Source organism: Acartia tonsa, chromosome 7 (assembly GCF_053477335.1).
Source record: "Acartia tonsa isolate MP-2025a chromosome 7, ASM5347733v1, whole genome shotgun sequence".
NCBI classification, from domain to species: domain Eukaryota; kingdom Metazoa; phylum Arthropoda; class Copepoda; order Calanoida; family Acartiidae; genus Acartia; species Acartia tonsa.
This window is the reverse complement of record NC_137266.1, coordinates 45,953,386-46,072,307: the sequence shown is the minus strand read 5'-3', so window position 1 is coordinate 46,072,307 and position 118,922 is coordinate 45,953,386. Positions and strand designations below refer to the sequence as shown.

Here is a 118,922-nt window from a genome sequence, read left to right as displayed (position 1 = left end):
GCGCAGCATAGACAAGGCCATTGTCTCAGCTGCAAAAAACAACTTAGTTTCGAGAAAGGTGCCGAAGATGGCGCCGCAGAATTTTTAAGCCACACTTAGGCTCTTCTTAGCCTCACGGCTGACTGCGCGGCTGCCGAGCCCTGTCTAACATTATGGGAAAAAAACTAAAAAAAAATTAAATTTTGAAAGTACATCATGATATCATTACACATAAATTGTTTGAATGCAATTCTAAAAACGCCCGTATTATTATATAATATCAATACAGTTTACGCCCCTAGAGAATCTTGAGTAAGTCAAACTTCCGAATTCAATATAAGGTTTTTTTGGGGGGAGGGGACGATTTTTTTCCATTGTTGATATCTCTTGAGGTGGTGGAGGTTTACTTTTTGAAAAGTTATAAACTTTCCCTAGACATATGAAAATCTGCACTGTAATGGAGAACAATATCGGTTCAGTGCTTAACAAGATTATTCGGTAAAAACACAAAGATAGATAGACATCATGTTACTTTTATATAAGGATTTATCTTATTTTCAGATTGAAAGTAATGGAGAGGAAATGTTCACATTTTTATTGGCTTTTCTTTTAAAGAAAGTTATCAGAGATGGGTTCTTAAAAGATGCCGCGTTTTTTCGACAATTTTTTAGACATTGATTGATTGAACGAAGACGATGAGATTTCAACACAGAGTATACAACATAAGAATTCAAAATAATACAACTTAATTCCATTTTGCGCTGCATATTTATTAATGCATCTTTTTAGAGCTGTGTTAGACATTATACAAATGGCTAAAATAATAATTTAAAATTTTGAATTCTCAAGTTGAATACTCTGTTAAAATCGTACGGGGCATTGATCTTCGAGATGGAATAAGGTTTTTAATCTACGGCTTCGGCTAGACCCACGTGGGAATGTTGAAGCTCAAGGGAAAGTTGCTGGGGATTCAGTTTTTCAATAAAATGTAATCCATTCACAATTCTATAAAGAAATATTTGTTATTTATATTTTATGTATTTTAATATTGCTGATTTTATCAAATTTTACTTATTTATTATTTAATTTTTCAGAAATTTTATGTGTTAATTTCTCGAAAAATGTCACTTCCAACAATCAGCAGGTAATTTTATTATTTTAATTTAGAAACGGTAGAAAAAGAAATATATATTATAAAATATGTTTTATGTTAAAAACGATGAATTATGTTGTGAAATCTTTAAGGTTTAAATTAAACACACAAACTGTAATATATATACTAAGTTTTATTTAAATTTTAATAAAATTTCATTTTATTTATAAATTACTAGTGTCCCACCCCCCAAGAAAATAGCTTAAAACCACCGCAGGACCAATAGGTATATACCCTGAAGAGTGAATCCAATCGGTTCAGTGGTTACTGAGATCTTAAGCTTCAGACGAACGGACAGACAGACGGACGGACAGACATCAAGCTACTTTGTATTATAGATAGGGAGATTTTTTTTTAATATGATTAGATTTGGGTTTTAATCTAGAAGGTTTTAATCGATTTTAAAATTATATTAACTTAAAATTCTTATTTTCCCCTTAAAACTATTTTAAAAACTTCAAATCAAATTTTCATTTTAGTTTTCTTTTAATTTTCTTATGTTAAGTGTGTTTAATTCTAAGTTTACATGAAGAAATTTACGTTGAATTTAAGATGATTTTATGGAATATAATGACGTTGATTTGATATTCTGATACATGTTATTAGTTTATTTTATGAAAAAAGATAAATGAAATATTTTCTGTATAACAGATTTTGGTTTTCTTTAAGTGATTTATGAATATTTTTTTTTTCTTGTAAGTAATTTTCCACACACGCATTCAAATAAATTTTCTTTTGATTAAATTTTGGGGTTTAAGTAAAAGTTATATCTAAAATATTAAATTTTCTTTTATTTAAGGGATTGGCGGTGGCAAGACATTTCTCAATATGGTGTGTTTAGACCGTCATTGCGTCAAGGAGTTAAATCTGTCCTCAATATTTGTATCAAAGCAGTTGACAACAAGCCTAATGGTTTCTTCAGAGTGGCTTACTCCTCTTCTGTTACGATGAGAATACCTTTGAATATGGCTAGTTTATTTAAAAATGATGAACTCAAACCTTTCCGTGTTGGATACCAAGTTAGACCTGATGAGTTGAAATTTGAGGTTAGAATAAATTTTGGGCAATTTATTATTCAATTTTATTTCTTTTTAAATTAATTCTTTAGGTTTTTTTCTTTTAAAATTAAAAAAAATTCTTTTTTCTTCTTTAATTTTTAAAAGTTTATCTTCTTTTATAATAATTTTACCTATTATTTTTATTTTCTGTAATTGTTTCTTTTCTTTTAAACTTTCTTTATAATACCTTTAAATTTTTTTTGCCCAAAATTTATGTCTAAATTATTTAAGGACAATACTTTGGTTTCAAGATGGGTTTCTATTAAGAAACTAATTGCTGGTAGATTGACCTCCATGGAACATGATACCTTACTTGCGTCGGATGCTTACATTGCCCTCATAAATCTGTTAGAAGACAGTCATGATGTTTCTGTTCGTTTTGAGGTGGTAGTCAACAAGTCAAAATCCTCTGGTTTTGATCTCATACTTAAAGCAGTCCCTGCTGCAGATGATTTTCTGAATAATGATACAAGACTTAATTCTCATGACGTAATGGGCATGATTATTTATACTAAGAGTGTTGCGACTATGGTAATGTCAGAGAAATTAGATGATTGTGCTGACGTTTCAAGTTTGTATCCATGTTCACCAGTGGTTTTTTCTAATGTCGAATTTTCTATTGATGCCTACAAGGATATAGTAAAATCTATATTTCCTGCACTTATGCTAAGATTCAGAATCCATCACAATGCATCTTACCAAGAAGCTTCTGATTTCATCAAAAATCCAAAGTCAAAATCGATGAATGTTCTGCGTTACCCACCTCCCAACAAACCTTTTTCTGGAACTGTGCCTATGGATCAAGGTATTATTTCTAAATATGGCGCAAAATATGATATAAGTAAATACATTCCAGTTTTACCTTTATTTTTAATCAATTTTATTAATCTACATCTGACTACTTCAACCTGGAGCAGTTATAGAACTGCATGGACAGCTTATTTTGCTTTTATTCAACATCGTGGTTTGAAAGTTTCTCTACCTGCTTCTACTCAACTTCTCCATGGTTATGCAAATTATCTTAAAAATTGGCGTCACTTGAAAGTTTCTACCATAACCTCGTATTTATCTGCTCTAAAAAAATTGCATCATATGAATTACTGCTCTACTATTTCATTTGATTGTCCAATCTTGGAAGCCTATTTACGTGGTTTAGAAAATTATGAAGCTGTTGTAGTTGATAATTCATTCCAGAGAAACGCTTTAACATTCAATATCTTGAAATTATTTGGCCATTCTATTTTTAATTCTTCGTTGAGCAGTCATGATAAACAAGTTTTATGGACAGGAATGTTTTTATTTATTTTCCCTCTAATTTAAATTTATTTATTTTTATAAATGAATGGAAATTTCATTTAAATAGGTACCTAAATAGTTGATAAAAATTTTTTTTTTCCCATTATTGTATTATAATTTAACTTTAATTGGAATTTAAATTAATTTATTTATTCATTTTCATAATTGATTTAGAATTTATTTAGAAGGGTTCCTAAATGATTAAAAAGATTTTTTATATCCTTAAAACTTCTATTTATTTTGGGATCTTAAATAATTATGTACTATTAGTTTCCTTGTTGGCGTTCTGGTTGGCTTCACGTTTGGGGGAACTTATTTCTACACAGACTACATCTATTGATTATATAAGAATTCTTACGTGGTCCAAAATAAGAAGGAAAACCCATGACCATTTTACTGTTTTGATACTGAGACCTAAAGTTAATGACAAAGATTCTCCTATTGGTCATGTGTTAGATATTCGAGCCTATGATGATAAGAAATATTGTCCAATCCATCAAATTTTGAAACTTCATGATCTTTGCTGGCTCAAAGGCGTTGGAAAGAATGAGGACATTGTTTTTCTGTGGGAAAATGGAGTGCCTTTAACTTTAAAAGCGGTAAATAAATATTTGGCTTCATTATTGACCCCTCATTTTAATAACCCTTTGGTTAAATTTTCTGCCCACAGCTTCAGGAGTGGTCTCCCTTCAATGATGGCTACACAGCCTGATCTTTTTTCGGATGAAGAGTGTAGGCTTTCGGGACGATGGAACTCTAATACTGTCCGCCGTTATCAACGCCAACATGGGATAGCTCATGGAAGAATAATGAAAAAATTCCATGCTTTTATTAAAAAATAGACTATGTGGTTTTATCTATTTTATTTTATCATTATTTTATCATATTTTTAAGATGACACACCAAATCTAAATTCGGATGACTATTCTCAAATTTTATCAAACGCAAACTCTGAAGTGGAAAATGAACTTCTGCATAGTGCAAAATTCAATAAGTCAACAAATGAATCTCTTTCTGATGCTCGGGCAAGAAAGGAAATGGGTGATAACTTTGAATCCACTCCTTTTTCTCATCCACCCCTCGAAATTTCAAATAATGTTCAAGATAAGATTGTTCAAATACCTCAAAATTCCACAATTCAAAGTCAAAATTCTATTTCAAATTCGCAACAATTTTCGCGTAACAGAAACAATACTGATATGGCTCCAGAGGTGAAGGATTTAGATGAAAGTGAATTAGAAAAAAATTTTCCAACCTTGTTTCATGAGGGTTTTTTCTCTAGTAATCCCGCCTACAGATTTTTAACTTTGGAGTATCTGGCTAGGTACATTACTTAATTTTTATATTTTCTATTCCTACTGATTATTTTCTTTTAATTTTTAAAAAAAAATTTTACAATATCTTAAATTTCAATTTTTAGTCTTTTGATTGTGTACATTTTGTCGGTTTCTTTAAAATTTTGTTGTTTCCTTATTTTAATTATTAAAAAATTAAGTAATTTAAATTTTAGAGAAGAAATTTCTGCAAAGAACAGAGTTTTTAACACACCCAGAACAATGTACGATCGTCTTGAAACTAATGCACGCAAAGTTTTATTTTTACGTAATTATGAAGCTGAAATGGATGATGGTGATAACCATTTACACCAAATAAGATTTGAAAGAGATGTGGTTACTCCCCCTACGACTTTGTACACTATGGCTGCCCAGAGGATGAGTCCGCAGTTAACTCCCATCCATTCTTATGATTTCAGTCACCTAAGAAATGAACACCAAGTTAGTGTCATAGCATTTTTTGAAAGTCACAACTTAGCCTCTCAGCGTATAAGCATTCGTATGTTTACTGAAAGTAACTTTGCAAAATCCACAGCCGGGAACTATAAAATTGTTGATAGACAATCTGATGGTGATTCCAATGCGCAGTTAAACCTGGATAAGGTAAAGAACATGGGTGAGTTTCACTCTGCTTTCTTTTGGATGATGACCCTCCGTCAGAGAATTTTTCCTTGGGATCACAGTTTTAGTTCCCTTCTCTTGTTCTTAATTGAGAGTGAATATTTTATAGCTCCACACAATGCTGATGGTCTTGGTAGAGGAAATATGCCACAAGGGACTTTTTGTGGTCTATTTGTTGATTATGTGGTCCACATTAACAATTCCAGGTTCACTAAAAAGTTACCTTTTCTAACCACAGTTGAACTTTATGGCATTTCAATACAATTTTGTCGTGGTGATTCCCGTTTTAAAAACCATAATTTAAATCCTATTAATTCAAACAGTAATGGTCAATCTTCAAACGCGCGTCAAACTCCTAGCCGACGTTTCGGTCAACCTAAGCAACAACAATCCCAGCAATCTCAACACAAACCTAAATCTGTTGACAGAAGGAGTATTTGTGACTATTATAACTTGCCACCGCCAAAAAAGTGTTTTCGGGCTAAATTGCATGATGGGAAAATGTGCAAAGATCAAGCTGGTTTTGTTAGAAAGCACATTTGTGCTTTTCTTTTACCTGATGGCGTTTTTTGTGGTGAACCTCATCCAGAATTTGAACACTCAGAATAATTATTAAGAAAACTGTACTGTGGGGTATATTTAAATAGATATATTTTATTATTTTATGGTTATATTTTTCCTTAAAAATATGCTTGATTTATTGATTAGCCTCCAGAGATTAGGTTGGTTTTTTTATTATCCTATAATATAAAGTAATAACCACTGAACCGATATGGTTCTCTTTAGCGCGAAGCTTTGTAGTGGCTTAAGATGGTTTTGGACTATTTCATTTTATAAATTAGTCTGGGTATGGTTTTAAGCTATTTTCTGCTAGATTCTTTTAAATGCTAGAGGCGCAGCCACTAGTGTTCAATAAAGAAACTACTACTTGGAGGCTAATGAGTATTGATTTTATGTCGATTTGCTTTAATCATTTTATTTTGCCGTTCTTTTTGTTTAATTTTGTTGTTTTTCATAAAACACAACAATTTTCTTTTCATTCCATTTGAAATATTATGCATTTATCGATTTTATTTCGATTTTAAAAGTTTATATCTATGTTATATTTTATTGATATTTTGTTAAATAAATATGTGTTTTATTATCTTTGTTTAATTTATGGGTTAGCATTCTACTCTTTTAAAGATTATGTTGTTTAGTCTGTTACAATTTGTTGTCCTTTTAATTTAGATTTATTCCGCTTTTCTTTTGGACGTGCTCTCGTTACAATTATTTCTTGCCGGTAATTTACATATTGTGTTTGCTTTTTGTTTATTCTAAATTTTATTTTGGAATTTGACTGGTTAGAACAGATGTTTTATTTGAATTTTTTTTTCGTTTTTAGATAATGTTGCAAGTTATTTCGGCCTTCCCCATTTTTCCTGCATTAATAAATGGCTCCTTGCCGGTGATTACGATAAACCATTGAAACTTCCTGCTTCGTTACCTAAGAAGATTAAAAACTCTGAGATTCCCGTTTTAAAGGATTGTAACAAATAATTTTTTTTCTCTGTACATAAGACGACATTTATCAATACAAAATTTTACGCGACATTTCGTTTCAAAATTAAGCATTTTTATTGGTGGTAATTTTTCTTGTGAATTTTTGGATTTTGACTTTGTTCATTTTCTTACTTAATTATATATTATTTTGAGGCGTTTCGTTTTAGAAATATGAGTATTTTTGTGTTATGGCAAATGTTATTAGTTATTTCTTATGAACTACTTAGGTTTTTGTGTGTCTATTTTTATATTATTTGTTACATACCTTATAGGATTATGGTGTAGCCCCGTCACAATCATTTTGGAAAACTTTTCCATCTGCTCCTTTACCCTCTGAAACCGATTCAAACACTCCTATAGACGTGAACGCCCTAGAGCATGAATTTTTAGCCGTTTATGATGACCTTGATCCCGATCAACGTTTTAACATGGCCAGAACAATTGATAATATGCGTTTTGGTGCTGATGCGCTTATTGATCCCACTTTATTAAACCCTATGGTTGAAGAGAATGGTCGTAGTGTACTGCAACCCGAAGTAGCTCGCCACTATACAGATCAATTAGCTACAATGGTTAAAAAGGGGTTTGTGGCTGGCCCTTTTGATGAATCTCCTATTCCTAATTTGCGAATAAATAGTTTATTTGCTGTCAACCAGGCAGATAAATATAGACCTATATTGAATCTTTCTAAGCCTAAAGGTAATAATTATAATGATGCTATTGTTCAAGCTAAGATGAGAAAAGTCACAATGTCAACATCCCGGCAATTTGCTGAAACTCTTACAAACACTGGTAGAGGTTCCATAATTTCAAAACTCGACCATGTTTCAGCCTATAAACTGGTTCCTGTTAAAAAGGAACAGTTTTATTTACAAGGTTTCTCTTGGCTGGGTAAAATTTTTATTGAAGTGCGTTTAATATTTGGGGCTGGATCTTCCGTACCAAACTATGATGATCTACATCAAACTGTCAGTGATATTGTTAAAATTATCAGCCAAACTGACCGTCAATTTTTACATAGAACTCTTGATGACCAAGTTGTAGTTACCCCTACTTTGGCACCAAATCATCACTTCATTTCTTCTTACCTTGATTTGGCTAAGAAAATTAACTTGCCATTAGCTGATACATCTGGTGAAGACAAAGCTTTTCTTTATCGAACGTCTGGAACTGTTCTTGGTGTTTATTTTAACACAGAGGCCATGACTTGGTCATACAAAGAAATAAAACGCGTGACTCACATGAAGATTTTGAATTCTACCTTACTTTCTCCTAAGGTGACTTTGGAACAGATGCAAAAGGTGATGGGTGTGATTAACACCTTAGTGATTATGTGTCCTACATTCAGATTTCTACGTGCTCCTCTGGTAGCTCAACTTTCAAACTCTTACTCCATATCGCCTTTGGTTTTAAGTGTTGATGCTGACATGTTTTTAAACCTATGGTTGCACATATTTGATGCCTTACAGCATGGTTTTCCTCTACCTAGTTTTGTTCGCCATCCCCCTCTCATAGTGCGTACTTATATTACTGATGCAGCTGGCAAACCTGATCCTACATCTGATCTGGGTTTTGAGATTGGTGCTGGCGCTGCTGGTTACATTGATCCTTGGAATAAGATTATTTATGTTGGCCAAGCTTTATGGCCTGCTTCCTTTCTTGTTCGTCCTGATTTTCTGAGTAAAATCTTTGGTAGAAAAACCACCTTGTTGGAAACACTTGCTATGTTTGTTCCCTTGTGGCACAATGTTTCTGATATAATTGGATCTCATATTGTCATCAAAGTTGATAATATTGGTACAGTTTGGGCATATCAAAAAGGACGTTCTAAGGAAGATATGTTCACCAGTGTGATTATGACCGCCCTAAACCATGTTGCCACTTACTTTTGTTGCAAATTATATGTGTTTCATTGTCCCCGCTTATCTTCTGAAACTGCTGTTTTCGCAGATTTGCTCACAAGAACAAATAAACAAGGCATGGACTTTGTTAATATGAAGATGAATACTATTCAACATGGTTGGCCACCTTCTCTCATTCGTTGGCTGCTTAATCCAACTATTGATTGGTTTTTGGGTCCAGCATTGGTCGAAGATTTTAAAACTGCATTGAAAGGTAAGGTTTTTCCTTTTTTGGCGTGGATGAGTTTTTCTTTTCCCTTTTTGGCCGGCTTATAGGTTAGGTAAGGATTTCTTAACATTTAATTGGACCAATTTGATGATTTTCTAAGAAATATACCTTTAAGTTATTTATTTTGTCCAAATGTTAAGAATCCTTAGTTGTAGGTTATAGGACTCATCCCATGCCGGAAACAGGAAAACCTTCTTATAATCTAGGTGTTACTGAATGAACCTGATCCTTTGGAATTCTGGAGACCCTGACTGCTTTCCTCTACGGCTTCGGCTAGACCCACGTGGGAATGTTGAAGCTCAAGGGAAAGTTGCTGGGGATTCAGTTTTTCAATAAAATGTAATCCATTCACAATTCTATAAAGAAATATTTGTCATTTATATTTTATGTATTTTAATATTGCTGATTTTATCAAATTTTACTTATTTATTATTTAATTTTTCAGAAATTTTATGTGTTAATTTCTCGAAAAATGTCACCCTCCCTCCACTCCCTCCGACTTATAGGTTAGGTAAGGATTTCTTAACATTTAATTGGACCAATTTGATGATTTTCTAAGAAATATACCTTTAAGTTATTTATTTTGTCCAAATGTTAAGAATCCTTAGTTGTAGGTTATAGGACTCATCCCATGCCGGAAACAGGAAAACCTTCTTATAATCTAGGTGTTACTGAATGAACCTGATCCTTTGGAATTCTGGAGACCCTGACTGCTTTCCCAGAGTATACAAATTTAGAATTCAAAATTATTATTTTCGCCATTTGTATAATGTCTAATACAGATCTAAAAGGATGCATTAATAAATATGCAGCGAAAATGGATTTAAGTTGTATTAGACATTATACAAATGGCTAAAATAATAATTTTAAAATTTTGGATTCTTATGTTGTATACTCTGTGTATCATCTTCGTTCAATCAAGCAATGTCTAAAAAATTGTTGAAAAAACGCGGCATCTTTTAAGAACCCATCTCAGCTATTTTTGATATAGAGTAGCTCTAACCCTCCAAATAAACTGCGATGTTTTCACACCCCTCCTGCCCCCTCTGTTGTATTAATAAACATTTAAGATTTCTAAGCTTTCTTGTGGTCACAGTGTGATGATATCCTATTATATAAAGTAGCAGCTTATACCAATAAAGGAATTAATTCAAGGAAAAATTACGAACCTATACGTGTTTTAAGCCATTTTATTTTTTGACTTAAGACTGGAATTTATTTTCTCGTATTCATTCGAATCCGGTGGATAGGAACCGGTTCTCATCCATACGAAAAAACTATGTCTAGCATCGTATTATATCCAGTTTTCTACGAATATAGAAATGTACAATCATAAGATTAAAACCAGTTTTTTTAGCCGGTGCCTTCGGCACCACGGGGCGAAAAAAAACTAGTTTTAATCTTATAATTGTACATTCTATATCCGCGGAAAGCCGTTTATAATACGATACGAGAAATAACTATTAACAATTACTCAGCCTTAAAGCGCTATTAGTGATAGTATGATGATATTAGTGAAGGTTTAAACCTTCACTGACAGAAAATCGTCGAACATTTAATTCATTAGTAATTAGTATCTTAGTAAAATAACTGAACTAGCCTATATAAGAAAACCTATTTTGATTTTATGCTAATAATGGATTACTTAAAATTAAGTTATAAAAATTGCCTTTTTATACATATTTACTTACAATTTTTTGGTTTCTCGATTAAAAAATTATATTTTAAAACAATTATTTACTTAAAAGCTGATGTAAAAAATTTAATCATTATTTGAGACGCCTAGCGGCAAAAATATAAACTATACATAATACAAATATCAGTATTTTGTAAAGTAAAGCTATAACTAACGTCTGTCCGAACGTCCGTATGTCCAGGGACGTTCAAGGGGGAAGGTAAGGGATTGATTTTCCCCCTCCCCCAAATAAAAAAGCTTGGACGTCCTTGCCTATATGAGAAAAAAATTACCCCCCCCCAAAAAAAAAAAAAAATATTTTAATCCTCCCCCCCAAATAAAAAAAGTTTGTATGTTCTTGCATACGTCCATAATGATTTACTCTTATTGACAATTTAGGTATGTTAGAATTGTCCTATTGATTTCAAACTTTGGATGATGATTACTGTTTACATTAAAATCTGTACAGATGTAGATAAATGTATTTTATAAAGTTTTGCAAGAATATAAAGTTGGAGAAATGAATATGATGACACGCATATTTAGGCTTTGCACTTTTTTAGCGGATACGCCACTAGAAGTCTCTAGTGGCACTTTAGGTCGACCCCCCCCCCCCCACATTTTTTAGTGAATTTTAAAAAGTAAAAGTATTTGTTCTATATAGGAGCGATTTCTCAGGAGAGGGAGTGGATACCCTCCCTAAAAATAGATATAAACCTTCACTTGACATATAAAAAGTTTCACTGTAATAGAGAACAATATCGGTTCAGCAGTTAGCGAGATCTTTCACTACAGTAAAACAAAGCTTATTGGCACTGCTTTAAATAATAGGATATATACTGACCAGGCCATAAAAACAAGTTTTACATACAATAAAATATTTTTTTCAAAGAGGCGTATCCTATTATAAAAAGTAGTATTATTTTTGTTTTAGCTTAAGATTTGAACTTAATGAGTTCTTCGTTTTTTGGATGCTTTGCATTGGTCCTAGGATGGTTTGATGCTATTTAATTTATATATATAAGTCTTTGCAAGGTTTTAGGCTATTCTTTTGTTTTCCCTTCCATTAGAATACAGAGCCCATATATAAGCTAGTGGTGCAGCTGCTAGTTTATTCCAATGCACAAAACATATGCCCCTTTTTTAACACACAGTATTTTAATGGTGATTTGCCTTTAGCCTTTTTTTTTAACCAATTACAAGTTGAGTATCTGTCAACGGAATTAAAGAAACTTAAAGGATAATTCGACAATTTTCAATGAAATAAAGACATTGTAGTAATATTTATCAATTAAAATAAAATGTTGATTATTAAAAACCTGCCCTGACCATATTAAAAAAAAACTTTTGTTGCATAAACATTCAACATTTGAAATACATCTGAAGCCTACTATTTATACAATATACACATAGTGCTCATACAATAATGAAATAATCCACCTAAAATTACGTAAAATAAAAATTTTGAATACTGCACATTTGTATAAATTAAATCGGCTAAATTTGGTTTGACGATTAGTATACCCAGCCAGAAAGTAGCGTCACTATCGCGCTACTATAGCGCACGATATCGTGTAGCAATCTAGCACGAGTTCTTACGATATCGCTAAATAGTCGTCCAATGCACATCGACGATATGTTACGATAAATGGTCGAAAAGGTACTTAGAGCTGCGCAATACACCTACGAACTCGTAAGCAATATCGTAAGATTCGCGCGCGATATCGTGCTAAAATCGAGTATAACTCGTACATCAAAAAACTTTAACATCGTGTAGTTTAATGTAAGGAAAACGTTCCGTAATATAATCAACTTCATATCAAACACAAATTGTACTATTCATACAGAGCAGGGACAAGGGAAGGCTATTCCACTGTGTTCCAGAAATCCCAAAAAATGACAAAAAATCATAGAGAGTGTATATTTGAACATTTTGATGAAATTTTATTTAAAAAGCAATAAGTATACATATATCTTTTAAAATAATGGTGAAAAATACTTATAATAGGGGTTTTACACAAAGGGCGTCAAGGGGGGTGTAAAGATAGTCTAATAAGCACATATCAGAAGCTGTAACTTCCTTTGTTTTTGAGCTACATTGACGGGAATTATATCAAAAGATATTGCACAACCAAATAAACAATGTTTGGTAACCCTTAACAGTCTGGGGGGGGGGGCACCCCCCCCTTTTCTGGTATTTTCTATCTCATTTTCTGTGTGTGAAAGATATAGAGCTGTAACTGAGTGACTTGTTTAAAATGGGCACAACACATTACTGAAAGTTGAATATCTTCATCCTGTCGGGCACAGGATGCCAGGATACCTGGCAGGATCATACAGGTAAAGAGCAAAAATATTTTTTCATGACTTAAACTTTCATCTTACCAAATACTAAAATATACTATAATACTACATCCCAATATGAAATATAGTTGTTCAAGTAAATTTCCGGTTCCAGGTATTATCCTGGAGGTCCTGATCCTGCAGGTCTCCAGAAATCTTTAATTAGCTCCTGTTACCTCAATTTTTGACTTAGAGACTTCAAATTTTTTAACTTAAGCTATTCTAACAACATTACACGACCAACTAAATTTTCATGAAAATCTGCAGCCGTTTTCCCGCCGACTGCCGCCCCTGAAATTTATATTTTGAGATTTCTAATACAAAGTTTACATACAGCTCAGTCAATTTCTTACTCATTTTCTGTGTGTATTTTTAAGCAGGGAGGGATTGAACAATGGGCTGTTTATTTTTCTAGTCGACAATGTTTTATAATAGTGTTTTCTCATTTGTAGGCATAACAACTTTTAGACTTTATTAATTTGATTTGTTAGTTTATTAGTTGAGTGTCCAAACATTTCAACAACTAATTGTAATTTATAGAAGGGGCAATTTTGTGTATTAGCATTGGGGATATACATTAAATTTTCGGCCATTGTCTTATCCCTTTAGATCATAGATATGTAAGACTTTAATTTTTATTTTCATTTTACTTTAAAGGAAACAATTTCTATCTTAATCAACATAAATTCTACTCTTCTTTGTTAATAAGTATGAAAGAACCTTTTGTGAAAGGTTGCTCAATAAAAGGGTAAAGGGAGTATATAATGTTAAAAATATAAAATCAGAATATTTTTTCTTGATCAAGGAAAACACATACAAATTTTTAGACTTCTAGCTTTAATGGGATCCAAGACTAGTATATATCAAGCATAAATTATTATATACTGATTCCAAAAATATATAATACTCAAAAATAGCTTTAAAAATAAAGGGTCCACACTGATTTGAAGTGTAGTTTAGTTGACCGAAAAAATAGTTGTTTACTATGATGAAAAGGAACTTAATTCCAAACCTCTGGTGTAATTACACATCAAATTCTTATTTTTCATAGTAAAGAGTTAATTCTTTCGGCTTTATTTCCAAAAACTTGTGTATATTACTAAACAATTGTTTAAAAGTGTATTTTCCAAAATGTAAAAATTGATTTTTTGTCACTGTCAGGAACATAGTGTATTCTGGCAAACAATGCTTTAGAGCTGATTTCATAGATTTCCAGTTAAAACTAGATGATGAGATTATGCAACTTTTGGCAGAATTTGATAAGAATCTCAAGCATTATTATATTAGTTTTTGCTCACTTTACTACAAGCCATGCAAAAATGAGAGTCAGAGATTAGTTCCATGTTTAGTTTTGAGATGAACGAGTTGAATAATGCTTTTTACATATTTTTTATATTTTATCTAAATCATAGACTACTCGTAAATTATATGTTTAATAGTGAATAAAATTTATTGAAAATCCCAAAGAGTGGATAGCTGTAATATTTTCAAAAATATTTAAGATTGTTTAGATATTTATCTCATCTAAAAATTTTACATAAAAAAAGTTTTTACGACACCTATAAATAAAATTCTGAACTACATAACTATTCTTTTCCAAATCCTAAATTTTATAATATATGTTGTGGTTTAATTTGGTATTTCTTGACAACTTCTTGCCTCTAATTGTGAAACAAGTTGGAGGGAAGTGGCGAAATGGGTAATGTAAATTAGAAGCTTCCCTGAAATCATGATTTATTATGTACTGCAATACTAAAAACAACCAATCTTCTCCGAATATTAACATTTACAAACTTTTCACAGAATTTAAAATATGGGGAATTTCCCCCACAGTGCCTTGTAGAGCACAGAATCCCCACTTTCCCGACCATTAATTTAAAACAAATTGTAAACGGCCAAAGGGGAGGGAGTCTTGGTATAGCATTAAAGAAACCAAAAAATATAATTCAAATAAGGAGGGGGATCAGTGCTTGATAGGCAACTTTGTGGTAAGGCACCAATATATGTTTTTTATGATTTATATTAAATTAAGTTGATCGTCAAATAGAATTTAGTTCTTTATGTTTCTAGGTCATTTATTTTTTAAAAGCGAAGCTTTTCTATAATTAGGGTCGGTCCGTAAGTCCGTCAGTACGTCCATCCGTTACAGTTAGCTTTTCTCGTTAATCTAAAAAGGTTAGGATTGTCCTTTCGATTTCAAACTTTATATGCTAATTCCTATAGCAGTTAGGTACAAATTCGAAAGCGCAGCAACTCTATAATCATTACTAGAAAGTCCGTACGTCTATTTAAAACAAGCTGATTTTTTACTTTTTTTACAACAAATCTTTATATGTTCAAATAATCCTAGTCATCTGATTTTTTTAATACTGATTCCTATTACAACAAGGTATAGTGTTATAAGCGAAGCTTCTCTATAACTAGTCTTAAAAACGTTAGTATGTCCTTAAACAGTAGCATGTATTTAAAAGGACTCTCCACAGAAAAATCAACTTTAGATTTTTGAAAATCTAACCTGAAATTATTATTCTCTGTTCAATTTTAGGCATTTTTTGTTTTTGTGGCATCGCGATCGAAGCCCTTTGAAATTTTTTACCTCCTTTAAGTGAATCCTCCCGCCATTTAATTTGTGCTGCTTTAGTGATTTTTAGCTTCTATTTTTGCCGCCGTTGCCGCATTCATCGCCCTTCTCCGCCGCTACTCCGCTGTACGTCGCTTTTTAATACATGCTCCCCTCTCCCTTGTTCAGAAATTAAATGGAGGCTGGGGTTGTTGTGTATAGCTACGTACGCAATGTATAGCGGAGTAGCGGCGGAGAAGGGCGATGAATGCGGCAACTGCGGCAAAAGATAGTTATATTTGGCGGAGGCGAACACAAAATGGAGGCGGCAGGATTGTCCAGTCAAGGAAGAGGATAAATCGTAGAGCGGCCGGTTGCAATGGAGCAAATGTTCTTTAGCGGCGAACACATATTGAGTGGAGGAAAGTGTAGTATATATTGTTATAGCGGCAGTACAAATAGGCGGCGGAGAAAATTTTCAAAGGGCTTCGATCGCGATGCCACAAAAACAAAAAATGCCTAAAATTGAACAGAGAATAATAGTTTCAGGTTAGATTTTCAAAAATCCAAAGTTGATTTTTCTGTGGAGAGTTCTTTTAATAAGTTTTGCAACAAATTTACTTACAATTTTGCATAGACATATGTTCAGTTTATTCAGTTCTGTCACTCTATAAGTGTTAATGTTTGATTTCCTTCCAATTCAGAGCTTCGCTTTTATAGATGTTGTCATCCTTGTTTTAATAAGTAATGAGCAAAGGATTTTATTTTTGAGCTTTAAAGTAAGATGTTTTTAAGTTATTGAATCAATTTGAAACTTTTACTTTAACTTGCTCTAAAGGGTTAATTAGGAAGTGTTTGAAAATGAGCCAAAGTAAAAATTTGTCAAAATATTTTGTTTTTCGTCTTTAAACAAATTTTATGGGTAGGAAAAATGGCGTTTTCCTGTTACAAAATTTTTTATCAATTTGAAAATTTGAGTACCCCCCCCCCCCCCCCCCCCCGACAGTCTGGATAGTCTGCGGGAGGAGGAAAAGATTTGGACACAGGAAAAAGGCAAGCTTCAATTTAATTCAATAACGTGCTGTGTGGGGAAGCCGAGCGAAGCGAGGCTTCTCCACAGCACGTTATTGAATTAAATTGAAGCTTGCCTTTTTCCTGTGTCCACAACTTGATGTCGGGGTACTCTAATTTTCTAAATTTCAAAAACTATTTTAGGTTAGGTTAGGTTAGGTTATAGGCTAGGGAGCCGAGCGCTGCGGCCACGGATGTTCGTTGTCTGGGGTAATTTAATTTTCTAAATTTCAAAAAACTATTTTAGGTTAGGTTAGGTTAGGTTATAGGCTAGGGAGCCGAGCGCTGCGGCCACGGATGTTCGTTGTCTGGGGTACTTTAATTTTCTAAATTTCAAAAAACTATTTTAGGTTAGGTTAGGTTAGGTTATAGGCTAGGGAGCCGAGCGCTGCGGCCACGGATGTTCGTTGTCTGGGGTACTTTAATTTTCTAAATTTCAAAAAACTATTTTAGGTTAGGTTAGGTTAGGTTATAGGCTAGGGAGCCGAGCGCTGCGGCCACAGATGTTCGTTGTCGGCTATTTCTTTTAAATATTGCTACGCAACCCACAAATAAAATTGTTCTTGCTAAAAAAACGCGGACGAGAGGGAGAACATAAAGGGGACTGGGAAAAGGGGGTTGTTGGTCAGATGGGAGAGGAAAGGGGTAAACTATACAGTAAAAAAACGCGGACACGTAGCGGACATGGAGTGCTCGCATGATGTGAGGGAGAACATTAAGGGGGTGGGGAAAAGGGGGTTGTTGGTCAGATGGGAGGGGAAAGGGGTAAACATTACAGTAAGAATTCTGCTATAAATAGACTGAAAGCTTGTAGCTGTTTGTTAGTCGACTACAATATGCCTTGTAGTGAGGGACTGCGATCCTAAACTGGTTGGCATGGTTGACTAAGGAGCCTGAGGCAAGGCAAGGCAAGGCTCGTGTCTCGCCTTATATACCCTCCCTCCCTTCCTCCTGTCCAACCTAATAATAGTTTACTTAAATTATTATTTTGTTGTCGGGGGGGGGGGGGGGGGGGGGCTACTCAAATTTTCGAAATCGCTAAAAATAATACTAAGAGGAATCTACCGGAAAAATATTTAAAGATATTATTTTTAGGAAGTATTTAAAAATGTTTTTTTAATCTCCCTACTGTGTTATTTTTTTTAATCGGTCTGCTAATAACATTAATAATCAGGGTTCGGCAGCCGCGCCTCAGCCTCACTTTTAAACCTGCTTGTGAGCAGAAAAAGAAATTTCAGAAAGAAGGATTGTCTGCTAAAGAGCAGTTTTATACATCCAGCTGAATATTATAGTATTAAAATGACAATATCACTGAGGCTTACACGCGGCTTACGTGCGGCTGCCGATCCTTGTTAATAATCTACAAACATTTGATGAGGTTTAGTGAATTTAGATTAGCGAACTTATACTCAGACATAATTACTACAAGCCCCTTTTAATAATAGTTGAATCATCAATAATATTACACACTCATAAAGGTTTCGTGATTAGATTGCGTGATTTTAATAGACTTTTTGGTCAGAGAATACTTCCCTTGTCCCTGATACAGAGATTGAGAGAGAAAGAGGGAGAGAGAAAGGGTTTCATTCCATATGTATCCTCAATAATAATATGGGGTAATATTACATCTGTTCCCATTAAATTTACATAAGAGAGGAAGCTGAGTTTTACTTACCTTTGGTTATTTTAAGTAACATTAAGACATTTTTGTACTTTTACTGTTGTTTAAAATGAAAATGCTTTCAACAATTTTTTTTTTAATAATAAATCATTAACACATTATGATATTATGTCATACCAGTTTTGAATTTATTTTGTTTGATAACAAAAAACTTCAAATTGTCTACATAAAGTAATGGGAATACCTAGCGGCAATTTTATAAACTATATTTCTCACAGAATGATGTTGATTATATGTTGATTGTGTGTCTGTTTGTAAGTGTGTGTTGACACACATAAAATGCTATTGTTTACGATTTCTTAGGCAAATCGTGGTTGCCGCGATTTTTACTACAAAATCGAATTAATCTCTAGCGATTTTTTTCGATTTTTCTTATAAAATCTTAAATACGAGTTTGGCGATAAAATAGTATACATCGGACGCGAGTTTTCTTACGACGTTTCTGGCTGGGATATATTGCAATAGTATATATGTCAATATTGCATAAAAAGGCACTGAGCTTGTTGTTTTGGGGATGTTACTTCACATAAAACCTGACATTAACTTTCAAATTCAATGTAAAAACTTCATTCTTATAATAATATCTTTTCTGTAACAAGGTTACGTCCGACTTGCAGTTAGATTTACGGTCTATCATTGTTAAGAAATAAGTTTCTATGATTTTATTTCTAAAAGTTTACCTAATTTTTTTCAATTTTTTCACTTTTTGCTACAAAACTAATGCACATAATTGTTCCTATTTGCTAAATTGCAGAAATACCCCAACATTTATAGTTGTCATTTTAAATGGAACCTAAAGCTTTATTGATCATGAAAATCGAGAGCTTTTTAGTTTGAGTGTTCATACATTATCACTAAAATGATATACATATGTAGTGTCCCGTCATGAATATTTATTAGGGCAAACATCTCTTGGGAGTTTCACACTAGAGGGGAAGGGGTTAAATAACCGTATCTCCCCATCCACATTTCATGTTCGGAAAGTATATACTTTCTGGAAGCCAATCTTTATGAGGAAGGTATTTTTAGAAAGGGGAAAATGTGTAGAAAACACCCATGTAAATTAGAAAATCCGCAGAAATCATTTTTAAAAGTTATTGGCAAACATTTGCAATGTTAATTTGCAAAATTAATTTTATGCTCTAAATGACATATTCTGAAATAAATCTTTTATGAAAGTTTATTATCTATGAGTTTAGGACATGCTTAAGACATAAAAATATTTTCAGTGTTACTTTTTTCGCCCTACATGTGAAAAAAGGCATTTCTCACATTTTATTATAGAAAATTGCATATAAACAAAATAATTATTTTTTTCTACAGTCAACAAAATAATTGGCATAAAATCTTTCCTTTTAAATGTGAAAGTCAGATAAAGAATCATTTTTAGAGCAAATATAGTGCAAAGAGTAACCAAGATGTTTTAGCAAAGTATGAATATCTAATGAAATAGATACTTTTAAATTTTGATATACATATCAGATAAAAATATATAAAAAAAGAGATCAAAAACTATAAAACAAGGTATATATTTTTTCCACTCTGTCACTGAATAAAGAGCACTTTTAGGTTTGATTTTAACCAATGCAGCACTTAAACACTCATTTTTCAAGGTAAATAAACAAAATGAATGCAATTATACAATTAAGTCAGTTTAATAATACAGTAAGCCTTTTTGTAGCAATTTTTTTTTGTTGAAATTATTCTTTATTTCTATAATAAACTGTATTAAAATCTAATGATTTGAAAATTCGTAATTAAGAACTTCATTTTTACACTGTTTAGACATAAAAATTACAAAGAAAAAGATTAAAACCTTTAAGTTTGAATAATACTTTATATATTTACATAATAAAACATTAAAATTGTTAAAGATTAAAAAAAAGATAAAAATAAGTAATTTTTAAAATCATTTTGTGTCGTCTTCATAAACTATCTCCCCTTTTATATTTCAGTCTGGTAGAATTCATAATTATAAATACCTTTCTTGAGCATATATATGTTTTATTGAAATTAATTATAGGAATGTAAAACATTTTTTGATTAATTTAATATTAACAATTCACCTAACATTTTGTTATTTTACTATTTTTTGAAACTCTTTTATTCTTATTAAAGTGATCGCGAATCTATTTTTTCAAAATGCATTTTCATTTACTTTTTCTTCTTTTTAAAGTAATTTTCATAGAATAATGCCTTAAAAGTTCAATTAAGTTTTAAAAAAATCAGTTTAAAATGCTGAGAGTATTTCCACATGAAAATCATGTTAAAATTTGAGCATCAATGAAACTAAGAGAAAATAAGCTATTTCTTCGCTTACAGATAAAAACAAAAAAATTAATACTTAGAAAATATTTGTGTAATACATCTCTCTTAATATTTGTCATTAAACTTTCTTTAAAATGTAATTAAAAAGTTTGGTTTATTTTATAAAATCATTAACCAACTACCGCTGTGTTTGTGCAGGTATAGTGACAAAAGGAAAATTGTTTAAATCTTTAGAATCAATAACATTTAAGAGTTCAGTTGTTTAAAAACCAAAGATCTATTATATTTGCTATAAACTTACAGTAAAAAGTTGAGTCATTTTAATAAAATATTTTCATAAAAATGAGCATTCTTTTGTTCTCCCGATCATCGGAAACAAACCAAATTTTCCCAACAAAATTTACTACATTAAATCCCTAGATTTCCAAAATATATTTTTTAATTTGAATTTTTGTAATTTATATCTTTATAATTTTAATAAATGTTTTTCACTCGTTTTTGTCAAAACATTAATTTTAAAAGAAAATTGAGAAATAAATTGAAAATCCAGGGCCCAAAGGTTTATTTACATTATAAAACATATGGGCGTTTGTTATTGTTTAAATCTGTACATTCTGATAACACACGCGTGAGCAATAGTTTGAAAATTTGTCTAAAAACATTTCAAGGCCTAAGTCTAGAAATAAAACTGCTTAAAACTGTCCCTTAGCCTGTGTTAAACTTCCCTTATGAGGAGAACTTAATAAGTTCATTAAAAATTATGCTTCCGACAAAAAAAGCTTATTGTATTATTTAGTAGGATTATTTTGATATAATAAAAGATGATAGTATGTAATGTATTCATTTACCACGGCTTCTAAATACATTTGTATGAAACTCTGTATAAATAACGGGAAAATGTATTCTATAACCCTAAGTACACATTTTTATAAGAAAAAATAAAACCAATTACGTCAAAACGAGATATTTGTGTGGGGGAGAGTGAGTGTATAGGGATGACACATAAAACTTTAAATAAATATTCAATAATTAAGAAAACTACAATTTGATTTTAGAAACATAATGAAAATTAATGTACGTCGTTTTAGCCAAGAATGTGAATTTCTTTTGAGATAATTTTTATTATTGATTAATCATATAAAATTAACTAACTATTTACGTTGCAGCAGCAGTGGGAACCATTTTTAATGTCTTTAGTTATGACGCAGTGTCGGACCGAGATTCGAACCTATTACCTTCTCAACGACGAGCAGTTGCGCTACGTGTTGCGGGTTATTTACGTCAAACATGTTTAAATGAATTGACAAAACCTCTTATTTAGTGGCGTGCACAGGCTTTTTTTAGGTTCTGAGCTTATTTTTAGAGATATTGAGGTGATTTTTTTTCAGAAAACTTTTTTAACATAACCAAACTAAGTAGTCATTACAAATTTCATTTTGGGACTTTCCTTCTAGTGGCTAGTGGAGCAAAAGACCCCCAAACACTAAAACTTTGAGTTTTGAGCTTATATTTAAAGATATCAACCTGTTTTTTTAAGTAAACTTTTCCAACATAACCGTACTAAGTAATCATTACAAATTTCATTTTGGGACTTTCCTTCTAGGGGCTAGTGGAGCAAAATACCCCCAAACACTAAAAATTTAGGTTCTGAGCTTATTTTTAGAGATATTGAGATGAGTTTTCTTCAGAAACCTTTTTAAAAATAACCAAACTAAGTAATCATTACAGATTTCATCTCAATATCTCTAAAAATAAGCTCAGAACTTAAAATTTTAGTGTTTGGGGGAGTCTTGCCCCACCAGCCCCTAGAGGGAAAGTCCCAAAATTAAATTTTCAGACCATTGTCAAGAAGGGGAGGTGTATCCGTCCACCTTAGTTTTTTCAGGGAGTGTATCCATCCCACTTTATTTAAAATCGGCCCAAAATTGACATTTATGTTGTTTTCAAACTATATAAATAATATTATTTTTTTTATTTAGATGATCTTGTTGACTGTGATTTCATAAAACAAACTGAAGCTTATTATTCAAAATCTAGAAGAAATAAAAACAAAGTGAGAAGTTGGAAGTGTCACTTTTTAAAAAATAAACTTAACATCTTAAATTTCTTAGTTTCAAGTAGAAATTGCACGCCTATGCTTTCGAGAAATTTGAATTTTATTAAATCATTAAGTTCATAAATAAACGAGAGCAATTAATTTTAAGCACATTTCTTTTTCAGTTAAATATACTAGGTTTCTTTTCAATATAGGTAAAGGGGGGGGGGGATGTTGTGACTCATACTGTGGTAATACGGCAAACAGACGGACGGGCAGTTTACAGAATTGCTACGCAGTGACTTATCATAACAAGCCCTCTGCACTAATCCCATTATATCACCATTTACCTCATGACCGACGGTGACCCCGCTATCCAGCGGTCAAACTGGCCTGCCTAAATATGGGGAGGGGCACGGACACGCAGCTATCACGCGCCCCTCACACAATTATACAACCGGGAGGCGCTGCCTCCCCTTTTACCACAGCTGCCCCCGCAGCCTGTCTACCGCCGTGGGCTAAGCCCTTGTGTCCCACACCCCCTTCAAACCTAACCATTGTTATAATCTGTTGTATATATATAGTAAACATTCATTGTAAATATTATTCAGTTAAATATATAATTTCTGTATGACTAAATCCTGCTAGTTTGTTTTTGGTAGAATAATTCAAGGCTAAGGCTCGTTGGACTCGAACTCGCAACCCGTGAGCTGAAACGTTCGGCTTACCACAATACCACGACCGCCGCCCTTTTTTTAAAGATACCAAAACTTGGAATAATTAGTGACCTAGCCCAAAAGATTTTACTCAATTATTCAAGGAAGTCCAAGGGGAGGGGGGTAAAGTGGTGATAACTCTCCCCCCCCAAACAAATTTGGGGTTGCCGTAGGCACCCCCAAAAATTTTTCCATTTGCCCTCACATTAAAAATTTACCCCTACCTTGGGGGTGCCGTAGGCACCCCCAACCATTTAGGAGGGGGTATTTATCCACCCCGAAAATTTTTTTGGGGGGGAAATACCCACCCCCAAAAAAATAATCCCAATCAAAAAAATTTGGCGAGCTTCGCGCGCAATTTCCCTACTAAATATTTCATGATTAGCTAGGTACCTTTATAAAATTAATTAATTACCCCCCCAAAAAAAATTGATGCTAAGAGCTATCCATTACAAAGAGCTTCGTTATTGAAAATTTTTAAAAAAGTTTACTCTTAATTCTTTGATACTAACTTTTGTGATTTATTTGTTATAGATGTATTATTTACTAAGTATATTTGCGATAACTTTTATTTAATGAAATCTTCCAATTTTTAACCTGTACAAAACGGCCTGCTTAATTGCTTCAAGATCCATGTCAGATCTATATAGGAAATAAATGTCTATAAACGAGCTCAAGTTTTCCAAAGACTATTCGTTGAAAACTCATAGTGCTCCAATAATCCATAATAAACTCTCATTGCCCAGAACGATAAGACCCATTATTTTACTTTATTAAAAACAAATTCATTTTTTTCATTTCATGTTGCTATTTACATTATAATGAAGTATTTAATTTCTAATCATAAAAAAGAAAATTTAAATTTATGATATAATAAATTTAAGAAAACTCTGTTTTAAAAGAATTCGATTGTGGCGACACTTTGTGTGTTCAAATATTGAACTAAAATTGTAATCATATAATAAACCCTTTGGTGATGGTAATGTAAAGAAAAAAATATAATTTAAAAGATCTTTTTAAGATCATTTAAATTATTAAATATTTACTTCCATTTAAATAGTAATGCCGGGTGAGGAAAATAGATTTATTGAGAAATATATATGCATATAGAAAACTAGCCAATGGGGAGATAGTTATATCGAGCCAACTCTAGTGTACTTATATTGGTTGATATTTTGCAGAGATTTATGTATACATATTGAACTAAGCAAAACTAAATATATAATCATTTTTTACTTTTTCAAGCCTATATGATATTAACTAGCGGCTACCCCCCCCCCCCCCCTAGAGGCCTCTAGTGGTACTTTAGATGTTTTTGTTTGTTAAAGTCTCTATGTTACCTCTTTATTCTTTAGTCTCCCATAAATTTTAAAAATTTTCGATTTTTTTGTCATTTCTCTTGGGAGGGTGGTTGTACCCTCTCCCAAAATACTTATAAACCTTCCCAGAACCCATAAGAATCTACCATGTTAAGGAGAACCCGATCGGTTCAGCGGTTAGCGAGATCTTTTGGTACAGACACACAGAAAACAAACAGACAAACATCCTGTTACTTTAGTATAAGGTTTACCCAGAGAGAGAGAAGAGACTATTGACTGATTATTACACTAGTTCCCGTCGTTTTTAAATTATGTTTTCTTATTTGTTAGTTTACCAACTTTGGGGACATCAGTGAATTTTAATTGTCTGGTTCATATAGTTGCATGTTCAAATGATTTAACCACTAATTTTAATCTACAGAAGGGATAATTTTGTGAATCATCATTGGGAATTTTCATCAATTTATCGGACATTGTCTTCTCCCTTAAGATCCTTTCTCTTACAACCTGCTATCGTAGTTTTTTAAATCTAATTTTTATCTTCAGAAACAATATCAGTATTTATATATAAAAAAAAGTTTTAAAACACTTTACAGTAAAAACTAATTTCTTAAAATTTCTATGGATTTGATCTTACTTTTAATTTCACCTGAAAATATCATTGAATGCCTCCTTTAAATTTTGTAAACCCTAAGCTTTTGTAATTGATTATGTTTGTATTTTTAGTAAAGATTAAAATTCCTTTTATATACATATATATTGAGTTTTTGTGTTTTGATCAATAAAATACTTAATTTGGAAAAGATTTTCTTGGTCTATACATTCTATACGTCAAGTTTAATATGTTGGATTAAACCTACCCAACTTCTAACTTATTAGACGTTAATAATAAGGATGAAAATGTCCATAAGCAGCGTAGAAAAACAAGGTCGGATGAACATCTATAAAAGCGAAGATCTAAAATCACAAGGAAGGAAAAACAAACGATAACTCTTGTAGAGTGTAAGAACTTACTAAACAGAACATTAAGTACTAAGACTAAACAAAATCGTTCCTAAAGGGGGAATTCCGTAAAGGTGTGTGTTTTAAGACATTGAAAAAGGAGTAGAACTCTAAAATTTGGCATGGTAGTTGCTATAATGGGGTTTAACGTGGATTTTTAAAAAAAAACGGCGGCGGAATCACAACTCCTGCCAAAAACTGCAAAAATTTCCGCATTTTCTTTCCAAATTAGACAATTTTGCATCATTTGAGACAAACTTTTTTTGACAGAGTTGGGACATGTTTCTAAAATTTAAATCAAAGAAATCAGAAGTGTCCAGTGCAAATAAAAGGTCAACTATTTTAGAAAATAATAAGTTTGTCCTAAATGATTCAAATCTGGGTAATTTAGCAAGAAAAAGCAAACAAAAATTTTGTAGGGCATACTGTTTTTTTGGCAGTAGAAAAGGCTTTGCCGCCGTTTCTTCACAGTTTTATATAGTACCATATTAGAGCAACTGTCATAACAAATTTTAGAGTTCTACTCCCATTTTAAAGTCTTAAAACACACACCTTTACGGAATTTCGTGAAAATACAGACTTTTTGGTAAAGATTATAGGGTTGCTACGCTTTTTAACGGTTATAGGAATCATCATGCGAAAGTTTGAAATCAATAGAACAATTCTAACATGTCTAGATAAACAAAGAACAGAGCTAACTGTAATGGACAGGCGGACAAACCCTAATTATAGAAAAGCTTTGCTTATCTAAAATAAATTTTACATAAATTTTTAGCAAATTTTCGTAAATCCTATTACATATAGTAGTCAGGTTTTGTTGTCTATTGCAAGGGATCTCACTAACCACTGAACAGATTTGGTTCTCCTTTACAATTTAGCTTCTCGTAGGTCCTGGGATGGCTTATAGCTTTTGAAGAGGAGTGTACTACTACCCACATAAGATAAATCGCTCCTAGAAAAAATAACAACCAACCAAATATTTTTTTTTTAATTTTCATGAAAATTAGTGAAGGGGGTAGACTAATCCTAACTCTCCTCAAGGGCCCCTAGTTATCTAGGACATTACAGTAAAACACTAGAGGGAAAAAGGGTTAAATAACTGTATCTCCCCATCGCAACCGTCTTGTGCAACCTTTCTATTGGGTCATTGAAAATCAACCAATGGTATCACTTATATTACATAGCCAAGTAGAAGAAAATTAATTAGAAGCAGACGAAAGAGGTCTTTGAAAAAGAAGGGAGGTAGTTGTCTGTATATACATTTATACTATAGATCTGTTTCTAGGACAGACAAATTAAATTATAAAGTAGCTTTGCTACTTCTAAAATCGAATACTAATATACCTGACATGTAACGTCAAATGCTTTTAAAGAAGTAAAATTCAATATAACAAGGATGACAACATCTATAAAAGCGAAGCTCTGAAATGTATGGACAAACAAACATTAACACTTGAAGAGTGTCAGAACTGAATAAACTGAATATTAATGCATATGTCTATACAAAATTGTATGTAATTTTGTTGCAAAACTAATTAAATACATGTTGCTGTCTAAGGACATAGTAACGTTTTTAGGACTTGATTATAGAGATGCTTCGCTTATAATCTTGTTGTATTAATTAATTAGGAATCAGTATTCCAAAAAACAGATGAATAGGACAATTTTAACGTTCAAAAAGTTGTTGTAAAATAAGTAAAAAAATGGACGTACGGACTTTCTGGTAACGATTATATAGATGCTGCGCTCTCTAAGTCGTACCTATCTGTTATAGGAACCAGCATGCAAAGTTTGAAATCAATAGGACAATTCTAACCTATTTCAATTCACGAAAATAGCTAACTGTGACGGACGGACGAAGTATGACCCTACCCTAATTATATTAAAAACTTCGCTTTTAATAAAATGTATATAAAAAGTATATAACCCTGAACTAGATTAATCTTCTTTACTTGAGTTCCAACTAGAGAAAAAGCAGAAAAAGCAAACAACGTAAGGAAAAATTTAGAAATAAGAAAAAGGGATAGTTCCACAAAATTCCTTTTTTAAAATCATTGAACTAATACTTACAAGAGGTAATAATGTTAAGATTTTTGTCTAATCCCTTAAACCAACAATGGACATTTCTAATCATAGAGTAGCTTTGCTTATAAAAAAATTAAACATCGTAAAAACTGAATATCATAAAAACAAGTCAATATTTTAAGAATTTTTTTATATTTTTAATTCAACTACATAAGACATTTACATTCTTATTTTTCAAAATTTGCATAAACAAAATAATAGTTACTTCTCGCATCGTATTATAAACAGCTTTTCATGCCTTCAGCATCTCAGTGCTAAAAAATTGTTTTAATCTTATAATTGTATATGTTTTTATTCGTAAAAAACTGGATATATAATATGATACTAGACATAATTTTTGGCATGGCTGAGAACTGGTTCTAATCTACCAAATATTAATTGGTTTTGAATGAAAACTATAATAGTTATTTCTCGCATCGTATTATAAACGGCTTTCCGCGGATATAGAATGTACAATTATGAGATTAAAACTAGTTTTTTTAGCCCCGGGGTGCCGAAGGCACAGGCTAAAAAAACTGGTTTTAATCTTATGATTGTACATTTTTATATTCGTAGAAAGCTGGATATAATACGATGCTAGACATAGTTTTTCGTATGGATGAGAACCGGTTCCTATCCACTGGATTGGAATGAATACGAGAAATATCATTAATTTTCATTGATTTAATTTCTTATTTCTCGAGTTCTCAAAGCGCGTAAAGTAGGTATGGTAAGCAACTTCTCAACACCTGAAAAAAAAATAATAAAGAACATTTTAAAAGATCTCGCTAACAGATAAAGGATGCCTTTAAATCGAAGCCTATAAAAATTCCGGGAAAGGTTCTTATGTCGTTTGATGAAAAAAAACCGAACAAGACACATATACATCAAACTACTAATCACATATATGCATCCAATAACTGCATAGAATCAATAACTATTTTGGAAGAGGGCTTTACCAACTCCCAAGAGAAATTGTGCTAAGAAAACATTGACCAACCCTCTTAATTTCTTATTTACTTATTCTTTTTAAAACTAAAGTATGTATACATCCCCCCCCCCCTTCTTCAGCTTTAGAAGGGGGATCCGCAGGAAATAAGGTATAGCCAACATGCGAAATATATATCGACATATGAAAAAATGACCCTATAATTTTTTTTTTATTTTCTTCTTAAATTTAAAATTAAAACTAAAATTTTAAAAAAGGTGGGGGGAAGGTCATCACCCCTTAAAGTCTAGGGGCGTAGCTGCTAGTATATATAAAGTAACAGGATGTCTGTGTGAAAACACTGGAATGACATCGTTTTCTTCTTTTATGTCCAGTAAAAGTTAATATTTATTTTGGGTACCTTTAACCTCCCCAGTGAAATCGCCTTTGACCCCCTCCCCTTTTTAAAAAAAATATTTCTATACTAAAATTTGAAGTGAAAAGTAAACCCTCTTTCCCTCTAAGAGTATAGTTGCTAGTATACAACTATAGTTTTTACCTGTTTTTATAATTTTAGGAAACTAGGTTCTTACTCTCTGTCAGGAGGTAGGGTCAGAAATTTAGGCCATTCAAACTAAAATATAATGATCTTTTTAAATAAACATTCTATTGGTGGAATATTTTCATTATCAGATATAAAAAGACACAATTCTAGGAAGCCAGAAGACTTTTTTTTTTAATTTCCATTTTCTTTGAGAACAATTTACTTTTTGCAGACAACACACAAGCGATTAAAGGAATGTTTTTTTTTTGTTTGTCTGTTTTGTTAAACTTCGCCTTTAAGGATTTTGTCATTCTTAATTTTGCATAAATTACTCAAATTAACTAGCGTTCATACAATTTTTTTATATTAAATTAGGGTCTGTTCGTTCGTTCATCTGACAAATATCTCTTATAAGGGGGGGGGGGGTTAATGCAACCATCTCGTAATCAATGTATAAATGGCACATAGAATTCGAATTTCCATCTAAAAATTTGCATGAGTAATCCTTGGTAGGTCTAATTTCCCTAAATCGAACAATAAGTTGGAAAAGTAATGGCTAACCGCTGGCGGCTCAGCAGTTTTGCCATTTTTTGGATATCTATAGTACAAATTATTCACAAAACCTATCTCCACCTTATTCTCGTTGCCACTCCAAAATGCTATCAAACGGTTCTCGACGGTAGCTGTTGGTAATAGAAGTTTCAAAAATGGTTATTGCTATTATCTAACATGAATTAAACCATAAATATGTTTTAAATAGTTGATTCCTACGTAATTGATGATGAATTTACCCTGAAAATAGGCAAAAAAACTGCTGAGCCGCCAGCCGTTACTTTTCCAACTTTTTGTTCAATTTAGGGAAAATAGACCTACCATGCAAAAGTTTAGATCAAAATTCGAATTCTAAGTGCCATTTGCTCACTGATTACGAGATGGTTGCATTAAACCCCCCCCCCCCTTTATTTACAATTTTGTTTTGACTTAACCCATTAGTGCCGAGCGCCACTTTTATGGGCCGATCGAGCTGTAAGTTTCAGGGAAGCTTTATAATGGTCAAAACGGAATTCGTATTTTTTTGTTTTGCTCTAGTGGCGTGCACAGGAAAGTTGCAAAAAAACCCGGTTCGGCTTGGCCATAAATACCAACCAGGCATTAACACCCGTTTTTGGTGCTTTCCCCCAGTTTTAAAACCCGGTTGACCTGTATAAACCCGGTTATTTTGACCAAAAATCGAAAAATGTAATTTTTGAACGCCAAAAGTGAGATGAACACTTTTTAGAACTTTGATACGATCCGTAATTGAAAACTACACAACCTCATGTAATCTAAAGAGCTACAAGTATAATACGAAGCGATTTATTTCAAATTTCGTGTTTAGCCGGCGATTTCGGGTAAAAAAACCCTGTTTTGTTGTTGTTGTCAAAAAAGATCTATTAGTGAAACCGGGTAATAAAAATTTCAGACTCAAAATGGAAATGCCGAACCGGGCCTATATAGGGCGTAAAAAAACGATAAAAAAATCATATAAAAAATAATAATTTAAATAAAACGAATACACAAATAGATGTACTTGTCAATAAACATTAGATTTCACGAAAAAAATCAGCGACTTTACTATAAAAACAAAAAAGTTAGATGGGGTATTTTGAATTGTCATGATTTTCAAACTTTGTTGATTTATACCAGCAAACGGAAGTAAGCTAAACTGCCAGCTCCAGGGGGAAATGAAAGCCAGGGTAGTAGAGGGGGGATTCATACTGAGAATGATGCAATTATGAAGCCGGAAACCGGTTTTTTTTCCATTTTCTGGCACCGGGTTTTAAAACCCGGTTCGGCACTAATGGGTTAATTATATTCTCCTTGTTTGGCTTTAATGTTTGTCTGACCTACAGTTTCAGAGCTTTGCTTTTATGGTTGCTGTCATTAAATTACCTTTAAGAAACGATTCAATATTTCTGCAAAACTTTGCAACAAAAGAACACAAACATCAAACAATTCATACCTAAACAATATACTTAATTAATATTTCACTAAGTAGACATTTCATGTTATCAGTAGAATATAAGGTCTGAATTTTTCTGTAGAAATTATTCTTAAACGAGTGGCATGTGAATCAAGCCATAAGTTAGTATCCCATTCCCTCTACCTTTATGTAAGCGTGCGTATATGCGTAATCATATAAAATAACTCATTATACCAGGCAGGGAGGGGAAATTGGCATGTAAATAAAACTAGTAAAAACTCATAAGAATGCTCTCACTCGTTGGTAGAGAAACTTAAATATGATTTTTATTGGATGGTACAAAAATGCAGTGTCCATACTTTTCCACGAAATTGAGATGTGCATCAGTTCATTGTCCATACTTTGTGTGCTTTTATTATATCCTTATAGGTTGGTAAAAATTAAAAGTTTCTACAAAAGGGTAAATTTTATTTAACATAATTGAGATATACATCAAATTAATATCCGGTGACTTATCCCAAGTTATGCAAATGACTAAGACAATGAACAAATGCACCTTTGAAATTATATAAATTATAATATAATTACCTTAAACAAGCTTTTACTACTCTGTGTTCAAAATATTTACATTTTTTTAATCTACGATATATTAAGTTGAATATAATATTAAATAAAGGATTGTATGTTTTAAGTAGTAAGTATTTAAAATAGTAGTAAGTTTTTTTTGTCTGTAGTGAAGAATCTCGCTAACTGCTGAACTGATATGGTTCCTCTTAGGAGGTTAATTTAAATTAGGAAAATGGCATAAATCCAATCTAAGGCACTTTTAAGGCTTTAATGTATAAAAGCCTTGCTTTTACATAATAATAATAATCACATAACTTACGTTTGAATTATATTGATTGTAAAAAACGTAAAATATAAATGCATTATTATAACCACTAACAACAAGCAGACAGGTTTACAGCTGTAGAGTGTGTTTGTTTTGTATTGTTGCACACTTTAATGCTTTCCTTCTCCCTTTCTCAAGGTGCCGAGATTTCTCATTTTTAAGTTTGCTTTGATAATATTGCAAAATTGCCTATATTTATCTTTTTAGTTATATTACATTGTATCATATATAAACAAAGCAAATGACTGATTTCTAATGATTTTTTACATCATATATCTATAGATATTTAAATTGATTTAAAAATAAACGAAAAAATGAAATTTCAGGGTCCATAATCAGAAATGGTTTTTTCCATATATGGATATATTTTTCTGATCATCGGGAGAATTTTTAATCACCCCTAGAAAGCTATATACAACCCATTTTGGTTAGTTTAATATGTATGTAACAAAACCTTACATATTTTACTATGCATCCACGAGTAAATTTCAAGAAAAATAAGTGTAATTTGTCAATTTGATAGGTTTTAAGATATGCATAATAAAACACACAAAAAAACATAAATGTTTTAATGTGTGAAAATTAATTTTTTTAAAGTTTGATAAATTTTTAAATGTGAAGTATTTAAGACTTAATTCTTTTAAAAATACTCTTAAAAAACATTAATCTGTAACATATATCAACTATTTTCCAGCTTCGTGATCACTTTAATAATTCTATTTAACACAAAAAGCTCATAGTGAGTTGATAACCTTTATTTCTTGCTTTGTATTCTAATCAGGTATTTTATTTGATTAAATTTTTTAAAACTATACAGCATGCATGTTTGTGTCAATAATGAAGACATTACGGGTTTTTATGTACAAAAAGTTGTTTTAAAGCAAGAAAAAAAAAATATAATCTTTCTAGTAACTAATATTCAATTTCGTAGTTTTAAATATGCCTGTATTTTGGTTTCTAAAAAAAGTACTATACCAACAAACATGCATGCCTGAAAATTAGTTTCAATATTAGTAATAAACAGGAAAAAGAAACTAAGTCGTCGTTATAATTATTGTTTGTTATTTTTGGTGTAAGGTTTTTTTTAATGAAACTTTTTTGGATCTCGTAAATTTGATTTCTGCGGATTTTCTGGTTGCCAGAAATGAAATCTACGCATCTTTTTTAGCTAGATGGCATTTGTCTGGTTAAGATTGGATAAAAAAATCTTTGGTTGGTTAAATTCAATAAGTGTGCATCCCAATGACCTTGTACCGAATCTCAATTTGGTTATTGGAAATCAACCAATAATGTTGGGAATATAAACACAGCAGAAAACAATTTGCTCGCAGACGAAAAAGGTTATTGGAAAAGTGGGACAGGTAGTTATCTGTATATACAACTATAATCTGTTGTTTCACCTGTCAGTCGCAAAATAGCCTAAAACCTGACTGACACTAATGCAGAAATTTCTTAATATAAAGGTAGATTATTTTTTTGTTTTGTTTTAAAATCTCAGTGAATTACCAAAGACATGCATTTACAATAAGACAATAAGTAAATTCGCTAAAATATATTAATTAGTTTTGTCATTTTAAACAAACACTTTTCTTTTGATTTACTAATATGCATTTTAGGTATTTAAAACTTTTGAGAAGAAACCAATCTTATTCGACGTTCACTCAAAGCCCCAAAAATAATGGACTTAAAAGTGTATTAAACTGTATATAAGACATTTGCAAATATATTGGTACCATTAATTTGCCTCTGAGATAAAAAAAGTATGTTTTTTTGATATTTTTCTCTTGCAACAAATCAAATTTCAAAATTGAGCCACCAAAAATATTAAACTAATTTTTGCTCTAAAACAATCATTTTTTGGAGTTAGAAAGTGCTTAATACCTCATTTTAATCGCCTGGCATTGCTTTATAATGTACAGGTAATTACTTGGTTGTTTTTAGAACAGTTGACTAAAAAATCGAGGTTTTGTGATTAACCCACTTTTGTTGTTACTCCATAAATGATATTTTTTTTCTCCAAAATTTTTAGCTGTAAAGAAGCTTTATATATCCATATAACATCCACCAAAATTTGACTTTTGGTATTTTATTTATAACATCACCAGAAGGAATTGAATTTTGGAAAAAAAATATCCATTTATATTTTGCACTGCTATGCATTGTTCTCGTTCTTGTTTCTAAAAAATATTTATATAATTATAGATATGTTTATCATTCTTCTAGGCTAAATATAACTTTAATTACACCATTTTAAAGACATCATAACATATTAATGCAATTATTGAATCGGTCTGTATTATTAACCTGGCAACCCTTAAAACAGCTGCATTTCATTATAAACATACAAAGTAAAACAATTCGTGAATAATTGATTTACTATTTTAAAAAGCAAAACTTTTTTATAATAACGGTGTGTATATCCGTACGTACCTACGCCACTGTTAGCTCTTTTTGTTAATTCAGGCGTGTTAGAATTGTCCTATCAATCTTAAACGTTGGGGATGATTTATAGCAGTTAGGTACTTTATAATCATTACATTATGTACAGGGACATCCAGGCGGGGGGGGGGGGGGGGAGGAGGTAAAAGGGTTAGTAATTAATTTGGAGGCACCCCCAAAATTTTTTAATTTATGATTTTTAATCTCCCCCCCACCAAAAAAAAAAGCTTGGACATCCTTGCCTCTATGATATAAAGATTACCCCCACAAAATGAACTTGGTGTGCCCAAATTTTGAATTTTCAATTTTTCACCCTCCCTTCCCCCCCATATCAAAAAGCTCGGATGTCCTTGATTCTGTAAGTTCATTTAAAACATGCTGGAATCAATTTGTGTACAACAATTATCCTATTTATCTGTTTTAAGTAGCAAAGCTACTCTAAAATTCAAAATGTCCGTCCGTTCATCTGTCTGTTAGTCCATCCATCTGAAAGTATGAGCCAGAAAGAGGGAAACATGATTTTCTTGGCTCCTACAAAAGATAGAAGGCTGAAATTTTCAGGGATTAAATATTCTCCATATTTTCACCAAGTTTCATTAATATTTGTCAATTAAATGGGGTGGGCTAGATCAATTCTTTGGTCTCTGGTTTCAGGTGGCCCATTCAGTTATGAGAAGTTCACATTAGATATGATATTTTTTGTATTCATAGTTTCAAATACAGATTTATAATGCTTGTCCACAGAACATTCAATATTTCCGCTTGCTGTGCAATTACAAATTGTGATAACGAAGTGACCCATTTCACCTCCAAAAAGAACCCTTATTTTCTAGAGCAAAAGGTCAGTTGAGAAATGATACAAACACAAATTTATGTGAAAGACATCACCACCGTTTTATAAAATCTTACACATTTTTTGAAAAGTTTTGTTACAGTGAAACACATAAGAAAAAGATAACCAAGGACTTAAGGGTCATATCAGACGAATATGCAAAAAAGTACAATCTAATTCCTGTTAAAAAAATATGTAGGAATTGTGAAAAAAAGATACAAAAAGAATAAAATACTCTTATATTATACTCTGATAGCTAGGAATTTAAGTAACATCTAATATCATTGACTCTTGGAATTATCTAATAGCATATACTCTAAACACTTTAATAGCTTTGAATATAAGAGCACTCTTATAGCATACTCTCTATTAGCATACATGTGTAATGCATTATATACAAACAGATAGATATTGTGAGGGATCCTACACTTTATAACACCTTGTTTTGCATGGTAAAAATTGTTTTAATAGTTGTTAAAATAACTTGAATATGATCATGTTTAAAAATTCTGAAATTATAGCTATATTTAAGCTAGAAGAATGATAAACATATCTATAGAAGCGTTAAATAATTCTCTTTTTATTTATATAAATATTTTTTAGAAACAAGAACGAGAACAATGCATAGCAGTGCAAAATATAAATGGGTATTTTTTTTCCAAAATTCAATTCCTTCTGGTGATGTTATAAATAAAATACCAAAAGTCAAATTTTGGTGGATGTTATATGGATATATAAAGCTTCTTTACAGCCAAAAATTTTGGAAAAAAATATCATTTATGGAGTAACAACAAAAGTGGGTTAATCACAAAACCTCGATTTTTTAGTCAACTGTTCTAAAAACAACCAAGTAATTACCTGTACATTATAAAGCAATGCCAGGCGATTAAAATGAGGTATTAAGCACTTTCTAACTTCAAAAAATGATTGTTTTAGAGCTAAAATTAGTTTAACATTTTTGGTGCAACTCAATTGTGAAATTTGATTTGTTGCAAGAGAAAAATATCAAAAAAACATACTTTTTTTTATCTCAGAGGCAAATTAATGGTACCAATATATTCGCAAATGTCTTATATACAGTTTAAAGGACGCCTGCAAGAAATAACACGCTTTAACTGCTGAAAGACTGCCACAAGAAGACCCAATACCCCAAATTTAAAGCCTTCAGCTTCAATAACAAAAAAGTTCTAGGCATTTCAAAATAGCATTTTATGTACAATGGAATTTTTGAAAGATTTCCAATGCTCATAAAAGAAAAATCAATATTAAATTACGTTGCCTAGACATAAAATTATAACCTTATCTTTGTCAGAAACTTAGATTGCCTGTAACTGATTACATTTTTACAATAAAAACACCACATTTCATAGTCAAAATCTATGAAAAAAATTCGATTTAAATTGCATTTTTAAACGAAAATCATAGCGGAAACAAAGGGGTAAACTAATACAAGCTTAGCTGTGATTGGTTGTTAAGCTGATTCAGCCTTCTGATTGGCTGTAGTACATTCGGTACAATGCAAGTAAACCTTAATTTTTTTTAATGATTTTGACTATAAAAATGGGTATTTTTATTGTAAAAATATAATTAGTTACTGGAAACCTAAATTTATGACAAAAATAATCTTATAATTTTGTTTCTAGGCCACGTAGTTTAATTTCAAAGTTTTTAACATGAGCATTGCAATTCTTTCAAAATTTCCATTGTACATAAAATGTCATTTTAAAATGCCTAGAACTTTTTTGTTATAGAATCTGAAGGCTTCAAATTTGGGGTATTTGGTCTACTTGTGGCAGTCTTTCAGCAGTTAAAGCGTAGTATTTCTTGCAGGCTTCCTTTAATACACTTTTAAGTCCATTATTTTTGAGGCTTTGAGTGAACGTCAAATAAGATTGGTTTCTTCTCTTTTCTTTTAAATTGCCCTTTTTAGTTCAAACTTGTTATTTGCATTTCACATTTTTTTCTATCAAAGAAAGTATTGTATTTTTTTAAAACATACATCAATAAATATTTATGGTATATTGTCCGTTACATTTCATGGAGAGTCTTGTAACAATTACAAAACTTTTGAAAGATTTAATGATATAGAAATAAGATTTTCTTATGTTACACTAATATGTACAAAACTGATTTCTATAATGATAAAGACTGTTTTTAAAATCGTACATATCTGTAGAACTTCGCTTATGATAATGCATTTATTATTACTTGAATCTTACCCCAGATTATAATGCACTCTTATAAAGAGTAACTTGAAGCTGGCTAAGATAAAGACCCCCTTCATCCCCTCATCCTTTATCCCATTCCTTCCCCTCCTACTGAATGAATGAACTGACCAATAAATGACAGGAGAAATAACAACCTAAATTGACGACAATATTTCCCCTGTCATAATATCCACGTATATTTTAAATCATTATCATAGTGTTTTTTCTTAAAGGATTTTTTAAGCATGGAAATTTGTATATCCAAATGCCAAATATTGATTATAAAATGGATAGTTTAAATAATAGGTTCTAAGAAATACCTAGTTTTAATCATAATCTATCATAGGTTAAATAAATAATTAACCCTCTACTGATTTTCTCTTATTTAGCTTAGCTACTCTACAACTAACTATGTCAGCCAGTCCATCCTGCTATCCTCAGAAAGACACTGTTAAGTTCTGAGACAATTGGGCTTCTATATTTTTTTCTTACTGTGTCTTTTCATCTGTTAAAATATTTCAATTAATTTGCAAATTTTATGCATGTTGTTATCCTTGTTAATGTTATCTTTTGTCAATAAGCATTTTTTTGCCCTATCTATCTTCTCATTTGATTATCTAGCTTCTTAGGATTATCTATCTATCTTTGTACTTATCTTTCCACCATCTAAAGGCTATCTATCTATCCATATAAAGGATATGTATCAATCTATCTAGCGGATATCCGCGCATAATGAAGACTTTTGCACAAAATTTGCCTGGCACGATTCTCAACAACGCAGGAACTAGACACATGCATAAACTGATATATAAAGGTCGTGTAATTAAAGACGCTCATACGAATTACGTATATTCTAGGTTAAAGGATGTTTGTATGTCTGTGTGTAGCAAAGGATCTCCATTACAGTGAAGCTTCTGATAGGTTAAAAAAAGGTTTATAACTATTTAGAAGGATGGTACTCTTAAGAAAAACAAACCGCCTTTTTAAAACTTAATTAAAAGTATGGGGGGTGTCTACTTATATACCCTCCTCTGCCATCCTTTAAGTGTTTCTAGATGCCTCTAGGGGCATTGCCGCTAATTTATATTAAGCAGGTTTTTAAGCTATTTAGGATATGTAAAACTTTAGGTTCATTTGTCTATCCTTTTAATCTTGAATTAGCACACAAACATAAAGACTAACCAATAACAAGGATGACATCATCAATAACTGTATCACAATCCACATTTTTAAAATTCACGAAGACGCTTTTTTGTTGCTTTGTGTGTTGTATTTGTATGTAATTCAAACAATATAACTAGTGTATAACAGACAAACAAACATAATCTCGTTACTAATTTTTAAATATCTGGGAAATAGGTATGTTAAGGAGAGAGAATAGCAGAAAATAGCCCAAAATCATCTCAGAACATGTGTGAAGCTTCCCTGAAACCGACGGATGGACAGACAAAGAGACAGACATCGTTCTATTTTGTAATATAGATACTAAAAAACGCTAAAATTTAAAATCATCAAAAAGTAGTTAACGTAAAAAAGCTGTTTTAAAGCCTTAAAAAAACACACATTCCAACTGGCTTAAATAGTAGCTACACAACCCAAATGTGCTGTAATCAACAATTTAAGGACAGGTAAAACAATTGCAAAGTTATCACAATGAATATTTTTGTCAATATCAAAAAGTCAATATCATTAATTATTGTATATTATTAATCTGTGTTTTATTTATTTCTAATTCTATTCTACTATTCTCTTATATTCTCGTATATTCTTTTTAAAACCTAATAAGCCAACATATAGCATATAAAGTTTCATAATTTTGATTGTTGAAAAAAAAATTATATTGACATAGAAATTATAGACATCATTCATCCACACAGCTTTTTCAGCGATTTTTCCGACTTTAAATCATATTTTTTAGTTCATTTACTAATTCCTAAAGCCTATATAATGCATCATTGCAAGATATTCTACATAATATTTTATTGATAAAATATTATGCTCATATTATATCAAAACTGATTTATAACCTTTTAGAGTATGTAACAATGTTGTTTTAAATCTAATAAAAAGCACAGTACTAGCAATAACGTGTATGGTATTTCTCAACTTTAAAAATCTGCCAATTCGTATATAAAAGTAACAGGATCTGTGTCTGTCTGTCTGTCTGTGTGTACTAAAATATCTCTGTAACTGCTGAACTGACAGCTTCTCATAGGTCATGGGAAGGTTTATAACTATTTTTTGGGAGGGTACTACCAGCCTGAAAAGAATATACATCGCCCCCAAAAAATGTATTACTTTTTTTTATTTTAAAACTAAAATTTAACCCTTAACAGTCGGGCCCCTTGCCGCACCTTAATCGGTTAATTTTCGCTTCCTTCACCCTTTTATTTAACAACCTTTGTTTTTAGGTAGTTTATACTTAAAAATTTCAAACGGATGTAATTTTCTTAGTTTTGAAGCTAGAAGAACAATTTTTTCCAGAAAATGTTTATCTTTATGAAAATTTTATATTAGAAATATCAAAATATAAATTTCAGCGGCTGCAGCTGTACTTGGCAGCTGCCAGCCGCCGCAGTCGGTGGTCGGCGGGAAAACGGCGGCGGATCTAAATGAAATTTTAATACATTATGTAGACATATAAGAAAAGCTTAAGTTTAAAATTTGAAGTCTTTAAGTCAAAAATTGCGGCCACAGGAGCCTTTTAAAGATTTCTGGAGACCTGAAGGATAAGGACCTGCAGGATCATACCTGGAACCTGAAATTGATTTGAACACCTGTATTTCCTATGAGGATGTACTACTAGAGGATACTTTAGTATTTTGGTAAGATAAAATGCTTTGTTTTACTCAAAAAAATATTTTTGCTCTTTACCTGGATGACCCTGCCAGGTTTTGCTGGCATCCTGTGCCCGCCAGGATGAAGATATTAAACAAATTCCAACTCTCAGTTATGTGTCATACCCCTCCCCCGACCGTTAAGGGTTAAAATAGGAGCCGGCTTTTTCCTCCATTCCCCAAAGAGGCCACTTGGGGCGTTACCGCTATTGAAGAATAATTTAACATTAGTAATTTTATTTTTCCTTTGTTTGGGAATGGAATCATTCTTGTTTTATGTTTAAAGATGAGTAGATTACTTGATGTATATCAATCTAATTTTATGCTCAAAAATATTCGTGAATTGTAAATCCAATAAATGTCCAAATAAAAGGTGCCAGACTCGAACCAGACAACCCATTGATGGCCGATAAGAAAATGTTTATTTCTTCTGCACGAAGTGAACTAAATATGCAGGGTAATCAAAAAACAAGGATGATAATCTTTCAAGTATGGCTTCGAAACCGATGAATATCCGCTGAACTAGAACCGGTTCTCAGTCATACTGAAATATCATGTATAGCATTGTTAATCTTAAGATTTTTTAATATCCGCGGAGAGCTGTCTTTGGTACGAAGCGATAAAAATCTCTTATGTGTTTACTTTTAAAAGTAGTGTTAAAATAAGAATAAGTAAAAATGAAAATTTTCTATGAATAAATTATAAATTTTACCGAAAAATACTCCAATTTTAGTAGCGAAGATACTTTTCAACTTAATAAAACTCTGTTAGTTCGTTTTATACATTCTTACACGACTCTAAAGGCTTTAATGAATCGAAAATAAAAGAAACAATATCGAAATGTTTTTTTTCAGTATGGCTTCGGAATCGATTAATATTCGCTGGATTAGAACCGGTTATGTATAGAATCATATTTCAGACAATTTTTCACAAGTAATAGAAAAAACACCATACAATTAATACCAGTTAATTTTAGTTATATATTTTTTAAAATTTTCTTGCGTATGGAAGGACACAACCCAATCTTTCCCGATTTTGTATAATTTTTGATGGAATACGACTCCAGTGAAGTCATATTTTTCTTTCCCGAAAAAGGGAAGGAGGGAAGCAAATCTTATTATATATTTTTTAAATTTTGTTGCGTATGGAAGTCATTATCCTTGTTAAAAAAATAAGAAAAGTTAACAAAAATAGATAATTTTTAAAAGTGCCAAAACTCTGGAAGTCTGTTAAAAAATCTTTGCATAATTTAGGAGGACACTCATATGTGTTTGTATATGTATACACACTTGTAAATTATAACAAGGATGACAACTTACAGAATAGCATAAATAGACAAACAGACAAAGTGAGATATAGAGAAGATGTTCAGTTGTCCAAAAAAAGTAAATTAAAAAGCAAATATTTGATAAATTCAATCTAAAAATCAAAAAACCTTTTCATTGAAAAATTGGTCCTTTTAAACTTAGTTGCGTTACAAAAGGGCATAGTAAAATTATAAAGACAATAGAGTTGATTCGCCTATAAACAGAATTCTTTAGACATTAGATTAAATTAACATGATCAACGTTGTAAATTTTTTAATTAACTGCTTGTTTTTTTGCTTGTAGGCTCCTTTTTAAAGTTCTTACTTATATTTTTATTGTTTTTTTTACAAATTGTCAAACAAATACCTATGAAAAAAAAAACATAATTTGAGAATAAATTTGTTAGTCTGAAGCAGCTTACACTAATAGTCATACAGCTAAAATTGTAACTGGACAAAGTATCTCAAAAATCAGTCATGTGACGTTATGAAAAATATGGAGATGAAGGGAGAAGTGGGAAAACCCCTAAAAAAGAGATAAAAAGTCAATATTTTTAAATTTTAAAACATTACGAATTTCTTATTTCATTTCTAAGTTGTTGGAGTGTACCTTTGAAAATGATCCGGCAAAAAAAATGCATATTTGACGCGTATTCTCCCTGTGTTCATCTGGTTTCAAGATTATTTAGTAAGGTTTAGTTTTATTCAAGTAATTCTCTATATGTTATGTCAGTATGTATAACCTCCTCAACAATAATTTAAATGGGGGGAAATGGTAATTGGAGCAAAACTTACATTTTTGGCCTGAATATTTTTAAATATCACCTAAATAAAGGGAGAGTATTCTTTTAGCTGGTGCTTAAAGTTTATTATAAAGGAAAGTATTTTTTTTAATTTGGGAAATATTAACCATTTATAATCCCCCACCCCTAATGCTCTTGAACCTCCTTGCTCCTTAAAATAGCCTAAAACATTCTACATCTTACCTGAACAGACTGATGACCTACAAATTATTAATTTATTTACATACTGACTTACATAACCTATTTACATAATAGCTGCGCTTCTAAAGAATGATGAACCTGTATAAATAACCTTGTTGTTAACCGTAATATGTGGGTGTAAAGAGGGTGGGTCCTACATCAATACTGCCACATTTCTTACTAAGATTCTTTAGTCATTTTTATATTTTAAAACACCTTAATATTTGTCAAGAAAAAAGAATAAATTCTAATGTAAAATTGTAAAGTAAAAAGACTTTAGAATCAACCTTATATATCGTCTTACTAATAGAACCAATTCTTAGTGTGGCTTTTTAATAGCTTGCCATTTTAGAACATTTTCATATATTTTGAAACTTAAAAACTACTTAATCGCTGAAACGGCTCTAACCTTTGTAGGAAACATAAAGAAAACATTTATTTATGGCTGTTATCTATGTCAAAAAATCTGGCTAAATTTAAGCCATACCTTATTTCTGTTTCAACCATTTTTTTAGAGAAGCACGTTCTTTCTAAAATTATGGTATGTCCGTTTGTGGACTGCCTGACAGTTACTACATATGGAAGATGATTAAAGTCCCTCCACAGATTATGACGTCATACGATAAATTAGCCAATGAGAGGCCAGTATACACTGAAATAGACCAATTGAAAAATGGCGTTGCTACCAAAGACCTACCCTACAAAAGACCTACACTACAATAGACCTACACTACAAACGACCTACCTATGCTGGCCTCTCATTGGTTATTGTAACGCAAGACGTCATAATCTGTGGAGGGACTTTAATCATCTTCCTACATATGTAATGTATACAATATCTACGAACCAACGCTTATTAAAAACTAATTTTATCTTTTATACTAACCTTTATTTGGATGTATTGATTTTGAAAAGTTTCAGCAAGTCATTTACATGAATGTCCTTGTTTTAAGAATTGTCAGAGAAGATATTTTTTACTAGAACTCAAAGTTTTATCTCACTTGGGAGCTCCATAAAAACTAAGGAACTTAAATCTTGTTTGGTTGGATCAAAGTATGGGTACTAAAACTTTTAGATAACTTATTCTTCAGAATGAGTACTAATTTTGTTTATAATCATTGGGTATGTACATCAATTTATTGTGTGTGATGTCTTATTCCTTAAGATCCCTGAGAATTAGCAAATAATTGAGGGGTATGTTAACAAAATCAACACATAAAGTATATTTCTTGTATCAAGTATGACATCGAATCTTGTTGATTTCCACTGTAATATAACTTAGGACTACAAAACAGAAATTGGCCCTTTTTTTTTGATTTTACTATCTACGGAAACTGTATACCTATATCTTACTGCTGGACAAAAACAAATGAAGACATAGGATCAGTCCATTTCTTGTTAATCTTGTTAATTAATTATGCCCCTATTTACTAACAAAAATAAAATTGCCATAATATTTAGGAATATTTCTATCTGTGGACACATGTCTGTAAAACTATACAATAAATATATATTTCTTGTAATTTGTTTATTTATTTTGATAGGCTTTATTACTTTCGAACATGGTTTTTATCAATTTTGACTTGTTATGACTTATTATTATTATTACTATGACTTAGAGGAAGGGGAAATTTTAGACAATTTATTACGCTAGTCCCCAAAATTTAATAATAGCATTTTTTATTCGTTGACTTACCAACTATGGGGACTTTTTCTGGATTTTAATTAGTTGATTTATTAATTTGATTGTCCAAACGTTGTAACCAAAAATTTTAATCTTCAGAAGGGGTAATCTATTTATGATAATTGGGGATATACATAAACTTATCGGCCATTGTCTTATTCCTTTAGTTCTCTACTTATTATATATTTTTATTTTGAGCAAGACGACATTTAGTCTAGTCAAACTACTGATTGGAAAAAAAATCTTACGGTGCATAATCAGTGATTCCCCCCCCCCCCTAAAATTTCCTTAGTACATCACCACTCTATGCTAGGGGAGCAGCCACCTGTGATATTTGTACAGAAAATGTCTTAGTGATGAAGTGATAAATAACAAGTGTCAGACTTGACAAAGTTTTTGATGTAGAGATGTCATCTTTGATTAGGATCTACCTTTTATTTAATCTCTGATTTTGCAATTGGATTGGATTAATCCCCCCCCTGTCTTTTTTCTTGCAAATTGTTCAATGAATATTGAAAACTTAATTATCTATCGTCGTTCAAAAAAGTTCTGTTTTAAATTTAGCCGCTTTTTGATAATTTAAAACTAAATTAAATTACGCAAGTCTCATAAGAACCATGCAGGGCATCTCATTTTGGTGTATTGATCTAAATGCATGATTATACTTCCAAACGTCCTTCAGACAAATAATCAATTTATTGCACGTCTTTTGTCTGGAGTCCTAGCTGTGCATAGTTATGAGGGTTTGGGTTTACTTGGAAAAAAGGAAAGTCAGCAAACTATATACAACAATTTTATATTATTAATAATTTTGAAGAATAATGATATTTCAAATTTGTTTTTAAAAGCGAAGCTTTTCTATAATTAGGGTCGGTCCGTCCGTACGTCCGTACGTCCGTCCGTACGTCCGTAACGGATAGCTTTTTTCGTTAATTTAGGCATGTTAGAATTGTCATATCGATTTCAAACTTTGTATGGTGATTGCTTTAATAGTTAGGCACGATTTAGAAAGCGTAGCAACTCTATAATCATCACCAAAATGTCCGTACGTCCATTTTAAACATGTTGATTTTTTTACTTTTTTAACAACAAATTTTTATGTGATCTAATCATCCGATTGATCTGATTTTTGGTATATTGATTCCTGGGACAACAAAAGATAATTTAATAAGCGAAGCAACTCTATAATCAAGTCCTAAAAATGTAAGTATGTCCATAAACATTATCCTAAATCAAGCAGTTTTTCAACAAATTTACTTACAATTTTGCTTTGACTCTTATACATTTATATTATGATTATTCAGTTCTGACACTATACAATTGTTAATGTCTGTTTGTCCTACCGTTCAGTGCTTCGCTTTTATGGATGTTGTCATCCTTGTTCTTTCAATGAGTAACATGTTTCTTATTTTACACTTATAAACAAAAGTATAAAATAAATTGAAAAAGGGGATAGTTGGTGGGGGTGAAAGATTTTCGTTTGTTTGATTATTACTTCTGCACTGGTTAGATTTATTAGGTAAGGTTATATTGGTTAAGGATAGCCTCGCAGGGTTAGGGCACGTATCTATTTATAAAACGAGGGGAGGGGGGAGGGGATAATGATCAACTAGCTAATTGTGGGAAAGCATCGAATGAATCTTTGTTCCAAATTTTATTTTTATTGATGGAAATCATAACCATTTAAAAGTAAGGCTGATTTAGTGATAAATAAGCTAACGAAAACTACACAAGATTACTTACTACCTTCTCCCCTTTCCATTCCACCCTCCGTAAAAAGTTACTCCGTATATTGGTCTCCGTTTTAAGATTCCGATGGTTTCAGTTGTGTTGTCTCTGTCGGAAGGCTCAGACTACAAACAAAAAAGTTGTTACTTTACATTTTGTGTAAGAATGATCTGATTATAACTGAACTTTGATATTGCTGTACATCCTAATACAAAAGTATCAGGTTGGCTGTTTATGTGTGTGTATGTCTGTACCGACGGATCTCAATAACTGCTGAAATGATATGGTTCATCTGGCTGACTGGCACAGGACGCCTGCAAATCTTGCTTTGTCATCCAGCTACAGAACAAAAATAGTTTAGACATTTTTAGGAACCTTAACAAAGCATAAAATTGTGACCAAATACTATAATATGCGATGACAATAACATTATTCCGATCCAATTTTATGTTACAAACATGATCCTGCAGGTCTTGATACTACAGGTCTCCGGAAATTTGAACATTTCATGCTATTGCAATTTATAATTTAAAATAAATTAAATGTTTTTAGACATTTAATTAGAAATGATTATTGAAATATTGTTAACACACATTCTTTCGCCGTTTAGAGATCTTTAATGACACATTAGAAACAACCAGCTCCTGTACTTTATAGATTTTTAATATTCTTTATATTGAACAGAAAATTAAAAGCTTTTTTCATATGTAAATTTTAAGACGGAAAATGAAAAAAAATCTGAGACTCAAGTGACAAAAAAACTTTTCTAAAAATCTATTTTAAAACCGCTTTACATACAAACAAACTAACAAGGATGATTCAATTAACAAGTTTGAGTTGATTAAAAGAACCGTAATAAATTGAAAAATGAAAGTGCTTTAACAACAAAAAAAGTTAGTTTTAATGATTAAAATCACTGGATGAACTAGTTATTAAATGTTTGGAAAAGGTTAGGTAGGTTAACCATCTGAAGTAAAAAAGCCCAACAGAGATGGGAGGGGGGGGGGGGGGGGGAGGTCCAATAGTAGCTAGACTTAGCCACAAGATTCAATTAATTATAATTCAAGAATATCTCTATATTTTTCTAGAACTGTTTTTAACAAATATTTTTATAAATAATAAAAAAATACTTTCTTTGCTCATTAGCCCAAAACCTGCAGCTCTTCAATGCCGACAAATATGAATATTCTTTCTCTTATTCATTTGAATCCGGTGGATAGGAACCGGTTCTTATCCATACGAAAAAACTATGTCTAGCATCGTATTATATCCAGCTTTCTACGAATATAAAAATATACAATCATAAGATTAAAACCAGTCTTTTTAGCCAGTGCCTTCGGCACCTCAGGGCTAAAAAAACTGGTTTTAATCTTATAATTGTACATTCTATATCCGCGGAAAGCTGTTTATAATACGATGCGAAAAATATCTTTTCTGCTTTTATTTATTTTATTTCTTTTAATTTTGACATGTGTGATAGAGCTGAATTACAAACAGACCGTCGGAACGTGGCTAGAAACGTTTTAGAGTAGCTACGCTGTTTAAATTAGTTGATGGAAACGTGAGAATAAAAAAAATGTTGATCTCGTATGACAAAGGTTCAATTATTTTCAGAAAAACTACGCATTATCATCTTTATAGTACGTTCTTCTTACCAGTCTAAACAAAATTGTATAATATTTGTTGCAAAATTGCGTAAATATAGGATACAGTAATAGGACATACTTTTTTTATAATTTGATTATAGAGTTGCCTCGCTTATATTACTTTACCTTGTCCTAAGATTCATTATTTCAAAAATCAGATGAATAGAAAAATCATATCATACAAAAAATGTTGTCAAAATGTTAAAAAATCCGTATGTATTAAATGGATGACTTTCTGGTAACGAATGTTACAGCGCTGTCTAACTTTCTTGATTTCTGAAATTATAAAAAATGATTAACAATTGACGCATTTTTGGCGAGGAAGTTTTATATAGGTCATATGTAAGAATTTAATTCAAAATAAAAATCAGGAAATCAGTCCAATAAAATGTGTATCCATTGATCAAATAAAATCTTTTTATTTGCATAAAAAGTTTTCTATGTGTCGAAAATGAGGAAGTTTTTGATTGACTGCTGACAAACACATCTCCCATGAGTAATTTTCAATGCAGGATGTCCTGATAATTTAATTTCGTTATACAAAATTAGCGGCTACGCCCATAGATGCCCCCCCCCCCCAATTTTAATTTCCGTTAAAAAAATTTAATTTTTTTTTGTAGGGGAGGTAGTTTTTTTTAGGGGCGATTTATCTTGGGAGGGTGGTGGTACCCTCCCCCCTAAAAGTTACAATTCTTCCCTGGACCTATGAAAAGCTACCCCTTAGGGAGAACCCGATCTGTTCAGCAGCGTTTCGGAGCCGTTTGATTTTGGTGTGGCTCAAACTCCGCGGAGCCGTCTGTGATGATGGCGGCTCCGGCTCCGGCTCCAGCTCTGGCTCAAGAACAATTCGACTTTTTTTCCCCACAAAAAATATTTTTTTTTTACTTTTGAAGGTTTTAAAAGTTAAATTTTTGATAAAAATGGACTTAAAAAAATTAAAAAGGGCATTTGCACATGACAAAACAGATTTACCAAATTATAATTTATAAAAAATCTCTTTATTTATCTAGTCCAGAGCCGGAGCCGTTTTTTAACGAAAATTACAGCTCCGGCTCCAGCAAAATATGGCGGCTCCACGGCTCCCGGCTCCGGCTCCGAATCACTGCTGTTCAGCGGTTAGCGAGTTCCTTCGGTACACACAGACAAACAAACAAACATACAAACAGAGACTGACAAACAGGCAAACAAACATCCTGTTACTTTATTGTAAGGATTTTGAGGAGAAAACAGAGACGCCAACATCCTTAAAAATCTTACAATTTTACATGGTCTGAGATGGGTTTTTGAGAAAAGATATCGTCTTCGTTCAATCAATCAATGTCTAAAAAAATGCCGAAAAAACGCGGCATTCTTTCTCAAAAACCCATCTCAGACAAACGGTCTATACGAATAGTGACAGCTTATTCAAAGTTCAACAATATTTGTTATAATATAAATTTGTTAATAATCATTCATAATAGAAGTCTGGACCAAAATTTTCTTAATCTATCTGTCCCAAAATTTCTTTAATACAGGAGACTTTACTTAATTACATTATTTCAAAATAATGTAAGTGTTAGCCTTAATAATCTTTTCCTGTTCTATAATACAAAGTTCTAATATAAAGTTGTATGTTTTTTTTGTCTGTAACGCAGGATCTTGCTAGCCAATGAACTGTTACGGTTCTCCTTTACAGTGAAGCCACTCTAATTCTAGAGTGAATCTAGAGAAGAACTATGTTGGAGGAAGGTCCATAAAAAATCTGCTTTATTGTTGTTCGTTATTACCGTGTATACCACTGCACTGCTAGTGATGTTGGCATCCTTGTTTTTATATTCTTATTGAATACAGTAAACTTATGTTTCACTGATGTATTATGTTCATATGCTTTTCTAAGCAAAGCTTTTCTATAATTTGGGTTGATCCGTCCGTCAGTACGTCCTTAACAGTTAAGTCTTTTAGTTAATTAAAAAGTTAAGAGTTGTCCTATCGATTTAAAATTTTGCATGATGATTCCTATAACAGTTTAGGTACGATTTAAAAAGCGCAGCAACTCTATAATCGTTACCAGAAAATCCATGTCCATTTAAAACATGCTGATTCTTTACTTTTTTGACAACAAATTTTTGTATGTTAGAATTATTCGATTCATCTGATTTCTAAATCCTGATTTATATTACAACAAGGTACAATGTTATAAGCAAAGCATCTCTATAATCAGGTACTATAAATGTAAGTATGTCCTTAAATAGTATCATATATTTAGTCAGTTTTGCAACAAATTTACTTACAATTTTGATTGGACTTATGCATGCATTAGTAATCTGATAATTCAGTTCTAACACTCTTCAAGTGTTAAAGTTAGTTTGTCCTTCCATTTCAGAGCTTCGCTTATAAAGATGTTATCATCCTTGTTATTTATATGTATACAAAATCATTTTTCTGTGTCTATATTCCGCGGAGATCTTGAGTGAATTTTCATGTTTCATCAGCCTAGTTTGTCAATATACATGGCATAGCTTCTACAGAATACCACATATGTAAAAAAAAAGATATTTATTAGAGTTTCTGATTTTTTCTTTGGATATTATAAAAACAAGTATGACAACATCCATAAAACCGAAGCTCTAAAACCGAAGGACACTGCTTATGGACATACTTACATTTTTAGGACTTAATTATAAAGATGCTTCGCTTATAACTTTAGAATTTTAGCATACGGATTGAAGTAAGGGCTGACGTACGGGCGGACGGACGGACCTATCCTAATTAAAGATAGTTGTTAGGGTTTCAGATTTTATCTTTGCATATTATAAAAACAAGTATTACAACATCCATAGAATCGAAGCTCTGAAACCGAAGGACACTTTTTATGGACATACTTACATTTTTAGGACTTAATTAGGGTATAGTCCTTTCCACGACATCCCTCCATAAGGAGCGATTCTTCGTATTTTTAAAATGGCTTTTTATAGGTTATTTTAGGTTAGGTTAGGTTATATTGTGTTAGGTGATTGCCCCACAGGGTTAGGTAATTGGCCCCGCAGGGTTAGAGCCCCCCGCAGGGGCTAGAAATAGGAGAAAAGCTACTGTGAAAAATACGAAGAATCGCTCCTTATGGAGGGATGTCGTGGAAAGGACTATACCCCTTAATTATAAAGATGCTTCGCTTATAACATTGTACCTTGCTTAAATGGGAATCAGTATTTTCAAAAATCAGATTAATAGGTTAATAATATAGAAAAATTGTTGTCAAAAAGTAAAAAAAATCAGCATGTTTTTAATGGACTTACGGACTTTGTGTGGTAACGATTATAGAGTTGCTACTTTTCCTAAATCGTACCTAATTGTTATAGGATACATCTAGCAAAGTTTGAAATTGATAGGACAATTCTAACATACTTTAAAGAGCTAACCGTTCCGGACGGACGGACCGACCATAATAATATAAAAGTATCGCTTTTGAAAACAGCTTTAAACCTTCCTGGACTCATGCATTACTAATTAATCAGTCTAGCCATTTTCGAGATTTCAGTTGAATTGTATACAGACAAACATCTTAATACTTTTCCATATTCCATTTATTGTTTATCCGGTGTATCAGATTTTTGTGGATACATAGTTTATGGCTAGGCTAATATTTCGCTGGAATTTCAGCAGAAAATACATTATACTCATTTTTAGATTAAACATAAATTTAAGATTAAGATAAAATTCTGATTTTATTCCATTTCAATTTGTGCGCTTTCTAGTAAATATACTGATATTTCTGGAAGACCTGGATATTCATGGCTTTTTTAAAGTAAAAAAAAACCTTGATGGCATTAACTGGCCGCCAGGGTGGAGATATTAAAACTGTCAACAACCCATAAATTCTGAAAAAATATTGGAATAATAGTTTGCATGATTTCACTAACCAGGCATTATTGAACATTGGTCATTCCAGATTTTGTTTGTATGTTCTAAAAGCCGTTAAAAAAAATTAACACCATTTAAGTAAAAACTATATAAAAAAAAACTAAATTAATAAAATTAGTTTTAAGAAATTATACCTAGAAAATAAAATATACAAAAATAATACTATTTAAAATTTGAAATTTAAAATTAAATTTGAAACTTATCTGAGAAATAAGCACAATATACACAACACATTTACAACATAATTCAAAAGCAGATTATATACGTGAATCTACAAGGTGGCCAAAATTTAATTTCAGCTATTTACCAAAAATATTTTAGCTAATTGCAAAAATATCCGCAGGGCGGCGTTCTTTATTTAATTCATTTTTGTCGATTTCTCTGGGGATGGTGGTGGTACCATCTTCTAAAATAGTTATAAACCTTCCTGGGACCTATGAGAAGCTACCTTGTTAAGGGGAACCCGATGGGTTCAGCAGTTAGCGAGATTCTTTGGTACAAACACACAGACAAAGAGACATCCTTCTACTTTATTATAAGGATACTGTTAAACCTCTTAGTTATTTATTTAGTAATTAACAATGAAAAGTCTTTGTAAAAATCATATTGAAATATATTTTTAAAAGCTTGACCCATATAAAAGTTTTGTTGAGGGCTTTTAGCTCTTATTTATCAATGTTTCATCAAAAGTAGCGTATGTTCTTGTTCTCTATACAATTTTACATCAGAAAAAAATGTTTTCAATATATTGAAAATTTAATTTTTATATATTCTTGTGTTGAAATTTATAGAGAACAATAACAACCTTAAAAAAATACTTTTTTTTATGAATCATGCTTTAGTTAAAATCAATGTTAAAATCAACAAATTTTTTATTACATCCCTTATACTGCCTTCTACTAAACCCCAACTCTATAATCAACTCCTAGAAATGTAAGTATGTCTATAAACATTATCCCGTATCAAGTAGTTTTTAAACAAATTTACTTCTATTTTTGCTTCGACTCGTATACATTTATATTCTGATTATTCAGTTCTGAAACTATACATGTGTTGATGTCCGTTTGTCCTACCCTTTCAGAGCTTCGCTTTTATGAATGTTGTCATCCTTTTTTTTACATAGGAAACCCTGTATGAACCCGGTATTAGTGTCGGACTGATTATGACGTAACAAAAAAAATTAGCCAATGAGAGGCTACTATGAATTTTACCATTGGTCAATAATGTCCTCTCATTGGCTAATTTTTTTTGTTACGTCATAATCAGTCCGACACTAATACCGGGTTCCCCTGTATTCTTTATCTACCCTTTGCACAGAAACCAAACACATACTAAGATATTCTAAAGCCTTTGAAATTCAAAATTGAAATTAATACCTTCCTTCACATATACATATATATATTATGTGTTTGTTTTAGTTCTATTTATATCTGGATTTAAAGAAAGAAAGTTAACTGTCCTCCGTCTATCAGTCTATAGCAGTGTAGATGTAATTAAATTTATTTGGCTTCTGTGAAGAACCTCTTTTCTTCTTTTTTCTCTCTCTTACACTTATATGACAACTGAAACTCTTTTATGTAACTCCCTTTGTCCATTTACCCATCCAGGACTTTTTTTGCTTCACTACTTATGTATGTTGTCATCCTTGTTTATTTATACGAAAAAAAAACAATGAATTTTTTAGGACACACCAATTAAAGATTAGATATTGTGTCTTAAAAATCCATAATATAACTATAAAAAAAAACTTGCCATACAGTTGAGAGAGATAGTCATTAAACATTAATTAGTTTTGATGTTTTTATTACGTTTTTATTATAAAAATATATTATATATATATACATAAGTATAGATGTATAACCCAGACAACTACCTGGCCCAAGAGGTGTGGAACTTTTTGTCTGCTAGCAAATTGCTTCCTATCTTTTACAATGACTTGGTTGAGTTAAATTTCCGACGCCATTAGCTGATATTCAAAGACCTAATTAAAAATCGACAAAGGGTTTGCTACCTGTGGTTATAGTTACATTTAGCTCATTCCCCTCTATTCTTTTACTTTCATATCTGTATTTTAAAAAGTAAAATTGACGTAAAATGAAAAAAAAATGAAATATTTGCAAACAAAATCTATTTAAAAACTTCTCCCCAACTTAAATGGCAATGTAACCTGAGGGAATGTAAAATCCAAGTTTAAAAGGAATTAATCTAAATTTTGCCAAAAGTTTTGCGTCCCCCGGGACAGGTGAAAATTAGACATATTTTTGCATCTATATAATTAGGTTCAGTTATGGAATCAATTCATTTTGGTTAAACACAAACTAAAGCTTAATATATAAATTAAATAATTTAAAACCTGTTCACTTATAGTCTGAACACATATTTTTAGTTTTTTTTAAAATCTCAGATTAGTTTAACAGTTAAGAAATTATAAAATGTAAGATCATTTTACAAAAAAATGTATTGTATAAAAAAACCTTAATTTTCAACGATTAATTTAACTTTTAAATTTTTATCATCATCAAGCCTGTCTTTTGAAGCAGCTTATAGTGCCTAGTAAAAAAAGACATCACACAATAAAAAAGGACCAATGATAGGCCAGTATTTATTGTAATTGACCATTGGTAAAATGTATATTGGACTTTCATTGGTCATTTGTATTGTATGACGTTATTTTTATTAGAAACTATAAGCTGATTCACGTCTATTTTTTGTAACAATTTGCCTTAGAATTGTGATTTGAGTAAAGTAGGTCAAACTATTTTATAAATCATAAATAAAAATGAATATATAAGTAAAGATATAATCTGTATATGTTGATAAGAAAGTTTGGAAAAACTTTCATATGCGTGTATTTTTTTTTCATTTAATATAATATATATTTCTTGTAAAATATTGTATCTCACAAACGTTATTTTTTCAAATTGTTTTAGATTTATTTGTGAGTTCTTTCAAATATTTTATAAAAAATCACGGAATAAAAATGAGAAACCAACAAACAGACCAATTATAAAGGTAGCTGTGTATAGTGCTCTTGCAAAATGAGGATAGATGTTACTGCTTTTGGCCTACCTATTTTATTAGCACCAGGAAATACCCTATTTATACCTTTTCTAGAGTTTTTCCCCCCTCTTCTTTCTCTTTTCCTCTACTAGGACGTCAATAAAATAGGTAGGCCAAAAGCGGTGACATATATCTCCATTTTCCTAGGGAACTAAATACAGCTACATTATTAAGAAGATTTGTAGATTATTTTGTCAAAGTAAGTTATTTTTTTACAGTTGGACTTTAAACTAGTGTTTGATAGATATTCATAAAAAAGCGATTTTTTATTTTATAGTAAAAATATTTTAGCCAATACGTCTTCAATTTATGTTCAAAATGGTATGCTTCTACTAAACGTGATTGTACTTGTTATACCCTTGACCATTTAATTTCTTTACTGGCCGTAAAATAAAGCTTTCCACTTTGGGGTATTTTATTTTTCAGGGTGTTATTAACGCAGCTACTCTATATTCAGGAGATATCCTGAAGTCAGTAACATTTAATTTAATGGGGTAAGAGAAAAAGTTTTATTTCAAATTGTTTTCCTTAATTTTCTTTTTTTATATGAAAAAAAATATCAATTAAGCTTTGATTTTTAAGTAAGGTTCTTTGTTACTTCTCTTAAATGAGAAGCAACGTTTAAATGAACGTGACCTCGAGTCTAAAGTAATTTCCGGATTAGGTTAACCATAAAATTGATGTAGTACATACTACATATGTTTATATACAGTGTGGCGTGTACAGCGATTCACCATAGGGGGGGGGGGGGAGTGAAAAAAGGGCAAGGCAGGCCTCTTAAAAGTCAAATCAAGGGGATGTTTTGACACTCTTTACACCCTGTACCAGACGCCATTGGTTAACTTTTTTTATTAACAGAGTTACTCTATAATTCTAAACATCCATCCGTCCATAAGTACGTAACAATTGATATAGGCAATTTGTGATTTACTCGGCTGCTAATCAAGTTAGACAACGGCAATTTTAAAAAGATTTTCTATGCCAATGATCATGATTTCATTTATCTCCTATATCATTTTTCATAGTTTTTTTTTTATAAAAATCATAAAAAAGCTAATTATCTTTTGAGTACTAGTCTCCTATATTACAACGTTTCAATAATAATACCTTATTGTTAGATAAATAATCATACATTAAATTAAAACGATAGATTAATTCTAATAATCAACATTCTAAAAATGTGTAGTGTACTGAGCTTTTAAAAAATTTAGTTTTATTAGCATAATTAGTAGTCTTTATACAATTATACATTATTATTGTACATAAATTATCAAATAATTAAAAACGATAATACAATTATAACACAACTATATTCCATTATTTACGCAAAAATGGACGTTTATACAAACACAATTAAAATGTAGTAGAGTGTCTTCGCTACTAAAAATGTGTAGTGTACTGAGCTTTTAAATATTTAATGTTATCTGCTTAATTTGTATATTTGTAGTCTTTATACAATTATACTAAAACAAGAGCAATTATGTTTATAAAAAGCGTAGTAAAAATAAACTGACCAAAAATTAAAAGACCAAATTATTATTAGGAATATTTTCTTCTGCCAATTTTCTCCGAATTTCAAATTCAGAGCCGTAGAGGCGCAGTACTATTATATCATTCTCATGCAATCCTTATAATAAAGTAACATGATGTCTGTTTCTTTGTTTTTCTGTATGTTTGTTTGTTTGTTTTTCTGTATGTTAGTACCAAATGATCTTGCCAACCCCTGAACCAATCGGGTTCTCCTTAGCAGGGTAGCTTCTCACAGGGTTAGAACGCAACAAAGACATATTTGAAATAAAAAAAAACTACGCCACTAGATGCCTCTAGGGGCGTAGCCGCTAGTGTTGACATAAACTGAAGCAATAAAGCAACATGTACATGTGTGATTGTTTAGTGACGTACTCACTAACTGGCATAACATAGTTATAGAGAAACTTCTAAATTAAATATACTCTAGTTTCTAATTAAACACTCTTCCTAATTGCTTTCTTTTTCTCTTTAAATTTTACAGTAAACAATCTTAAAAGATTTATATGCCTTTGGATAAAAAACATTTATGATTGCTATCATGCTTGTTTTTATTTGATCATCTTCTTGATACTTTGGGGTGGGGGGCCTTTTTTTCTAGTAGTGAAAGGGTGATGGTACCCTCACCCAAAATAGTCTTAACCTTAATTCAATCTATTACAAGCTCCACTGCAAAGAAGAACTATATCGGTTCAATGGTTAGTGTGATCATTAGCTACACAACGACAGACAGATAGACATTCTGTTTCTCTTATATAAATATAATAGCGGTTCACCCCAAGAGCTAATGGGATGTTCTCCTCCTATATAGAATCGGTTTTGAAGCTATAATAGAATAGCTTAAAACCACCTCTGGACCAGTAGATATAATCCCTGAAGAGTAGATTCCAATTTGTTCATCAGTTACCTAGATATCAATCTTCATACGAACATGCATTGTTCTTCTTTGTATTAAAGCTATTTTTCATAACTGTCTTTTATATTTCAGATCATTACAAACCTATATGTATACAGCTATAGAAAACTAAAATGTAAAGAAATCCTTACACCTGAATAAAATCTAGACCTGGCTTTGATTTACACACAGACACAACTTTCCACACAAATAAGGTAAAATTAAACTATTTTTAATATATATAGTAAATCTAGATACAATATCTATAAATAAGCCGATAGAAAAAAAGTGGAGGAACAGTAATATTGATTAGAAAGTGCTCATATTACGGTAAAAAAGGGAGGTTATCAGTCACAAATAAAATCTATATTCATTTCTTAGGATACAGCTTTGCTTGGGTAAACATATCAAGTAAAAAGGTCTCCGATCGTCTAATGTGAAGCATATGACAAAGCATATGCCATAAGTAAGCTATGAATAGCTGTATTTCTTTGGATAAAGGGTTTGAATTGAATTTTAACCAAAAATAAACAAAAGTTTTCGTCTGCTGGGAATCCTCTTTAAAGATTGACGAATTATTGGGCCAGATTAAACATCTAGATCTTCTGTATCTTTAATGTCTTTGTACAAGGAATTCACAACCGAAGAATGGGCCAGCCTCCGCTTTTTCAAATATTTTATGTTACTTAAAAAGATACGAGTGCCCCACCCTTCAAGAAAATCGTACAACTTTGTATTAAAGATAAGTTAAAAATTCTGTTGGTAGTTGATCTATCACATAATAATATTATTATTTTGGTTAAGTTTTTATGGTGCTATGTTAAATATTCTGTTGGTAGTTAATATATCATATACTGATATTATTTTAGTTATGTTTCTATGGTGCTATGTTAAATATTCTGTTGGTAGTTGATCTATCACATAATAATATTATTATTTTGGTTAAGTTTTTATGGTGCTATGTTAAATATTCTGTTGGTAGTTAATATATCATATACTGATATTATTTTAGCTATGTTTCTATGGTGCTATGTTAAATATTCTGTTGGTAGTTGATCTATCGTATAATAATATTATTTTTTTAGTTATATTTCTATGGTGCTATGTTAAATATTCTGTTGGTAGTTGATCTATCATCTTATAATATTTAGTTATGTTTCTATGGTGCTATGTTAAATATTCTGTTAATAAATGATCTATAATATAATAAACTATTATTTCAGTTATGTTTCTATGGTGCTATGTTAAATATTCTGTTAATAGTTGATCTATCTATAATATTATTATTATTTTAGATATGTTTCTATGGTGCTATGTTAATTATTCTGTTGATAGTTGATCTATCAAATAAAAATAATATTATTTTAGTTATGTTTCTATGGTGCTATGTTAAATATTCTGTTGGTAGTTGATCTATCATGGGATGGGAACATGAGGTAAGGTTTATTTTAGTCGCAGCAAAGCTTCTCTAAAACCATATAAATATGTTTTGGCTGTTTGAACCTATACTTAAAATTAATATTAAAACTGATTAAAGAGATGCTTAGCTTATTACATTGTACTTTGTATGCCTATGAATCAGTATTCCAAAAAATCAGATTAATATTATTTTTTTATCACATAAAAATTTTGTAAAAAAACAACATGTTTTGAATGAACGTAAGGACATACAGGTACCTATTATAGGGATGCTACGCTTTCTAACTACTACATGAATCATCAAAAAAGAAAGGAAAATTCTAACATGCCTTAATTAATTACAAAGAGTTATCAGTTACAGACGTAAGGACGGATCGACCGACCCTAATATGGAAAGCTTCGCTTTTAAAAAGCAAAATAGAAAAGCTATGGTTCATGTTTTCAATTTGTAAAATATGCAGATATAATGTTTATTTCCCAAGAAACATAACCATTTTGCTAAATGCATAAAAGTTGTTTTTACATTTTACACAAGAAATCAAATATTTATTTTTAACCTTCCTTATGCTTTGATGTTTCCAAACTTGGTAGTCACATATTACTGTGAAAAATACAGTATAGCAAAAACAAATTTCAATTTTTTTAAAAATCCCAAGACCTTCATCAATGTATTTCTTTTTTGCATAACCCATGGACTGTTAGACAAAGTAAGTTGTTTACTTGATGTTCTTTGGAAAATTGTTTCTTTACAAAAAAAACAGTAATATATCTTAAAAAAACAGCAGAGAAAATAAAAATTATTAAATTAAAAGATAAAAGTCTTTGAATACTTTCCTTTATCAGTATTTAGTTATCAACAAAAAAAGGAAATAAATTTACAAAAATCAACCATTTAAAAGTAGTTAAACATCAAAACAAAAATTTTCTTAACGCTCCAATGTCCTAATAATATAGAAAATGTTTTTAAATAAAAACTAGCGTTTCAAACAGGTATTGAAGTACAAAGAGACAGTACAAACAATTTTACAAATTTTTTCCAACAAATAATTTTCAAAATATTTATATGAAATTTTACTAAACCGAAGGAAATATGTTAATATTAAAATGCGAAAAGTCAGGGACGGGAATGTTTTTACATGTTTGTGTAGGATTTTTAAAAATCCAATGGACAATAGTCGCTGTCAGGTTTTAAGCTTTTTATTGGGGATCATAATCAATACTTTAAAGAGAAAATAGTGTTAAATAAACATCGAGACATAACTTGCATTTGCTTGTTTGTCGAGCACTTTTCTAACCACTAAAATTTTAAGCCTTTTTAACGGCATTGTCAATTATCTTGTCCCTATAATTTTCATACCTTTCAAAACAAAAACATTGTTCTGATAGAATATTTATTTTCCAATAACCTATCCCTTATATGAACCCAAGAGTTTACTAAAAGTAAACATCCATGGAATTTGTATATACAAAGTAAAAATACATTTTCCTATTTTACTCAACACAAATGGTTTACAAAATGGCAAACTAAAATGTAAAAAGTATATATTCAACTTTTTCATAAAGTTTCCAAGGAATGCATTGAAAACGTGGGCTGTTTGGCCTCGTATTGCTGTAGCAATTTTTATTAGGTCTGTACGTCTGCAAATTAATTCCATAAAATCCTTATAATAAAGTAACAGGATGTCTGTCTGTTTGTACCAAAAGATCTCGCTAACCGCTAAAACAATAGGGTTTTCCTTTATAGGGTAGCTTTCCATAGGTCATTGGAAGGTTTATAGCTATTTTGGGGGAGGGTACCACCACCCTCCTAAGAGAAATCGCCCCTAGAAAAAATAACCTCCTCTCCCCAAAAAAACATTTTTTTTTCTTTTTTTATTTTGAATCCAAAATTAAAAATTAGGTTATCGAATTCATCTTCATTCTCCTCAAGTGCCCCTAGAGGCCTCTAGGGGCGTAGCCGCTAGTCAAGAATAAAATGATTTTGTCTACTTTTAATGTAAAGTTTTAACATTAAAAAAAAAGGGTTTTCCTTTGCTAGCTAATGATATTGTTATCCTTGTTTTTATTCGCCTTTTATTTGACAGGAGAGAGTGAAAAATAGGATAAACGTTCCATACAAATATTTTATTAGATTCATTCAAAGTTTCAGTTTGAGTTTTTGGGTGCCTTGCATCTCTATAAATATCCTTCTCCTTCATTTGTGTTTTAGTCATTGACAAATTCTCTCAGATCTTATCAAGATTTTTGAGTAGTTTTCAAAATAGACCAATTGCCTAAGCGAAAGTTGTAGGGTACCTACTAAAAGTTGTTTTAAGGTGGAATCCCATACCCCCTCCCCCTAAAACAAGTCCCTGTCAAACTGTTTTTAAAAGTTAAAACAACCCATCCACAGCACGTTTACGAGATCTTATTAAAAAATACCTACAAATAGAAATCCTGTTCCTTTACAATATAGGAATTATCTGTTCTGGTGAAAATAATTATAAAACTAGTAAAAATATTCTATAGTGAAAATTTTAGATGAAATTTATAGGGATTTTTAGTAGCGAAGCTACTCTATAATTTGAAATGTCCGTCTGTCCGTCTGTCCGTCCGTCTGTCCGTCTGTCCGTCTTAGTTTGGGGGAAACGTGAATTTCTCGGCTCCTATAAAAGATAAAAGGCTGAAATTTTTTGACAACATTCCTATTATTAAGGAGCACAATTAACTATAAAACATCAATGGCGGGCGGACCGCTTTTTAGCAGGTTTTAGGCTATTTTTGAATTTTTCACATTTTTCTCCATATCTTTGGTGTTTATGGTCCGATTTCCAAATTTTTTTCAGTTAAAGAAATCAAAATTAAATTTCCTGTCGATTTAAGAAAACAACTATGACGGTCAGACTGTCTTTAAGCAGGTTTTAGGCTATTTTTGTATTTTTCACATTTTCTTCCATACCTTTGGTGTTTATGGTCGATTTCCAAAATTTTTTCAGTTAAAGATACCAAAATTGAATTTCCTGTCGATTTAAGAAAACAACTATGACGGTCAGACTGTCTTTAAGCAGGTTTTAGGCTATTTTTGAATTTTTCACATTTTATTCCATACCTTTGGTGTTTATGGTCCGATTTCCAAAATTTTTTCAGTTAAAGATATCAAAATTAAATTTTCTATCGTTTAAAGAAAACAACTATGATGGTCAGAATTGCCTTTTTTCAGGTTTTTGGCTATTTTTATATTTTTTACATTTTTCCTCATATCTTTGGTGTTTATGGTCCGTTTTTTTTTAATTTTTGTAGTTAAACATATCAAAATTAAATTTCCCGTTGTTTTGAGCATCCACTATGTAATTTACTTTAACCATCAGTCAGTTTATCATAGTACTGAAAAATAAATATTAAGAAATTAAAAACAAATGTTGAAAAGGTTTCATGATTTTTTCCTAATATACATGCTTTTGACAACTAATATCTAAGTTCTTATTTAATTGTTTGTGCTTCGCTACTTATGGATGTTGTCATCCTTGTTTTTTATAGGACTATGCAGATAAATTAATCAATTTCTTAACGGTTAACACCAAGTTATATTATAGAATAGTTATTTAATTCAAACAAATTTAAAACGTAGAAAACTTTTAGTTTTAAAGATCATTTGACATTATTTGACTGAAAATGGCTGTCAAAAATGCAGCATCCTTTTGAATTTTGATTAATTGTAAACTAAAGTGTAACTATGTAATAAATACAAAATAACTAATTTAGTACTTTATGCTATTTTACTTTTTTAGCATTAAAGTATAAACTTTTCTTGTTTAAAAGATCAAAGTTGTCAAAAGTTGACGCGAATTGGCTCATAAAAGTCAAACAAGAATTACAACATTCAAAGAATTACTCAAATTATTTTTACTTTTCAATTTTGTGATGCAATTCAGCTTTCCACGGATGTCAATGTTATGGTTTTGTATTTGTATTTGTAGAAAATTGTCTGTAATACGATTCTATAAATCATTTTTCAGTTTAGCTGAGTAATGGTTCAGCTTTTCAGCGGATATTTATCATATTCGAAGTAATACTGGAAAATCATTTATTCGTATGTTCTTGTATGTATGGTTTTCTATAGAAACAATTGTCCTTTTTATTGTTATTAAACAATAGTCCATAACAACATAAAGACAGTTAGACAGAAAAAGATATAAATAAGAAAGCGACACTGGTACAATAGATTTATAGTTGCAATGACATAAAAAAAAACATGCAATAAACAGGGACGTCAAAGGGGTGGGTGAAGGGGGTTTAAATCCTCTAAAATATTTAGAATTTCTATTTTACATTCTTCACATTTTACCCCAACTTAAGGGTGCCACAAGCACTAACAAAAGCTTCGCGTCATGGTTAAATGCAATAAGTTATTCAAAATATGGTATTTTATTTACTTTTTACACCAAGAAAATTGATTTTACTTTCCCAGAAATAAAAATCTTAAACATCCTTAACATTACACGTATTTTTTTATGGAATTATGTATCATTTAATATTCAAAAGTCATTGATTGCAATAAAGGAAAGCCACATGCCAAATAACTTTGGCCCACTCATGTCGATCAAACGTTGTACTTAAGTCTAAGTCACAAATATAAATGATAATCTATGATCAATCAGTGGCGTGCACATTTTCCTCCAGTTAAATCTTAAGGGATATGAAAAAGGCGAAATAAATCCTTCCCAATTTCACACACTCCTTCCTTTTTAAAAAGAGGGTTTCTATAATAAGGCTAGGTCCGTCTGTAAAGGTTAGCTCATTTCGTTAATAACATGTTTGAATCGTCCTATCGATTTCAAACTTTGTAATATAATTCTTATAACAGTTAGGTACGAATTAAGAAGCGTAGCAACTCTATAATCGTTCCCAGAAAGTCCGTACGTCCATTTAAAAACATATTCATTTTTAACTTTTTAAAGAATATTTATATTTAGAACTAAATTTTTAATTTACTGACACTCTAAAAAATTTATTGTTCGTTTGTACTTCTTTTATATTTTAGATCTTCGCTTTCATGGATGTTGTCATCCATGTTAATGATATGATAAAAAGGCAATCCAATTTTCACAACTAAATCTCTTCTTTCTTTAATTTTGTAAATGATAATACTTGAAAGTTTAAAGTTTATGATTTATTTTCTTTCTAACAATCAAAATTGATAGATTTTCTTCTTCATAATATACTTATATTTTATTAAAATTCAATTTTCTTAGTAAGAAAACATTTGAAATAATAATATACTCCAACCAAAAGGAATTTTTTTATTTATGTTATTTGCTACTTATGTATGATATAATCCTAATTTTTTCATTACTAAAGCTTTTTTTATATTTTAGAAATGATGATACCAAATCAAAAGTGGAGGAAGAAAGGTAGGAACTTTTTAATTAGTATTTGATATAATTGTCCTATTAAATTCAAACATTGCCTGTTATGTTTTGGGTAGTTATCAGGGACGTCCAAAGGGAGGGGGGAAGGGGTGATACCCCCCCCCCCCCACCAAATAAATTGAATTAGATTTTTTACCTCCCCCCAAGAAAAAAAGCTTGTACGTCCTTGATTATCCTCCCCCCACCCCCACTCCCCTATCCATAAATCTAAATACCTGTCATGGGCCTTTCTGATGTCAAAAGGCGGCTTCCGCTCGAGACATTAGTCAAAACTTTACTTATTATTAAAGTTGCTTTGTATTTGAAGCAAAAAGGACAACATGTAAACATGTTTCAGACACCTTAAAAACGAACTGCTAAACGACATATTAGCATTAATTAACTTATTTTTATTATTAAATAAATTAAGATGATTACTTAATAAATTTTGACAATGAGGATATAAAACAATGTTTCATAAAAAATGTACTGAATAAAAAATCCGGGTTTATTAAAATTTATTTGACGTCTATTTAAAAAGAATAAGATCTTCCTATGAATATTAATTATAAAATTTTAAATAACTTTTTAATTTTCATAAAATAATAAAAAAAGAAATTTTTAATTTTAATTATGAAAATGTATAGATAATTGGTAGTTTTTCTTCATTATAGAAGCGATTTTACTCCATAATTAGAGTTAATCCATACTTTTGTCCGTCTGTTAATATAGAGGATGAGTAAGAAAATATTTCTATGTACTACTGACAACTATATTAACATCATTTTACTGTTGTAGGTATCAATAGATTTTTTAATGCTTTACTTTTAACTGATCCAAGGTGTAAGGTATAGCCAACAAGCGAAATAAATCTAAAATTATATCTGGGGGGCAGATAAAAAGGTCATCAATTCTACAAGTGTTTCCCAACGATAGCTAAAAATCACGTATAGTTGGCAGATAGAAAGGTCGTAAATTTTACTAATGTTGACCCCAACGACAGCTTAAAATCACGTATAGGTTTCGTGATTTTTTCCCAATTAATTTCGTTATTGGTAGATAGATAGATTGCTGATACTGCGTTATTTTTGGATAATAATTATCATACAGCTAAAACATGTGGGAATGTAATTAAGAACTTTTTCTCTTCAATGATTCTGATTGAGCACTTCATTTATTATGCACTGTGTATATGGTGATCAATACCAGCACTCTTGTTTAGTACATTTGGTTTTTAACCTTAAAAATTTTCATATTCATGATGACATCTACTAGTAATTATAAATCTGTACATTACATATTAATCAATTCTCATATTCATAGTGTATTAATGTTGATTATGACCAATTGTAGAATATTTTCAAAAGGAAGCTTCTCTATAATTAGGGTCGGTTATGCGATCTAATTATGTGATTGGTCTGCTTTTTAGTATACTGATTCCTAGAACAACAAAGTATAATATTATAGGCAAAACATATATATAATCAAGTCCTAAAATTGTAAGTATGTCGATAAACTTTATCCTATATTTTATTAGTTTATCAACAAATTTACATACATTTTTGTTTCGACTCTTGTACATTTATATTCTGATAATTCAGTTCTGACACCCTACAAGTGTTAATGTTAATTTGTCCTACTGTTTTAGAGCTTCGCTTTTGTGGTTGTTGTCATCCTTGTTTTGGTAGAATTTGTATAAATGAATACGGTTTTTAATATGTATAATGTAAGATATACAAAAATTGCTAATAAACTAATAAGCTAAAAGTATCCTCATAAACACAAAACCTTAGTTTTAAAATGTACAAACTATTAGTGTTCATCTTGATACATCAGTTATTGTAATATTTCTTTGGTTTTTATAAAACAGAAAATATGTTTGTCTTCTTCTTTTATTCAGTCTGTTAATAATTTTCTTGTTGTTCATTGGTTGCATGATAAACAGGGAAGGAGGAGACATTGGAATGTAAATTATCCTGAGATGGATTCTTAAAAAACTTTTTGGCTCACTGCCTCACTAAAATTAGTAAGACTCGCTAAAAAATGTTGCGACAAATCGCATAAAAAATCTACATAAATTAAATAAAATCATAAAATGGTTATTAACAAAAGATATTGTTTAATTTTTGTAGATTTTTAATGCGATTTTGTAGGATTTTTTTCAAAAAATTTTAGCGAGCCTCACTAATTTTAGTGAGGCAGTGAGCCAAAAAGTTTTTTAAGAATCCACCTCTGGTTGCCGACGTTTTAAAGTCATATCCTCCCATTCGTTGGTTTAACAATTTTGAAAACAGGTTTATAAACTTGATTGGATAGAGTTGACACGCTTTTAAATTGTAATTAATTGCATCAGGAATCACCACGCAATGTTTGAAGTATACGAGAAAATTCCTAACTATCAAAAATATTTGATGCAGTACGGACTGTCCTTGAATTTGTAGAAAATCCTGGTGTCAAAATCTATTTTTCGTTTATTCGTAAAAACACTTTTTATGCGGTTTATTGTTTTTTTTTCTTTCACTTTTCCTTATTTTGTCAGTAATTAGTGATCGTTTTCATATATTTCCAAGAAAAAGAAAAGAAATAATAAGGAAAATTCGTAAAAGGACCAAGGAAATCTTCTGCAAAAAAAAATGGGGGGGATTTTTTGTTTTTTTGGGGGTTGGGAGTGTCCCACCCCCCAAGAAAATAGCTTAAAACTATCACAGAACCAGTAGGTATAATCCCTGAAAGTAGAGCTTAATCGGTTCAGCAGTTACTGAGATCTTAAGCTTCAGACGGAAAGACAGACGGACATACATTGTTCTACTTTGTATTTTAAATAAATAAGTGGGACAAAGTGTCTCAAAATCAGCCATGTGACGTCATAAAAATGATGGAGATGAGAAGGAGAAATGGGAAAGAAAACCCCCAAAAAAGAGATGGATAATCCCTCATCCTCATGACGTCACATGGCTGATTTTTGAGACCCTGTGTCCCACTACATTTATAAATCTTTAATTTAAAAATGTTACATTTGTGTTATCTTTCTTGAGGATCCTTAATACAATTAGCAATAATCTTGAAACCGAGAAACGAGAAAGTAAATAATTTTCCTCTTTATATTTGTAAATTTTATTTATCGAATTTATCATTATGAAGCTTTATTTTATGTTATGAAAAGGTCTTTTGCAGTTAGAAATGTATATTATCAAATGCGTTGTTTATATCAAAGTGACTAAAAATCAAACAATAACTATTGGAAATTGTCGCAAAAATAGATTTTAAACACAGATAATTAAACACAGAACAACATAAAGGAGAGGGGGTTTAACTTCCCTTCACGTCATGGGGTTTCGCACCTAGATGCTAGGGTCGAAGCCGCTAGTTGGAATAACACCTTTTTATAATGGATCAAGATGAAAATTAATGGAAAAGTCTTGTTTATTTCTATTTCTTTCGAATATAGATAATGCTCTACTGTACATTGTTAATATATGCCATACTTTTTGTACGCAAGGTTTTTTTTTTACTTTTTGGGTCAGTCTGTTAATTCGTCCGTAAAGGATAGCTCTGAGTTTATTTGGGCTTATTAAAGTTATTTTATCAATTCCAAACTTGGCAAGGTTATTCCTGCAGCAGTACAATTTTGAAACACTTTAAATCATTACTGTTTGGCTTTATTGAACACAATATATTGAACATCCTATTTACTTCATTTTGTAATTGATTTCTAGGTAGGTATAGTGATATAAACGAAGCATCTCCATAATTATCTTTGACCACAAAACAGACATCCAACATAAAGGACTCATTAGACGTTCATAATCAAAATAATATTGTATATATAGTGTAAGGTTATTCCTGGGCTAATATGGCTATTTAAAATGTAAATCCAGGTAAGCCTGAATAAGTTATAAAGAACAATCAAAGTTGCCTAACTTTAGTAGAAAGTTTGATGCATTACAAAAGCAAGACTTACAGCGCACAAAGATAGCGCTGCAATACTAAAAATACAACACAACAAAACAACCAACACTTTAATTTGACTAGAGGATTCGCTCTTAGAGGCCTTTAGGGGCCTTTGAGAAGGAAAGGGGGGGGGGGTATTCGATCCCCCAAAATAGATATAAATCTTCCCAGGACATATGAAAATCTGCCCTGTAAAGAAGAATAATATCAGTTGAGTGGTTAACGAGATCCTATAGGACATAGACACAGGTCATGTCTATAGATAAACTGTAGTATATATTTTCTTCAATTTATAAAATAGGCAATATGATTTAGAACTTAACTAAATGTATATTACGGTTAGACTGACGTACGGACAAAACCTATCTATAGAATAGCTGCGCTTCTTCTAAAAAAAGATTGCACAACAAACATAAACTTTTATTTATTTGAAGCAGAATCACATATACATGCATACTCATATTTGGTAGCAAAATACATATTTGTGCAATTTTTATTACATTTTTTTTCCATTCTATGCCAGTCCATGCTCTGTCAGACGTGTGAAGACATTAGTAATATGATTTATAGGCACTAGCCAGATATTGCTATTTCAAATTTATGTTCAACATTTTAAAGGTTACGTTAGAATGATTTTTTTCTTGTGCTTGTGCCTATTTTTTCTTGTTATGAAGTATTCATAGTATCATAAAGAAAATCAAGAGAAAAGAAATTATTGCTTTCTACAATAAATCAGAAATACAAGATAGTAAATTTTTAACTTTTAATATAACATAAGAACTTTTAAACACTTGTTGGGGAGGTTTTTTTTATAGTTTCTGAGCAGGTTCTATTCTATTTCACGAGGAAAGAAGATAACCCCTAAAGGTATATATATTTAACAGATTCCTAAGTATTAAGAAAGATACTCAAAAACTTACATTGTTTATCTGTGCAGTATAGTAATATAATGGATAGAATGGAAGCATAGACGTCCAAGGGGGGGGGGAATGGGGCGATTACCCCCCCCAAACGATTTTGAGGGTGCCGTAGGCACCCCCAAATTTTTTTCATTTTACCCCCCCCCCCCCCATTTAAAATTTACCCCTACACTGGGGGTGCCGTAGGCACCCCAAACCATTTAGGAGGGGGTATTTACCCCCCCAAATAATTTTGGGGGGGGTAAATACCCCCCCCAAAATAAAAAATCTCTAATAAAAAAAATTTTGCGCGCTTCGCGCGCATTTTTAATACTATATATTTAATAAAATTTAAATTACCCCCCCCAAAAATTTTACCCCGGGGGTAAATTTTGGGGGGGGTAAACTAAATTTACCCCTGCCAACAGATTTCAGGGGGGGTAATTACCCCCCCAAGCAAATTTTACCCCCGGGGTAAAAATTTTGGGGGGGGTAAAAAAAATTGCGGCGCGCTTCGCGCGCCATTTTACCCCCCCAAAATAAAAAGCTTGGACGCCCCTGAATGGAAGTTTACTTGGCTGTTAATAAAGATAGACGACTGGAATTTGTTGTTAGATTTCAATGAGCATCTAAAAAAGCTTACTGTTCCCATCTACCCTGTTGACTTTGCAAGATAATTATTACAATGTTTTTCATATATGAATCGCTACTTATATCAAATAGGCAAAAAATTGAACAAAAAATAACTCTCTTTGTACCATATCAGTTTATTCTTGGAAAAATGCATTAATAGAATTTTGAATAATGATCATTCCTCATGAAATAGACAACAACATCAGACAAAACAAAAATTATACACATTTTGTTTTCTTTTATAAGTAGTTGGATGTCTATTTGGGCGTCTGTTTGTCCTATAATATTGACATAAAAAGAACGATAATATTCTAGGAAGATTTGTTTTGGTGCCCGAATGGGTAATAAACACACAAAAAGTAAATTAATGTAAATTTTTATTTAAAGAAAGAGAAAAAAGTGTAGTATCTTTTTCTGCATTTTACAGCATCTACATGCTCTCTATCATAGAATTGTAATAATGTATTTAAATATTAGCTTATTTTGTTGTTTCGCGTTTCCATATAAGATTATTCTTGCTAACTTTCATGGCAGTTTCTTTCACAGTACCTATTTAAAAAACAAAACCCTCCCCCTTATTTTGAATGGTTAGACATCCCACATGAGTTGGGCTTGAAGAATAAGAAAAAGTTCTCCCCTCGTTATTTCTAATCTATTTGGGGGTTGGAGGTTAAATGCTCGTTAGGCTCTTTAAGGGAAATGACGAAAATAAAGATTTTCATAAGTCGATTTTATTTGCTTTGGGATATTTGAATAATCGGACTATATGCAGTTTCTATGAAAAGTAAAATCAGTTTTCTTTTTGTATTTTCTGAGACTAAAACATTAAGCATAAGTTTTTCTTAGTTGATGACATATATACAAATCCGCTAGACCGAAAACATCAGTTCATAAATCATTTTCATAATAAAAAAGTTTTTTTCCATTGTTTGAGGGGAATATTCAGAATACTTGTTGTAAATATTACTTTACAAGTATAATTTTGTCCAGTAAATGTAGAGTTTTCAAAAACTTGATGTATAATCTTTGTTCTAATATACAATAGAGTAAAGCATATCAAAGGAAAGAGATTTAGTTGGAGATGGGTACTCCTTCGATTTCAAGACATCATCAAGAAAAAAGGGGGCATGTTATTGGATCATTGGATGGGATACTCTAACAGGATAATAGATTAATTAACATCCTACAGACCCGTTGCTTCCACGACCTATGCCTGGAATTCCTCTGTTTGAATGGTAATGACTTGTATCTGTTCCCGGGCAAAGGCATTCCACATACTCTAACTATAATTACAGTCGTATGTCAAACATACCAGCAGCATTTCAACATTTTTAGTTTAATGCTGTATAGTCCAGACTCCAACCTCAAAAGTTCCCTCCATGATTTTTTTCTAATTATGTTAGTCTGGGCAAGTCAATAACAATACTCGAATAATTATCAAAACAATAATAATACAAATAATAGGGAATAGTCCCTTTCGTAACATCGCCCCATAAGGGGCGATTCGTCGTATTTTAAAATGGCTTTTTATAGGTTATTTTAGGTTAGGTTAGGTTATATTGGGTTAGGTGATTGCCCCACAGGATTAAGTTATTGGCCCCGCAGGGTTAGAGCCCCCCTAGGCTAGAAATAGGAGAAAAGCTACTGAGAAAAATACGAAAAATCGCCCCATAAGGTGCGATGTTACGAAAGGGACTATACCCAATATTAAGGACAGATGTTCTAAAAACTAATACAGTACAGGAATATTAAAAAATGTATAAAATATAGATATTTTATAGGTTAGTTAGAGACAAATTTTTCAAAATGTGATATTCTGTTTGATTCAATAAAACTAAACTAAACTTAGATATAAAGTTTTTGGTTTGCCGCTGAAATGATTAAGCTTGGCATTTCAGGTTCTATTCTGTTTTTTTTCTAATGAATTTAGATAGCCCTATAGGCTAGGGGCTTAGTCGCTTTGGTATATATGATAGGAGTGATTCAATTAATTGGTTCATTACTATAACACAGTGTATTATTTGTATTGATTTAGGTTTCTAATAATGTTGATCCCTATAGTTTGGAAATATAACAAGGGTGACAACATCCATTAAAGCGAAGATTTGAAGCGGTATGACAGACGAACATTAACTCTTGTACAGTCTCAGAACTGAATATACAAAATATAAATATATAAGATTTGACAAAATTATACGTAAATTTGTTGCAAAACTTCTTAAATACAGAATACTGTTTAGGGACATACTGACATTTTTAGGACTTAATTATAGAGATGCTTCGCCTATAACTTTGTGCCTTATTGTAAGAGGAATCAGTACACCAAAAATAAGATCAATCGGATGATTATATCACATAATTCTTTTTTAAAAGTAAAAAAATCAACTTGAATAAAATAGACCTACGGACATTCTTGTAACGATTATAGAGTTGCTACGCTTTCTAAATCGTACCTAACTACTACATGAATCACCATGCAAAGTTTGAAATTGATAGGACAATTGTAACATACCTAAATCAACGGAAAAGGCTATCCGTTAGGTACAGACGTACGGACTTACGTACGGACCGACCCTAATTATATAAAAGCTTCGCTAATACTATTCCAAAAAAAGTGGAATTAATTTCTCCCATTGTTTTCTTAATCAGTATCTCTTATTTGTAATATGTACTCTCAGAGATAAAAGAATAAGTAAGGTTATTACTTTACATTTAAGCGAAGCTACCTTGTAATTAGGAATATATATGTATGTACATTAGGTCATGTTATCTATATAGATTGTATTAAAATAACATGATGGGCGTCTGCGTGAAGCAAAATAAATCGCAGTTGAACCGATATGATTCTCCTTTCGCGTGAAGTAACTAATTTTTTAATTTATACCTTATCCTAAGTATTGGCAAGAATAATAACACAAAAATAAACAATATTATCACTTGCCTGTTATGAAAGTCACAGACTGTGCGTCTGTCTGTGAAGCCAAAGAAATCACTGATCTGCTGAAATAATTCTCGTTTACTGTGAAGCATCCTATAGGTTTAGTAGAACCTAGTAATAGTGTCTAACTTTTTATCTTTGTGACGTAACAAAAATCGAAGGATGAGAGGGGAAAGGAAACCACTAAAAAGAGATGGATTTTTGTTACGTCACAAAGATGAAAAGTTAGACACTATTACTTGGTTCGTTTAGTGCAGGATTATTTTCGTTTTAGAGAAAAGGTGCCTTCGCCCTACCAAGAGCAATCGATCAACATCCATAAAAGCGAAGCAGTGAAACGGTAGGATAAACGGAAATTAACAGTTGTATAGTGTCAGAACTAGTAATCAGAGTATATGGGTCGAAGCAAATTTGTAAGTAAATATTTTGAAATACTGCTTGATACAGGAATATGTTTATGGACGTACTTAAATTTTTAGAACTTGATTATAGAGTTGCTTCGCTTATGATATTGTACTTTGTTGTCCCAGGAATCAATATACTAAAAATCAGACCAATCGGATAATTAGATCACATAATTTTTTTTAAAGTAAACAAATCAACATGTTTGAAATAGACTTTCGGACATTCTGGTATAGTTATAGAGTTGCAACGCTTTTTTCGTACCTAACTATTACAGGAATCTATAGGACAATTATAACATGCCTAAATTAACGAAATAAGCTATCCGTTCCGGACGGACCGACCCTAATTATAGAAAAGCTTCTCTTTTAAAAATACAATCACCAAAAAATATTACGAATATTTAAAAAAAAGATAGATATTGCTTCCTTTATCCTAAGATTTGTTCAACAGAATTGCTAATACATACATAATACTAAAAGAACTCGACGTGTATATAATCCTTATTCTAAAAAGGCAATATGTTTGTACCGAAAGATCACATAAACAGCTGGGACAATAGTCCCTAGATAATCACCAACGCCCAATATTTTCTTTCTTTTAAACAAAAGTTCAAACAAAAGAGATAAGACAATGGCCGATAAACGATTTACACCCCCTATCATAATACTAAAAATTACACATTATGTAAATTAAAATCATTGGTTGAAACATATGGTCACTCAACTTCATGAGTAAACAAATCAAAAATTCGATAAAAGTCTCCAAAATTGTTAAACCATCAAACAAGAAAACTTTATTATAAAAATTTTAGACTATGTTAACAAACAACCCAATGTCCTCTCACTCCCTGTAACAAGATATGTTGTTAATTGATGAACTGAAATTTAATTGCCGAATGTGTGCGCAGTTTTTTCTGTGTTTCCTCATCCTATCTCAATATTTACTACTAGCTAAAAAACTTCAAACTTCCAATAAAAAAATCTAAATTTGAATCTATAAACGATTTATACATTCAAAATTTTAATTTTTCATATTTTAATTTTTTGGAAGTTTGAAGTTTTTTTAGGTAGTAGTAAATATTGAGATAGGACGAGGAAACACCCAGGAAACTGTGTACACATTCAGCAATTAAATTTCAGTTCATCTTTTGATTTTGGTTAAGTTACAAGACAGACATTGCTTGTGCGTCACCCTATAACATTTGTATTCCAATTGTTGTGTACAATAATTAATAAAACAAGGATGACAACATCCATAAAAGCGAAGCTCTGATACGGTACGACAAACGGACATTAACACTTAATTGTATAGTGTCAGAACTGAATAATCAGAATTTAAATGAATAATAGTCGAAGCAAAATTGCGAGTAAATTTGTTGAAAAACATCTTGATACAGAATAATGTTTATATACATTATACATACTTACATTTTAGGACTTGATTATAGAGTTGCTTTGTCCCAGGAATCAGTATAGTTAAAATCAGAACAATTGGATAATTAGATCACGATGCAAAGTTTGAAATCGATAGGAATATTCTAACATGCCTAAATTAACGAAAAAATCTATCCGTCTCGGATGGACGAACGGGCCGACCCTAATTATAGAAATCCTTCGCTTTTAACAAAGAAATATACAGTACATTACTTATATAAAGGGTGTTTAAAAAAAAACCAATCGCTTCACTCTTTTCAATATAAACCCTACAGTTTTAGTCAAAAACTAACATAAAATGACCCAAATCATGTCCAAGTAATGACAATGAGAACGCACTATTGAATTTTGATTTCTACTAACCTCTTCTGAGCACTACAGCTCGAGTCCTAGCCCTTGTGAAGAATTTTTCCTTACATGGAGATCAAAACTCAACAAACAGTCTTAAGTACTTAAAATCTTGTAGTTAGAACCCATAATGTTTAGAATTTTTCATGGGGCATGTCAAGAGCTTTCTATAGACACTTTAACCAGGTTTCTAACTCAATCCTAGCCAATTTGGCATTAAAAAGACAGACCCATCAAACATTTAGACATGACAGGTCTCTCTAGTTCTTGATGTTTGACAGATCTTTCTTTTTTATGTCAAAATGGCTAGGATTGTGTTAGAAACCTGATTAAGGTGTCTATAGAAAGCTCTTGACATGCCCCATGAAAAATTCTAAACATTATGGGTTCTAACTACAAGATTTTAAGTACTTAGGACTGTTCATTTTTTAAAAAGACAGTGCAGTCATATCTCAATGTTTGATGGGTCTGTCTTTTTGATGCCCAATTGGCAAGGATTGAGTCAGAAATCTGGTTAAGACGTCTATAGAATGGTCTTTATATGCCCCATCAAAAACTCAAAACATTATGGGGTCTATCTAAAAGATTTCAAGTACTTTAAGACAGTTTATTCTTTTTTAAAACAGACAAAACTGTCTTAATTTGTAATAAAATATGCACTCTTGATGTAGAGAAAAATTTTCCACAAGGGCTAGGACTCGAACTGTAGTGCTCAGGAGAGGTGAGTAAAATCAAAATTCATTAGTGTTTTCTCATTGTGATTGCTTTGACATGATTTCGGTCATTTTTTGTTAGTTTTTGACCAAAACTGTAGGATTTATAATGAAAAGAGTGAAGCGATTGGTTTTTTTTTAAACACCCTTTATTTGTATTGGTTTACTAATATCTAATGACATACTATACTATATTATATTAATAAGTACATATTGTTTATTATTTAAAGCTTTTTGATATTAATATGCATCTCCAATAATGATAATCAAAATTACCCTACTCTGCAGATTATACTCTAAGAGTTTTGACACTTCTTGGTTGAGAGTAACAAATCAAAAATTTAATAAATGTTTCCAAAGTTTTTAGGATTGGCTATAAAACTTAAGATACTTTTGTAATTTACAGTCCGATGTCCGCTATCTCCCTGATTATTTCGGAGAAGATACTATCTATAAAACACGATGACATTAATACATAGTATTATTGCAATATTTAGAACAGCATAACATACATACAAACAGACAAAATAAGTCATGGGATTGTTCATTTGATATCTTCAGGGTCCTATTCTGCATGGTAGCTGAGTTGATAATATTTTAACCATGAACATTAAGTTTTTCATAGCTAACAGATACGGGATCTCCCCGGTTATACCGACAGACATCATGTTTCTATAGAATATCTAATGGCTGCGCATATTTACCTCTTAAACTAACAAAAAACCATACTACTTCATATATGGCTAATGTGATTAACTGGCACAAGTGTACAACAAAGAAACAAATTAATAGATGTTTATTATTCAGAGAATGTTTGTGTGGACCAGTATCAACCTCCTCCCCTGGCTTACCTGCCTCCATCCTACACTCCCTGCATCTACAGGAACTGAGTTTTTAAAACTGTCAATTTGTCAGAGAGAGATAGGGGACAGTGGTATATTTATTTTGTAAAAACTTTTCTTATTTGTTATCTTAAGAACTTTAGAGAATTTTGATTGGTTGGTTTATTAAGTTGAGTGTTCAAACGTTTCAACAACTAATTTATTTTGTGTATCATCATTGGAGATTCACATCAATTTGTCGGCCATTATCTTTTCCCTTTAGATCCCTGCAGTTTGTCCTATCTAAATATAATACATACTTTTCATATTTGACTGTTTTTTACACCTCAAAAGTAGCTCTGAACAATAGATAATTTAAACATTTGTTAAAAATCGTTGGTCAAGTAATAAAAGGGATTTTTAAGAGTGCAGACCTATAATTTTAACTATTTAATAGCATGATTATTCACTAAAAAACAAACTAGGTTTTTATAATTGTCAAACTGTCCTGTTAGAATAAAACACATAACTTATTATAGCCGGTTCTCAGATTAAAACCAGTTTTAATAGCCTCTGGGACTGGTTTTAATCTTATAATTTTTAATTTTAATGTACTTGGAAAGCTGTCAATAAAATGCGATAGATAACTATTAAACATTTTTTTAAATGCCGCTCAAGAATAACAGATATTTCTTATAATAGTGAAGACCTTTTAAGATTATTCCCTACGAAGCAAACTACCAATTACTTTAGAAAATAACAAGGATAACAACATCCATAAGTAGCAAAGAACAAAATTTCGTGGATGGGAATGACCGTCATGGTTGTTTTCTTCAAACAACAGGAAATTTAATTTTGATATCTATAACAGAAAAAATTTTGAAAATCGGATCATAAACACCAAAGATATAGGGAAAAATGTAAAAAATTTAAAAATAGCCAAAACCCTGCAAAAAGGCAGTCTGACCATTATTGTTGTTTTCTTCAAACGACGGGAAATTTAATTTTGACATCTTTAACTGAAAACAATTTGAAAATTTGACTAAAAACACCAAAGATATGGGGGAAAATGTAAAAAAATATAAAATAGCCAAAAACCTGCAAAAAGGCAGTCTGACCTTCACAGTTGTTTTCTTCAAACGACGGGAAATTTGATTTTGATATCTATAACTGAAAAAATTCTGAAAATCGGTTCATAAACACCAAAGATATGGTGGAAAATGTAAAAAATGTAAAAATAGCTAAAAACCTGCAAAAAGGCAGTCTGACCGTTATTGTTGTTTTCTCCAAACGACGGAAAATGTAATTTTGATATCTTTAACTGAAAAAATTTTGAAAATCTGACCATAAACACTAAAGATATGGGGGAAAATGTGGAAAATTTAAAAATAGCCTAAAACCTGCTAAAAAGCCGTCCGACCGCCAGTGATGTGTTATGGTCAATTATGCTCCCCGATGATGGGAATGTTCTCAAAAAATTTCAGCATTCTATCTTTTATAGGAGCTGAGTAAATCCCATTTCCCCCATAGCGTTACGGACTGACGGACGGACTGAAAGAGACAGAGCTGGAAATAGGGCACATTACAAATATTATATAATAATAAATCTTAGTATGTTACAGAAATAGCCACTTATGGATAAAGATATAAGTAATTTAGAAAAAAAAAGTTTAATGTTGAAATTAAGTTTTGAAAGACAATTTAGTATAAATGCACTAAAATACTAGAAGAACACTTTCTAAAAAACACTAAGCAAACAAACACATACTTCTTTTTCGTTATTTTTTATATGGCTGAAAGAGACGATGTTCAATATTAAAAGGATTTTTAAAAAAAACTTCCTTAAAAAGAATACTCATACAGCTTTGTATTTTGAGATATCTAAAATTTTATGATAGTTGAATCTATCCAGCAAGTGGTAAGATCTGTTGGTAAAAGAAAGATAAAATTTTTTGTTTAAATTACTATTTAACAAACAACCTATATTTTTTCTAGGGACAATTTTTTATGAAATTTTGTATTTACTCTCCCGCAAAATAGCTTTAAACTTTCCCTGTACCTATAGGAACCTTTACTATAACGGAGAATCATATCGTTTCAGGGGATAGCGAAATTTACAATCTTGCAACTTTTACGTAAGGATTTCATATACATGTCCTTTACCTCTTAAATGTATGTAATAATAATAATTTGATTAGTAAAGTAATTTGCAGAAAGTAAGTAGATAGTGTTCCTACAGTAAAATTTGCGAAAAACTAGCATTTTTTTAAAATAAACTAAATTAGAAATGTAGATTATTTTTTCACTAAAGTAATTAAGGAATAAACAGCATTTTATCATATTGATTATTACATTAAAGTGAAACACTAGAGGGAGAAAGAGTTAAATAATTGTATCTCCCCATTGCAAACGCCCTGTGCAACCTATCTATTGGGTCTTTGAAAATGAACCAATGTTTTCGCTTATATTAAAACAGTCAAATAGCAGAAAATAATTTAGAAGCAGACGAAAGAGGTCTTTGAAAAAGGAAGGAAGGTAGTTGTCTGTATATTCATCTATACTATAGATCTGTTATTATTACAACCGTTTAAACACAAGCTTGAGGTAGGGGGATGTAAACACCCTCCTTAATATTGAAATTTGGTAGACCTTCCATTTTTTTCTTCTCCCTAAAGAGTTCTCATACCCTTGACCAAAAACATGTGCACTCTACTGCTTATAAGCACATTTTTAATTGGCCTTCTTTTGAAATATTTATTGTTTTTTTCAATACATCTATATTCTATCAAATGCATCTATATGGAGATGTGTGGATTGCTGTTCAGCTGAATTTTAGTTCTATTATAATGTAAGAACACGAAGTTGACAGGGAAAATAACTTTCTAATTCCTCAGAGATTTTCCTAAAAGTGTTTTCATATTAATATTAGAACGGGGGGGATATGTTAACTAAAGACAAATGATTATCATATCCATAAGTAATGGGCTAACATCATAAACGTTATTATTAACAAAATGATCATACACAATGGTAAAATTGGAATTGCAACCATATATAAAAGTAGCCATTATAAAGGTGAGATAATATTAAGTTCAGTTTTTTAAGGTTTAAAATAGTTAGCTTAGTTGCATTTAGCAGGCAATTTCAGGAAGCGAGAGGACATCAGGGTGTTTATTACACTAGTAGTTTTCTTTTTCGTTGGCTTAACAACCTTTGGGACTTTTATTAAATTTTGATTGATTGGTTCATTTAGTTGAGTTTCCAAACGTTTTAACTAATTACAGAAGGGTTAATGTTAAGTATCATTATTGGGGATGTACATCAATTCATTGGCCATTAGATCTCTGAGGCAATTTAAAATGATACAAAAAGTGTTACAAAAGATTGTTGTCTCTGCACTATTGCTGGACATAGTTGTCCTTGTTCATATTAACAATGTTGTATAATATGTACAACTAAATATTTTTTCCATCTTATTAAAATATTTATTTTCTAAATTCCACTGAATTCTTTCACATTTTAACCAAGAAATTTCATAAAACAAAATTAAAGAAAAACTTAACAGATGTTATAGTTATTTTTTTGTAAACCTAACCCTTTACAGTCGGGCCCCTTGCCGCACTTTAATCGGTCGGGGAGGGGGGGGGGGAGCGTTCAACGCCCCCCCTATTATCTCAGTTCCCATTAGAGCTAGAGGGCTAATTTTTTTTGTGCAAGTCCACTGTTTGATGAATTTCCGACCCTTTATAAGTCTAAGTCAATTTTCGCTTCTTTCACCCTTCTTTAACAATCTTTGATTTTAGGTCTTTTTTTACTTAAAAATTTCAAACGGCTGTAATTTTCTTATTTTTGAAGCTAGAAGAACAATTTTTTAAAGAAAATGAATATTGTTATGTAAATTTTACATTAGAAATATCAAAATATAAATTTCAGCGGCCGCAGCTGTACTTGGCAGCTGCCAGCCGCCGCAGCCGGCGGTCGGCGGGAAAACGGCGGCGGATTTTTATAAAATTTTAATACGTTATGTAGACATGTAAGAAAAGCTTAAGTATAAAATTTGAAGTCTCTCTTAAAGATTTCTGGAGGCCTGGAGGATCAGGACCTGCAGGATCTTACCTGGAACCTTAAAGTGACTTGAACACCTGTATTTCATATAAGGATATACTACTAGAGGATATTTTAGTATTTTGGTATGATAAAATGCTTTGTTTTAGTCAAAAAAATATTTTTGCTCTTTACCTGGATGACCCTGCCAGGTTTGCTGGCATCCTGTGCCCGCCAGGACGGAGATATTCAAAATTTCAACTCTCAGTTATGTGTCATACCCATACTTAAAAAGTCACGCAGGTTGGGCTCTTTATCTTTCAAACACAGAAAATGAGATAGAAAAAAACCGGATGGGGGGACGTTCAACCCCCTGCCGTTATGGTTAAACAAATTTAATTAAATTTAAATAAAGTGAAATTACACAAATTAAGCAAAGCAAAACTGACAAACGGACGGACAAACTATTAAAGAAATAGCAGCAATCCTATCAATGAAAATAAAACTAACATAAAAAAATAGATGCTAAACTATAGTAGAATTGTCAAATCATTTGTTTAAAAATATGATTCTATATTTGTTCATATGTCTGATAATCTTTTTTTTTGTGGACATCTACATCCTTGTAAATACAAAGTTTAGTTTAAATGAAATGCCTAACTTTCAGATTTCATAATTATATTATGTTAATATCAAATAACTTAATTTCTCAGAAAAAAAGGGAAATTTAAAAACTAAGTAATTTAATGTAAATGATTAAAAAAAATTTTTTTATATTATTTTGAGCTACTCGATATATTTATCTTCTGGAAGAACCAAAGATAAGGTTTACAGATTAAATACTTTGTTTAGGTCAAAAGTATGTGGACTTTCTAAGGCTAAATTATCAAATCTAAATATTCATCTCTAAATATTGTTGACAAAACGTTTGTCTTTAAGTCTATATCATTAATATTCAAATGTAGGTCTTTAAGTATGTCTATAGTTGATCTACTCTACAATTAACTCTGTCTGTCCTTCCATCAGTCGATAACGGTATGGGAAAAACATGATTCTATCAGTTGTTATCTAAACAACTTGTTTGGTCTTTCAGTCTGTTGTTCATGCTACTTTAAATGTCGATAAGCATATGTTTCGTGATTTTTTTTCCAAACCCTTCTCTGTTTTCTTATTCTCCCCCTCTTTATTGCAACTGACCATCTGCGCTATAACTCAATTTATAATTTTTTTTCATCATTATTATGCTTCACTACTTATGTATATTGTACTTTTTGTCTTAAGGGTAATATCTTCTTAGAACTTTTTTTCAATTTGAAAATTTGAGTACCTCCCCCAACGACAGAACTATGAACTCTGGCCGCAGCGCTCGGCTCCCTAGCCTGCCTAGCCGCAGCACTCGGCCCCCTTGCCTGCCTAGCCACAGCGCTCGGCCCCCTTGCCTGCCTAGTCTCAGCGCTCGGCACCCTTGTCTTTAACCTAATCTAACCTAACTCCTCTGTCGGGGAGGGGGGGGGGGTTACTCCAATTTTCAAAATTCAAAATTGAAAAAAGAATTTCGAAGAGGAAAATGCCGTCTTAAGTACCTCGCCTAATTTGTTTTCCCCATGGCTTTTGGACAAACAAAAAAATTAAGGGCAAATATATATCCCCTTAAGGCTTCTAGACCAAAGTGGTTTTAATCACAACTTTGATTTGAGGCTGGTTTTAAAGTCTTTTTGATGTTACAATAATACACCAGTATTATTCCTATATTATATTTTTAGCAGTGCAGCTACTTTATAAACTCCTTGATACAATTAAAACGATATTATTAATTTGAAATTATTTTTTTATTTAACTTTGTTTAGTTTGAATCAAATCAATCTTCAGATATTTTATCATTATTATTAAGAAATGTTGATCAACTTAATTGTCATTGTGCTTTAATAAGTTAAAACAAACATAAAGAACATAATATTGGAAAGATCTAATTTATTGAAGATTTATTTCTGAAGGGTGAACTTATCTTTTGTTTGGACTAAACCTGTATTCCCTGTAATTCCTATGGGTGTACCTAACTTTAAGCTATTGTATTTCTAACCAGCTGATATCCTATTTCATCCATATATCATGTGAATAAAGAGTACAAAAAGGTTGACAACGTACATAAGTAGCTAAGCACAAAAAAATTATGGAATGGACAAACGGAGTTATAAAGCAGATGTTCAGTTTTCATAACAAAGAAAAGAAAGAGAGAGCATATGCAAAAACTCAAAGAAAATCAGGAACCCTTTAGGACATAAATTTTATGTCTTTTAAAGAATTACATAGCTTTTACGGATATTATCATTAATATACTTTAACTGATGTGGTATATACGATTATGAGGCATGACTGACAGACAGACGGACAAAACAATGTATAAACAAAGAAGATAAAGTAAAGAATAGAATCCAGGTAGAAGATTCTGCCTGGCTAGCCTGAAATAAAATTGGAACTTTTGAAAGCCCTAAATGGCTACAAGGCTTGTAGTAAAATCACATGATTTCAGATATTATCGAGAAATGATATGAAAAATAAATGCCTTTTTTAATAGTATACTAAAAGCCATACAGCCAATCGTCCAGCCATATTCGCCTATTCACAATGGACTAAAACCTTATAGAATGAGCAAAACTTTAAACAAAAATTCATTTCAACATGAATTTAGTAAAAAAAATGACTTTAAAAATATTTGGTTAAGAAATAATGATCAAGGCATTTGTATTAGGGTTGCGCATGCATTTGTTTACAAAAAATCCTTAGCAGCTGATTTTTAATTCTTTCAAGGTCTGAGAGTAAAAGATGTTTATATCCAATTATATATTTTTAAATATTTTAATTTCAATTATTATCATAAATTATTTTATTAATTGTTGAGTTATACGCAAGTTACGTATACATTTCGTAATCGAGTGATTACGCAAGTTGCGTCATAAAGTACATTGACAGTGGTGAAATGTAAACAATATTAGATAAACATAAATTTAATTTCTATGCAGTAGAGACATAAAGTTAGAGGAAAAATCTAATACTTTTCGATATATTTTCATTAAAAAGATATTATTTCAGTTTTGTCCCAACTTGACATGTGTACCATTAAAGTTTCATATTATGTTTTTATTGCGCAAGCGCAACTTTTCTTCAATATTCCCTAAAATATTTGAGGTTTTCATTTCTATTCCTCCTTATTCTATGTGTATAAACTTGATGTCATATTTATCCTCACTGAAAATTTCAGCTGTCTATCTTCATTAACAGCCGATATTATTACATTTACTCTATCTTTACGGACTGACGGACGGACGGACAGACGGACATTTAAATTGTAGAGTAGTTTCGCTACTAAAAATAACATATCTTAAAAATAAATGCTTGAAAGTTTTAAAATCTTAATTTAATTTAATCTAAGCTTCTCGGATAGAAAAAAAAATATTTGTCCATAGCATACTGTAATGTAATATAAAGACCGACATGAAAAAAGTAAAAAAAAACTTTATTTATCAAACAAAAAAGTTTCAAAAACTTTGGTTTCTAGAGCATACCAGACATTCAGAGGGAGGAGGTAAGAATTTGGTTGATAAGGAGCAAAGCTACTCAATTAAAGTGTCTGTCTGCTTGTCCGTCAATATTATAATTCTTATTAATTCTTCAGGCGGTTTCATATATACTATTAAAAACTTATATTTTTCGATCAAAATATTATTGGATATTTTCAGTTCATCAAAGTGATTTATCAAAAAATATTAAAATTGTAAAACTTTCAAAATAAAGTAATAAAAAAATACGTTATAGGAATCTTCATTTATTAGTATAAAATCGATGATTTTACAACGCATAGTTAATCACGTACTTCCACAGTTTTTTTTATTATTTTTTAAAACTTTATTTTTTTGGATGTTGTCATCCTTAAGTAAAACAAAACATTACAATTTTTGTTGTTTTCACTCAAACGTATATCTTGACTACTGAACCCCCCATATTTTTTTGGAAAATAAAAGGGATTTTAAACCTTCCGGATTTTATTTTACAGGACTCTTAGAACATATTCCAAAATAAGCTTCAAACGTGCGCTTTTAAAGTTCAAGATGCAATATAAGTAAAACAACCCAATTTGCTTCCTTTTTTCCTCCCAAAAAGATGAAACAGTTATTAAAAAGAGTAGAAACAAGTAATAATAATTCCAAAATTGATGCATTTTTTTGCCTTTGTACGCAATAGTCGTTCTTTTTACACTTTATATATAGACTAGCGGCTTCGCCCCTAGCCTCTTGGGGCTTTGCCCCAGGAGGAAATTAAAAAAAAAACATTAAGTACTTGCCTAAAAAAATGATGTGAGCATGGGAATTGTTACATCTTCTATTACCTACCCAGCCGAAAAAATTACGAATGTGTCGCAAATTTTCGTGAATAAATGGCAAATTTCGCAAAATGTATGCGAAAAAATTCTTTAACAAAATAAATTGGGGAAGAATTTTTTTGTTTCGTGGGGTTTGGGGTATCCAACCCCCCAAGAAAATAGCCAAAAATCACTACAGGACCAGTAGGTATATTCCCTGAAGAGTCGAATCCAATCGGTTCGGTGGTTACTGAGATCTTAAGGGACGGACAGACAGACGGACATTCATCATTCTACTTTGTATTACAGATATATAAAAAACATTGTAATAATTTTAGAAAATAAAGTTTAATTTGATATACAATTAGGGATAAGAAAAATATATCAAAGAGGCATTTCCCTAGATGGCCAATTATACAAAAAAAAAAACAGATTTTAAAAGGATTTTTTAGCAGACGAAGATATTCGGGATATTAAAGGGACTGTGAACGTAAATTTTTCTCATCTTAATATCAAATCTTAACATTATCTCATTCATAATATCTCACAGATAGAGCAAAACGCGCTTTTGTTTGCTTAAAAAACGGCTTTTTCCGACGATTTTTATAAGGTACGGGGAAAGGAAGAAATTTTCCGTATTATATAAAATGTGCATTAAATTGCTTTTTTCTCCCATTATAGCTAAAATTAAACTTTTTCACATAGTTCTAGATTTTTCCTAACAGTTAAGCTGACTTTTAACATAATCCTTGCTTTAATCCAATGTATAGTTACTTAAAAATTGATAAAATAAGCAATATTTTTTTTATTGAAAACCAAATACAATAACAAAGCCAGAAACAGGTTTTTTATTAGTATCCAATTAACTTTAAATGGCCCATCTCTCGCCCACCATTAATTACAAAGTTGTAAATAATAAAGACGCAATATTTCTTTATAAACAGTCTGATAAAAGTGTAAACTAATTCTCCAAAGTGGGTTATTTATTGTTCAACACAATTAAAAAGGATATTATTATTTTATATAACCTATGAGATTCAACCCTTTGTAGACAGTGAGGTATTTTTTTTGTCAATAATACGAATTTAAAATATGTCTTTATTACCTAATTACTGCGTTATAAAAAAACGAATTGGCAATTTTATAGCATAAAATAAATCCTTAACAGTAAGTAAATTGTTTCAACTATATATGACAAGTTAAATATCCCTACACACATTATAAGAAACCAAAAACGTTCAGATTTTCCCTGTTTTTTCCTTTTTCCCTCTCAAAATACCATAAAATCAAGGCATTATTTCTGGATATTTTTTGTGAATAGGACATTTTTGGTTGATCAGTGTAGTGAAATGTGCTTAGTAAATGTTAAGATTTGATAATCAGATGAGAAATTTTTACGTTCACACTCCCTTTAAAGACTTTAGCCTTTAAAAATGGTGAAAAATTTTAAAAGCAATAAGTCATTTTTTACATGGGGAAGTTTCACTACGATACAAATTAGGATAATGACTTTTCTAGCTTGGATTCGAAACCAATTAATATCCGCTGAACTAAAACCAGTTCCCAGCCATACTAAAAAATCTTGTATAGTATCGTAATAGACAATTTTCCACGAATATTTGAAAGAATCCTAAAATTTTCATCATATAATTTATCATTTTAATATCCGTGGAAAGCTGTCAATAATACTATGCGATAAATAACTATTACAAACTTTAGTGTAGCATTGCAACAAAAGAAGAGTTTAATTGAAATCATTTTCATTATATATCCTCAAAAGAAATTAATTATAGAATCAATTACTTGTCTTTGTAATCAATGAGTAGATGAAAGTAGGAAAAAAAGATCCTTTTTGTTGCAAAACTTCTCTATAACTAAGAAAATAAGAAAGCACATCTGTTACTATGTAACTAAATTTGAAATACTATATGTTAGAATTACATATTTACATAAATGTTTTTTTAGAGAAGCTAAAATATGCCTTTTTGATAGTTCATTGTCAAATGCCTATTGTCCAAATCCCCCACCCATCCTAGTTCCAACTCTAAATGCACAAATTTCTAAATGGGTAATGCCACTAACTCTCAATTTAACTCTATATTCAAATACTAGCGGCTACGCCCCCTAGAAGCCTCTAGTGGCACTTTTAATGTTTGGTTTTTTTTGTTCAATGCTCTACGATACCTATCTTATATCTTACTTTCAAGTCTCTATGAAATCTAGCTATGTTGCGTTGAACTCTCTCAGTCTCTGTCCCGAAATAAAATTTGATTTTGTGTGATTTCTCTTGGGGGGAGGGCGTTGGTACCCTACCCCAAAATGGTTATAAACCTTCCCGGGACCTATGAGAAACTACCCTGTTAAGGAGAACCTGATTGGTTCAGCGGTTAGCGAGATCCTTAGGTACAAACAAACAAACAGACATACACACATACAGACACACATCCTGTTACTTTATTATAAGGATTGTGTGTAGTTAGCCTAATATCATCTAAGCTTTCCTAAATTGGAGAAAACCGTCTTGTAAATGTCCAACGAGATCTTAATGGACAGACAAAAATCTAGATTCAGCAGTTAGAGAGATCTTAAGTTAACAAACACAGTCAAACATCTTGTTACTTTTGTAATAAATGAATGAGTATAAATGTATAACTCAGACAACTACCTGTTTCAAGTGGTGGAAATCTTTTTTTGTCTGTTAGCTTTCTGCTCTTTTTTTTTATCAAATTGACTGTGTTAATATTGAAAGACCCAGTTGAAAGTCGGTACAGAGTACTTGCCTCCTCTGGTATTTTAATTCAAATTAGGATTTTTTTTCTATTTGCAGAACATCGTATCAGATTTGGAGACCTGGTCGGTAATAGCCAACCCAACACAATCACCTGATCAAGATATTAATCAAACTTCAGTAAGTGGCATCCATCTTTCTATTTATCCATCTACCATCTCTCCATCTACCATCTATCCATTCAACTATCAATCAATCTAAATATCTATCCATCCATCTATTTATCAATTCCATCAATCTATCTATCCATCCATCTATCTATTCACTCATCTATCTATTCACTCATCTATCTATTCACTCATCTATATATTCATTCATCTATCTATTCACTCATCTATATATTCATTCATCTATCCATCTATATATCTAATAATCTATCCATCCAACTATTATAATACCAATTTGTCTGACTGTCTGTATGTCTATCTATTGCCAACCATACACAATCACCTGATCAAGATATTAATCAAACTTCAGTAAGTTATATTTATCTATCTATTTATCCATCTATCTATCCTTTTATCTATCCATCTACCATCTATCCATTCAACAATCTATCCATTTATCTTTCTATCCATCCATCAGTCTATCAATCTATATATCTATCCATCCATCTATTTATCAATTCCATCAATCTATCTATCCATCCATCCATCTATCTATTCACTCATCTATCAACACCGCCCCCAGGCGTTTTTCAGTCCTTGGATACTTGTATTATATTGTGTTAAACCTATAGCATTAATTGTTTACAAAAAGAATAGTTTATTAATAAATTCTTAATGCAAAAAAAAAACCATCTATCTATCCATTCATCTATCTATTCATCCATTTATTTATCCATCCATCTTTCTATTTATCCAAATCTATATTTCCATCTTCATTCCATCCTTTAGCCAATTCATCCATCTATTTATCAATTTCATCTATCTATATATCCATCTATCCTAGTGAATTGCTGTGAACGCCACTGATTATAAATCTAAAATAAGACATACTATTTATCTGACTATAATGTATTACTGTCATATTTCATGACAGATTATTATTATTTATAGTAAGCCTCGAGTGTAGGTCATACAATACCTCTATCTCTTTATATTCATTAAAAAAATAGCAATGCCAATGATATCCAAAATATTAGAAATTACATCTAGACATTTTACTTATATACATATGACATGATATTCTTATTTTATTTTTATGGAAGTAGCTGCTTTATTTATCTGTTATTTCTTTCATAACAATGTCTATCCTATTTTTAGAATTATTTACAAAAAAAAATTTAACTGTCATGTACAGAACAAAAAGCTTGTTAATATAAAATTTAAACTTTTGTTATATTTACCTTAAAATAACTCCTTTGTATTCTATCTATCTAACTATGTAATATCTATATTTGTATCTATCTATCTATCTATCTATCTATCTATCTATCTATCTATCTATCTATCTATCTATCTATCTATCTATCTATCTATCTATCTATCTATCTATCTATCTATCTATCTATCTATCTATCTATCTATCTATCTAACTATCTATCGATTTATCTATCTATCTATTGTAGATAATTGAAGATAATGAGTTAAGTGGTGATTCTGTGTTCAGTGTCTTTCATAGTGACCTAGAGAGGGTTGGAAGGTAATAAAATATCATTTTAAGTTTTGTTTAACGTTCGCATGTCCCTTAAAAGCTTTTTAAGACACCTAGAGGCCTCTTATTATATATGAGGAAAGGGGTCGAGAGAGTTGTAAATCTACTCTACTTTGAAATTTAGTTTTAAAAAAAAAATGAACTCTTGCTTGGGATTTTTTTTCCATTGGCAATTTCGTATGGTGTGGTGTAGATACGCTGCCCTAAAAAAGTTTTACACTATTTATGGGCCATTAGGCTTCTCAAAGCTAAGTCATAACAGTTTATCGCTATCCACTACAACAATGTTACCTATGTACATTATCCTTCTTGTTAGATATACATTATACATATACGTTGGTACAAATGGTAAAAAAATACAATATGTTCTATTTTTTTATCAACTTAGTAATAGCTGTTTACTTTATAAAGATATGTTATTTTTCTTCACAATTATTCTAGGAAACAAGTATGACAACATCCAGAAAAAGATGTGCATATCTCTTTTTTATATTTTAAGATTTATTGTTAAAAAGGAGAAAGCCTGAAGTGACATGTGTGACGTCAAAAAAAATACGTTTAAAAAGGAAGGATCAGAGGGGAAGTGGGAAAGGAAACCCCTCAAAAAGAGATGTAATTTTTATGACGTCACACTTTAGACTTTCCCTCAAAAAGGCTGAAAAATCAACAGATCTATAGTATAGATGTATATACAGACAACTAACTCCCTTCCTTTTTTAAAGACCTCTTTCGTCTGCTTCTAACTTATTTTCTGTTACTCGGCTGTGTTAATATAAGCGACACCATTGGTTTATTTTCTATGACCCAATAGAAAGGTTGCACAAGGCGGTTCCGATGGGGAGATACAGTTATTTAACCCTTTCTCCCTCTAGTGTTTTACTCTAATGAAAAATCTACATTAAAAAAAAATTGTGTATCAAATATCTTGGTCATTCTCCATTGATTATTTAGGCACAGTTCCATTTTATACAATACTAGCGGCTACGACCCTAGAAGCCTCTAGGGGCATTTAAGGTAGGAGGAGGAAAAGTCGACCTAATCCTATTTTAAATTTGAGTTTCAATAGAGTAAAAAAAAATATTTTTTTGGGGGGAGGGGGGTGAATACAACCTCCCCAAAAATAGTTTAAAACCTTCCCAGGACCTATAAGAAGCTTCATTGTAAAGGAGAACAATATCGGTTTAGCGGTTAACGAGATCCTTTGGGACAGACAAAAAACGCTTACTACTTTATATAATAGGATAGTCAAAAGAGTCTTTATTACAAGTTTTTATTCATTTCCAGAATTAAGACTAAATTCTCAATTAGAGCTATCCGTTACGAAAAGAAAATAATTTCGTATTGACCAAAGATTCTAAATTTAGAAAAGCTTTAAAAAATTATGTAATTATGCTTATTATTGTATCAACCTAAATAGATATGACCCAGAAACCATTCCCAACCCCCCCCCCCCCTCAAAAAAAGACAATAATTCAAAATAAAAACATCATAAGGAGAGTTAGACCATCTAATCTTTTGTAGATGTAATCCTAACTATGGCAAAGGCCAAGTAATTAGTTCTGTAAAAAAAACATGAATAATTTTTTTAAAAATGAATAGAGAAATCAAACTAAAAAGTTCTAGAAAATTAAGAAAATGCATTTTGACTAATTTTATTCCTTCAACTAATTTTCGTAAGTAAGTTAGTTTGAATTTTAAGCAAAGCTTCTTTGAATATCTTAAAAATGCATATAAAATTACACAAATCAATAATAGTTATTTATTGCATCGTATTATAGACAGCTTTCCGCGGATAGTAAAATAATATAATATTTAGAAGATTAAAACCGGTTTTGTTGGCACCAAGCGGCTGAAGGTAGTTGCTAACAAAACTAGTATTTATTTTATATTTTATCATTCGTACAAAATTTCTGCAAAACGATGCGAAGATCAGGTTACTTTAGTTTTCAAAGCAGGGGTTAGGCACAAGGAAAAAAACTGCTCCCTCCCCCCTTTCCTCTTATTTTAAATTTTTTTTTTAAAAGAAGGGGGAGAAAAGTTCAGTGCTCGATAGGTAATTTGAGGAAAAAACACATGTTATATAATTGTTAAGAAAGGTCATAAATAGCTAATGTTAATGTTTTAAAAAGAATAGTACATATGATGTAAATTTATATTATGTAAGAATTTTGTAATTAAACCTCATAAAGTTTAAAATTTGGTTTTAAACTTTACAACAGTTAATATTGTCTAACCTTACTAGACTATCATACTATGCCCAAGGTCAGGTTCATGATATTTATATTATAAAACAAGGATGACAACATACATGAAAAGCGAAGGTCAATAAATTAACTAACACTACAAACGATCATTGACTGAACAAATAAGTTAAGTAAATAAATTAAGTACAGGTTTTTAAATATTTATGTATGTACCAATTTAGACTTATATATTAACCCTTTACAGTCGGGCCCCTTGCCGCACCTTAATCAGTCGGGGGGGGGGGGGGGGGGGGCGTTCAACGCCCCCCCATGTTATCTCAGTTCCTATTAGAGCTAGAGGGCTAAAATTTTTTGTGTAAGTCCCCTGTGTTATGATGAATTTCCGACCTTAAGTAAGTCAAGGTCAATTTTTGCTTCCTTCACCCTTTTATTTAACAACCTTTATTTTTAGGTCCTTTTTTACTTAAAAATTTCAAACGGCTGTAATTTTTTTATTTTTTAAGCTAGAATAAAAATTTTTTTGCAGAAAATGTTAATCTTTATGTAAATTTTATATTTCAAATATCAAAATATAAATTACAGCGGCCGCCGCTGTACTTGGCAGCTGCCAGCCGCCGCAGTCGGCGGTCGGCGGGAAAACGGCGGCGGATCTTTATGAAATTTTAATACGTTATGTAGATATGTAAGAAAAGCTTAAGTTTTAAATTTGAAGTCTCTAAGTCAAAAATTGAGGCCACAGGAGCCATTTAAAGATTTCTGGAGACCTGGAGGATCAGGACCTGGAGGATCATACCTGGAACCTGAAAGTGACTTGAACACCTGTATTTAATATGAAGATGTACTACTAGAGGATATTTTAGTATTTTGGTAAGATAAAATGCTTTTTTTAAGTCAAAAAAATATTTTTGCTCTTTACCTGGATGACCCTGCCAGGTTTGCTGGCATCCTGTGCCCGCCAGGATGAAGATATTCAAAAAATTCCAACTCTCAGTTATGTGTCATACCCAAACTTAAAAAGTCACGCAGTTTGGGCTCTTTATCTTTCACACACAGAAAATGAGATAGAAAAGACCGGATGGGGGGGCGTTCAACGCCCCCCCCCCCCAACCGTTAAGGGTTAAGAGATATAAGTTTTTCGGAATTTTAATGTAGGGAGTAGATTTGAAATCTGCATAAAATTTTAAGGATTTTTTATAAAATTCGTTTTTTGTAAAATTCTTTATCTAAAAGCGAAAATACATTTTAAGTTAATTATTTTTGACCAATAGGATAGGTGGATTTTAAACTACCTGCGCTATAATTGGTTGAATGATGTACAACATCCAATCAGAGCGCAGATTTTTTAAATCCACCAATCACAGATGCCAAAATTAATTAACTTAATTTGTATTTTCGCTTTTAGATAAAGAATTATACAAAAAACGAATTTTATAAAAAATCCTTAAAATTTGATGCAGATTTCAAATCTACTCCCTACATTACAATTCCGAAAAACTTATATCTCTTATTATATATAGGTAAATTGAGAAAGTCACTCAAAAATCAGACATGTTACGTCATAAAAATGAGTGATATTTTATTTTAGGGGTCTTCTTTCCCACTTCTCCTCATTTTTATGACGTTACATGTCCGCTTAGTGAGTGACTTTTTCCATTTCCATTTAAAGGTTATTACTTCGTCCTTGATTCCTTACCGAAAATTATTTTAAAATAGTTAATCCTAGGACAACTCACGTAAAATAGTTTCAGTATATCAAAAAACAAAATGTTTTTATCATTCTTCTTTGTTAACTACTTTAAGGTTGCTATACCTTCCAAATTGTACCAAGTTTTTGGAATCATAATTCAAAATTTAAATTAATAGGACATTTCTAACATACTTAAATAAATGAACAAATCTATTAATTACGGATAGATGAACACATCTTAATTATAGAAAAGCTTTCTTAATAAATATGTTTTTTTTTAATTTAATTAAAATTAAATTGTTTAGTTTAAAATCACTTCTTATAGAGTAGCTGAGAAGTTAAAAATAAAATACACGTGCCTAAAGCGTAATTGGTAACCTTGTCCATTATCTCATTTATTTTATTAGCCTAACTCTTAAAGGGAGAAGGTATAATGCATCAAAAAAAAAAACATTTCACATTTTGAGTTTCCTGGCAACTTAATAACAATATAATAGATAATCTGAATAACCTTTAGGGGAAATGTTCCCATAATAAGTATTTGGTTTATCTCTGAATCAAATCTTGCAAATTATTGATCGGCTAAACGTCCTACAAACAACAAACTCTTCTTATTGTTCAACCGAAGTCTTGAAGTTTTAACAGTAAAAAGTAATACGTTTCACCTGTGTTAAGCCTATGCATTCCCCATTAAGAGATATAAGTTTTCCGGAATTGTAATGTAGGGAGTAGATTTAAAATCTGCATCAAATTTTAAGGATTTTTTATAAAATTCGTTTTTTATATAATTCTTTATCTAAAAGCGGAAATACAAATTAAGTTAATTAATTTTGGCATCTGTGATTGGTGGATTTAAAAAATCTGCGCTCTGATTGGATGTCGTACATCATTCAACCAATTAGAGCGCAGGTAGTTTAAAATCCACCTATCCTATTGGTCAAAATTAATTAACTTAAAATGTATTTTCGCTTTTAGATAAAGAATTTTACAAAAAACGAATTTTATAAAAAATCCTTAAAATTTGATGCAGATTTCAAATCTACTCCCTACATTAAAATTCCGGAAAACTTATATCTCTTATTCCCCATACTCTAACTATTAATATTATACTCGAACTATTCAACTTCCTAAAAGTAAAAAAAGTAAGGAAAATTTTAAAGAAATATTTAGCGTTTTTTCCTTTGTTCCTGACTACCAATAATTATATTTGACGCAGTACAAAACTGTTTAGCTGGAGATGCGTACCTTCTCTATAATTTATTCTAATACTTTCTTAAATTGAGGCTTTGAACCGAAAAATATCTTCTAATAAAGAGTTTTAATTTTCTGATGTTCATCTACTAATTTTCACAGGAACAAAGAAACAAAATTTAAAAAAAAAGGTTCTGAATGTTTTTGTCTTGGGATAAAAAATTGGCTCTAAATAATTATCAAATGTTTTTATTTAGTCAAACTGTTTAATTCACATGTTTTATTGAAAATATTTAATATGATGTATTTAATATTGTATAAAATTGTTTTGTTTTTTTGGAATGACAACTGTTCTATATTTAAGACAGTTAATTCGTTGTAATGTCCTGATGATGTTGGAAAACAGAAGTATAAGATTTATAAGTAGTAATAAAAACTGCAATACATAAATATTGAAAAAAAATATAATACTGTTCGAATGCTAACATTATCTCTATTAATATATTACACATTTTACTGGTATATTTTATAAATAATTTTGTTATTGCGCTATTGTTTATAAATTTTTTCTTGTGTATCTATAAATAAATTTCTTCTTGGACGTAATATTATAATCATATCTATACTGTACTAATAGTATTGCTATTAATAGATCATTGTTACTAAGCTACTGTATTACAAAGGTATGTCCATGTGTCTTTCTCGACAATATTTAAATAGACAAAAAGACATTTTATTTTTTTGTGTATATTTCTATGACGATTAAACATTCTTATTAAAAATTTATGCATAATAAATTTTAACTTCTTATCGTTTACGGTATATTATACTTCTCATTCTAAATATATTTATTGATTTTTAAATTACCTAATATTTTTCTATTTCAGTGAAACAAACCTATCCAACTCTCATCTATATCAGGCATATTATCAACATATCTTTATAATAAGTAACAGTATGTCCATGTGTCTGTGTCCATAGCTTCTCCTAAATATGTTTCTCCTTTAAAATGAAGCGTATTCTAGGTATAGGAAGGTTATTTTTTGGTAAGATTTTCTCTCTAAAAAATCACCTCTGGAAAAAAACATTCACTTTTAAAACCTACTATGAAAATTGGAATAGTTATTTCTTGCATCGTATTATAAACAGCTTTCTGCGGATATAGAATGTACAATTATAAGATTAAAACCAAATTCTTTAGCCCCGAGGTGCCGGCTAAAAAAACTTGTTTTAATCTTATGATTGTACATTTTTATATTCGTAGAAAGCTGGTCAAAATACAGTGCTAGACATAGCTTTTTTGTAAGGATAAGAACCGGTTCCTATCCACCGGATTCGAATGAATACGAGCAAATCTATTCAGTCTCCTCCCACGCTCTTCTCCTCTTCTTTAAAGTGTCCTTAAAGACCTCTAGGTCGTAACCGCAAGTTGATATCTACAAATACAAGAAATGCTATTTTAAATCTAACCTCTTAGTATGTAACGCTTATGGTTAAAACTTGCTCAGAGGAAATACAATCCTTTATTTAATTTTGTATACTTGTCAGCTCTTGGTACCTAAGATCATCAAATACATAGACAGACAAAAACACATCCTGATAATATGGTTTAAAAGGACACACAGAAAACTGTCCCGAATTTGTATTAATTTTGAGGAACAAGACTCCAGTTACGTTCCTCAAAATTAATACAAATTCGGGACAGTTTTCTGTGTGTCGTTTAAAAGTATGTATTTCACAGAGAATAAGTGCATTTACCATTTATCTATACTGTAAAAATCTCAATACGTTTAAAAATTTATAATAAATAAATCTTATAAATATAAAATGTTTAAAATTTAAGAAAGGTCCTTTAAAACAAGTGTAACTAAATTTAAATCTATAAAAAATTTGTTTGTGAAAATGATTTTTTGCAGTGTATGTATTTTTTAATGACATAATGCATTATTGGAAATATTATTGATTATTTGGGTAATGTAAAAAGTTACTTCATCTGCAGTGTATACTGTATAGGTCAATTTATAGATAATGTTTCTGAGGTTTTTGAGGGTTTTTGATGGTTAGGTTATTATAAAGTTATTGGCGATTAAAATCAAGATAACTTTATAGGAGCCCCTCCATGAATCAGTCGTCAAGCTTTCCATCTTGTAGGTAAAGTGTTAAAATTGTGATCTTATATATTATTTAAAAAAATATAATCAGCCTATAAGCCTAGTATAAATCTTGCTACTTTTTAATAAAAGCTACTCCCCTAATGGCTTTTACGACACATAAGGTAGGAGGGATTTGGGTTGGGGGAGAGTTAATATGCCTCTCAAATTTCCAATTTTTTCAAAAGGAAAATTGAAAAGTGTATTTTTCCATGGGTGGTTTCCTTTGGTAGGATAGAGGTACCACCTTCCAAAATAGTTATAAGCCATCCCTATAAAAAGAACCATATCGGTCCAGTGGTTTGTAAGATCTTAAGCTAAAGACACAGAGACATCATGTTACTTTTGTATAGGAATTATGATAGTTGGGTAAGGTGGCGGACCTATCTATTTTGTGGATTAATCAATAAGCATAAATCTATTTATAGCCAACTAAATCTATGCTTATATTTAGAACTAAAACATCCCTTAGGCATGGCTAATAAGGAAAAAAGAGAAGAAATATCGGGTATAGTCCTTTCCACGACATCTCTCCATAAGGGGCGATTCTTCGTATTTTTCACAGTAGCTTTTCTCCTATTTCTAGCCCCTGCGGGGGGCTCTAACCCTGCGGGGCCAATTACCTAACCCTGTGGGGCAATCACCTAACACAATATAACCTAACCTAACCTAAAATAACCTATAAAAAGCCATTTTAAAAATACGACTAATCGCCCCTTATGGAGGGATGTCGTGGAAAGGACTATACCCGAAATATCAGACAAGAATAATATTAATCCAATTAGAAAACAAAAGAAAAAGATAATAACATCATGATAAAAAAGTATCTGTGTCTATTTTGTTTTCTTTTGAACAGTAAGACCTCTAAAACGGATTGAATCTTTTTTTGATATGTTGAATAATGTTGTTAGTTTGAGCTGCCCTCTGGCGAGGAGATTTTGAGCTATGGATATTACATAGCAGGGACTTTTAAGTTAGTGAAGGGATCAGCGGTCAACTGTATCATAGCTGGAGTATTTGTATTCTATGCGGCAGGTAAACATATGATAGATAGATATAATCATGAATGGACAGGTTAGCGGTCAACTGTGCCATAGCTGGAGTATTTCTATTCTATGCAGCAGTTATACATATGATAGATAGATATACTTACAAATTGACATATCAGCGGTCAACTGTGTCATAGCTGGAGTATTTGTATTATATGCAGCTGGTATACATATGATAGATAGATATAATTATGAATGGACAGATCAGCGGTCAACTGTATCACAGCTGGAGTGTTTGTATTCTATGCAGCAGGTATACATATGCTAGACTAGCGGATACGCCCTTATTATCTAGGGGCTCTTTATTCGAAAGAGCAGAAAGGGATTGGGCTAATAACCTAAAACCAACCAAAGACTTAAATATTAAAAGAAAATAGCCTTAAACCAGTACAAAACCTACCTAAAATTAAAGAACCCAATTAGTTCAGTAGTTATTGATACCTAAAGCTTCTGTCAAAAAAATCCTTACTACTTTATGTAATAGGATAGCTACATAGATATACTAATGAGTGGACAGGTCTATTAAAAATAATATCAAACACACCAAAAATTTAAACTTTCCCGGGACCTATATAAAGAGTCCCTCCAAAGGAGAATCTATTAGGTCCAATGGTTATGTAGCTTAATGGAACAAACAGCAACATATTTGTTTTAGATTTGTCCCTTTTAATTTTTTCAGGCTAGCTTTGCTGAAAATTGTAAACCATATAAGTTTAATATATCTGTATATTTTTCAGTGATAGGTTTCAGTGTTCTGCTCATAGTATTCTCGATATGGCTCTAGTCCAACACAAAAATCTTCTATTAGAGGTAAAATAGACTGTATTATATTTCATTTAAATATTCTGTCTCTCATTTAATACTAATTTTTTTGTGGGAATATTTTGTGGGATATAAAGGTACACGAGAACGGTCGATTTTATAATGATGTACATCCCCAATGGTGATACACGAAATTACCACTTCTGTTACATTTATTCCAATTAGTGGTTGAAACGTTTGGACACTCAACTAAATGAACAAACCAATCAAAATTCACTAAAGACCCAAAAATGTTATTATACGACTTTGTGGACTAGTGTAATAAACAGCCCATTATCCCCACTCTCTTTGATTTTGTATGGTTTCTTGAAGCATTTTATGATCGGTCTAACGATATTATCCTTATTTTCTGGAATTCAATATTCTTTGGAAGTAAATGGTATTAGGTGAATACTAAGTTTTAAGTATAAAGTGTGGCTTTTCTTCAATTGTTTATCCGTAGGTTTAATCAAACAAATAAAGGTATTTGTCTTTTCATTTGTGATTAAGAGCTAATACAAGTGGTAACATTTTTTTCTGCCCGACAGAACGTTGTGTTGGCATAAATTCTTGCAATTAGTGAAATTTGCAAAAACAAAATTTAATTACTCTGATAGCTAGACAAAACAAAAATACTTTCCTTGAAATTAATAGAAAGTTTGGAATTGTATCCCTTTTTTTTGATGATCTAATTTTCGTCTAATTTCTCCCTGATAAAAATAAGTAATATTGAAACTAAATATTCATTATTTTTCATTTTTTTGTTATTTATTTAGCATTTAAACTAGGAAAATATCTTTCATGTTGGTAAAGTTTTTTTATTATTTGTATTTTAATAAACTTTTTTATATTTCAGGAAGGTGTAAAAAAAATAAACAGTGACCAAACTCTCAAGAAAATTTATAAAATGGAACAGTGTCAAACGCCATCTTTAAATCACAATATGATTGCAAATCTTAAAAAAATAGCACAGAATCAAATGCCACCAATTAAGACAAAAATGGTGAGAAGAAAATCTTCCAATTTAAAAGTTACAAATCCATGAATATAAAAGACATGATATAATGTTCTCTATTAAAAAAAGTGTTAAACCCAGTGTACAATTAATGAATTACAGTGTACAGTGTACATCTGTGCCAAATTTTTATATCAAGTACAAAAGTACAACAGATCATGTATAATGTAAACTTTTTATTTTGATTATGTGCGCAATTTGTGTTCTCTAATGTTTATTTTAAGTAACTTTACTTATTCATGATTTATAATGTTTAAACAGTTTATATTTACCCCAGGGAGTAAGGAAGGGGGCAATGGGCAATTAATTCAATATAATAGTTTTCAAAGAAAGGCCATGAAATCCAGATTAATCCAGAAAATTTAGAGGAAATTGTAAAGGGGGTATTAATAAAATTGAGAAAACTATAAAATAAGAATAAATTTCCAAGAAAAAAGCAATCATTTGAAAATTAGATTAAAAATTTTCAAAATTGAAAAAAATATTTCCAAGAGGAGAACGCCCTTTTTTCTTGTTTATTTTGTTTAAACTAACAGTGTCTAAACTTTTTAACCAAAATTTTCAACTTTACCAGGCTTTTTTGGTTATCATCATTGAGGATGTTCATCAACTTATTGTTTATATATCCCTTTATAACCATGGCATTGTATCCAAAAAATCCTATAAATTGAAATTTATATTTTTTGTTTTATTCGATATGATGCTAAATGTAGTATTTTTTATATAGTTCCTAATTTAAATTTTAACTGTTTTAATGTGCATAGAACTGTAGAACACAAAATATATTTATAAAACAATTGTTTATTTGTTTTCAGAGAAGCTTTTCTACATTAAAGGCATGTTCACTGTCCATACCACCATGCATATGGTGTAAGATTTGTTTTTTTTAAATTCAAACCTTTGTATTGGTTTTCCTATACTATCGGTTATACCTATAGCATTTAGGGACTCCTTATTCTAAGAGAAAAATGAAGGAGCGCAAAAATAGTCTAAAACTTAAAACTATCCATACAAAATTAGGACTCAATCGGTTCAATGGTTAGAGAGATCTTAACACACCAACAAAAAATCGTTATTCAATTGGGAAAAATGAATTCTATAAGCTTTGCGACTACAGAATATATTTCTTTCCCATCTTAAAAATGCCTTTTTTTGTGTTTTCAGAGTGGCAAAAATAATTACCAAATTTTGTATTATTATTGCTTTTTTTTAGTTTGCAATCATAAAGAAAAAGCATGGGATAAGTATATTTTTGCAGCGCTATTAATTTCCTTAAAATGGACATATATACTTGTTCAGTTATACAATATGTTCGCTTTTAAATAAAAATTCTGGTTCCATTTTCATTAAATTAAATGAATTTAAAGATAATTTGAAAAGTTTGATTAGAAAACAAGGATGATTATGTTTATTGGTAGCGAAACAACAACAAGTAAAAGAATATTCATAATTGGAGTAGTTGAATGAGTGTGTGTTAAAATCGAGTCCACGGCGTTAGGTGTAGCGCATCTACTCTTGTTGTGAAGGTTAGGGTATTGTATCGTAGCCAAAACCGCGCGCAAAAAAATATTGTAGTTGAGTTCTTTATTAATAGCAGGAGTAGGGGGGATGTCTTGGTCCATAAACTGGTGCATCTTATATTTATACAAGGTAGAAAATCAGAAGAAGTTACACTTATAAAATAAAGTCCAAAAGATCTTGTAAACGGCATTATCAACCATCACAAGATGGCTTATATTAGCCATAGCCTTCATTAATACTTTAGACTATATTTGATTGTAGACGAAATACTGACGGATTAACAGATAGACCAACACAAACAGCTTGCAAAGAAGCGTCGCTATAATTAATTTGAATAATCTGAAATCTCCAAAATATTTGAACAAATAATTATCTGGATAAAAATATCTTTCTAGGTAATAAACTATCTAAATTCGGCAATATCTTTAATTTATGGGAAGACATCAAACGAAATATTATTATGTATGTCAAATCTTTTTACATGAACCTTTCATATAAACAAGGATGACAACAGAAACAGAAAGAAATTATGGAAGGACAAACACTCAAAGAAAGGAAAACACTCAGAGACAGAAAGAATAGATTCTTTTTTTATATCACGAAAAATCCATAGTCTTTTTGAGCTTTGGCCGAAAGATTAACGGACCAAGTAAATTAAATTCTTTATGCTTTTTTGTACCGGGAATCATCACAAAAAATTTCAGCTGTCTATCTCTAATAGTAGTCAAATCACATTTTCTCTATAACGTTACGGACGTAAAGACCATGTGGATTATAGAGTAGCTTTTAGAATTGGGAAGGCTCGAAGGGTGGAAAAGTGAATAACATAGGAAGTTGCCTTAAAATAAATCCCGGAAAATCCTAATATTTTTCTACAGAAATAATATCTTTTTGGCTAGAATCGAATATGATGTGGTTAGAAGAAGCGATGCCTTTCTTTAATTCATTCTATTTTTAGCATGTTTAAAGCAAACATAATCAAATCATATGTGTTATAATAATGCATTAATGACAAGATACAAAATCATTGTAATAAAGTAACAGGATCCAGGGAGTAAGGGAGGGGACAATGGGCAGTTAATTCAATTTTATAGTTGTGACCCTTTAAGGTTGAAAACCCAGATATTTCCAGATTAAACAAGTATTTGCAATATAGCAACCTTTAGTGGAAATTTTTGACTTTTTGAATTGTTTTTAATTCGAAATGCACCGTCCTTAAACTGATGCTTTACTTCAAGCCTTGATTCTAGAGATCAAAACCCTTGTCAACAATTCATTTCCATAATTGTTATTATTTAAACTTCGGAAAATTAAGGAAACATACCATTTTACTTTTACAACTTCTTTTACCCAAATTTTTTTTATTGTATTTATTAAAAAGCTTAGACATGAAAAAGCCTTTAAATAATTATATTACAAAACTTACTAAAACAATTACCTTCCTACAGAACTTTTAACTCAAGTTATTTCATTTAACGAAATAAAATTGAGATACCTTGCGTCAAAATTTCATACTACGTAAATAAAATAGTTGAGAACATAAGTACATCTTAATTTTAAAGATCTTAAGGTTTAAGTAACATATCTTAGGATAACTGGTAGCTGCGCTCCTAGCATCCAGGACAGGAAAATAAATTAACACCATCTTGAGATTTTAATGATAAACAAACCTTGAACAACTCAGGACTTCGTGAATTTTCCCTAAAATTTTTTAATTAATCGGATAATTAATTACAGAAATATTAAGCTAAAGACAAAAAACTTTTGCCTTTACATTAAATCAATAAGAAACATCTAACATGTCTAAAGTAACGAAAAGAGCTAACCGTTACGGACGTACAAATGTGCGGGACCTAATTATAGGAAGGCTTTGCTCATAATAACTAATAATCTTAATATAATTTCTTTCTACAACGCACTAATCGGAATGAATTAACATTAAACAAGAATTAGATATAACAAGGATGACAACATCCATAAAAGCGAAGCTCTGAAATGGAAGGACAAACGGACATTAACACTTGTATAACGTCAGAACTGAATAATCAGAATGCGAATGTATAAGAGAGTTGAAAAACTGCTTTATACATGATAATGATTATGGACATATTTACATTTTTAGGACTTGATTATAGAGTTGCTTTGCTTATAATATTGTACTTTGTTGTCCTAGGAATCAGTATACCAAAAATCAGACCAATCGGATAATTAGGTCACATACAAATTTGTTGTTAAAAATGTAAAAAAAAAATCAACATGTTTAAAATGGACGTACGGATATTCTGGTAATGATTATAGAGTTGCTACGCTTTCTAACTCGTACCTAACTATTACAGGAATCACCATGCAAAATTTGAAATCGATAGGACAACTCTAACATGCCTAAATTAACGAAAAAAGCTATTTAAAAAAGTAAAAAAAATCAATATGTTTAAAATGGACGTACGGACATTTTGGTAATGATTATAGAGTTGCTACGCTTTCTAAATCGTACCTAACTACTAAAAGAATCACCATGCAAAATTTGAAATCGACAATTCTAACATGTCTAAATTAACGAAAAAAGCTATCCGTTACGGACGGTCGGACGGACGGACGGACCGACCCTAATTATAGAAAAGCTTCGCTTTTAAAAAAATGTAATGATTCAATTTACAAAATAATTTTCAAAATCAAAATATTCTGTCTGCTTGTTATTGTTTATCTTTTTGTTGACGCGCTAGTTTGCCGCGAGATTATGCATGATTTTGCGTGACGTCATTCATAATTGGTCCCCAAGATTGGTTAGAAACTGCTAAATTCTTGCATGTTCCCTTTAGGCCAGTCCCCAAAGTCTGAGACTCCTAAAAATTGAATATTCGATCCATTGTCCCCTCCCTTACTCCCTGAACAGGATCCCTGTCTAATTTATCTATCTAATTTATAAACCAATATGGTTCTCCTTCACAAGGTAGCTTCTAATAGGTCCTTGGAAAGTTTGAAACTATTTTTGGGGAAGGGTACCACCATCCTCCACTAAAAAAATATACCATCTCTGAACCGATTGATAATTCTTCGTTTGAGGAAGCTTCACATAGCTTCCTGGATGGTTTTAGTCTATATTAGACAGTCGGATAAATTTAGTAACATACCCCATCAATACAGTTGCGGAAATTAAATAAAAGAATAACTTTTGATTTATACATATAAATACATACAACAACAAAAAACTAATAAACAAGTTGCAAACTAAAAAATAGTTTTATAAAGTATAGATTAGTTGTGGGACGAATAAATTTATAGTATAGATGTATAAACAGATTACTAAATGATTTCCGATGGCAAAGACCTAAAGCTCAGCAGACGAGAATAATTTCATTAAACTTTGCTTTCTAAATTCAGCTGTTTAATGCTTTCTTCTGCTTTTTGAAAAAGAAAGGGACAATTTTTGTGAAAAATTGTCATTTCTGTCTAAACTTATGTGAAGTATTTAAAACTGCCATTATCAATTTCTCAGAACTAGGCTCCTGACTATAAAATTATATTCATAAACAACTTTTCCGATTTACAATACTGAATTGTTTAACCTAGTTATTTGTGATTAACAAGACATTTTTATTAATGATGTGAATACTTTCTTGCAAATCATAATTATCAAGTTTTTAGTGACATCTAGCGACAAATATAGAACTAATATATTGCAGATGTTCCCAAATTTATTTTTTGCCTGAATTTACGTTGTTTTCAATTATTTTTCCATAAAGGGTTGAACTCTCCCTGAGGTGGTGGCAAATTAACTATGTCCTTATTTTAAGTAATTGGGTTATTGTCAGTTTTATGAGATCAATTGATGATTTTCAAAATAGTTTTCAACAAATGAACAGTAATAAGACAATGCAAAACAAATTTAACTAGGAAAAAATGCAGAAATCATTACAGATCATACATAGATGTCCAAGTAAAGGGGTAAAGGGGTGTTCACCCCTTTAGACTTTGAAATCTCTTATTTTACACCCCACGAGTTTTTAAAAAATACATTAGATTACCCCCTTGAACATATGGAACCCCTCATTCAAAGTAAAAAGCTTGGGCGCCCTTGAGTTCACATTAGTTTACAATTTGCTTTATGTTTTTTTGCCGGCACCCGGTTGTATTTACATTTTTGAAAGATTCAGCTGACACCGAAGACCCAACCCACAGACAGTACAAGGCCCTTGGATAAGGAAAGGGTTTACACAGCTATTTATCGCTCTATATATATTACTTTAATGTGGGACGTGCAGAAGTTGTGTTGGCAAGGTTTAGATGGACATACCTCTGAAAACTCCTATGATTAAGTTTCAACCCACTTCCCTATGCCTCCCAAAAGTAATTGGCTTTGGAGATTTTACATACTCTTACCATTAATTTAAAATTTACCCTCTGACCTGATTACTGTGCACGCATTTCGATTAGTTAGTACATACATAGTAGCAATCTGGGATCTAGAATATTTATTCATCGTATTATAGAGAGCTTTTTGCAGATATTACAATTATAAATTATAGGATTGAAATATGTTTTTTTTTTATGATTCAATTTTAATATTCGTGGAAAATTATTTCAGGTACAATTCTATACATGATTTTTCGTATGGCAGAGAACCGATTCTAATCCAGCGGATATTAAACGGTTTCGAAGCCATACTAGAAAATTATTTAAACACCCATAATATAATGACTTTTCTAGTATGCTTCCAACCAGATTAATTTCCACTGGATTAAAACCTGATACCACGAAACCTGAAATGAATCTCATATTATTAATCCAAGTGTTATCATCTCTAGCAATGATCCTATGATTTTTCATTCTATTATCTGTGTACAGCTGTCTTTAATACAATGCGATAAGTATTCAATATATTAGATAAATGAAAGAGCATCTACTTTTGAGTTGACAACAACCATTTTACAAACTTTATAAGGGCCCTTATTTATTCCTAATAACATTGTATTTGCATTGTTTTTTAGTATTTCTAAGTTAAAATTACTTCAAATTATAGTTTTAATTGTCACATTTTTGTTCTCACATTGAAGATTTGAAAGAAAAATATCCTCTGTTTTAAATTTAATTAGTTTGAGATTCTTAAACAAACATTCTTCCATTTTCCATTGAATTGTGATTAGACCACTTACCAACCCATACCACCGTCCTTGAGACTTTTTTGTTGAGAAAATATTAGATAAAGTTGGGATCAGGGGGAAAAAGCCAATGAGGTAATGAGAGTGTTAATACTAATCTTTTAGGCCACCCTATTAATAATAGCGGTTTGCCCCTAGCCTCTAGGGGCTGTGCCCAAAGAGGTAAAAAAAATTTGGTACCTTTTTTGCTGCAACCACCACATTTTCAATTAACTGCATAAAAAAATTGAGGGTGATTTTTTGTTTTTTTTGGGGGGGGGAGGGGGGGGGTTGGGGGAGTTCCACGCCCCAAGAAAATAGCTTAAAACCACCACAGGACCACTAGATATTTTCCCTGAAGATTAGAATCCAATTGGTTCAGTGGTTACTGAGATCTTATGGGACAGACGGACAGACATCAAGCTATTTTGTATTATAGATAAAAAATCTTCAAAAAACCTCCTCAATTTAACATAAATAAACTAGAAGCTGGGGGGGGGGGGGGGGATTTACCAATATTAAATTTTAAAAACCACCCGATTTATTTGACTTGACCTACTTTGGAAATTATGTATATAGAATATATTGTGAGGTATTCCCGCATACCCTGATAAAATGTTTCTCCTAGCTGGCTAATACAACGATACAACCCTTCCCCCCCTCCTTATGATTTTACCCCATCCCCTAACCTGACCATTAAAGAACGTATTGATTAATATCTGGGGACTATATTAGCAACTTAGATTGACGACAATATTCCCCAGTCATAACATCCAGGTATTATTATATCCATTTTGGAAAAAATAAATTAATGTACAATCAATATGCTTTGTACTTAAACAAGGTAAAGTAGTCGCATTAATTAATAATTATGGTTTAAAAAACTAACTCAAAAGCACTAAAAAGACAAATGTAAGTCATAGAAAAAGAAAATAATTATGGTTTATATGTTTTATCTTTACGGTTTTTCATTGTGGTCTAATCAGACTTTGAGGGATTTTCTTTAAATTCTTATTTTTCTGGAGTAGCCTAATTTTCAAATTGAATTTCTTAGAAAATCCTAAATTTAAAAATTGTACATCATTTAAAGTTCTAATATTTATGTTAATCAAACTGAAATTTTGATTTAATGATTTGATTAAGATTAGTTGCACATTCTAGTGGCACTTTAAATGTTTGTTTTTTTAAAAATAATACTTTACCTACGATCCCTATCTATATATGTTGCGTTCAAGTCTCTACGATACCTATCTACATATATAGCGCTCAAGATTTCTCTTGGGAGGGTAGTGGTACCCTTCCCCCAAAATAGTAAGAAACCTTCCCGGGACCTATGAGAAGTTACACTGGTTAGAAGAACCTGATCACAAACACACAGACATACAACCTGTTACTTTATTATAAAGATGATTATCAAAACCGAATACAGTTAATATATTAGGCCTACTTTATACTTAACGAATAAGTTTTAGGATTTTGAGGTTTGGCTGAAAATCCTACAGTAACTGCCAGAAATAAGCATCTTTAAGACCCGCGTAATTTGTTAGGTTGCCCTGGTATATGGTTCCCAAAGGAGCATAGAAACACATTTCTTAAGAAAAATTGCCTAACAATAGAGATTTACCTTGAACAGATAAACAGGCAGTTTGCCTATATTAGGTTGGTTTAGGGTCATTTCATAACATAAAGCCCTGCAGGATCGACAACAAGGCTTTTTTTCTAGTAGAAAAAAAGACAAGGGGTGGAGGTTTGTAGTGTCTAATATCCTTAATTGTGATATATCTGAGCTTTAGTAGGAAATGCCTTGGCCTACAAATCATAAACGGTTCCTGAGGATGAAAACATTTCAAAATTATAAAAAATCCGCCAGGAATAGATGAATACTGTAAGCCTCAGGGAAATAAACATTTTACAATTTAAAAAATCAGCTGGAAGTATAAAACTTACCCAAGCATGACAATCCCTCCTTAAAAAAAAAATTAAAGCATCCTTACAGGTTAAAATTTGTGACTAAATTCGATGCAATGTTACCGAGCTCTGGAAATGTCAGTAAATATGATCGTAATTTCTATAGTCGAACTACTCTAAAAAATCTCCACTATTTTAGCATTACTTTAGCATTATATTAGCTATAGTACAATATAAATATTTTTTGCAAATACGTTTTAGCTTTATAAATATACAAAACAAGCACAGCATATTTAGATTTTTTTGGGGGGTATAGCCCCTTTCGTGACAACGAATCTTGAGGGGCGTTTCGTCGTTTTTTCACGGAAGCTTTAATAAATTATTTTAGGTTAGATTAGGTTAAGTTGGGTTAGGTGATTTTCCCGCAGGATTAGGTAATTAGCACCGCAGTGTCAGAGTCCCCCCCAGCCGCTTATCTTAGGGCTTGGGACAATTGCTAGCTATTTTGAGAGAGGGTACCATCACCATCCCAAGAGAAAATGCTTCTATAAAATGTTTGAGGAAGATAGGGTCTACTACAATCCTTACCTTTAGTGCCCCTAGAGGCCTCCAGGAGGGCGTAGCTGCGTAGTACTAAATATGGTTAAAAGTGTAAACTCATTACGCCATAGAAATGCATCTCTTGGGAGTAAGGCCTTACATACAATCTTTCTCACAGACTATACATACATACAATTACATATGTTGAATACATTGTAGATTTCATAATTTATTAATACATTTTTTACATGGAATTTATAAATGACCGTAAGAAGGGTATAATATAAAGCAGGAAGTTTTTTTTGTCTTTCCTGCTTTCCACTAAAACGTTCGAGTTCTTCTTTTCTTAGCTTCACATAGGTAACGGGATAGAATTAAAATTTAGGATATATTTAATCTAAATCTTAAGATTGTTGGTTAATAATAGTTATTTCTCGCATCGTATTATAAACAGATTTCCGCGGATATACAATGTACAATTATAAGATTAAAACCAGTTTTTTAAGCCCCGAGGTGCCGAAGGCACTGGCTAAAAAAACTGGTTTAATCTTATGATTGTACATTTTTATATTCGTAAAAAGTTGGATATAATATGATGCTAGACATAGTTTTTTCGTATGGATGAGTACCGGTTCCTATCCACCGGATTCGAATGAATACGAGAATAGTTATTTCTTTCATCGTATCATAAACGGCTTTCCGTGGATATAGAATGTACAATTATAAGATTAAAACCAGTTTTTTTGGCCCGAGGTGTATGGATGAGAACCGGTTCCTATCCACCGGATTCGAATGAATACGAGAAAAAAATTTCCCCTTATCTAAATTACATCTTGCTTTTATCAGTCGTTATTTATCCAAAAAAAACTTTCTTAATTTTACAATAATTGACAATTGTATTGAAATGATAAATTTGCTGCTCCACTCATAAACATGGTTATCTTTTTGTAGTGCACTGCTTGCTCACTAATCATTTTTTACATGCTTACAAAGTACAGCGCTCTCAATTGTTGTTTATACTCAAAACAATAATACTACTTGACAATCAATACTTATTGAACATGTGATAGTAATCTTTTTAAAGCTTTTTGTATTAGGTTACTGATAATATTTATGAAATGGATATTGTAATTTTTCATGAAATATCGTTAAATGCACTATATGTGTAATTATACCATTTTTTCTTGAAAAGAGTCATCATCAAATTTTCATTAGAAGATTAAAGATCTTTATTTTTGTAACATTGTGCAGTCAGTAATGCCATGATATGTTAACAGAAAATTAAATTTACCAGTTCAATTGAAAACGCTTTAGATTTTTAGGAGGCTGTTTGTTTGACTTTTAGGTATGAATTTTACCTCGGCCCCCGCCTAACCTAACCGATAGCTTTAATCATACCAATACAAAGCTTCCTTGAATATTTTTTTACACTTCAGTCTTTCAAGTTATCTCTTTTGAAGAAAAAACATTTATGCAAGATACATGATTCTTGTTTATCACATCGTGGAAGGCCCTGGTTATCAAGAAAATACGATGCTATACATGATTATTTAGCATGATAATGAACCGGTTCAATTGTTCAATATTAATCGTGTTCGAAGCCTTATTGCAATTTGTTTCATTGGTCTTCTGACTATTCCTATATTTCTAATGTGCAATGGATTACAAGAGTTGGAGTACATTATACTTATATATTTTTCATATTTTTAAAAGCGAAGCTTTTCTATAATTAGGGTCGGTCCGTCCGTACGTCCGTAACGGATAGCTTTTTTCGTTAATTTTGGCATGTTAGAATTGTCCTATCCATTTCAAATTTTGCATGGTGATTCTTTTAGTAGTTAGGTACGATTTAGAAAGCGTAGCAACTCTATAATCATCACCAAAATGTCCGTACGTCCATTTTAAACATGTTGATTTTTTTACTTTTTTAACAACAAATTTTTATGTGATCTTATCATCCGTTTTATCTGATTTTTGGTATATTAATTCCTGGGACAACAAAGTATAATTTGATAAACGAAGCAACTCTATAATCAAGTCCTAAAAATGTAAGTATGTCCATAAACATTATCCTGAATCAAGCAGTTTTTCAACAAATTTACTTACAATTTTGCTTTGACTCTTATACATTTATATTATGATTATTCATTTATTACACTATACAAGTGTTAATGTCCGTTTGTCCTACCGTTTCAGTGCTTCGCTTTTATGGATGTTGTCATCCTTGTTTTATTAACAAAGCCACTCTAAAATATTTTTTTGCCTTTTATCTTTTGTCCCATATGGGGACAATGCGATTTACTAAGCTGCTGTTTGAAGTATGGTTTAGTATTGGTCCGTTAATAATATCAAGCACTTTAGAATCTATCTGTGATTGGTGGATTGAAAACTATATGCGCTCTGATTGGAGAAGCTTAATTGTCGTACATTATTCACCCAATTAGAGCGCAGGTAGTTTCTAATCCACCTATCCTATTGGTCAAAATCGATTAACTTAAATTGTATTTCCACTTTTAGATAAAGAATTTTACAAAAAGCGAATTTTATAAAAAAAAAATCTTTAAAATTTGATGCAGATTTCAAATCTCCCCCTAACATTGAAATTCCTTCTAACTTATATATCCTAATATACATCCAAAACATTACACACCACATTACCACTTCTGTAGATTGCAATTAGTGGTTGAAACGTTTTTACACTCAACTTAATGAACAAAATATTCAAAATTCATAGTCACCAAAGTTGTTAAGCAAACGAATAAGAAACGTATAATAAAACTTTGGGGACTAGTGTAGAATTTGCCTTAAATTGGAAGAAAATATTTCTTACAGTGCTTCTATATGAAATAATCTTTAAAAAAATTAATGCTGCTAAGAAAGCTTTCCAATCAGGGGGCTATTGGGCATTATACTATAAATTACATTCGCACCAAAAGTTTTGTAATGTTTGTTATCTTATTCGTTGGCTCATAAACTTTGAGAACTTTTTATAAATTTTGATAGTTTGGTTCCAAAATAGCAGAATCCATTTTTTCCAATGGTCCTGTTTAGATTTTATACAAGTTGAAATGTTTGAAAAGAGCTTTAAAACTACATTCAATCTTCATTCGAAATTGTATATTATCAAATCTTGTTTTGTGAACACCAAACGTTTTGTAAGGCAATGTCTATTTTTAATCACATCAAGCTAAAAAAAACATACAGAAATGTTTATATGATTGTTTTGTGTGCATAAATAGTTTTTATCTGACACAGTGAATATCTTATAACATTAAAGCGTTCATTATTTATCAGTTTGGTTACAGGTTTCAATCTCGTACACTCAGATACTACAAGATAATTGTCCTGGCCAAAAACCTGCAAAAAGCAAATTGAAAACACAAGACAATAAAAAAGAAAACTTTATTAATGAACTTCTACTTAATGCCTCATATTATGCGTCTGTCTGTCTATCTGCTGTCCATTGTAGATATGAAAATGTGTTTTATTACTTAATATAAAGAGATTTTAAAATACCCTATAGTATTTTAAATTTCTCTATGCAAGCAGGGATCTCATGGGATAAGACAATTGCCGATAAATTTATGTGCATCCCCAATGGTGATAAACAAACTAAATCCTTCTGTAGATTACAATAAGTGGTTGACTCAACTTAATGAACCAACCAATCAAAATTTAATAAATGTCCCCAAAGTTGTTATGCAAACGAATACGAAAAGGTTATTATAAACCTTAATGCCAGTATAAAAAACATCCCAAATTTCCTCCCTCCCTTGTTTGTAAGGCTATTTTTCAATTTGGTTGAATTAAATTGAATATAATAATGAGTTGCCCTATTTTTTGACATAATTGTCTTTTCCCCCACTAAAATCATGATCTTTAAATAAACACTGTTAGACAAGTCTATTTGGCAAGAGGAACAAAGTTCCTGAACCTATATCAAAATAAATGAGAGTTTGTACAAAACAGGCAGACTTTATACACCGTATAAAGCAGGATGACTTCCAAAAAAGAAAAGCTCAGAAATGGTAAGATAAGTGAACATTAACACTTGTAGAGTGTCAGAACTGAATAAGCAGAATGTTAATACATAAGTCAACACAAAATTGTAAGTAAATTTGTTGAAAAACTGATAAAATACATAATAACTGTTATAGTAATCATCATGCAAAGTTTAAAATCGATAGGACAATTACAACCTGGTTAGATAAAGAAAAGAGCTAACCGTTAAAGACGGACGTACGGATGGACCATCTTAATTATAGAAAAAGCTTCGCTTTTCAAAATAGATTCTTAGAAATTGACAAAATTTACCTGGAAGCTTAACTTTAAACTGCAAAGAGTGACACCTTTTTAAGGCCAAGGAATTTTCCCACCGTTATAAGGATTTATTTCCTCTGTCACTCGAAGAATCTGAAAACAATTTGACGGATTTTAAACTAATCCTTTGATTGCAAGACATTTGTCTGGAAGTCTGCTTAGTTACTGAAAGTATTTACGTTTAACCTGCCAAAAAATTTTATTGTTGTTTTTTTTATAATAAACTACATTGTCTAAACACTACCAAATTACTGCTAATTTACGAAATATTTATAGTAAAAAGTAGAACGATGTCTGTCTGTTTGTTTGTACCTACGGATATCGCTAACTGCTGAACCGATATGGTTATCCTTTACAGTGTAGCTTCAAAATAGTTAAAAACCATCCATGGACCTATAAAAAGCGTCATTGTAAAGGAAAAACCATATCGTTTCAGCGGTTGGCGAGATCCTTCACTCAGACAAAAAAAGTTTACTACCTTATTAAATAGGATTAAGGTTTTTTTTGAACTACTGAACCAATTTAGGTGTTCACTTTGGTCTATTTTATTTTAAGATTTTAGTTTTGGGCTATTTTTTTATGCGATTTTCTTTCCTTCTCTGTCTATTCAAGTACAGCGCCCCTGAATTTTAATTTGAAATGCATGAATAGAATAGGTATATAGCTTGTAAAATGCCATTATTAGATTTATATCTGTTTCTTAAGGAATGAATATTTAATTTGAGGCCGGTTAAAAATAGTTTATAGTTTTATTCCATTCGAACTGAAACATATTAAAATAAGAACCATTTTTCAAAATATTATCGATTGTCACTTCTGGACTTTATTGCCCTTTTTTCATATATCATTTTAGAAATCTGGGGATAGGATAAAGAACGATACATGACCTTATATGTGAAAAGCTACACAATATAGCTCATGTTTTTTGAGGGTGTGGGGGGGGGGTGGTTAAAGGGTTATAAGTTAATTAAACTAACAATTTTTCTTTTTTGATAAAGTTAGGGAGGAAAAGCTAACTCTTTCTTTAAATTTCTTTCTAATCTAATTATAAAAACTTTTATCCAAAATGAAATTCTATACAATTTCGAATAATATCAACAAGGACGCATATGTTGGAAACCTGTAGAGGTTAAAATGACTCGCCATGGTAAATATAAGTTAATGCATTTAAACAAGTGTTCTTTTATTTTTTTAGCAAAAAAATAATGATGTATTTTGATATTAAAATATTTCCAGTTATCATTAAAAGTAATTAATTTGAAATACCTTTAGTTAATAACAAATAACTAAATCCCAACTATTGAACATAACCAACCTTTTCATTTCATGACGTTTGTCTGGAAGTCTTTACTGTGTATGTTAATGAGTTGCAACTGTTTAGTCCTAGCTATTCCCCCTATTCTTACTTTTATTGTTTCACATCTGGTATAACAGCAGGGACAAGGGAATGTCTGTCTGACAAACAATTCTATTAAATTCATGCCAATTTATCACGAAACCTCACCAAGTATGTAATGTTATGAATGGTGCAACTATTACAAAAAAGGGCTCTTAGTATAATACATAAGGGTATTCATAAGAGTAATTCACTAAACCTCATGAGAATAGTGTACACTATTAGATAATAAAATAGCAGACGGATTCATAAAAACATCTTACTAAACAAGTCAGATGTAGGGAGATTAAAAAAATATTTTTAAATATTTCCTAAAATTAAAATCTTTAAATTTTTTTCTTATCCATAAAATTTGTTACTGTTTAAAGACAAAAAACAAAATATTTTGACAAATTTTTCTTCGACTCATTTTTAAACACCACAATTAACCCCTTAGAGCAAGTTTAGGCATAAGTTTCAAATTGATTTAATAACTAAAAACATCTTACTTTAAAGTTAAAAATAAAATTCATTGTTCATTTCTTATTAAAACAAGGATGACAACATTCATAAAAGCGAAGCTCTGAAATGGAAAGACAAATGGACATTAACATTGTCAGAACTGAATAAACTGAATATTAATGCATATGTCTTTACAAAATTGTAAGTAAATTTGTTGCAAAACTAATTAAATACATGTTACGGTTTTAGAACATACTGACGTTTTTAGGACTTGATTTTAGAGATGCTTTGCTTATGTATTTTGTTGTAATACGAATCAGAATTCAAAAAAATTAGATGACTAGGATAATTTTAACATACTTAATTGCTGCTCTTTCTAAATCGTACCTAACTGCTATGGGAATTAGCATGTAAAGCTTGAAATCGATAGGACAATTCTAACCTTTTTAAATTAACAAACAAAGTTAACTGTAACGGATGGACGTACAGATGGACGCACGGACCGACCCTAATCATGGAAAAGCTTTGCTTTTAAAAAATAATAACCATAAATCATACAATACTAAATCTATTTGACGATCAACCTAATTTAAAATAAACATAAAAAAACATATATTGGTGCCTTACAACAAAGTTGCCTATGAAGCACTGATCCCCCCCCCCCCCCCCCCCATATTTAAATTATATCTGCTGGTTTCCTTAATGCTATACCTAAAGCACTCCCGCCCCTTTGATCGTTTACAGTTTGTTTTAAAATTAATGGTAGGGAAAGGAGGATTCTGTGCTCCACTAGGCAACTTGTTTCGCAATTAGGGGCAAGATGTTGTCGAGAAATACAAAATTAAACCACAACAAAAATTATAAAATGTTTGATTTGGAAAAGCATAGTTATATAGTTCAAAACTTTATTGCTAGGTGTCGCAAAAACTTTTTTTCTTTTTAATTTTTAAATGGGATAATTGTTTAAACAATCTGAAATATGTTTCAAAGTATTACAGCTATCCACTGTTTGGATTTTCAATAAATTATATTCACTATTTAACCTATAATTTACGAGTAGTCTATGATTTAGATAAAATATCTAAATAGTGTAAAAAGCTTACTCTCTGTTCATTTATCTCAAAAATGAACATAGTACTAATCTCTGAAAATCATTTTTGAATGGCTTATAGTAAATTAAGCAAAAACTGACAAAATAATGCGTTAGATTCTTGTCAAATTCTGCCAAAAGTTGCTTAATCTCATCATCTAGTTTAAACTGGAAATCTATGAAATCAGCTCTAAAGCATTGTTTGCCAGAATAGCCTTCCCTTGTCCCTGGTATAACAGCAGTAGGTTTTTAATGTCTCTCGCAATGGCATGGTTTTGGCCGAGATTCGAACCCATCACCTTACCAGCGGCGAGCAGTTGCGTGTGTGGTAATACGACAACCAGACGGACGGGCAGTTTACAGAATTGCTATGCAGTGACTTATCATAACAAGCCCTCTGCACTAATCCCCATTATATCACCATTCACCTCATGACCGACGGTGACCCCGCTATCCAGCGGTCAAACTGGCCTGCCTAAGTATGGGGAGGGGCACAAACACGCAGCTATCACGCGCCCCTCACGCAATTATATAACCGGGAGGCGCTGCCTCCCCTTTTACCATGGCTGCCCCCGCAGCCTGTCTACCGCCGTGGGGCTAAGCCCTTGTGTCCCCACACCCCCTTCAAACCTAACCATTGTTATAATCTGTTGTATATAAATAGTAAACATTCATTGTAAATATTATTCAGTTAAATATATAATTTCTGTATGACTAAATCCTGCTAGTTTGTTTTTGGTAGAATAATTCAAGGCTAAGGCTCGTTGGACTCGAACTCGCAACCCTGTGAGCTGAAACGTTCGGCTTACCACATCTTGGTGTCAGCGTGTTTCAATCGAGCCTTACAGAAAATAGCCTATTCTACCTCTGATTGGACCCTTTGGCAAGTAAGGGGACAATCAGCCGCCAACTGAGAAGCCAACTGACCCGTGAGACGGCCTTTTTAGGTCCAATTTCCATCATTTTGAACGCAATATGTGGGCCTTTGGCAGATTTAGCCTGCTAAAAGCGCCAGTTACGACGCTTTTTCCGGACCGTGTAGGAGTAGCGCTAGGTGCGCAGCCACGGTAATCGGATAATTTAGCTCAAACGGCTACAGAACTGAGTCTAAATTGGCAAGTGTAGCTGGGACAAGCCCCAGGACACCCAGGCCAAACCTACGAGACGGACAGCTAGGTGCTGATCTCCCTGAGAAGGCAATGTGTGGCTGCGAAGCTTCAGCACACAAGTAAGGCCTACCACTGCGACGGACAGCAGAATTTGAGCCACAGGCACAGCAGGACGGGACATTCCCTGCCGCTGCCTCCCAGGATTCGAACCCGAGGCGCTGTAGGACGGGCCATTCCCTGCCGCCATCTTTCGGATTCGAACCAGCGGCGCTGCAGGACGGGACATTCCCTGCCGCCGTTACCCCTCTGAACCTTGCAGGACGGACATTCCCTGCTGCCAGTGCTTCCAGAATCACACCTAGAGCTCCTAGTGATAACAACACATAAGTGTGCATAAATGTCAACCAAGTGATAAAAAGAAATATAAAATTGTTGACCCAGTGATAATTGATAAGCTCTAGTGATTCAAAGCTACAGCCTAAGCCACCATGGTAAGCGATACTACCATAGCTGCGGTTCGGCCACCACCGAAGTTTCTGCCAACCCCAGCCGAAAGGGAGGCAACCCTTGTCTCAAGGGCAGGACCTCCACTTCCCCTGCCATATCAGGGTGAGGTTTCCCACTCCTGACCCTGCCCAGCACGTACAGGTTGATGCCATGGTCGATTCTGGCAACCGTGTACCAGGGTCTGCTGTAATTTCTGAACATCTCATGCACGCAATGGGCGTGCAACGCATGTTGGTTCCAGACAACACCCAAATCCTGACTGCTAACGAGGAAGGCCAGCCCCTCCAGGTAATAGGAAAATTAAAAGAATTATATATGGCAGTCTCACACACCCTTATCCTCCATCTGTACCACGTGACTGTGGTACGGAACCTCTCACACCCTCTGAACCTAGGAGGGTATTTTCTCAAGGAGTTCGGAACTAGGCTCTGTTTCGACATGCAACCCCCCTGCTTGTGGGTGCGTGGGGAGTTCATCCCACTCCGCGGCGTCCCCATCGACCAGGAGACCGCCGAGATAGAGCTGAGTTATGAGGGGCCTCTGCCAGGCCCACTTCCAGAGCCGCCGCGTGTAGTCGAGAAAGGCACGCACTGGGTGGATACTGCGCTAAACGCCCATAGGGGGACCAACCTGCTAGCCATGGGGTTGCCCCCAGTGCCCAAGGTGCCGCTGGAGAACCTGCCAACAACGTTTCCTGAGATTGCCAGCCCTCCAGAACCAATCTTCTCCGCCGACACCTTCATCAATGGCCAGCCGTGTCCACCTGGCCCCCTCTACCTGGGACCCCCAGCCAGTCAGCCAGCCAAGTCCGAGTCCAGACCCGTCAAGTCGCGGTCTGGTGCACCCGGAGCCACACTCAACTCCCAGGAATCAGCCTCTCCCGGCGCCATGCCCGTCAAGTCGTGGCTGGCCGCCTCCGGAGCCACGCATGGCTCCGCTGCCTCAGCCTCTCCTAGCGCCGAGCCCGTCAAGTCGCTTCCGGACGCCCACGGAGCCCAGGCTGGCCCCAGCGCCCCCGCCTCTCCTAGCGCCGAGCCCGTCAAATCGTGGCCGGACGCCCTTGGAGCCACACCTGGCTCCGACACGCCAGCCCCTCCCGAGGCCGAGCCCGTCAAGTCGCGGCCGGCGGGTCCCGGAGCCGAAGCTGACCCCGCGCCAGCCACGTATAGGCTAAGCGCTGTCACTCCAACTGATGGCCAGCCACCCCAACTCCGCACGGCCAAGCGGGTGGTCTTGCCTGGCCGCGGTGTCATGGCTGTCCCGGTTGAATTAGTAGGGCACCGTACTAAGGATGCCATCCAACTAGCTGCCCCAGAACAGAGGTTTGGGGAGGATCTTGTCATCCCAGAAGGCCTGTATGCCCATAGGCCTGGCTCCGCCAGCGTGTTTCGAGTACTGGTGGTAAATGAAGGGGAGACGCCCCTCCTGCTGGACGCTGGCCTCCCCGTGGCTGGGGAGCTGGTCAAGCCTGACATTTTAGAGGTTTCTGATAAGCCTCCCCCTTGTCTCCACTCGTTCCAAGAGCCTGTTGAGCCCCCAGATATGCAGGAACTGTGGGAGGCCCTTGAAATGGAGGAGAACGAGTTTCTGCGTAAGGACCCCCTGCTCAAGAAGGAGGTTTGGACCATGTTATCAGAATACAGGGACGTCTTCTCCAACTCTACCCCCGGCTGCACTGATGTAGTAGAGCTGCAGCTGCGCCTCAAACCAGGGACCCAGCTGATCCGCCAGAGATTTAGGGATCTGAACCCGCGGCAGGAGGCTGAGCTGGAGAAACAACTGGACACCTGGCTACAAGAGGGAGTCATAGAGCCTTCAGACTCCGCCTGGAGCAGCCCCCTGGTGCCC

The 118,922-nt window shown here is 31.8% G+C and overlaps 3 protein-coding genes and 2 long non-coding RNA genes across 5 annotated transcripts; 4 read left to right on the top strand and 1 right to left on the bottom strand.

Moving 5' to 3' along the window:
- Positions 1-891: 891 nt before the first annotated feature.
- Positions 892-7,156, top strand: LOC145323858 (uncharacterized). The gene is made up of 5 exons (XM_080166440.1): positions 892-1,123; positions 1,932-2,178; positions 2,422-2,995; positions 4,381-4,810; positions 4,997-7,156. The coding sequence occupies exons 1-5, from the start codon at positions 1,101-1,103 to the stop codon at positions 6,048-6,050; spliced, it is 2,328 nt and encodes a 775-aa protein (XP_080022566.1). The 5' UTR covers positions 892-1,100; the 3' UTR covers positions 6,051-7,156.
- On the top strand, positions 7,150-9,460 carry LOC145323859 (uncharacterized). The gene is made up of 2 exons (XM_080166441.1): positions 7,150-9,098; positions 9,320-9,460. The coding sequence occupies exons 1-2, from the start codon at positions 7,412-7,414 to the stop codon at positions 9,331-9,333; spliced, it is 1,701 nt and encodes a 566-aa protein (XP_080022567.1). The 5' UTR covers positions 7,150-7,411; the 3' UTR covers positions 9,334-9,460.
- An 18,521-nt stretch (positions 9,461-27,981) lies between these two features.
- LOC145324345 (uncharacterized) lies at positions 27,982-32,035 on the bottom strand. The gene is made up of 4 exons (XR_013881254.1): positions 31,871-32,035; positions 31,252-31,321; positions 29,335-29,409; positions 27,982-28,596 (listed from the first exon to the last, which is right to left on the bottom strand). It is a non-coding gene; the product is annotated as an uncharacterized LOC145324345 (long non-coding RNA).
- Positions 32,036-57,312: 25,277 nt separating this feature from the next.
- LOC145324344 (uncharacterized) lies at positions 57,313-76,241 on the top strand. Its single transcript, XR_013881253.1, has 4 exons — positions 57,313-57,430; positions 58,584-58,651; positions 63,989-64,024; positions 76,149-76,241. It is a non-coding gene; the product is annotated as an uncharacterized LOC145324344 (long non-coding RNA).
- Positions 76,242-82,933: 6,692 nt separating this feature from the next.
- LOC145324575 (uncharacterized) lies at positions 82,934-98,101 on the top strand. The gene is made up of 7 exons (XM_080167158.1): positions 82,934-82,942; positions 83,763-83,789; positions 87,391-87,471; positions 88,922-88,995; positions 94,977-95,010; positions 97,151-97,274; positions 98,026-98,101. The coding sequence occupies exons 1-7, from the start codon at positions 82,934-82,936 to the stop codon at positions 98,070-98,072; spliced, it is 396 nt and encodes a 131-aa protein (XP_080023284.1). The 3' UTR covers positions 98,073-98,101.
- The last annotated feature ends 20,821 nt before the right edge of the window (positions 98,102-118,922 follow it).

What these genes read in the sequence shown, in the direction of transcription:
- LOC145323858 (XM_080166440.1), top strand. Translation starts at nt 1,101, where the DNA reads ATGTCACTTCCAACAATCAGCAG. An exon ending in CTGATGAGTTGAAATTTGAG is followed by an intron (nt 2,179 to 2,421) that starts GTTAGAATAAAT and finishes AAATTATTTAAG; the next exon opens with GACAATACTTTGGTTTCAAG. An exon ending in AACTGTGCCTATGGATCAAG is followed by an intron (nt 2,996 to 4,380) that starts GTATTATTTCTA and finishes CATATTTTTAAG; the next exon opens with ATGACACACCAAATCTAAAT.
- LOC145323859 (XM_080166441.1), top strand. Translation starts at nt 7,412, where the DNA reads ATGGCCAGAACAATTGATAATATGCGTTTTGGTGCTGATGCGCTTATT.
- LOC145324575 (XM_080167158.1), top strand. An exon ending in CAGACATTCAGAGGGAGGAG is followed by an intron (nt 83,790 to 87,390) that starts GTAAGAATTTGG and finishes TTCTATTTGCAG; the next exon opens with AACATCGTATCAGATTTGGA. An exon ending in ATTTGTATTCTATGCGGCAG is followed by an intron (nt 97,275 to 98,025) that starts GTAAACATATGA and finishes TATATTTTTCAG; the next exon opens with TGATAGGTTTCAGTGTTCTG.